The sequence below is a fragment of the Pan paniscus genome, chromosome 10 (assembly GCF_029289425.2).
Source record: "Pan paniscus chromosome 10, NHGRI_mPanPan1-v2.0_pri, whole genome shotgun sequence".
Lineage (NCBI taxonomy): Eukaryota > Metazoa > Chordata > Mammalia > Primates > Hominidae > Pan > Pan paniscus.
In genome coordinates, this window is record NC_073259.2 from 39,556,771 (window position 1) to 39,684,202 (window position 127,432).

The 127,432-nt window shown below is 46.3% G+C and overlaps 3 protein-coding genes and 1 pseudogene across 5 annotated transcripts; 2 read left to right on the forward strand and 2 right to left on the reverse strand.

The window, feature by feature from the left end:
• Positions 1 to 7,613: 7,613 nt before the first annotated feature.
• LOC117975429 (glycosylation-dependent cell adhesion molecule 1-like) lies at positions 7,614 to 9,744 on the forward strand (annotated as a pseudogene).
• Positions 9,745 to 29,385: 19,641 nt separating this feature from the next.
• On the forward strand, positions 29,386 to 37,782 carry PPP1R1A (protein phosphatase 1 regulatory inhibitor subunit 1A). The gene is made up of 7 exons (XM_003807599.6): positions 29,386 to 29,641; positions 33,722 to 33,782; positions 34,793 to 34,830; positions 35,246 to 35,309; positions 35,910 to 36,065; positions 36,991 to 37,097; positions 37,649 to 37,782. Exons 1-7 carry the CDS (start codon positions 29,558 to 29,560, stop codon positions 37,652 to 37,654), a joined length of 516 nt encoding a protein of 171 aa, XP_003807647.3. The 5' UTR covers positions 29,386 to 29,557; the 3' UTR covers positions 37,655 to 37,782.
• A 1,015-nt stretch (positions 37,783 to 38,797) lies between these two features.
• On the reverse strand, positions 38,798 to 68,488 carry PDE1B (phosphodiesterase 1B). 3 transcript variants are annotated; one of them, XM_003807562.5, is made up of 16 exons: positions 68,273 to 68,488; positions 68,060 to 68,185; positions 50,970 to 51,083; positions 48,685 to 48,867; positions 48,439 to 48,505; positions 47,694 to 47,810; positions 45,294 to 45,434; positions 44,787 to 44,887; positions 44,551 to 44,676; positions 44,322 to 44,423; positions 42,821 to 42,941; positions 42,407 to 42,488; positions 41,940 to 42,048; positions 41,339 to 41,469; positions 40,695 to 40,815; positions 38,798 to 40,182 (listed from the first exon to the last, which is right to left on the reverse strand). In XM_003807562.5, exons 2-15 carry the CDS (start codon positions 68,170 to 68,172, stop codon positions 40,712 to 40,714), a joined length of 1,611 nt encoding a protein of 536 aa, XP_003807610.1. In that variant the 5' UTR covers positions 68,173 to 68,185; positions 68,273 to 68,488; the 3' UTR covers positions 38,798 to 40,182; positions 40,695 to 40,711. The 3 variants fall into 3 exon arrangements, with proteins under 3 accessions (XP_003807610.1, XP_057155419.1, XP_003807611.1); XM_057299436.2 differs by lacking the exon at positions 68,273 to 68,488 and adding an exon at positions 63,669 to 63,829 and having other exon boundaries at positions 68,060 to 68,191; XM_003807563.6 differs by lacking the exons at positions 68,060 to 68,185; positions 68,273 to 68,488 and adding an exon at positions 56,418 to 56,615.
• Positions 68,489 to 70,543: 2,055 nt separating this feature from the next.
• NCKAP1L (NCK associated protein 1 like) lies at positions 70,544 to 120,472 on the reverse strand. The gene is made up of 31 exons (XM_003807564.4): positions 120,108 to 120,472; positions 118,543 to 118,653; positions 117,385 to 117,477; positions 110,093 to 110,149; positions 109,472 to 109,614; positions 108,245 to 108,335; positions 108,019 to 108,156; positions 106,162 to 106,210; positions 105,908 to 106,064; positions 101,741 to 101,797; positions 101,037 to 101,133; positions 100,387 to 100,496; positions 100,091 to 100,223; positions 99,294 to 99,375; positions 99,054 to 99,112; positions 98,694 to 98,839; positions 97,206 to 97,338; positions 96,787 to 96,906; positions 94,484 to 94,629; positions 94,067 to 94,198; positions 91,269 to 91,487; positions 89,637 to 89,767; positions 86,660 to 86,757; positions 86,433 to 86,526; positions 86,192 to 86,274; positions 85,770 to 85,850; positions 82,819 to 82,912; positions 81,771 to 81,887; positions 80,964 to 81,073; positions 79,041 to 79,130; positions 70,544 to 75,435 (listed from the first exon to the last, which is right to left on the reverse strand). Exons 1-31 carry the CDS (start codon positions 120,207 to 120,209, stop codon positions 75,325 to 75,327), a joined length of 3,384 nt encoding a protein of 1,127 aa, XP_003807612.2. The 5' UTR covers positions 120,210 to 120,472; the 3' UTR covers positions 70,544 to 75,324.
• Positions 120,473 to 127,432: the final 6,960 nt, after the last annotated feature.

A 127,432-nucleotide genomic window follows, 5' to 3' on the forward strand; every position in this document is an offset into this window, starting at 1 on the left:
GTGTTTATAAACGATGGACAGCCAAAAGTGGAACTGTAGCAGACACCTAAAATAAGATGCTGAATAAAGCCAGGCACATGTGTCACACTTCTAATCCCAATGTTTTGGGAGGCCAAGGTGGGAGGATCGCTGGAGGCCAGGAGTTCAAGACCAGTCTGGGAAACATAGAGAAATCTGTCTCTATCCCCCCCGCCAGAATTTTTTTAATTAGTCAGGCATGGTGGTATGCACCTTTAGTCCCAGCTATTTGAAAGGCTAGGGTGGGGGGATGATTTGGAAAGATGCCAAATAAAATCTCTATTGTAACTATAGCTACAACTTGAAAACAATAAAGTGCTGAGTACTCTACAACCTAAAGAGAGCCAACAAGGAGGTACCAGACACAACCCTCAGGATTGATGATTCAGAAGTCACAGAATTTGTCCTGTCACCATCACCCTACTCCCCAGTATGTGTTAAGAACAGGAGTGAGAAGGAAAACCGGAGATTTTTCAGGGTCATGAGTTGTCATCCCTTCCCTCCACCCTCAAGCCAAGCAGCAAGGGCTTGGTGCCTGCCAAAAGGAAGAATGAAATCTCATTCCAAATTCAACACCTGCTTGCACAGTGGACTTGCTGATCTGCCCTCTGTGCCTGCTCAAACAGAGGAAAAAATAGAAGACTAGAAGGAAGTGAGGAGTGCGATGACCAGTCTTTTATGCTGATTGGTACGGAAAGAGGGCAAGAGTTTCCTGTGGATTAAACAGATCTTGTGGCTTGAGCCATCTTGTTGGCATCCCACTCAAAAGGGGAAGTCACTTGACAAGCGGACCTCCGATGTGAGAAGATATAGGGTGGACTGCCGAATGGCTTCTTAGGGTGGTTGAAAGAGAAAACTGTACAGTAGGGAGCCCGCAGGTGCCCCAAAGACTCACATATGCACCCCTTCCTTGAGATAGCCATCATTTGGTCTCTTGCCACAAACAGGACATGATCAGCCAGTCTTGGCCCGAGAAGCAGCACTAGCCAAGAGAAGAGAGAGTCTGACAGCAATCAGATAAGGGATGTTTATTTCTTTTCATTGATTCTCTCCTTGCTTAAACATGCTGGGAGGAGCAGAGAACAAACTAGAAGGAAGAAAAAGGAGGTGGAGAAAGTGAGTGTTGAATTGGATGTGAAACTGAAGCGTTAAATTGGACTTACCTATAGAATATACCAGAGATATTATTAAAGGATTAGAAATGGAGGTTCCCCGGAGCATTTTTAAGGCAGCAATTAAAGGAAAATAAAACAATTATATATTTGAACCCTGGGTTCAGACTGTTGAATATGCCCATTAAATGCTGTTGGTTGCCTTTTTAACAGCTGCACCTCCCTTTCTCCTTGTGGACAGATTGATTTTATTCCCTATGCCCCTTTCTCATGGCCGTGTGTTTCTGGGGAGGCAGGCCCCATCAGGAGATGAATCACAGTCAGCCAGAGCCAATCAAAGTGGTCCCGTTGCCTTTGCCAAAGCCTGGTTGACATGTCGTGATGCCATTCTGGCTAGCAAGACATGAGAGAGAGTACGCTATCAAGACTCCCAAGAAAGGATTCTCTTGAGCATAAAAGGTAACACAGGAAGACAAGGTCGTTTTTCTGCCTCTGGACATTGTGAGGATGTGATATCTGGTATGGCAGCAGCCAGCTGAAGCTACCTGGTATGGCAGCGGCCAGCTACCTGAAGAGAGGTAACCAGAAGACCAGGCTCTTGGACAGAGAAGAATAGGATAGAGAAATGGAAAGAATCTAAGTCCTTCGTGAATTCATTAAGCTGCTGAATTTACCAGGCCTACCTCTAGTGTTCTTGCATCACGAGATATGCCTTTTTCATTGTCTGAGCCAACAGATTTGGACTGCCCATTATTCCCCACTAAGAGCATCCTACCTCAGACTATGTAGGAAATTGGGTGCTCTGGGTTGCAACTGAAGTCTATGTTATGAAGCCTGTACATCCCTAAACAAGGGCCCCAGTGTTAAACCCTCCTCCCCACACCCGGGAGGGAATTAGTGGGAATTCAATTCTCCCTAACACATAGATGTGACCGTGATGGGTCACAGCCACAACGTGTTTCGGTTTTCCCTTACTTAGAGTCCTCTCTGTGGATTCACAAGTCACACGATTCCTTCCAGATTCAGAATTCCAAAATTTTTTGATCTTCAGTCTTCCCCAAGAACAACCTCCATCCTCTGACTGTGTACTCTGCCATTTGCATTTCCTCTCCTGATGTGCAAGTGGGAAGGACAGGTGCCCTGGCCTTCAGGGTGTCTACCCTCCAACCATCCTGATTTGCTGTGGCCCCTTCTCACAGCTTGCAGTCCTCACACTGGAATATAACCCCGCTTACCAGAGCTATTGACACGAAGCATCCAATTTGGGAATTGCTTATGTAGTTTGGTGGATGGCTCCTAAGGGCTTGAAGAGGAAAGGAAAAAGCCTACCCATGGATGGGTGAGTGATCACGAGGCATGCCAGGAACTGCAGCTTTCCGTGTAGCTGGCCCATTCAGCTCCACACCCACAGCCACTCACCCACTCCCAACCCGGCTCAGGGGGCTGTATGTGGGACACTGAGCCGCTAGCCCACGTGGGTAACATTCCCAAGGCCCCATCTTCCAGATGGAGAGAGAGTGTGTTTTCACAGACTGCCCAGGCTGAGCCAAGTCTGGCTCAGAGCTTCTTGTGGAGAAACTGGATATAGCTGGAATGGACATGACAGCAATGGACCCTGAAGAAGAGAATAGAGACTCACTCAGAAAGAACTGCTAGATCCAGACTGCGAACAAGACAGAAGCTGCTCGCCTTCCCACCTACACCAGGGTCCCACAGCAGTGGAACCTCTCTGCAGTTATCTCCCCTGTGCTGGCTCTCTCCTGACTCCTTTCTCTAATGACTCTCCCATCTCTAATGTGGACCTGCTCCCTCTGGCTGTGTTACCTACTAAGCTCCCCTGTCAAAGGCTTTTTTTCCTCCCCATTCTAGTAATAGGGGATGAGGTGAAGTTTGGGAAGTGTTTGGAGGCAGAAACATTGATTTCCTAGAATAGTCAATGGATATGTGGGAAACAGCACAGAATGTGTGAAATGGAGTTCCACTGGGAAGCCAAGGATTTATGGCTGCCGTACTGTGACATTGACTCTAGTGATGCTTGGTGTGGGTGGGACATTATGGGAAGAGCACGGGAATCAGAGCCAAGCAGTTCCAGGTTCAAATCCCAGCCATGCCAGTTGCCGTCATGTTACTTTGGTAAATTTACTTAACCTCTCTGAGCCTCAGTTTTCCCAATCTGTCAGAGACTATCAATACTACCCTGTAGATTATTATGAGAATTAAATAATCCTGCACCTGGCTCAAGGTCAGACATCACAGAATGTTGGTCTCCTTTTCCCCCTTCTCTTCTCCAGCCCCACTGCCCCAGGGCAGCAATCCCCATGGTGATGTCCCCCCTTACCTCTCTCTCTCTCTCACACACACATACACACAAACACTCTCTCTCTCTCTCACACACACTCACACACGCACACACTCTCACACACACAGGTGCACACTCACACACACACACATACACACTCACACTCTCACACTCACACACTCACACAACAAAAACAACAGACTCTCTACCTCCCAAAATCCTTACCAGAAAAGAAGTTTGAGCTTTTGTGTAGAAGCCATTGTGTCTGCCTAGGGTAGTCCTGTTCTCAGCATCAGAACTGCCCTGGATGCTGCTCTTTAAATGTGGGTTCCTGGGCTGCATCCCAGGCCTACTAAATGGAGAGGAAAGGGGATTCAAATGCACTCCCCAGCTGGTTGTGAAGTTTAAGAACAACCAGCCTGATGCTGTTCTTGAAATAAAAATATCCCAGGGAGTTTTCCACCCCTGTTCCAAGAGGGTGTCAGGTCTTGGAACGGGAGTCCTAGAGATCCTTGGAGATCCATCTGGACTCTCCCTCTCCTTGCTGAGGAAAAGGATGAGGTCCAGAGAGGTGGCGGTGGGGCGGGGGTTGGGGGTGCGGCTGCTGATCGAGGACTGCAGAGTGAGTCCGTGGCAGAGCTGAATCTTGGACCCAGGTGTCCTCACTAAAAACTAATGATGCTTGAGGTGGGGTGGGTGGAGCTTTAAAAATAGACTTTTTCAAGTTTACAAGACTCACTCAGGTTCCATTAAGTGACAGAAGGAAGGAAGGAAGATCAGGAAGCCATCTCAGCAGGCTTCACAGAGTACCAAGCAGGGACCAGCTGGGCTGTGAGCCCCTCCAGCCACTCTGTGGACAGTCACTTTGTCATAGCTTGAGGCCCAGAGGCTCCCCTAGAAAGGAGTCTTCACCTCTCCCTCCATCCTGGCCTGTCTCTTCTTCTACTGTTTTTACATCTCTGAGTTTTCTTTCTCTCTGTCCCTCTGACTCAAACTTCACTGAGAGTGACCCCATCCGCTTGGTTAGGAACTATCCAGTAGAAAGCCCCGGAAATGGACAGGTCTCCTGAGAGGCCATGGCCTCCCTTGTGTCCAGCCTGTTGATTGTTACCTCTGAATAAGCCCAGACTTCCTCACAAATAGGAGTGGTTAGGGTAACAAAGATATCTGACCCAAAGTCTGGCATCTTGTGTGCAAAGAACCACATGACCTCATTTCTCAGAAGGGAGTTATAGGTGTGGCAGACACGTGGTCACCTCTCCAGGACATCTTTCGTGTAACTGAGTACCCAGGATGAGACTGGGCTCTAAGGAGGACAGATCAGGAAGGATGGACATGGAAAGCCTTGCCTGCTTCTAATCCAAGTCTGAGGCTGGTCTGGAACCTTCAGAGCCAAATTTAGCAAATAAACACAGAACACCCAGTTAAATGCAATTTCAGATATATTTGAGACATACTTAGGTACTGCGCAATATTTGAGGCATATTGACAACATTTTCATTGTTTCTTCGAAATTCACATTTATCTGGGTGACTTACATTTTATCTGGCACCCTTACCTGGGAGAGGAGGGACCTGGTCTGTTTTGCTCAGCATTGGAGCTTAAGCGCCCACACCATACCTGGAGTAGGGCAGACATTCTTGTTGAACTCTGTGCGGGAGAAGGTCTCTCAGAAGTCCCCTGCCACACACACTAAAGAGATACTTCGTTGAACAAACATATCCCCCAGGAGCCATCTTTGAAAAGGCCCATTGACTCATTTGACAAAACCAGACTGGAAACTTAGCAAGAGTTAAGATCTGCGCTAAATAAATTGGGATTCAGAGACAAGTAAGCTATGGCTCCTGTCCTCAACATGGTAACTGACCAGTAACAGCAACAGATTTCAAAACAGATCATTACAATAGAGTGTGGTAAGTGCTAGACAATAAAGGCCTAAGGCCAGGGTCCAGGTGATTTTGTTCACCATTATATCTCCAAATCTTGCTGCATGGCAGGCACTTAATAAATAATAGTGGAATGTAATAATGAAAAGATAAAGATATCAACAATGCATCACGGAACCACGGAGGTGAGTGACTAACCAAGGGAGGAGGGATGGTGAGAAGGTTGTGTTCACTCCAGGGAGGAGATGACATCTGATCTGGATCATGCTGTGGGAACATAGCAGACAGATGGAGAGGAAAGAGATTCCTGACAGAGCAACGGCATGAACCCAAGTATAACACTCCAGGAGTAGGGAATAATTCACAGGGGTAGGAAATGAGGCTGTGAAGGTGGAAGACCAAGGAGTTTGGACTTTGATCACATGGTGATGGATAGTGGTTAAAGACTTTTGAGTACAGAAGTGGCATGAACTTTGTGGTATCCCTCCAGCATTAGCATGAAGAATGGACCATAGTGGAGACAGACTGGAAGCCAGAAGAGCAGTGAAAAACTAAAATAGCCTAGTCTGGAGATGATGAGAGCCTCAACATGTGAATTATGTATATTAGGAAATAAGCTTGCAGTGCTGAAACCCTACCCTCATAGACTTGCTGTGAATGCCCTCATCTGCCCCCGTCCTGTTCCCAAGTGCCCTGGGCTATGGGAGGAGAGGTTGCTGGTGAGAGGGGGAGTCAGGGAGGAAGGGGTGCTTGGAGGCAGCCCAAGACAAACTTCCTTCACTGCACCACCTTGCCTAAGGAGAGAGCTTTGCTGGAACAATTGGAGGACAACTGCCAGCCCCTTAGGGCTCTCCCCGGCAAAGGCCTCACACTGGCTAGCACAGCCAACTGTGGTCTCTAGGCGTTACCTTACCTACCCACATGCCCAGCAAGCCATGCCCCCTGCTGAGGATAAGAGACTCAGTGTTAGGGTACAGCAGCCTTCTCCTTCTTGGAGAGGTTTCAGAGAGAATATCAAACTTCCAGCTGGAGGAGGACACGAGATCAAGTAGATCAGTTCCTAGGCCCACGACCAAGATTCAGGCCCTACGCACAACCCTCATCTGCTCTCCAGATGCCTCCCTGGGCATCCCGCTGCTCCATCTTGTCCGCTTTTAGAGCCACTAGACCCCAGATGTAGAGTTAGACTGACTTGGGTTCAAATCCACCCATATATGTGGCCTTATGCAAGTAATCTCACCTCTATGAACATCAGTTTTTTCTTCCTTGGTAAATAACACATACCTCCCAAACCATCACGAATTAAATGAGATATCCCATAGGAACAAACTCAGGACACTACCTGGCATATAGTCAGAATTTCTGTAACTGCCTCACTCCTTCATTCCTGAACTGATGGGGAGTTTTATCTGCACCCTAGAGCAGGGGTTCCCAACCCCCAGGTCACGGACTGGTACTGGTCTGTGGCCTGTTAGGAACCGGGCCACACAGCAGGAGGTGAGCAACAGCCAAGTGAGCATTACCACCATGATGTGCCTCCTGTCAGCTCAGTAGCAGCATTAGATTCTCACAGGAGTGCGAACCCTATTGTGAACTGCACATGCAAGGGATCTAGGTTGCACGCTAATCTAACTAGTGCCTGATGATCTGAGGTGAAACAGTTTCATCCTGAAACTATCCCCATCCTCCCCCTGGCCGTGGAAAAATTGTCTTCTATGAAACTGGTCCCTGGTGCTAAAAAGGATGGGGACCGCTGCCCTAGAGGACAGCCTGACCGTTCCTTGATTCATTCACTCCACTAATATTTCCTAGGACTCTACTATGTGCCAGATACCTGCTAGGTACTGGAAAAACAATGGCAAGCAAAACAGATATAATCCCAGCCATTTTGGAAGTTTCATTCTTCTGGAGGAGATAGATGTTAATTAAATGATCATACTAATGAAAGTAAAATTACACAGTAATGAGTACCATGAAAGAGGGAAACTCACACCCATGTCCTTATTCCAAGGACTTCTGGGGGTAAAAGCTGGAGCCGACACACCTTCAGCATGGTCCGAGCCAGGGGGAAGGCTGGGGGCCTTACTTTCCAGTTAACCGGTTGCCCAGAAACTCCAGTTCCCAAAAACAAACCTATTCAGAATGGGAAACTCAGGAGGGGAAACCTAGTATGTTCCCAGGTCCAGTTTCCCCAGAGTCCATCCCTACCCCAAAATAAATAAAGCCCCTGCCAGGTTGCCTCTTCAGCAACTCTAAGCAGCCTCCCCCAGGAAAAACTGATCCTGCTACAGCTCCACCATGAAGTTCTTCTTGGTCCTGCTGCCGGCCAGCCTAGCCTCCACCTCTCTCGCCATCCTTGATGTTGAATCTGGCCTCCTTCCACAACTCTCGGTCCCCTAAGGGTTATTGAGCTGTCAGCTGGAGAGACCTCAGCACTAGAAAGGACCTCCCTTAATCCTCGTAATATGCTGTGTGGAGAGGTGGAAAGCTGCAGAACCAAAAGTTCACACCTGGGATGACCTAGGTATGGAGGTGAGGGACTAGGGCATATGATCCCGGGAATTCTGCAACCTAGAAAGCCTGGAGCAGGAGCCAGAGGGGCCAAATCAGGATGCACTGTGGGTCAATGGAGGTTCAGATCAGATTCCAGCCTCTGGTGATGCTGGATAATCCAGGCAGAGTCACTACCTTTCTCTGGACTTCCGTGCCTCCCTCTGTACAATATGTACACACATATTCATTCCATAGCTACTTACTGAGCACTAACTCTGTGCCAGACACGTAGTTCTAAGCACTTGGATACACTAATAGAATAGACACTCAGTCATCATTGAAATTACATTCTAAGATAAAGTAACAAACAATGAACATATTAAGTAAATTACAAAGTATGTTTGAAATGCTAAGGAGGATGTAAAGCAAGGTAAGGATGATTGAAAATGCTGGGGCAGGAGGGGTTGCAGACGGAAAAACTCATATATTAACTGTCTTGAGACCTCTGAAGACTTTAACCTCTTCTTTTTCAGAGCCAGAAGGTGAAATTCACTCGGAGACTCAGCTTGCAGATGCCTGTAAGTCTCATGCTGGCATCCTTTAGAGTAAGTCACTGGTGGTAAAAGATTGTCCAGTAAATGATGAATTCTCCCTTTGGGAAAGAAGTGGAGCAAAGATAAGCCCTCCTAGTATTGAACCTTAATCCTTCCTGCTGCACTAATTGGCCAAGATGTGAGGGCCAGGAATCATTTGAATAGCCCTTTCTGCTGGCTAGTCATTGGAGATAGGAATGGGGACTACACCTCACACCCAAGTGCTAGCAGGTAAAATGTTTCAGCTCACGGAGGTGAGGATGTTGGAGTGGCTCATCCGTTCCAGGCTCCCCACTGCCACAGCCCAGAAACCATGAACATTTCAGGATTCTGCTTTGTGTATTATCCATAGACATGGTTTAATCTCAGGCTAGCTTCCCCCAATCTACCTTGGAGAAGCCAGAGAAGGCAGATTCAAGCAATACCCAGAATTCAGAAGAAAAAAAAAAACAATATTTACTGAACTCCTCCAATGGGCCAGACAATGGGACCTATGTTTGCAAAGTTAATCTCTTCTCATTGGGAAGGTAAATTTGCTGGGAAAAGTGGAATTCCTAATCAATGGCATTCAAAATCAGAGGTGTGCCTTTCAGGTGCTCATAGATTTGGATTCTGATACGGGACCCCAGTCCTACTTGTATGTTAATTAGGCAATGACTCAACCCTGATAGACTCCACATGTTAAGGGACATGACATGGGATGGCTGACTGCTTCTCACCATGTGCTCTCACTCTGCTCCCCATTCCCTTTATCTTCCTGGTTCCAGCTGCCCAGGTCACCCCTAGCAGCCACCCCAAGAAGGACCATGTTTCCAATGAAGCCTCTCTAGGAGCGCTTCATCTCCAAAGAAGAGCTGATTTCCGAAAAGGATGCTGTCAAAAGAGCACACACCCCAAGAGGACAATTTCAAAAATGTTAAGCTCCAATTAGAAGAGACTACAGAACTGGCTCCCAGGGCTGGTATGAGCCAGGGAAGGGGGAAGCCCCTGGGCAGGTATTGAGCAGGAAAAGGAAGGGGCTGGGAGCTACTTGGGTGGAAATAGGTGGGGTTAGAAAAAGAAAGGAGGCTGTGGAGGAACAAGAACTAAATGTGAGTGTGAGTCAAATGAAGCATTGATCGCCAGCCCTGTGAAAGGCTGTCGCTGGGGTGGAGGGGAGAGGGTGGAAGGGAACCAGCCTTAACTTCGCATTTCCCTCTCAATACTCCTCAGCAACCGCCTCAGAGGGAAAACTTGCCAAACTGGCCCATAAAATCGGGAAGAATCTGGACAAAGCATTGAAAGGAATCATAAACTATCTGAAAAACCTAATCCCTAGCGCCAATGATGTCATGAGGCCCTAATGATGAGGGTGCCTGAATTCCAGGCTAGGCCATGGGAGACGCCACATCCCAAAACCATCTTTCGGCTCCTCAAATTCATGTATTAAAGCATTGTGTCCCAAGTCTGACTCTGTGGTGGCTTTGCTGGGCTCAGGAAGAGAGGCAGGATGCCCCCACTCTACTGAGTTTCTTTCCTAGTTACCCTATCCCTTTGAGTTTAAACCTCTCATCCATCTAAGCTTACAAACCTGCTCATGTCTCCACATCCCAAAACATCTTCTGCAAAGTCCTGACCCTCCTCGCCACTGCCCCCACCTCACCAATGCACTGCCCCATGCCCCTCAGCTCCTGTGCACGCCTCATGCCCCTACAGTCTACCATCTGCATCCATCCAGCCTCCACAACTGCTCTCCAAAGAGTCACAAGCATCAACAAATCCTGTGACAGCCTCTGTAGAACTGGACACAATTACCCCTTCTAGAAACTTCTCCTCACTAACTTTCCAGGACACTGCCCTCTCCTAGCTCTCCAAGCTCCCTGTTCCTTTCCCAGCACATTTTTGGACTACACTCTGTGCTCCCAGCATCTCATCCTGTAACCTCTTGTCTTCTCTCCACCCTCTTCCTCTACACCCTCATCTGCCAAGACTTCTGCTTCACCACAGAGTGGATGACTCCCATTCCCACACTCGACAAACACCCCCCACATGCTTACTATGTGCCAGGCGCATCTACCTAATATGTGCCAATCTCCTCCCAACCCTGGCCAGTTCTCACTGTAATAGCATATGAGATTCAATGGGTAAAGAAGAGCATGGGAAAATGAAGGTTTCTGTCTTACAGATGAAGGGAAGCTGTCACTCAAGGGCAGGTAGGATGGCAGGAAGGGAAATAATTCTGATCTCTAGTGCCCTACCTCCAGGACACATGAAAAGATGTGCTTAGAAGATCAACAGAGCAACTGACCTACTGCAATGCAGAGCTGGTCTGTCCTTGCCCAGGAAAATCTGGAAATACATTCAGACCTGGAGGCAGATAAAATAATCTACTTCCTCCCTTTGCTTTCTCCTAGTATAGAAAGTTGCCACATGTCCACTTTCCCTAGTTTACCCACCTTCCCCCCAGTGGAAGAACACACAACTCCACCAAAAACATCTCCCAAGCTAGATCAAAAGTTCTATTATGGGTCTTTCTCAAGATATAGCTTAAGATAAGGAAAAATTATTTTCAAAATGACAGAGGAGGGAAGGTAGGAGCCTGTGGAATTCAGGAAAAAAAAATTGGAGGGAAGTTTCCTAAGTGGGTGATATTAGGAACATGGAAGTGTCTTGCAGATTAAGAAGCCCCAGATTCATCCTTTTGATCCTCCAGTTCAGGCCAATACAGAAAAGGATATGAGAGTTGTTACCCAGTGAGGATCAAAGCATCCATCTTATTAATGGCTGGACAGCTGTGCCACAGCCCAGAGCGCAGGGCTGTCTGTGGAAACTGGATGGGAGACCTCAGGCTAAAGGGCCCCTGCCCACATTCCCAACCCCGACTGACTCACTGAATGAACAGAAACAGGGCTGGAGAAGCCACCATCAGGCTCTTATCTGTAAGATCAACTACTCTTCCCCAGGGAGGAGGAGGGAAGGAATGGAAAGGTAGGCTGGGAAATATTCCCTCCAACCTGCTCTTCTTGTTGGGAGGGGATAGGAAAGAACGCCCCCACCACAGAGTCACATAAGAGAGACAGCCTTCTCTCTTCTGAAGCCTTTGGGCTTAACAGGTGAACCTGAGATCTGCGATCAGCCACAGCTGTGATTGGAGGGGTGAGGGAGAGAAGATCAGCAGCACATCAGAGTTGTCTTCTACCCTGCAGCTATTTGGCCATTTGTGGCCTTAAAAAGTGGCCTTACCATATGCCCACTGATTTAATATACAGTAGCTCCCACTATGTGGCAGGCCCTAGTTGCAAATGCTTTATACATATTTACCAATTTAGCCCTTGCAAAAGACTTAAAAAGTTTGTTATCTCCATTTTAAGATGAAAAAAATTAAAGTACAGCTCCTCACCACAGTTCTTTCCTCCTGAAATTGGTGGCTTGACAAGTTTACTGTTGATACCCAAGCCTCTGATTTGAGTTCAAATAGAACACAAATTAACTCCAAGACTGTACTGTTCCCTAGACTCTATTTCCTCTCTCCAATCTGCTCAGTCATGTTGCTCAGTAGAGCTCACTTGAGGGTTACAAATAAGTACTATGTAGCAGCATAAAAGATCAAATAATTCAACACCAGCAAAAAAAAAAAAAAAAAGTCCTAAATTTGAACATAAAACCTCTTCTAATTTTTCTTTCTTTCTTTCTTGTTTTTTTTTTTTTTTTTAAGGCAGGGTCTCATTCTGTCATTCTGTCACCCAAGCTGGAATGCAGTGGCACAATCTCTGCTCACTGCAACCTCTGCCTCATGGGCTCAAGCAATCCTCCTAATTTCAAAAGGCACAAAGAACAAAATTGAAATACACTCTTTCAGTGCAAGAAAAGTAAAGTCCAAAATTCCTCCCCTCCCAATGTTTTCCTCATCCTTAGCCCAGAGTCTCATTCAAAAGGCATCTAGGTATGTCCATTTGTCTAGACATCTCCATTCTTAAAGAAAATTCATTTCCCAGCCAGGCATGGTGGCTCTCGCCTGTAATACCAACACTTTAGGAGGCCAAAGTGGTAGGATCACTTGAGGTCAGGAGTTTGAGAGCAGCCTGAGCAACATAGCAAGACCCCCATCCTTATTTAAAATATATATATAATATATATATATTATATATATATATTATATATATATAAAATTAGCTGGGCATGGTGGTGCACACATGTAGTCCCAGCTACTTGGGTGGCTGACACAAAAGGGTCGCCTGAGCCCAGGAGTTCAACGCTGCAGTGAGCTATGAAGTGCCACTACCCTCCAGCCCAGGGTGACAGAGCAAGGCTATGTCTCTGAATAAATAAATAGAAAATCCATTCCCAAAAACCCATTCTCTGTCTCCCCCAACCAGCTGTCAGGCTCTGGCTGGGCCTTCAAACATGAAAAACTTTGTGACCTGTTGGGATGAGGTGGAGAGAGTGGTTTTGTTTTCTTTTTTTTTTTTTTTTTTTTTCCTTCTCTTTTTTTTAGACGGAGTCTCGCTCTGTCACCAGGCTGGAGTGCAATGGCGCAATCTCAGCTCACTGCAACCTCCACCTCCTGGGTTCAAGCAATTCTCCTGCCTCAGCCTCCCAAGTAGTTAGGACTACAGGCACGGGCCACCATGCCTAGCTAATTTTTGTATTTTTAGTAGAGATGGGGTTTTACCATGTTGGCCAGGATGGTCTCAATCTCTTGACCTCGTGATCCGCACGCCTGGGCCTCCCAAAGTGCTGGGATTACAGGCATGAGCCACCGCACCCAGCCTGGGAGTGGTTTTTGTCATTTTTGTTGCTCCAGCCATTTGGTAGAATAAGATCTGGAAGAGAAAGTGGGGGTACACACACTCTCCCTATCACTTTAGCTTCCCAATGTGGAGATAGGGTTAGGTACCTGCATCTCCATCCTCTCTCTGGCCCGGGGTGAGCCAGCGCCTAGATCTCTAAGGTGTGACTACAAGAAGGATCATGGTGAAGCCTCACAAATCTGTAGAGGATGAGGAGGACACAGAGCCACCAGCATGGGGCATGTTCCCTGGGAGTCAGGGGAAAGGCTGCTATGCCTGGAGGCAGGGGACTGGCTGCATCCTGGTCTTTTTCCCCTTGAAATGTGAGTAGTTCCTCTGGCATCTACAAGGTTGACTTAATCCAACCCCAAGGAGCTCATGGGTCCCTCCTTTTCAAAGTTAGAGTAACTAGGATACATGAAATACCATGCACCAGCTCCGCACCAACCAAACTCAAAAACACAAGCACATTCTCAGGCCCCAGAGCAATTACATGCCCAGGCCCTAGTGCATGGTTTTTTGTGGGGCTTTTAAGGGTGGTTGGTTTTTTGTTTTGTTTTGTTTTCTGTTTTTGCAGGGGTAGAAGGTGGAAGAAAAAAACCTTTTACACAGGTTCAAGGTGCAGGAGAGAGATGTCATGGAGGGCCAGCGCTCAGCCGCAGTGCCTCAGGTGTACCTGGCTCCATGCTCCAGCCACACTTCTGCTGCTGCTTGTGGGCCTCATCTCATCTGTGCTCCTCCTACATGTCATTATCAGTGAGCAGCTCACGGCAGCATAGCGGGAGGAATTTGTCTTGCTTAGCCAGGGAAGGTTCAGTTGCGTTGGAAGAGGGGATGGCAAGGCATCTCCATGTCAGTCTCCTCCTCAAGGCTCAAAAGACACATGGGGCACTTGAGCTGTGCAGGAATCCCATGGCTAATGCCAGCATCATACTGTGGCAGAAACTAAGTGGTATCTGCAAGAAGAGAGAAAGCCTTGACTTCACAAGTGGGAGAAATCTCTCGTGGAGTGACTAATGTTGGCATTAAGTTTGCCTTCAGAGGGTGGGGTCATGTATACAGCCTCTTCTTTCAAAGTGGGGGCTTAGGATATTTCTATCATCTTATGATATTTAGAAGTTTAAGCTTGATTCAATCATACCACAATGTATACATATATCGAAACATCACATTGTACCCCTTAAATGTATACAACTATGATTTGTCAATTAAAAAATTAAAAATTTTTAGAAAACATAGAATCTCAGATGTGACTAGATCTATTTATTTCACGCATGAATTCCCTTTAGAGTGTATTTCATCTTCTCAGTAATTCTGTGGCATGCTTCCTCAGGACATGGGCAATAACAGCCCCCAAACCCCCATTAAAAAAAAAAAAAAAAAAAAACCTGCATTCCTTTGAAACTTACCTAATAATGTTTCACCACTAAACTTCCTGGTCGTCTTCCCTCACTCTGTGCAAGTGACTGGGTCAACGCTCCCTCTAGCGGCCTCAAACTGTTTTGCATCGTTGTTAAATCTCTCCAGGCCCCATTCACCCTCCCTGATCTAGAAATAAATAAATATTCTGCTCTCTTCTAGTTCCATCCTTAAAACTATCTAGGCATGGAGCCATTTCCCTTCTCTTTTAATGTATCTCAAGCATGGGCTCTATGAACTCAAACTTTCTCCTGAGAAAATCTCATCTTTTCTCCCAACTCAATCAACAGAACTGCCCTCTTTTTTCTTTTCCCTTTCTGTCTGACTTGTCTCACTATAAGACCAAGACTTGTACCTTATATGAACCCCACGTTTCCTTGATTCTTAGGAAAATATGATTTCTAAAGAGTTTTCCAGGTACAGGACTTGTTCATTTCTCCCATACTCTTCAAGTTTATAGTAATTCCATGGAGTTTTTCTTCACTTTCACCCAGTGACATTTCCTCCACGTAAAGGATCCCATTATTTTTATCTGTATGAAGTCGACCACACCTCTGTGGTTAATCCCACGGTGGGACTCTGAAATCTGAAACCCTGGCTGGAGCTTCATAAATGTACAACCCCAAGCCACTTTGAGACTACGTGGTAGGAAATAATCCCAGGAGCCTGTGATCAGGCCATAAACAAAATCCCTCCTGAGTCTTCCTGCCACCCTAAATGCAGCTCAAAACAAAGCACACATTGGGACCTGCATCTGTGGGTGAGAAAAAAGAACAAGAGAAACGTGTTAAATGAAAACTAGGAAAAAAGTGAACAACAACATAAAAGAAACCAAACTAGACAATCAGTTGGACAGCCAACCTAGCATCACCTACTAAATATTAACACACATCATCTGAAGCCAATATTTCACAGCCTTATGCTCTGTACCCAAGTGGAATTGGGATAATTTCATTCCAGCCTCAGCTGCACCCACGCAGCTGCAGGTCAGAGTTACCTTTAGAGTGTTTGCTGTTAAAATCCACTGTATTTGGGTACCCCAAGGCCAGTCTTTGACTCCACCATCACAGCTCCAGGGAGGGCCACCAGCACGTCATCCCTCTGCCCCTCTGAGTCTGGCCAATGGAGAAGGTGTCCAGAGAACAAGGAGCAAAGAGGAAACCAAAACATCGATTGTATTAACAGCCAGACAAGTGCCGGGGAACCCACAGCACTCTGACCTCTCTGGCAAGGCTGAGCTGGAGAATGCTATCGAGACACAAACCCAAAAGGGGCCTTCTCTCTGTCCTGCCTGAGCCACTAAACGGTGAGAGAAACAGCATGCATCCCCCAGGGAAGAGGTGGGAAGGTGAAGTCCTGTCCAAGTGTGCACCCTCATGAGAGAGGGCAGGAGAGAAAGAGGCAAAGCTATTGAGGAACATTCCTGTTGATGCATTAACTCCGCCCCCTGGTGAAACGTGGTGTAATAAATGTTCTGTCTCACCAGCTGTCATAGCATCTCACCCTGTGGGAAGGAGCAGTCACCCAGAAGAGAGCCTTTCATCTTGTATTAGTTTTCTAATTACAAATTACCACAAATTTACCAGCTTAAAACAATACAAATTAATTATTTTACAGTTCTGTAGTTCAGGGGTTCCAGATGGGTCTCACTGGGCTAAAATCAAGGCATGTCAGCAGGCAGGGCTGCGTTCCTTTCTGGAGTCTCTAGGGGAGAATTCATTTCCTTGCCCTTTCCAGCTTCCAAAGGCTGTCCACAGTCTTTGGCCCACGGCCCCATTCCTCCATTTTCAAAGCCAGCCCCATCTGGCCAAGGCTTCTCACCCTGCCATCAGTCTAGTTCTCTCTTTGGAATCCTTTGTCCACATTTAGGGATGCTTGAGATTATACCAGGCCCACCCAGATAATCTAGGAGAATTTCCCTATTTTAAGACCAGCTGATTAGCAACCTCAGTTCAATCTGCAACCTTAATTCTCTATTGCCAGTGTAACCCAACACACTCACAGGTTCTGTGATTTCCGACGTGGACCTCTTTGTGGGGCCATTAGTTATTCTGCTCCCACACATCTCCCATGGGATTAGCCACCACTCACATCCCCCCTTAAGCCATAGGAATCAGTCACCAAAGGCCTTGAAACCATTCAGGTCGGCACCAAGGTCTATTCCTTGTCCTGATTCCTCTTGTAGAAAGGTGGGCAACCAAGATCCTTGGGTCCTATCTCTCTGTTGACCACAGTCACTTCCAGGACCAAGCCAAAGCTTTCAGATATATTTGTCATCCAGAACCCCTACCCTGTTTGGCTCTGTCAGCCCCAAATCTAGCCCAATTCTCTCTGCCCAGTCTCTCTCTGCCAAACCCTTTTACTATGCCCTCTAGAACTCCTGATTGGTGGTCAGTAAATTCCTTGGTATTCCCAATGTGTTGTTTTGAATTTTCTCTCTATTGCTTAATCTCCCTTTTTTTTCTTTCTTCTCCCATCTTTCAACTGATACCCGTTTTTTCTTCTTTCTTCTCCCATCTTTCAACTGATATTGCCTAATCTAAAATAACATTTTAAGGCCAGGTGTGGTGGCTCATGCCTGTAATTCTAGAGCTTTGGGAGGCCAAGGTGGGAGGAACACTTGAGGCTAGGTTTTCAAGACCAGACTAGGCAACATAGCAAGACCCTGTCTCTAAAATAAAAACAATTAGCTGGGCATGGTGGCACGTGCCTGTAGCCCCAGCTACTTCAGAAGCTGAGGTGGGAGGATCACTTAAGCCCAGGAGTTCAAGGCTGCAGTGAGCTACAATCATGCCACTGTACTCCAGCCTGGGTGAGAGAGTAAGAACCTGTCCTTTAAAAAATAATAATAATAATAATTTCAGATTTTCTGAGACTCTGACAACCTCTATTTCACTCTCAAGTGGAAACTGCTTTCTCCTTTAGCCACCAACCGCCTCAGAATCCGAAGGTGGGAAGAAGGATTTTCCTCCTTGTTCTCCACTGCCACTTCTAAACCATTCCTCTTCCATTCTACTCCAAAATCTCCCCTTCTTTGAAGCTCAGAATACATGCTGCGCCCTCCTACCAACCCCTCTCCCTTACAGGGAGCCCCTAACCTCAGCACCTGGTCTTCCTCTTCCCACTTGCTCCTGTCCTTTTTTGAGGACGGTCAGTGTTCATGCCGATGACCCCCCAACACTCTGACTTCTCAGTCCTTAACCTTTGTACCTCAGCCTACGCGCCACCACAGCCACTTCCAAAATCCTAAATTCAAGAATCCCACGCTCTGGCCACAATTTCCTGCCCTTCCATCTCCATTACAGTAGAAGTCCAGTTGTAACAATCCTTTGACCTGATCCAGACCTCCGATTCGCTGACCCTGCCATTTTTTCCATGTAGCTAATGACTGCATTTCCCAAGCTTCCTTACAGACAGATGTGGCCATGTGACTAAGTTTTGGACAGGAGGATATGAACAAATACAATAAGGGCAAATGACAGGTGGTGCCCTTGACAGAAAGAGTGTGTCCTCCCTTTCTCCTTTCTAAATCCTTCATGCTGACTGGAATGAGATAAAGGCATGGGAGCTAGAGCAGCCCTCTTAGGCCACTAAATGGAAGCTACATATTGAAAAGAAAGGGTAACGAGATAGAATGTCCAGAATATTGTGGAGCCACCATATTATCTCTGTTTAACTTCTGTTCTGTTGAAGCCATGCCATTACAATCTTGTTACTACCCCTGGACTAATGCCTTAATAGACCTCTTCATCTCATCTTCCTGTCTCGTTAAGTATCACCCCCATATACTCAATTACTCAAACCAAAAACCTAAGAGTCAATCTTGATTTCTGCCTTTCCCTCAATCCCCACAATTAATTCACCAACAAGGCTACAGATTCTATCTCTGAAATATATCCTGACTTCACCCCTCTCTCCCCATCTCTCTGCCACCACCCTGTTTCCACTTCCACTGTTGACCACCTGAACCTCTGCAATGGCTTTCTGAGCAAGCTCTCTGCCTCCACTCTAAGCCCGTACAATCCAGGCTCCGTCAGTAACTAGACAAGTGGTCTTTTCAAAGTATATATCAAATCAGGTCTGCTCCTTAAAATTATCAGGTGGTTCCCATTACACTTCAAATAAAATCCAAACTCTCTAGCAGGGTCTACAAGGCCCTGTGTGGTCTGGCTTCCAAATATCCCCCCAACCTCATCTCATTCCGCTCTCCCGCCCAATACAGCGTGACCATGCTGGCGCCCTTCACGGTCCTTGGACACACCAGCCTCTTTCCCAGTTTCATCCTTGTTCACTCTGCTTAGAATCCTCTTCCTCTTGCTGTCTGCATAGCTGACTCCCTCTCACCCTTCAGGTCTTGGTTCAAATGTCATCGTATCAGAGAGCTTCCCTGGCCACTCCCACCCATCCTCCCCCCAGTTACTTCTGTCACCTCGCCTTGTTTATTCCCCTCATTGCATTTCCTATGCTCTGAAATTTTCCTATTTATACATTTATTCACTTGTTTATATACTTTTTTACCTCACAAAAATGTAAGCTCCATGAAACCTGGGAACGTATCAATCATTATTATTCACTATTTTCTCTCCAGTACCTTGAACAGTAATTACTGGGCAAAGAGTTGAAGTTCGATGAATGAATTTGAATTGAATTCATGAGTGAATTGAATAAACAAATGAATGAATGATCAGTAAAATTAGCTACTTTTTTTTTTCTAGAAAAGAGCAAGTAAGGAACAGCGAGAGGCTAGAAGGGTTCACTCTGACACCCACCCCCGTGTGAGGTAGGGAGCAAAGTCCTCCCCTCTAATGGAAATGGGCACAGGGATGGGGCAGCCAATAAGGGTCTCCTTTTCCCAGAGTGGTTAGAAGAAAAGGATGCTGGGAGGGGCTGAGAAGTCTTCTTGCTCAAAAGCCCAGTGCTCTCCCTGCTCACCTCTACAGGATTCCTGAAGAAGTGAGGAGAAGATCACCTGCCCACAGAACCTAACCCAGCATCAGAGGAAGCCTGAAGTGAAGAAGCCTGAAGTAAAGAAGCCTGAAGCTATAGCGCAGAAAGGCCTTCTCAACACATGTTCAGGTAGGGGGACTCCAAAATGGGGACTTTCTTTTATAGGGGGTGGGAAAGGGTCTTATCAAAAAAACAATGTCCCCCTTCACTCCCAAACTTCCTACATAGAATATGGAGTTCCTTCACAGGGGGGTAGGAAGAGGGTCAGGACAGCCTCCATAGAGCCCTCCGCAAGTCCTCCCTCACCCAAGGAGACAGAACAGTTGAGGCCTCAGATTATGAGGCTCTAGATTAGCAAAGCACTGATTCTTTCTCCTGTTAGCTCCTTCTCTCCTGTCCCAGGGGCCCTTTTCCTTCAAGTGGAATCACAGAATCTTTCACTTATAGACTGATGCATAATTTCAGAACAACCCAGGATTCTGAAGCATTGATTTGGAAAGAGCCCCCAGACAGTTTTTGCCTGGATCCCTCCATCAGCAGAGAACTCCTTCTGCATAAGGTAGCTTCCTCCAGGCCCTGGTGGCTTAGATGGGGCCTTCTGCCTCCCTGCCAATCAAACTTGTCTCCCTCTAACTTGTTCAGCCTGGTGGAGCAGCACAGGTACGTGGGTTCTTATTTCCACATGACAACACTTAAAACATCTAAAGACAATCATTTTAATAATAAATAATACCATTTAATGAGAACTAACCAGGAAGTGTGCTAAGAGTTTTGTGTATATTATCCCATTCAACACTTGAAACATCTCTAAGATGTAGGAATTATTATTATTCCTATTTCTTCGATAAGGAAATAAGATCAGAGAAGTAAAGCAACCAGCCCAAGGTCACTGGAGTATTGGAAGAATCAGGATTTTTTCCAAGGCCGGACTGACTCCATCCAAAGCCCATGCTCTCACTCCCTCTATTATGCCAAGCTCACCCACCCAGCTACACAATATCGAATCTTCTTTTCTCCCAGCTAAACGACATCGAATCCTTCAAGTGTTGCTTCTCTGAAGAGTTCAAGACTCCCATCCCCCTCCATTTCTTCCAATAACCTCTAAGTTCAATAGAATCCTTGCAGCCCCAGAGCCTCAGACCCTTTTTCTGGAAACTGGGAGAGCAAAAGGAAGCTCTTCTTCTGCTAAGGTGTCTCCCCCAGGGTCCCCCAAGACCCCAGTCTCCCCTTAGTCTCCAAACACTGCCGTAGCCACCACTCTTTGCTACCCTCTCTCCGCCTCCCTTGCTAATTTCACCTCCCTTGTCCACCAGAAATCTGTCAATCTGCTTCCCCCTTATTCTCACATTATTCTTCCTGTAAGTCCTACTCAACTTTAAATTAAAAAAAAAAAAAGCCTAACTCCAATTCGCCCTGCTCTGCAAGCCTTCTCTAGTTCCTTCAGGCTGCCCCTTCCTCAATGCTCCCAAAGTCCTTATTTCTGCCTCTACAACAGCAGTTACTATTTTGCAGCTCTCAGTGTCTGTTCACAAGTCTCCCTCACCAGCTGGGCTTCTCCAGGGCAGAGAGTATGGCTTTGATCTCTGCACTCATTGCGACACAGGTGCTTAGTACACGGCTGTGAGCATCAAATGCAGACTGATTCATTTTTGATACTTCAAAAAGGAAGAATGGTGGTTAGACTGCAGAGAGCCAGGAAGTGGGGCTAATGCCAGGGAACTGATTGAGATGCCATGAGAGCTGAGCCCCAGCACCTGGGGGACATGTGGCGTCTGGAGATTGAATGAAATAATCTAGCACCAATGAGTCCAAGGAGGGAAGCAGGGTTTTAAGCAGGATCTGCTGCCCTCTGCTGGCCATTCCACCTCTGGGATGTTTGTTTTGTGTCCAGCTTTCCCTGACAAAGAGAAGCGAAGTTGCTAGTATAGACTTAGAGCCTGACACCCCTCCCTCCTGGCACAGTCTTAAACCCAGTTCCTTTTGTAAAAGGATATAAAAGTATAATTTCCAGGCACCAAGATACAACAAAGGAAATTTCAAACCGAGGCACCAAATCATGATGTGAAAAATTTTAAAAACTAGTTTCTGACCCCCTCAGCCAGATCAAGAACATAAAAGAGGGTCATAGTATGGAAGGGAGGGAGGATTCTGCCAGGAAGAAATGTATGGAGAAAACTGCTGTTAGCCCCATCCCCTCCCTGCCAGGGAAGGAGAGAGGCGCCTACCCCCTTACAGCAAACCCAGTGAGATGCCTGCACGGGTTACCCGAAGAGCTGAGAATGTGGCCCCCAGCATTGGGAGCAGAGTGTTCTGGAGTCTGGGTACTTCCCAGAAGTTTAGAAGGAGAGAGAGGACTGGGGACATGTGAGCATTCCAGCAGAGCTGCTGCTGAGACACCCTGCACCACAGGGTTTGCCTAATCAGGGCAGAACCAGCTACGGGCCCCTGAGAAGGAGACAGGTGCATTCCCCTGGGTCCATCTTGGATCCTGTGCAATAGGGCTACCTCAATGAACAAAAGGACCCCAGCAGCTGAGGAAGGAGTCTCAACTCCTGGGACACAGGTGAGGTGAACCCTGAAGACCCAGGAAAACGCCTGTCAGAGAATAATCACCAGAGAACACAGAGAAAGAGCCTGAGGGTGGTACCAGCTGATGGAGGAGGCTGAGTACCAACTGATGGAGGAGGCTGAGTACCAACTGATCTCAAAACTGATCTACCCCTGCCAGTCGGCTCTGCACCACCCCACCCCTCACCAACACACCTCACTCTGAAACAGCTTCTACTGAGGGCGGGGGAAGGGCCGGGCTAGGGGCAGAGCAGGAGGGAGAGCAGGACAGAGAAGTGGAGCAGAGCCAGCCACTCACTCCCTGCTTTCCCACACAAGCTTCTGACTGAAGCAGGGCCCAGCAGCCTGGAGAAGTGACACTAAATGGTTTCAGGTTTTGATTCATATATTAGCCTGGTTGTTCTAATTTCTGAATAGAGACTATCCCTCACCTGAGAGTGAGCAGCAAGGTTCAGAGGCTTTCCTGGGTTTTCACCCAGAAGCAAGGAAAACTTTACCCCTATCCACCCCGCAATAAAGTACAAAGGAATGCTGGGAAACAACAAGTGTCATGAAACTAAAATGCATCTTGGACTATGTAAGCAAAATGCAACTTCATTTTTTCATCATACGACAAGTTGTGATTGTTCATCACACACGTTACAGTCTCCCCTTCCACTGGGACTAAATTACAGGGACCCAAAGTTTTCCCTTCCAAGTCCTCCTCTCAGCCTTCTTTTTTCCAGTCTAGACCACCGGTCCTCCCATCTCTTCCCCGTCTTCACCACCAGTAGCCTCCTCTTTAAGGCCTCTTGAGACCAGCCCAACCCCAACCAGGGATTCTGAACACATCCTCGTCTTCTTGGGGAGAGGAGAGAGACAGAAGGCTACTGGCCTCCTATGCCTCCTCTGGCAGGACCCCCTATCCTAATCCTAGAGCACTCACCATCTCCCTGCCCTGTCAGGCACTCTCACCATCTGTAGTAGGTTGATTAGTGTCTCCCAAAAGTTCATGTCCACCCAAAATCTCAGAATACAGAAATAAGGTCTTTGCTAATGTAATTAATTACAATTTCAAGATGAAATAATACTGGATTTGGGGTGGGCCCTAAATTCAATGACTGGTGTCCTTGTTAGAAGAGGAGAGAACACAGACACACAAGAGGGAAGAAGGACCAGGCACAGTGGCTCACGCCTGTAATCCCAACACTTTAGGAGGCCAAGGTGGGTGGATCACCTGAGGTCAGGAGTTCGAGACCAGCCTGACAAACATGGTGAAAACCTGTCTCTACTAAAAATACAAAATATAGCCAGGCGTGGTGGAGCACGCCTGTGGTCTCAGCTCTCGGGAGGCTGAGCGGGGCGGATCGTGTGAACCGGGAGGCAGAGAATGCCGCGGGGTGAGATCACACCACTGCATTCACTCCAGCCTGGGCCACAGAGCAAGAACTGGTCTCAACAAAAAAAAAAAAAAAAAAAAAAAAAAAAAAAAAGAGGGAAGAAGGCTGTATGAAGATAGAGGCAAAAATCAGAGTTATGCTGCCATAAGCCAAGGAACACCAGAGCCACTAAAAGCTGAAAGAGGCACACAGAATTCTTCCCTAAAGTCTATGGCACTGCTGACACCTTGAATTCAGACTCCTAGCCTCCGGAATTGTGAGAGAATTAATTTCTGTTCTTTAAGCCACCCAGTTAGTGGCACTTTGTTACAGCAGTCCTAGGGACTTCTCACTTCTCACCCCATGCTCCAGCCACAGCAACAAGCAATGGCTAACCCTTGGCAAGAGGGATGCAAGGTTTGGGCTGGGGCTGGGGCCCAGTACCCTCTGCCAAGCCTGGGAGGACGGGGGAAGGAGGGCTGGGCTATAACTTTCAAATGACTCCCCTATACACACTCCCCTGCTGAGCAGCCCCAGAGAAAAGCAGGCATCTGCTCCCCAGTCACCTAGAGGAACATGTCCAGAGCCCAAGGGGCCCTTGCCCTCCCATTCCTGGAAACCTACCCTCATCCCGTCCTGTGGCTGGGGAATTCTCCATCCTCCCACAGGCAAGTCAAAGTCATTAGATTTAATCATTAACAGGGCGGGTGTTAATTAGCAAAACAGGATGATTGTCCATGCTGATGAGGACACAGCTGGACATCAAGAATAGCTGACCCAACAAGGCTGGGGAGAAGCAGGACCTGGCTGAAAAGACGCAGGAGCTGTGCTTCTGTAGACAACTTCCCCCTAAATTCTGAAAGCACTGAAATCCCCATTCTTCAAACCTTTTTTTTTTTCAAGAATCAAAGGAGAAAATAGTCGCAAGTGTTTAAGGGGCGCTAAGCACATTATGGACATTATCTCTTCCTACCTCTCACTATATATTATTATAATAGGGATACCTATTGTAAATCCAGTTTTAAGGGTGAGAACATTGAGGTCCAGAGAGGTTAAGCACCTTGCCCAAAGTTACAAATCTGCTAAGTGGCAGAGCTAGGATTTGGCCTTAGGCAGACTTCTCCAGAGGCTGGGTGTTTAACCACAACGCTGACAGGAGCTAGTGTGGAGGGGCAGAAGAGGGTCTCTGCGGTCAGAGGTCACGCTGACCTCCTTCCTGATGCCCCTGATTCTGTAGCATATTGTGCTTCCACTTTTGTAACTCATGGTTGATCATGACTCACCCACCACTGCCCTGGCTCCTGCTAGGCCATAAGCTGTGTGTCAATGGACAGACTGTATCTCTTTTATGCTCCACTGTATCCCCAGCACTTACCATAATATCTGACACATAGGAATATCCAATAAATATTTGTTAAAAGAATAAATTTAACCTTTTAGAGGGTTTGGGATAGAAGGGGCTAGCTAGAGGCTAGCTACTAGCTAGGAATGGGGTCTTCTGGACTGCTGATGATCATAGTGTTAAAATGCATCTCCGAGACCTTCCTGGCCAATATGGGAAAACCCCGTCTCTACTAAAAATACAAAAATTAGCTGGACGTGGTGGCATGTGCCTGCAATCCCAGCTACTCGGGAGGCTGAAGCAGGAGAATCGCTTGAACCAGAGAGTCGGAGGTTGCAGTGAGCTGAGATCGTGCCACTGCACTCCAGCCTGGTGACAGAGCGAGACTCTGTCTCAAAAAAAAATAAATGCATCTCAAGAGGTCATCTAGTCCATGACCTTGCTTTAGGTTCAGCCATTACCCTGCCATGGCCACCAAATCTGGTTTACTGGGGAAAGTGCTGGCCTGGCTTCTGGACCTTGGAAGAGCTGTTCCTCCCCATTGCCTTGATTTCTCCTCTCTAGCCTGAAGGGTTCAACTGGCTGTTCTTGAAGTCTCTTTCACCCTACCAGTGGATTTGGGGATTCATGAAGAGGCAAAGCACTTTGAAAATGAGCATCCCCTCTGTTTGAATCACCAGCTCTGGCCCCATTCCCAAGACTGCCAGCTGCAGGGAGGGTGTGCACTCAAGCCTGACAGAATTGCAACTCTGGGCTTTTCTCACAGGCAAACCAGGACTTGCACAGTCAGAGGAGGCTGGACTTCCAAGTCATCCCCTAGGAGGCCACCCGTCTCCTCCAATGCTGCTTCTGGGGCTCACGAGAAGCTCTGGAAACTTCTTGCAGGGAAGTCTTCTAGATGGGCTCAAAACCCCGCAGGACAAACAGTCTCACTGCCGGGGACCCACATCTCTTTTCCAGATGAAGGCTTACTCCCCACCTGGCCTCCCTCTGTCTTCACAGGGGTTGGCTCCTAAAGGCTATTGGTCATTTCCAAAGGAGCAAAGCCACCCTAAAAGACAATGATTCACCCCCCATGGGGATTTTCAGAGCATATGCCTGAAGCTCTGAGATGATTCCAAGAGTTTCCAGAAATGTTTGAGAAACTGCAGCACGTCGGCATGAGCATATGGCTTCCTGGGGGACCACTTGGATGGGGTCGCTGCTCCTTTGGGTGTATAACAGCAGTCTCTGCCCTTATCTCCTCAGAGCTGTGTGTATAAAAAGTGTGTGTGCATCATGTTGTCAACAAGCCGGAGTGTGCCTCTGCCACACTGCCTGGGCAGGGAGAAAGGCAAAGATACAGATAAGGTCCTGGGGCTCCTGGGTTCTAACCCTGTTTCTGAGACATCCTGGCTGTGTGACAGGAGCACCCTCAACTCAGAATAACAGAATATTAGAGCAGAAGAAACCTGCAAAGTCACCCGGTCCCCTTCATTTTGAAGATTAGGAAACTGAGTCCGGTTGGGGGTTGGGGCAGCAACCCCAGAGTCACCCAGAGAGTTCATAGCAGATGGAGGAATTGAACCCTGACCTTTCATATCCTGGCCCAGGTGGCCCATCTCAGCAACACCTCTCTATACTACCCTCCCCTTGAGAAGCAAGATAAACACCCTAATACCTGCCCTCCCTCCTGGGTGGTTGTGAGGGTTAGTGGGGGTGAGAAGGGTGGATAGATAAAAGCAGAAAGTGCTGACAGCGACAAAGAGCAGCCCCATTAACCCAGAGTCCAGCGCCGAAAATAGGGGAGGGTGAGAGTCATTAAGTGACTGCATCACCCAGTCACATCCCTGTAACTTTAAATATTTCATGGAGCCAGCAGTGCACCACATACAGCTGCTGCTCCTCCAGCCCAGGCTGTGACTGCAGCAGGGCTGTGAACACAGGCGCCTAACATAGAAACATGCAAGCTGAGGGAAGGAGTTGGGATGAGGCAGGCTCTAACTCTCACTCACTCTAGGAAAGGTTCCAAGAGCAGGCATCAGGCCCTTTGCAGTGCCCCAGGCCTGTGTGTGAGCAACCCATACCTTCATACACCCACCGGCCCAACAGGCACTCACATAGCTATGGACATAAATAAAAGTCAAAATGACAATAAACACACACCTTCACAGACAGACCCATTCCAGCTTACCCGGCACCAAAGGCTGCACCCAGCCACACTCCACCTCCCTGCTAACCATAAACGCTTCGCCCACTTTCCCCAGTCTCCTCCTCCCAAAGCCAGTACTGGGAGCCATCCCTCTTCCCTCTCCCTCCTCTCTCCTCTGCTGCCTCTACCCCAGCACCAGCTGCTGCTAGGACCCCTCTTCCCACGCAGCCCCTCATCAGCCATCTCTCCAGAGCTCAAGCTCTCTTGGTCTCTCTCCTTACCCCTGGCTTTCAGGACAAAGGACTCTGAGAATCCGGGACTTGAGAAGGCAACATAGGGTGGGTGAGAGACTTGGGGAGGAATTTCCATGACCAGACCAAAGTTTGAGGGAGAGCACGGAATACGAAAGAGGACTAGGCAGCCTGGATGTCTGGGGTGGGGGTGGAGAGGTAACCACTCCGAGAGGTGACCACCCCTCAACTCTGCCGTCCTGCCAAGAAATAACAATTAAACCAGCAGCTACAATTAACCGTGACCTTCTATGCACCAGGTACTCTACCCGAGATGATACTCAACCCTAGGAGGTGGGATCTTCTGTCTGTTTTACAAATGAGATGGAGGCTCATGAGAGAAGCCTGAGTCCCCAGACATAGGGATGTGGGAATCCTGGCTTCACATCCCATGGTCCTGGTAGAATGGGATGGGGAATAGACAAGTCACCTATTTAGAGGATATTTGGGATCCTGCTCTGTGGATGTGTGGTTAGGAGGTGGGGTGAGTAGGAAGGAGGCCAGAGCAAGCAACTGGGCCCTAATGAGCCAGGTATCTCCCTAGCCCCCAACCGTTATCCTCTCTGCTTCAGGGCTTTCACGATCTCTTTCTCCACTGTCACTTCTTGTGGGGGGATCTGCGCAAAGGTTGGGAATGGAGACGGGGAAGCCCAACCAGCTGTTTTCCACCTGGCCCTGCCACACCAGAGAGCAAAGGGGCCCTGCAAGTGCAGGCTGGGTGTAAGGAGTCAATCCTGGAGTCCAAGTGACAGCAAAACAGGGGCCAGTTAACCTGCAGACAGAGGTCCAGCTGGCCCACTGGGTCCCCATAACCCCAGCCTTACCCTGAGAAAACTGAGCCCGACATGTGTAAAAAGATATGGCTGGGGGGAAGGCAGGACAAGTTATTTTGTGAGGTTAGAGGGGAAGGGGCCTTGTGAAATCAAGGTCTGGGAAGGGCTGCCCAGGAGAGGAGGCAACTGAGAGTTGAGGCTGACACCTTAGAGGAGAAGATGACCATATGGTTCTCCAAGAACCAGGCATGAATCTGTATGGCACTTGCCAGTTGCTTGGTTTAAGGCTAAAGAGACAGACCCCTTCCCCTCTTCCAGGACTCCCTGTGCCCTCCTCCCCATCCCCAGTTCTTCTCTCCACCTTCTCCTCCCGAAAAGATGCATCCAGCCCTACCCCTCCCCAGTGCCAAGCACATCCCCTCCCCCATCTAGTGATCCCCAGTCCTTAGAACGAGCACACCAGCTCCTGTGAATATCCTGTCTCCCTCACTGGCTCGTATTGACTGGCATCTTAGTCTTCCACCAAACTAGTCAGTTCCTCCCATAGTCTAACCTCCATTCCTTCAGTTACAGCAGCTCGTTTTCAGTATCCTGCCAATAGTGAAATTAGAAACCAACCCTATCTGTAAACAAGCCACCCCACCAAAGGAGTTTCTCTCTCCCTCCCCAGGCATTTTCCCCTTGCAGGCCTTTCACCTACTTTACCATCCCCTAATTTAGCAAGCAGAAAGTGAACTCGATTTCACAAGCAGGATTGGCTCCCCACCATCGTTATTCCTTTTGCCGAGTCCCAGATGGTCCTCTCTCCCCAAGCCCTCCACCCACTCCCACAGGCACTTCGAGAGAAACGCGCCCTCCGGAGACCCTCTGAAGTCTTCAGTTTCCTCTCCCTGGCACTGAGGGAACACAGGACGGGTGTGCAGACTTCGTATTTCCCTCCAAGTTTTTACCTCCGCCTAGTGTTTTCCTTTCAAAGGAAAGTCCCTCTCGAAGTCTAACCTTAATCCCTCCTGCTGCATGCCTAAATCCCCTTTCCATCTTTTCTCTATAATACAACCCCCTTTAAAATCATAAATGCAATCTTCCTCTCGCGTTTAGTCTCCTCTCCTGCAGCGCCCCTCTACTTTCCTAGCCCCAGCAACCTGCTCCGGCTAGGAGAAGTTCTTCCTAGCCACTCCCCACCCCAACGCCCTGCCCAAAACTCCGAGGACACTGAGGTATCTGCCTGAGCTGTCCACTACGACGGCTCCCGGGCCACGCCCGGACTCGGCGGCCCGCGGGGCGGTGACCCCCGCAGCCGCCGGTGCAGCCACGACGGGGTTAAGGTTCCGGGCTGGGGGAGGGGGAGGGGGCCGGGAGGGGCGGGTGCGGAGCCAATCGGCGGCGGCAGAGTCCCCGGAGCCGCGAGCTGGGAGCGCTGTGCCGGGAGCCGGGAGCCGAGCGCGCCGGGCTGGGGCCGGGGCCGGAGCGGAGCGGAGAGGGAGCGCGCCCGCCCCAGCCCCGAGTCCCGCCGCCTTCCCTCCCGCCGCAGCGCGGGCCCAGCGGCCGCCGCCCCAGCCATGGAGCAAGACAACAGCCCCCGAAAGATCCAGTTCACGGTCCCGCTGCTGGAGCCGCACCTTGACCCCGAGGCGGCGGAGCAGGTGCGGAGCAGGGCGGGGCGGCAGGGCACTCGCCCAGCCAAGGACGAGGGACCCCTGGACTGGTGGGACCCAGGATCCCTGCCTAGTCCTCCCTTAGCAGTGCGCCCTTTTGAGGACGAACGCTCAGTTTGCGGGGGGCGGGGGGGGTCTTCTGTCCCCTCCCCCACCGTCGGAGCCACATCTCGAATCTGTGCTTCTTTGAGACTGACCGAAGGAAGAGCGCCTCCACTCGATGCCTGGCCCCGCGAGAGTCGCTCTCTTCCTCCCCAGCCCTGGGGGAGGGGGCCTGCTTGAGGACACGACCCCTCCCTCCTTAAACAACCCTGCATCCCCCACCCAGTCAACCCCAACTAGTTTCTGAGCTTGGTGGTGGCGCTGAAGGGAATCAGCAGCAGTGCGGGAGGGGCCTGGGGAGGGGTCGGTAATGGAGAGGGAGCCTGGAAGGGTGGGAGTTGGAAGAGGAGAAACAGCTCTCCCTGTCCCCTCCTAACTGGGGGCCACCTTGCTGGGCTCCGAAAGTGATAACAGGAAGGGACTGAGGACCACTGAGAGGGCTGGGGCTCCAGGGAGAGGGGAGAGGGGTGGTCGAGTTGTAGGCTGAGGCTCCCTTCTTCAAGTCTCCGCACATGGCCGTTATTCCCAACTCCTGCCCTTTGGAGTGGGGAGTCCAGGTGGGACTGAGCCAGCAGCACTGGGAGGCCAGAGGTGGAGTCTTTCCAGGGGCTGGGGTCCAAGCTGAACAATATGCAAGGGAGAAGCACTGTGACAGCCTTGGCTCAAGGGGTGGGAGTCCAGGGCCCTGGCCCAGCCTCCTAGCCTGGTCTATTTTTAGCTCAGAGCAGCCTGGCAGAGGGGGCAGTGTATGAGAGTGTGTGAGCAAGTGTATGCCTCGGTGAGAGTGAGCGTATGTGTGGAGAGGGTGGCCACCCGTGGTCCTTACTACTCCTTGTTTGCCAAATATTTGCTTATTTGCCTATTGCTCCATCTCTTTGTAATCTCTGTCCATTTGCCTAGACATTCCCATTCCTAAAGAATATCAATTTCCCACAAGGTCAGTTCTCTGTTTCTCTCAACAAGCTGCCAGGCTCTGGCTGGCCACCCCCCACCTGAAAAAAACTTTGTGACCTCTTGGGATGAGGTGGAGAGAGTGTTTTTTGTCATTTTTGTTGCTCCAGCTGTTTGGTAGAATAAGGTCTGATGTGAGGGGAAGGGGGCAGGGGTACACACTCTCCCTACCACTTCAGCTTCCCAATGTGGACATAGGGTTAGGTACCTGCATCTCCGTCCTCTCTCTGGCCTGGGGTGAGCCACCACCTCAGAACTCTAAGGTGTGACTACGGGAAGGCTCTTGGTGAAGCCTCACAAATCTGTAGAGGATGAGGAGGATGGAGAGCCATCAGCATGGGTTGTGTTCCCTGGGAGTCAGGGGAAAGGCTGCTATGCCTGGAGGCAGGGCATCAGCCAGGATAACCTCAGACCCAGGAAAAAGGGCTCAAGAGTCTGGACTGTGGAGGTTGGGGATGCAGTTCCAAGGAGAACTGCCTCCCACTGGCACAGACAGGGCCCGACACCTGTATCTGTTGGGTGTTGGAGGAGGCAGGTGTAGTAGGTGGGTAGGGAGGAGGAGGAGGAAGGCCAGCTGGTTCAGGGATCTAGGAGACAAGGGAGGGGCACAAGGCAATCCTGAGGAGTCAGAGGGAAAAAAGAGAGCTGGGACTTGGGCCTACTTTCACTAATCTTCAGAATTTGTGTCTCTTAGGCCTGAAATTCTTCCTGTGGCCTAACCTCAGCCCCTCCTGCTGTGTTAGGCAAAAAGCTCCAGGCTTCGCAGGTGCTCCTAACCCAGACCAACATGGGAGGGCAAAAGGAGTTGGAAGCTCTGAGTTATAGAGCACAGAGTGGCAGGCGGTGGAGGGGTGCCCACAGCTTCCAGATCCTTGGCATGACTGCTTTGGAAAGAAATCCGAGGCGAAGTTATCACATGCTCCTGAGAGCTAGGATTTGGGATAGGTATGAGAAAAGGAAAAGAGACCATCTACTTATTTCCCACTAGTTCAGGTGCCTGGGAGGTACCTCAGGAAGTCTGACTTTCCTCCTTTCTGCTGTAAGGGTATCACGATTCCCAAGGACTCTGAGTGCTTAGAAACCTTGTCCAAAGCAAAGGAATAGGTCAAGGAAGTGATGTGTCCAAGACCAGACAGCCCTGCTGCCCTCTGTCATACTTGCAGTCTCTTTCTTGGGCTCCCCACTCTGATGTTATCTCAACCCACTGATCGCCACTCCACCCTCCCTGTCTCTTTCCTTCTACCACCACCACACCCTGCCCCTCCAGGATGGAAAGAAGTAGAGGAGTCTTGTAGTTGAAGGATGGCCCCCACCCCATATACATGAAGCAGATGGTCCCCAGCCCATGTGTATCAGGAATGTCCAGAGACGACTCACAGTTAATGTCTGTGCGGCTCATCCATGTGCACACTTACACACATACACAAAGGACTGGTACTGCGGGGACCTTGAAATGTCACCAAAAACAGATGCCACTGAATTCTCCTGGGAAAATGATGCCTTACCCCCACATACCCCCATTCTGTGCATCCTGTTTCTTCTTTGGAAAGAGTTCCCCCCTCAGGCTTAAACAGCCCATCTTACCATAGCCAGTACCCCCCACTTTTCTGGGCATAGAGAGGGGCAGTGTTCACCTCTGTCATCCCCCCACGGCCAGTGGTGATGATTCTAAATAATGGACACGCAAAGATAAGGGTTTGATCATTCAGTGTCCTCATCCTACTCCTCTCAGCCCAGGATAATTCTAGCCCTTTTCCCAGCCCCATTTGCCTTCCCTCCCCACTGCTAACCTAGAGGGTCATCCTCTAACCCCCATCCTTCCACTTGCTTCCAAGCCTCTAAAGCCTCCAGAGAAAGGGGGAAAACTACACCTCCCAGGAGTCCTTGAACTGACTTCAACAACAATCAACTTTATTGGCAGCGTGACAAAAGAACAACAGTGGGGGGAACGGGGGCTCAGAGGCAGGGCAGTCAGTCAGCTTTATATGTTAATTTCTTAGACTAGGACCTGGAGCCTAGGATAAGATTTTTCAGCTACGCTTTGGGCCCTGACCAGGGTCCTGCCTAGAGCTCCTCCTTCTATTGATATTATATTTACCATGAGAAGGATTCCCCCAACCCCATTTCTTGACCAATCAGAAAGGCAATGTATCCAAGGACAGAGAGGACATTAGGGAGTGAGGGGCACAGGCCAGAGGAGATGCACGTTCAGATCCTCCTCTGTGCTGTCCTCCCGGGCTGGGGGGCACTTGAAAAGGATGCTCTCTCCAGGCGCTGTCACACAAAATGTTAACGTCTGCTTGGGGAGTGGGTTAGAACACTGAGAGAAAGCCCTGTGCCCTCTTAAGTTATTTCTGACCATTGATCCAGGATGGACGGAAGGACAGCAAGCCAGAGATCAATGCATTAGAGCAGATATGCTTAGATGGAGAGCTGGGGCCAGGACCGGGGGGAGGTGGAGAGACAGAACAGGGGAATGGGGGCATGCAGGGAGGCGAGGTGGTCTTCTGGATCCTTAGGATTAGCTCTCCCCAGAGGAGGGGGAGGAGCCCAGGGATGTTCACCCTGGTTCACCAATGTAACATGGCATTTTTTTTTCAACTTTTATTTTAGATTCAGGGGGGTACATGTGCAGGTTTGTTACAAAGGTTTATTACATAGTGCTGAAGTCTGGGACATGATTGACCCAGAGAGTGAACATAGTACCCAATAGGTAGTTTTTCAGCCCTTGCCCTCCTCCCTCCCTGTCTTTTATTCCCCAGTGTCTATTGTTCCTATCTTTATGTCCATGAGTACTCAGTGTTTAGCTCCCACTTATAAGTGAGAACACGCAGTATTTGGTTTTCTGTTTCTGCATAAGTTTGCTTAGGATAATGGCCTCCAGCTGCATTAACATGGCATTTTTTGAGGTGTGTTAAGTAGGCTAGCCTGGATTATGTTACTGAGTGGTTTTGGGTGGGGCTTTGATGCTTCCACGTGTACTTGACCTCTTCCCCATTTCCCACCTTCCCTCAGATTCGGAGGCGCCGCCCCACCCCTGCCACCCTCGTGCTGACCAGTGACCAGTCATCCCCAGGTAAGCCAAGGGATAGGTTGCTGAAGGACGTGGGGGCCACTATGGCAGCGGGTCCCAATGAGAAGATGGGCGCTAGATGGAAGAAGAACAGCTCTGAGAAGGCGGGGATGCCCTCAGTCCTGAAGGCAGGAAGGTGGTGGCTAGATTGCAGAATATTCTTTGCTTTTGGAAAGATGGAGCAGTTCTAGGAAAGGGAGGGAGACCACCTGGCTCCTAAGCCCCCCAGGAATTGGGGTGGTCAACTGAGTGCTGGTTGCTGCGACAACAGCCTTCCAGGTTTCTCCAGCAACTGAGATGCTGCCACCCCCACCCCCAGAGGCAGTGTCAGCTGTGAGGGGGAGGGACCGCCTCCACCAGCTCTTCACAGCCCCCAGAGGGGGAGGGGGAGGTTAGAAGCAGCTCAGGGAGCAGCTGAGATTCTGGTCACCAGCATCCCCATCGAGGTCTGGGGAGAAAACAAGTTCTCAGAGAATGGTAGAGAGCTTGACAGGAGTATGGAAGAGAGGGGGACAGGCTAAGAAGCTAGGCTGGGGTTCAGGATGCCGGGGTCTCCAGCTTGCCTCCAGCTATACCTTCCAGACCCTGCACAGAATAAATTGACTGTCCTCTATCACTGTTCCCTCCTATGCAGGGCTTAGTTCTGGCTGACCCTGGGGTGGGGGAATGATTGGAAAGAGAAAGAGACATGGATACTTCAGAGGAAGAAAAAAAGCAAAAAGACTACAGATCCTGCCTTTGGGGATCTCCAGGTCTGAGGCAAAGATGCAGACGCAGATTGACCACGGAGCCAAGGACGGGACTAGATGCAGGGGGATGGAGGCAGCGGAAGCACAGGAGAGGAGCTTCGGAGAGGAGGTCTGGGCAGCCATGACGGCCAAGAGCCTGGGGGCAGATGTGAGGGACAGATCAGGAGGAGCATGGCTGCAGAATCCCCTCCCCTGAGAAGTCAGCTCTATGGGGATCCCTGGTTTCCTGTCCTTATCACCCTCTCCTTTCCCTGTTCCCTTCAGAGATAGATGAAGACCGGATCCCCAACCCACATCTCAAGGTGAGCTGGCCCATCCCACTAAGCCCAGCCCAAAGAACCCCCACATTCATTAGGGGATTATTCCTTAAAACCCTGCCGCCCATCTCTAGGATCTTTTTGACTCCCGCTTCCCTGTACCTCTACCCCCCAAATGTGCATGAGTGAACATATACACATGCACCCCACACACACACACTCACATACACACACACACTCACAGTCTCCTTGCTCACCATTGTCGAGGTGGTTGGGGAAGCAGGCGTTTCCTTACCCCACTTTTTGAAGCTCACACCTACCCCAGGCTCCAATCCAAAAGCCTGGCAAGGCAGAGGAGGAAGGCAAGGGGGGCTGGAGGGCATGGGGGGCTAGAGGGCAAGGGAGGGGTCTGGAGAGCAAGGGGGGGCTGGCACCCATCTGTGCTCTGTGCCCTTCACAGTCCACTTTGGCAATGTCTCCACGGCAACGGAAGAAGATGACAAGGATCACACCCACAATGAAAGGTTTGCAAGACCCCTCCCATCCCTTTTTCTCCTCTGTGCCTGAAGCTGAAGAGGAGACCGAATGCCCTTTGGAAGGGAGGTCGTTAAATCTGCCTTTATTATGGTAGAACTGTTGCTAGACGAACTGAGGCTGAAATCCCAGTTTTGCCACTGACTAGCTGGGTGATCTGGGAGAAACTGCTTAACTTACTGAGCCTTGAATACTACCTCATTATGGCAGATAAAATAATATATGTGAACTCACCGGCACAGTGTACAACATGTACAAGATACTCAAATTTTTCTTGAATCTAAATTGAGCCTTTCCACCTTCCCCCAGGGAATACCATGTATCCCAGCAAGTGAGGAGTATCCCTTGTTCTTAAAGCCTCTTCTCCTATGCCTCCCTTATCTGTGAAAAAGAGTACTTTTTATGGTCTAGTTTTCATTCCTCCTTATTGCCAGCTAATGTCCCCTCCTTGTTCAGATCTCAATGGATGGGAAAGTCAAACACCCAGCAATGTGTGCTGAGCCTTTAGTGGGGCTGTTGAATCCGGAGGCCCACAGGGGAGACGCTAGGCAGTCATATCCAGTGTTCCCTCCCTTTCTCTGTGTCCCCAGAGCTCCAGATGATGGTTGAACATCACCTGGGGCAACAGCAGCAAGGAGAGGAACCTGAGGGGGCCGCTGAGAGCACAGGAACCCAGGAGTCCCGCCCACCTGGGATCCCAGACACAGAAGTGGAGTCAAGGCTGGGCACCTCTGGGACAGCAAAAAGTATGTTCAGGCTGGGGAGGGCCCCAGGCGTCCTATTTCCCAGCCCAGCAGGAGGCAAGCCTTACCCACTGCGGGGAGGGGAAAGAGTTGGAGCCTGGGAGAGGCCTAGTAGTAGGCAAAAACTGTCTCAAGGATATGGATCTGTTGGCATGTTCGGCATATATTTGAATCTTCACTTTTCCTTACTGAGTGACACCAAGCCCTCCCAACTTGAACCTCAGAGCCCCACTGTGGCTACATGGGGGAAACCCACCTTCATGGGAACAGCAATCACAGGCTAGAATCGTGGCTCGGCCACTTGCTACCTTACCAGCTGAGAGGCCTTGAACGACTTAACCTCAGGGTATAAAATGATAATGAGGGTGCCTGTTGCAGTGGGTTGTGTGTGACTATTAAATGAGACTGGCTGTTGACACAGCACCCGGCACACACAGAGCATGCAATAAGTGGAAGCTGGTAGCAGTGCGCTATGTCCCTTATCCTAGATATATTCCAGAATTCAGAATGCTTCCAATTTTATGAAGATATAGTACATAAACTGTGTATCGCATAGTATTCCCGGCAGAGAACCCTACAATCAAACACATAATATTTCTGCAATCCAGTGAATGGTCTCACTAAGCAGAATAAAGACTAAAAATAGCCTCCTATGAGTTCATGTCAGGTTTAGACGCATATTGAGTTTTGTTTTTTAAACTGTAGAGGGTTTATTCTTTCCAATTTGATTGAAGATTTTTTAAAAGTGAACATATAGTAGTAATTGTGATCAAAGAAAACCCTGTTGGTCTTGCCTGATTGCACCCAACTTGGTCCTGGGGCCCTCTCAGGGGCCACTGGGGTATGGGTGCAGTGAGGAGAAGCAGTTCCCTCCCCAACACCTTTATGAATGCCACCTCTTCCTCCCACCCCTATGTTCCCTCCCCAGAGCCTGCAGAATGCATCCCTAAAACTCACGAGAGAGGCAGTAAGGAACCCAGCACAAAAGAACCCTCAACCCATATACCACCACTGGATTCCAAGGGAGCCAACTCGGTAAGACCCCAGGGCTGGGCTGCCAGGTCATAGGAGAGGAGGCTAATATTGTGGACAAAAGCAAGGGGCTAATATTTGGAGTCTAGGAAAAGGAAAACAAAGAACCAGCTTCAGTCCCTAAAAAGTTATTCTTTATGGTAAAAGGACTTGTATCTCCTCTGACAGACAAAAAGAAATGGATAGCTGCAGCAAGAAGGATTGAGATTAGACATTGTGTAGGACTTCTGGCTCCTGGAATGGGTGACAGCAGTAGGCCATGGATTTTTTGATAAAGGGGATTTGGAACCCGAAGGGAGATCCTCACCTGCCCAGCTGAAGTGGGCAGTGGCTCTCCCTGCCTGGAGGATGCATTGATGAGATAACTTCCTGAGCTTTGATTTCATAATCCGCAGCCCCCTGCATAGACTGGACACAGGAAGGACTGCTCTCAGACATCAGAACAAGCTTTCTGAGACATTAGATGTTGACAAATGGGATGGCCAGAAGGGGAAGGGACAAAATGACCCTCTGGCCTCTCACCTTCTCTTTCTGTCCCCTTTCCCCCATAACAGGTCTGAGAGAGGAGGAGGTATCTTGGGATCAAGACTGCAGTTTGGGAATGCATGGACACCGGATTTGTTTCTTATTCCTTCACTTTTGGGGAAAATCTCTTGTTTTTAAAAAGTGATAAATTTGGTGTTAGGTCCTTGGCACTTTCCTTCTTTTCCAACTGGGAGAAGCCTTTCTCCCTGCCTTCTTGCCCTGCCCTCTCTGTAGCCCCCACCCTCCTGCCAAGCTGCCTCTGGGAAGGAAGAAACAGGAGCTAGGCAGAAGCCTTGAGCAGGGAAGAGTTCTTCCCTTAGCCCTGACTTTACTTGCTGTGGGAAGAGAGATGAGGGTCAGATAGGTGGGAGGACTAACTTCCAGGGTGCCAAGAAGGAAGAAAAGCCCCAGGTTCTCTTTTTTTATTGAGGAACGATCCGACCACCTCACAGGCCTGCCCTGCAGCTGGAAGACTCGGCGCTCTAAGGCCTGTGCCGTGTCCAGCTGTGACTGTGCGGTGGGCTCCATCTGCTGGACAAAAGGGGAACTGCACCATGGCACTTGGCCCATGGGAAAGAGGGTGTGGTGGTGTGCCGATACCTCCTCGCCTGCCCTCCAAGCCTCAGCTGCCTTCCTTTTGGATTCCCAAGCTTCAGGATGTGTTCCCTCTTCCAGCTGTGGGACCGCTGTCCCTTATTTCAACCCGTTAGCAACAATGGATAGAGAACACAGTGGCTATTAATGAAGAGGCCCATGCTGGAGACTGGAAGGGTTCCCTTGTCCTAGACATTGAGGGGCCCAGATAAGACAAAAACCAAGCATAAGAGAAGAAACTGTCTCAGATCTCACGGCCAGGCCTCTCTCCTGCTGCTGTTTTTGATTTTCCCAGGTAGTGGGAGAGAGGAAAGGAGGGAAGGCAAGATTCTTTCCCCCTCCCTGCTGAAGCATGTGGTACAGAGGAAAGAGCAGAGCCTGAGAAGCGTCAGGTCCCACTTCTGCCATGCAGCTACTATGAGCCCTCGGGGCCTCCTCCTGGGCCTCAGCTTGCCCAGATACATACCTAAATATATATATATATATGAGGGAGAACGCCTCACCCAGATTTTATCATGCTGGAAAGAGTGTATGTATGTGAAGATGCTTGGTCAACTTGTACCCAGTGAACACACACAGTCAGGCCTGGTCTCCCTTCTTTATTGTTCTCTGGCTATAGCAGGGGTCTGGGAAACCAAGGGCAGGGGTGAGTCACATGCGTCTCTGCCCTTCTCGGGGTGGGGTAGGGTGGAAGTACCAGGGTAGCAGGTCTAGGAGACCATGGATGTGGATTTCGCATGAACAGGGCCCACTGTACAAATGCATGGTTGGTATTTACAAGAAAGAAGGAGGGCAGTCACCTGGACTTTGGCCTTTCCTGGGGCGAGGTGGGGGCAAGGAGGAGCCTGAGGAGAGGAAGGGGCACCGCGCCTGGCTGGGTTCTCTCCAGAGGACAGGAAGGCAGCAGCCCTGAGCCCCTTGTCCATCTGCCTTTCACCCACTACCCCTCACTTGTCTCAGGGGAGGAGCTTCTTAGTGCCTGCAGCTGGGCCAGTTCTGGGACGTGGAAAGGAGGGGACAGACCCTCTCTTTTAGCAATGCAGGATTACTCACCCTCCCCAGGCACCCTTGACCCTAACCCAGCTGGTGTCGATACATTCTGAAGGTGCTTTGCTGGGGAGATCCTCAAAGCACTTTACAGACATTGGTCGGATGGAGCCTCCCAGCCCCAGGGGAGAGGAAGGAGGCAAAGGGCTCGGGACTCAGCCAGGGCAGGCGACAAGCCCCAGGGGCCCAGACCAGTCCCAAGGAAGGTCCCAGGAAAGGCCTCCCGCAGCCCCTGGTCACAATGGCTCCTTTTGCCCCGGTCACTATATCAGAAAGGGAGAGAAGGAAGATTGCAGAGGATCAGGCTGGAGATGGGGCTGAAGCAGCGCAATTCTGGGGTGAAGAGGATGTCCTATCCACCCCATTCCCAGGTCCTAGAAAGGTACCATGCCCTGAAGGAACCCACTCCCCTCCCCACACATAGGGCTCTGAATACCCCCAGCTTTCTATCCTATTCCAGCCCTTCCCAGGGGAGGAAAAGGGGGACCCAGACCTGCCAGCTAAGATCTGGGGTGGGGGGCTGAGGGAACCCCCAAAATGTATTGCTTAGAAACTTGGAGGCAAAAAGGATGGGGGAGGTCCCAGGGGGCTGGCATCTCTGATCCTTCCCCAAGGCCCTGGGACGCCTCCAGGAAGCTCCCCGCTCCCTGGCAGCCGCCTGGCCATGAAGAGAATCCAGAGGCTGAGGGATGGGCACAGTGACCACTGGGAGCCTGAAGTTCCCCAGTCTTGCTGCCGGAACATTAAAGTGCACCCCAGTGGGTGTCAGGTGGGGAGGGGCCCTTTCCCCAACCCCAAATCTCTGGCATTTGGCCTTCAGGTGGGTTGTTTCTTCCACGACCACGCTCCCTTGGAGCAGATGGGGGAGCCAGTCCTGATGGATGGTGCTGATGACATCAAACACTTTGGACTCAATGAAGACCTGGGGAAAGAGGGAGAAACTTCAGTGCCCTGAGCTTTGCCTTCACCTCCAACCTGACCTTCCTTCTCCAAGTCCTGATCCCCACTCAGTCCCGAGTAGAGCTGTGCAAAAAATGCCCTTCGGAAGGGTGCCCAGCCAAGGGGGTGAATAGGGGCTGCAGTCGAAGTCACGTTCAGCTGCCCTCACTGAGCTGTGTGCCCTGGCTGGGCTCCTTTTCCCTAACCCTCCCTAAGGTGCGGTGCAGGTTAGCTGTCACCTGGCATGGGCCCACCCTGTTCTGCTGCTGTTCTGAGAAACTACCTCCTTTGTTCCTGCAGGGACTGGGGGACAGAAGAGCGTGGGAGGATTTCCCTGCTCCACCCACACTTTGGCTCCATTCTGTCTTCACTCGCTCCATTTTACTGCTCAAAAGGGGAGAGAGAATGTCGCATCCACTGGAGCCCAGAGACGACCCAACAAAGATGCCATGATAGACACCAGCTCTCCTACACCCTCCACCACAAGAGGCTCACCTGGGCCAGCCCCAGGGCTAATCCAGATTCCCATTCTGGTTGTGTTCATCTTCGGCAGGGGATGGGGGGGCCTCTTCTTCACAGGGGGACAGCTCGTCAATGGACATCTGGTTGGCGATGCCTGTAGAGGAGCATAAAGGAGGCTGAGCTTAGGCCAAGAAGTATTCTTCCCCAGAACCCAAGGAGTATGTGGAGACATGTAAGGGATTCTCATCCATCAACCTGCCTTCAAGCTGAACTACATTCAACCCATCCCCACTTGGGAAGAGCCTCTCCAGCCTTGCTAAAACTCAGAACCCTCAACACCACCCTACCACCCCCTCACACAGGAAGAGATTTCCCAGCCAGGGCCACCAAATTAGCCAAATCTACAGGGGCACCATTTACAGGGACCACAGTGTGCACAGGGACCCTTGGGTTGTGGAATATCTGACTGTCTCTATCGTCTCTACGGCCCCCATTCTTAGAACATTCCAGGCCACTCAGCCAGTCTTTCCTGTGATCTAACTGGTCTGATCAGCTCCACTCCCAAATCAAGGAGTCCGGCAAAGGGTTTCCCCAGGGGCTTAAGAAAAATGGACCTCCTAGTGCTCCATGATCCACCCACACAAGTTCTCACCCCTGCCCTCTGCCATGGTACCCACCACTTGCTGCCCGTTCCTTCCATTTCTGCTTGTTCTCCTGAATGCGCTTGACCCAGGTGGAACGAAAGCTGACCACATCTGGGTTGGGGTCTCCCACTTCCACATCCAGAGAGGGCTGGCGCCACTGAAAGCTAGAAGCAGAACCCCCAACAGCCCCAAGAGGTAAGCCCCAGCCCACTCCAGAACCACCTTAGCCCTGGGAGTGCAGGACATGGAAGACCAGGAGAAGGTTCAGGGAACTTCATCTTCCTCTTTTCCTCTACTAGATATTCCCCAAGTCCCTGTCCCTCTCCCCCTCATTTCACCCCTCCCTCTCCACATCTTCCCTCCTGGTAGAAGGAAAATTAAAACAAGATTAGCCAGAAGGCAGAAAGACAGCTAATGGAAGAAACAAAAATATGGTGAAGGGGAGCATAGGTACAGGTCACACCCTTCTGATCCCATCCTTCTGTCCCTGACGGCAGAGGGACTCCCAAGCTTGAAGCAGCCTGCCTCCCCACCACCCCACCATGGCTGTGAGTCGGTCCTCTCTGTGAGTCCAAATCCCTCCCTACCACTGCCTTCCTGAACCAGGATATCTGGCTGCCCCAGCCACCCTCACCTGGGCTGGTTTTTAGACTTGGAGTCCTCATCCGCCAGGGGCTGAACACTCTTCTCTGCCACATCAGTCAGCACAGAGAATGTGGGCTCCACAATGAAGTCGATGAACCCTGCAGTGGAGGAGCAATGCCGTAGAGATGTCTTACTATTATCTGGAGGGCTAGGCAGAGCATGCAGCTGGCATGGCCAGGACCCCTGGCTGCTTATGAAAGAGGATGGAGAGGTAACCTGGGGCTGAAAACTTCCCAATGCAGGGCAGGCTTTGGGATGATGTCTTGGTGCCCCAGAGAGCTCCTCCCTGCCATTGCAGCCCCCTGGCCTCCTATCCCAGGACCCCATGCTCTAGCACAGTAGGCTTTCCTCTACAGGAAGAATGGTTTGGGGGGTTGAGGACTTGGAGCAATCCTGACCCAGGCAACATCTTTTCCCCCTCCCAGTCCTCCCCTTCCTGCAGGAGAGGACACTCACCTATCTGAGACTGTGCCACTAGAGTGGAAGTGCGGTCACAGAGTGGAGAAAAGGGCAGGCCCAACTCTGCCTCCTTGTCACCCTAGAGGAGGGAACAGGGTAGGAAAGCTGGAGAGGATACCTCAGACCTACCAGATCTGGGGTACAGGTGGCAAGTGGTGGGGGTGGGGGGTTGTTGTGTGAAATTTCTGCACTGTTGACCTGGAAATTAGTAATATGCAAATGAAATATATGCAAATGAAATGCAACTGTTGTTAGGCTTTTAGGATAATGGGGTTTTACCCCAAGGATTTGGGATCAGGTCAGAGACTACAGGTAGCAAAAGGAGGATGTGGAACAGGATTGGGGAACTTGGAGGGCAAAAGGGGAGAGAAGGCCCCCATAGGCACAGGGAAGGCAAAGATGCCACGCTACCTGACGGAAGAATTCCTCCATGAGGGCCTTGGTCCAACGGCTGTGGACCAACCACTGCTTGGTTGGGTGGCTGATGTCAGCAGCATGGAGCAGTAGAGACAGGGCCTTGGGCTTGTCAATCCTGGTTGGGGCAGATGGCAAGGGAAGGGAGACTGATCTTTTAGGAAAAGGAAGTTAGGACCATTCCCTAACTTCCCACGCACACCCTATCACATAACTTCTTTCTTTTTTTTTTTTTTTTTTTTTTTTTGAGACAGGGTCTCACTCTGTTGCCCGGGCTGGAGTGCAGTGGCACAATCTCAGCTCACTGCAACCTCTGTCACCTGGGTTCAAGTGATTCTCCCACCTCAGCCTCCCGAATAGCTGGGACTACAGGCGTGCATGCCACCACACCCAGCTAATTTTTGTATTTTTTTGGTAGAGACAGTATTTCACCGTGTTGGCCAGGCTGGTCTCAAATTCCTGACCTCAAGCTATCCCCCTGCCTCGGCCTCCCAAAGTGCTGGAATTATAGGCATGAGCCACCACGCCCGGCCTCACATAACTTCAAACACCCTCCAAAGCTACACACACACCCCACACACAGACACACACACACTTATATATGTTTAGGTAGCATCACGGGTTAGTAGCTGAGAGCCCAGGCTCTTAGAATCAAAGGGCCTGGGTTCACGTCTATACCTACCACATGTTAGCCACGTGACACTGAGCAAGTTACTTAAAATTTCCATATTTCATTTTCTTCAACTCTAAAATGGAAATAACAACCCTACCACATATCGAGTGGTTCTGAGAATTAAGTGACAAACAACAAATAAGTATTCAGGAGAGTGTCTAGCACATAATAAGTGCTCAGTAGATATTATTTAGAATAGTAATAATTATTATCATACCCTCAACAATGACCCGCTGTGACACTGCATCCCACACATAAACACCATACACAGAGATTAACACACACCTTCAGGACACACACACACACAGTCCACTCTCACACACATTTATACATTCCCACTCACTTCTAAGCAACATTAGATGTAATTATGGCATTTGTTCTATGCACTTTTTTAAACCTCATATGACTCTCCCAATAGCCCTATGAGACTAGGAACTAGGGGCAAGCTGTTGTGGGGGGAGGCGTATCATTTTCACCATTTCAGAGGTAATAAAACTGGGGCAGAAGGGTTGAATGAATTTTCCAACATTCCAGAGTAAGCCTGTCCCAGAGCTGCGATGAGAACCCCCATCTTAGATTCCCAGCCCAAAGCACTCTCCAGTGGATCAGCTGCCAAGGCTGTGAGTAAACGTAAGGACACACACACACACACACACACACACACACTCTCTCTCTCTCACATAGAGATGCAGTCTGATACCTGAGGCCAGTGGAGTCTCTACAGCGAGGTAAAGACCTGGCACACCAACTACCCTTGTGTATACCCCCCCAGTTCACACACCCCTCCCTCTGGCCTGGCCCCAGCCACACCCCACCAGATGCCACCTCTCCAGCTGTTGCAAGGCTGTCTTCATGGTCTTCACTTGCTGGAAATGGCAGGACATGTCTGTGGCCAACACCATCTCAATGACCAGGGCTCGGAGTTCTCTGAGCGGACATAAAAAGAGAAGCAATCAGCCCCCTCAGCGCTGCTGGGCAGGAGGTCCAGGAAGTGGAAAATGGAGTTTGTGGTAAGGGAGTCTCTTAGGGATGCCAAGTACTGGCTTCTGCTCACACAAACTCATCCTTGGTGAGGTTGATGAAAATGTTCATCTCATCATCCTGCATCAGTCGGAAAACAGAGCTGATGTGGTGATTCTCCAGCACTGAACGATCATTGTACAGGATGGCACATTCCGACCTACAAAGCCAAAGTTCATCATGACCGACCGCCCCCTGTAAGGAGGGACTCCGGCAACCTCCCCACCTCCTCTTGGCCCCTCCTGCCCCTGCCACATCCCCACCCCTCACTTGGTCTGGATGTGGAAGCTGTTGGTAGTGCCCGTGTGCTCATAATCATGGATAGCTGCAGCAAAGATGATGGCCAGGAGCTCAATCTCCGACAGGCAGTGCTACAGGAGGAAAGAGAAAGAATGAGAGAGGGGTGACGCCTGCTGGTCACTGCCCACGAACCTCCACACACAGGCTAGATCACTCATCCCATCCCTTCCATGCTTCCAGGCCAGCTCTTGGTTAATGCAGCCAGGTTTCTCAGCTCCCGAAATGGCCAAGGACCTTCCTCCATCCGAACCTGCAACACTCCCACTGCATCCCAGCACACGTCCCTAGCACTGTCCAACGAGTTTTAGTCTACCTGGGAATTCTCTAGAGTGAGTTAATCCAGTTTGACTCTGTCAAGGCTTTGGAGTGCCCAAGAAGAACCAACGAGGAGAAATGGAAATGGGAGTACAGTCTAGACCTCCCAGTTCTGTAGCCATAGGCCCTGAATCACAGAAGAATCATCTCCAGGGCACCTACCACCATCCCTGTGCGGAGCAAGAAGCAATGGACTGTCTGGGTAACATCGGCTGCGTGGATCTGGTTGTGGTAAGGATTCTTGTACTTCCCATAGCCTGTCTCCAAGGCATCCAGGAAACTCATCAAAAACACAGTGGGAATCTGCGGGGGGTTGGGGGAAATGGAGATATATCAAGGATCCACAGGAATGGTGGTGATTACGGACCAAGATCAACAACTTTCTTTAGAAGGCAGTGTGGCATAGGGAGAGAGCACAGGACCTAGTTAGGTGAACCTGGCTCATATCCTGCCTCTACCACCTGCTGGCTGTGCAACCTTGGGCAAGTCACATGCCTCTCTGTGCCTCAGATACTTAATTGCAGAATGAAAGATAATACCACCTACCTGGAAATTAATGAGATAAGTACAAGGCATTTAGTAAATGCTCTCTAAAGAATAGCTATAATTATTATTATTTCCCTGGAGATTTCAAAGAAAATGAAAGAAAGCTTCCCTCCTACCTTCCAAACATCCCACTCCATCCCCACATCCAAAACCATGAAGAAGGGCTCAGAAGTAAGGGAATGAAGAAGATGACCTAGAGAGGACTCTTCCAGCCAGATGTGGGTTACCCTCTCCTTTGAGAAGCCCTCCCTGACCACTTACCCTCTACATGCACCAGTACCCGCGCCCTCAGTCCCACAGAACACACACAAAAGCACCAGCAGCCAGAGCTCTGTCCAGCTACTCTGAATTCGGTCCCTGTCTCTGTGTACGCCCTTAGGGTATGTCTGCCTCCTTCAAAAGGCTCAAGGCTCCCAGAGGACAGGACTGGTGATCTGTCCCTGAATCTCTTGAGGCTAGGAGGGGACGAAGGTTCAGGACTCGGGAGGTTTCTGTAGAGATGAGCAATACAGTGACAGAGACACAGAAGAAGCACCACTAGTCAGTCAGACCCTAACATCCCCCACCCGCACCCCTGGAGGGCTGTGCCCCAAATTCAGGAAATTTTAAAGGACTGTTTCCATGACAACTGCCCTTGCTTTTGCGTTGCCATGGCGTCTCTGGAGGGAAGGGAAGAAAAAGGGAGGAGTAGGGGAGGGGCTAGGTGCCCAGGAAGAGAATGTGGAGTTTGAGAAGGGCAGCTGCTACTGGCCCTACCATCAGAGAAAACTAAAACAAGAAGCACCCCCTCCTTCCTCTAACTGCCTTGGAGCAAAGCAGACTGGGACTGGGCCAAACCTAACCCAAAACAGCTACTCTTGAGGTCCCCCAAACCCAGTCCTTCCAGGTAAGGAGGCAGAGTTTAGGAGAATCTAGTGACTGAAGTCTGAGAGCCAGTTTGGGGAAACATGAGCTGGGAAAAGTCTTAGGAAAAAGAGAGCCCTGCTATTCTCTGTCCTGGAGAGGGCAGGATTGGAAAGAAGAAAGTAAAATTGCAGAACAGGCTTCCGGAAGGCACTTAAGAAAATTTCAGCTGAGCATCTCAGGAAAGTTTTGGAAACTCCCTAGGGAGTTGTTGTAAAAGGAGGAGTCAAGGGTGAAGGAAGGGCTCACATGCACAGATAATTTGTTCTAGTGAAGTGGAGGCAGAGGATGGATGGAATGACCTCCCGAAGCTGGCCTAGGAGGGGACCCTCCACCTGGACTCCTTTGACCGCCCCTCTCTATGGCCCTTCAGATCATCCACGTTTCCCTTCACCTTTAACATCTACTGCTCCCCAAAGTGCTGACCCAATATCCCCATTACGGCTCTTCAACCTCCCTCACCCTCTACTTCCAAATGTGATTTGTCCATGTGAAAGTGTTTTGTTTTTTTCCTGGCACTTTTTCCCTCCCAAAAGATGCTCCCTCCTGGTACAGGATCTAGGAAGGACTTAATCTCATATAATTCTTCCCATCCAGACAAGCTGAAGAGCAAATGAAGTTCACACACCGTTCCCCTGTCATACAAGCCCCACCCCCAGCCCTGTCAAGAGCTGACCTTCTCTATATAATTCCTTGCACAGAGACCAGAACTGGGGGACGGGGGAGGGAGTGGCCAATTTTATCCAGGAAACATGGTTTCTAGTCCCAAAGGGCACTGGCTGACAGCATCTGAACTCCAGGCCTCCAGTGTCCACACTGCAAGTCAGCCTAGAGAGGACAAGTTGGGGGAAAAAAGCAAAGCGGGAGAGAGCAGAATCCCAGGCTAGATGGTTGCAGACCGAGAATCTCCCCCTAGAAATCAATTAATGAAGCCTGGAACTAAGACTGCAGCAAGTGAAAGAAAGGCTAGGCTGGGCGTGGGCATGGGGAGACTTCCCTGATGTTGAGACTGAGTGAGGGGATCTATGGAATCTGTTTGTTGGGAGGCTTTTAGAACAGGCATGAGAGGAGTGGACAATCCTGCCTGGAGGTAGAGGTAGGATGCTGCCCAACCTTGAAGCGGCTGATGAGGTTATGCCGAGTCAGCAACTCAAAAACAATGGTCCTCAGGGCATGGTCATCTGCTGCCCGGTTCAAGGAAAAGACATCAAAGCACCAGAGATCCAGGTTCTGTGGAGAAACAATAGATTATGTTGCTTTCCAGCAGCAGCAAGGGTTGAAGTTAGACTTCAAGAAGGACTTCCCATGAGTACAAAGTCTTGGTAAATAGCAAAGCAAAGAAATGGTGAAGTGTGCCTCTTTCTTCCCATATATCTCTCAGTATGGGAGAGACAGGAAGGCAGGAGTTTGCTCCTATACTGGGCAAAAGCAGTTTTGATAAATGTGGGAACAACAGTTAAAAGGGAAGGCAGGCCGGGCACAGTGGCTCACGCCTGTAATCCCAATACTTTGGGAGACCGAGGTGGGCAGAACACTTGAGGTCAAGAGTTCGAGACCAGCCTGGCCAACATGGTGAAACCCCATCTCTACTAAAACTACAAAAATTAGCTGGGCATGGTGGTGGGCACCTGTAATCCCAGCTACTCAGGAGGCTGAGGCAGGAGAATCGCTTGCAGGGAGGCAGAGGTTGCAGTGAGCCGAGATCACGCCACTGCACTCCAGCCTGAGTGACAAGAGCGAGACTCCATTTCAAAAAAAAAAAAAGAAGGCAAAAATCATGCCATAAACAGGGTCTAGAAGTCCCAGTGGCTATTCCATCCCCTAACTTTCTCCTCTTTCCCAAAAACCCAGAGATTACCTTGAGACAGTTGAGAACCGCAGTAGAGTAAGTGGGGCCCACAGAGGTGTATGTTCTCCGGAACATCCTGAGAGAGAACAATGAGAAGAAGCCCACATATGAAGGTCTGGGAGTGGAGGTGTGGCCAGCTGGGGATGTGGGGATGAGCCATGGGATCATACGGCTGGTGGTCATGGAAGACCAGGGTGGCTGGGAAAGAGGGACACAGCTAAAGGCAGAGGGAGGCTGAGTGTGGGCGAGCCTCACCGTTCCACGAAGATCCCAGCCTGCACAGCGTGCACAATGCTTCGGAACTTGGGCTTCTCCTCTGCTCGGCGGCCTTTGGCCCGGGCCTGCTGGGTGAAGGTGGAGGCCAGCCAGTCCCGCACCTCCGAAGGCACGGCATCTGACCGCAGCTCCTGCAGCTCGTCCTCCGTGTCCAAGATTTGCCTGAGACCCCAGAAGGGGAGTCACAGAGGAAAGACAGCAGGTGCTTCCACAGCCTAGAGACCCTGTACCCAGCCATACCCCACATTTAGTAACTCTCATGCCAGCTCTCTGTCTTCAACCCTGTTTCCTTTCTTTCTCTATATCTTTTTATTTCTTTATCTAACATCTCCAATAATGAAACAGGTCTCCATGTGAGGTAGTGAGCATCCCAACTATGGAAGTGTTTAAGCAGGAAATGGAACGCATCTTTCAGGGATGCTATAGAGCAGCACCATCCAATAGAAATAAAATGCAAGCCGCATATATGAAATTTTAAATTGTCTAGTAGGCCACGTTAAAAAGGAAAAGAGAAATAGGTGAAATTCACTTTAATGATAATTTTTTTTTTTTGAGATGGAGTCTCACTCCGTTGCCCAGGCTGGAGTGCAGTGGCGCGATCTTGGCTCACTGCCACCTCCGCCTCCCGGGTTCAAGCGATTCTCCTGCCTCAGCCTCCTGAGTAGCTGGGATTACAGGTGCCTACCACCACGCCAGGCTGGTCTTGAATTCCTGACCTCAGTTGATCCATCTGCCTCAGCCTCCCAAAGTGCTGGGATTATAGGCGTGAGCCACCGTGCCCGGCAATAAATTTTATTTTACCTAATACCTCCAAAATATCATTTCAACATGAAACCAAGTGTGTGTGTGTGTGTGTGTGTGTGTGTGTGTATTTTTAGACAGGGTCTCACTTTATCGCCCAGACTGGAGTGCAGTGGTGTGATCACAGCTCACTGCAACCTCAACCTCCCCAGATTCAGGTGATCCTCCCCCCTCAGCCTCCCAAGTAGCTGGGACTACAGGTGCACATCACCATGCCCAGCTAATTCTTTAATTTTTTGTAGAGACAGGGTTTCATCATGTTGCCCAGGCTGGTCTCGAATTCCTGGGCTCAAGCAATCAGGCTGCCTCAACTTCCCAAAGTGCTGGGATTACAGGCATGAACCATCACGCCCAGCCTTATAAAATTAATGAGATATCGGCTGGGCGCGGTAGCTCACGCCTGTAATCCCAGGACTTTGGGAGGCCAAGGCGGGCAGATCACCTGAGGTCAGGAGTTCAAGACCAGCCTGACCAACATGGAGAAACCCCATCTCTACTAAAAATACAAAAATTAGCTGGGCGTAGTGGCACATGCCTGTAATCCCAGCTACTCAGGAGGCTGAGGCAGGAGAATTGCTTGAACCCCAGAGGCAGAGGTTGCAGTGAGCCAAGATCACACCATTGCCCTTCAGCCTGGGCAACAAGAGTAAACTCTGTCTCAAAACAAAAAAAAAAAAATATATATATATATATATATGAATATCTTACATTCTTTTTTCTAAGTCTTTGAAATCCATCATGTATTTTATGTACACATCTCAGTTCATACTTGCCACATTTGAGGTGCTCAATAGCCACCCAGAATGGTGGCTCCCATGTTGGGCAGCACACATCTAGAGGTATTCCACAGTGGAATAGATGAGCTTTAAGGTCCCTTCCAACTCTGAAGCAGTCTTCTGTCCTTCTTGATATCTGTGTTTGTCTCTATCTCTGCATCTCTATGTCTGCCTCTGCTTCTTTATCTCTTACCACTATTTCTCCCTGGATACCTGGAGCTCTTTTTAAATTTTATTTATTTATTTATTTATTTTTTGAGACAGGGTCTTGCTCTGTCACACCAGGCTAGAGTGCAGCAGCGCAATCTCAGCTCACTGCAACCTCTGCCTCCTGGGCTCAAGCCATCCTTCCACCTCAGCCTCCCGAGTAGCTAGAACTACAGGAGCATGCCACCATGCCTGGCTAATTTTTTTTTTTTTTTTTTTTTTTTAATGTAGAGACAGGGTCTTGCCATGTTGCCCAGGCTGGTCTCAAACTCCTGGGCTCAAAGAATCCACCCATCTTGGCCTCCAAAGTGCTAGGATTACAGGTGTGAGCCACTACCTAGAGCTCTTTATATCTGGTCCACCCTCTCTCTTTCTTCCGGTCTCTGTCCATGCCACATGTGTCTATCTTTGTCTTAACCCCTCTCTCTGGAACACTATGTCTGACATCTTTCTCCTTCTCTGTCTGTCGGTCTCTCTCACCGTGTCTCATCTATGTAGACGGCTTCCAGCAGAGAAGCTGTGTACTCCAGATTTTTCTTCAGCTCCTCAATGTTTATCTCCCCATTCTCCAACTGCTTCACCATGTAGCGCAGCCTGCAGGGAGCAGATACAGAGAGGCTGCTTAGGCACAGCTACCTTATCATGAGAACAGCATACTCCCTAATAAGGTACATTTTACAGAAACATCCTCAGTCTTTTGTAAATAGTTAATCATTCTAACATTAATAATAATAGTAGCTAATGTTTCTTTTTTAATCTCCGGCTATTGCCACTGCCTGTATTAAGTTTATCTACACCCAAAGTTTAATGCCAGGTCTTCCTGACTCCACCATCCCCACCACCATCTGACTTCTCGAAACCCGCTCTTCAGTCAGTGCTTAGTCTTGTTTAAAATGCCAGGGCCCAGCAGAATTAGGCAGGTACAAGCCCCTGGAGTGATGTTTTTAGGATGATCTGTTTCATAGCCTGAATAACCAAGAGTTGAAACTGCTTATTTCCCCCATGGGAGAGGGCTTTGGGATCAATAGCAATCAAGATAGCTCCCAAGAGTATTTCACTGTCTCTTGGTCATGGTGTGGGGGGTGGGGGTTACGTGTCCACAGCCCCTCTGTGCCTGGCAGGGATGGCAAAAGCACAGAACAAAGACAAATCTGAATGCTTTCGCCTGGCCTCTCTCCATGCAGGCAAAGCTAATGGATTATGATTCCAGAATCCATCAACCAGGACAAAGCCGGGTTAACCCCTGCCTTTCCAGTCTTACACCAGAGAGAACCTCTGACAGAGTTACTGTACCCATCCCCTGCCTCTGTCCCCACTGAAGCTTCTTCCAGGATAAAAGTGGTGGGGTGGGCCCAGGGATCTCATTCACTGGATGCTTTGCCTGAAGGAACAATCACCTCATGTTTTACACTTATGAATTCTGGGGTTTGTTGATTAACTGGGAGACTTCTTAGAAGCCTGGTGAGTTCAGCCCAGGCAGTCACAAAGCAAACAAAGCTCTTCAGATGGTGATTTTAATGAAAGCAGTTAAATATTCCTTTCTCTCCTTTCCCTCACCCTGCCCCACCCACCTAAAACCAATCTGGGGCTGAAATGGTGGCCATCATAATTCCCCACTGAGAGGGGCTTCAAAAACCCAAGGTCACCCTATGAGTCAGGGAGGAGAAGAGAATGAGTCAGGGATCAGAGGCTGAAATTAGCATCAATTCCCAGGGATGCCCGGGGAGGGAGAACAATGGCGTTCCTGAACAGAAGTAGCTCTAGAATCCCGGGGTCTCGGCAGCTTTGGAATGGGGTGCCCAAAATAGCCAGCCCCAGGAAGCATCACAGGCCAGTTCTCACCTCAGGGCCTAGCAATCCTGGATGACACGTCTGAGAGCAAATGGGACAGAAGGGAAAGTGGCAAAGAAGTTGGAGGACGGCACTGCAGCCTCCTTGGTTGGCTATCCTCAAATCTCACTTTCAGCCTTCCTGCTGCACCATCTCCATGTGGAAACAGCAGGTTGTTTAACAAGTAAGAGGATGATTTTAGTAAAGCTCAGCCCCAGCTCCAGCTTCATTAGGGAGGAGGAATAGAGGCGAGATATATCATAAAAGGCTTTCCCAGCTAAATGAGCCGGAAAGGGGCTATGAGCCAGTGTCTCCCAGAGTACCCCGCCCAGAGATCACAGAACAAAGAGGTATGCTTTGCCTTTGGTGCCCAGGCACAAGCTGGGGCTTCCCTCTGCCGATCAGTCCCCATAGCCAGGGACCCTCAAATCTGGTGACATAAAACCCAAAAAGGAAAGAAGGCCTCTTCTTCTGCCTATAGTTCTCTCTCTCCCCCAGATTCCCACCCCAGCCTTCTGCTTTATTCGGCCCTTTTTACAAAACTTTCCCCAGGGGTCAATGCCCATCACCAAAGTTCTTCCAGTTCCCTTCTCGACCCACCTTTTGAAACCCACATCCCAGCACTGGCTCCCAAAGTGAGCAGCCACACCCACGGCACTCATTTGCATGTATTTGCATAATCGCTAACAATGCTGCCAGCTCTACATTTTTAAAAGTGCTTTCTCCTACATTATCTCATTTTATCCTCACAATGGGCCTATGAAGAAGGGAGGCGGGGAAGGAATTGCCATTTCCATTTACGATGCAGAAACCAAGGCTCAGGAGGCAGCTTTGGTGAGATGTATCCAGCAGCAGCACCAGTCTGGGAGGCAGGAATCCTGGATTCAAAGCTAGTACTTCCTGCTGTGAGCCTTTGAGCAAGTCACTAACTCTTAATCGGTGCTTTTTAAAATGTGGTCTGTAGCCCACCAGCATCAGAATCACCTTGGATCCATGTAAAAAATATAGATTCTAGGTCTCATTCCACAGCTGCTGAATCAGTATTTCTGTCCAGGGATCTGCTGGACAGGGATCTGCTTTTTTGGGGTTTTTTGTTTTTTTTTTACTTTGAGACAAGATCTCACTTTGTCACCCAGGCTGGAGTGCATTGGCACAACTGCCTCCACCTGCTGGGCTTAATCAGTCCTCCTGCCTCAGCCTCCTGAGTAGCTAGGACTACAGGCATGTGCTACCATGCCCGGCTAATTTTTTTTTATTTTTTGGAGAGATGAGGTCAGCCTGCTATGTTGCCCAGGTTGTTCTCAAACTTCTGGCCTCAAGTGATCCTCCCACCTCATCCTCCCAAAGTGCTGGGATTACAGACACGAGCCACTGCACCCGGCCTGCTTTTTTTTTTTTTAAGAGACAAGGTCACCCAGATCATAGCTCTGGACTTCCTGCAGAAGAACAGTGAGGTGAGGACTTTGAGTGGGTCTGGGGAGGTCTTAACTCCAAAAGACTTTACAATAAGAGAAGGTCCTGCCAGGCCAGAAAGTATGGGTGTGGGGGGTGTTATTTGACTTCAGGAGGGTACAGTTCAGTACCTGGATCCTTTCAGCCACTTTAGTCCAGATCCTCTTCTTAGACTTCTCGTTTGTCATATTTATTCTTTAATCTTCCTTTCCCTCCCTCCCCACCTCCTTCTGGTGTCTGGATCATGTTTGGTTCAACAGATTTCAACAGAAGCTATACAAGAGCTCCTGGACAAGATCTAGAAGTGGCATGATCATAGCTCACTGTAACCTCAAGCTCCTGGGCTTAAGCAATCCTCAGCTTGAGGCCTCCCAAAGTGTTAGCATTACAGGTGTGAGCCACAGTTCCCAACCCAATCTGCATTTTTAAAAAACACCCCAGATTATTCTAATATACACTAAACTTTGAGAATGTTTATCTTAGAGCCTCAACTTGTTCATCTATAAAATGGTAAGGATGATAATAAACATTTCACAGGGCTATTAATAAGAGGATTAAGTGATATAATACATTAAAAGGCCTGGCACATACAAAAGGTCTCCAAAAATGTAATTTGAATAGGAATTGACTGATCAACATCAAATCATGGTGGTCCTAACCCAGCTCACACCACACTCCCTTCAAATACAAATACCTTCTCTCTCCCAAGTCCAGATGGAGAAGACTGAGTTGGTTTGGATTGAGGCTGGTAATTAGGAAGCTCCCTAACAGAGGAAATGGGAGAAAGATAATAGCCATGATCTTTCCTTTACAATTACAAACTTCATTTAATCTTCACAAACTCCTTATGAGGGAGGTTAAGTGACTTGTCTAAGGTCACACAACTCATCCATCTCAGTCAGGTTGTCAAGGCCTACAACTCAAGCTAATGGAACCTAACCGTGTCCCCAAACAATGAAGCTGTTAAGGCAGAGCAAACCTAATCATGCAGTTAGCTTAGAGAGAGGCTGGAACCCATTCCACCATAGCTTCTGCAGTCTCAGCCGGTCCAACCTTAATTAATTCTGTCGGTTGGCCCATAGGAGACTGTGAGTGTCTTGATGACGCTGACAGTGGCTTGTTTATCTTGGCCTCCATCCTCAGAGCACACAGAACGTGCTCAGTAAAAGTTCATTAAATAAATAAAACGGAAAGGGGAAAATTAATCAGGTGTGAGGCTATCTCCCAGAGCTCACAATGGAGATTTCTGAGCCAGGGTTTCTAAAAATAACAGTGAGCCTGAGAAGAGTAAGGTTGTAGGTTGACTTCAAGCACAGGCTTCCCTCCGAGTTTCTCCTTCTGTCACTTACAGATCTTGTCCAGGAGCTCTTGTATAGCTTCTGTTGAAATCTGAACCAAACACAATCCAGACACCAGAAGGAGGCAGGGAGGGAGGGGAAAAAAGATTAAAGAATAAATTTGACAAATGGGAAGTCTAAGAAGAGGACCTGGACTCAAGCAGCTGAAAGCACCCTCTTGAAGGTGCTGAACTGCACCCTCCTGAAGTCAAATAACCCACTCCACACACACACCCCATACTTTCTGGCCTGCCAGGGCCCTCTCTTATTCTAAAGTCCTTTAGAGTTAGGATCTCCCCAGACCACTCAAAGTCCTCACCTCACTGTTCTTCTGCAGGAAGTCCTTCTATCCCACCAACATCAGTTTTAATCCAAACCCTCTGTTTCAGCCATCAAGGAATCTGGCACAGTAAAGGTACCTTTCCCTGTAGAACAGGATGCTCAACCCCATCCAGTCCACATCTGGCCCCAAGGAAAACTGGCAGCTTCCCCCAACTTTCCTTCGAACTTCCATCCCTGCCCGTTTCACCACCACCACTTCTTTCTGCTTTACCTTCAGTCCCTGCACGATTGGAAAAGCCTCAGATCCCGACTTCTGGAAGTCCACAGTCTCTCCTAGCTCTAGGCAGCCATTGGGAGGAAAAGACTCTGGCAGTTATAACCCCAACACCTCAGAAGAGCTCAGCTTCTCCAGCTTCTACAGTTCATTTCTTTGGCTCACCATGGCTGGTGTTCTGGGGATTTCCAAAGTCCCCTGCCTCTGCTTCCAGCACCCACATTCCCAAAAAGATCACCATAAGTAGGGGGCTTAGGACAGGAAAGCCAGAGAAGGACTTCCTGCAGAAGAACAGTGATGTGAAGATTTTGAGTGGGTCTGGGGAGATCCTAACTCTGAAGGACTTTAGAATAAGATAGGGGATGGGAGTCAGGAGAAGAATTCTATTTCCAGTTTGGGTTCTTAAGACAAGATGAAATTTCGAAGGAATGTGAGGTCCTAAGGATGTTGGCAGTCAGGAAGGAGAGAAAAGGAAGAAACAATGATAAGTCACCTACCATAGTCAAGAAGAAGCAATTTTTAAAAAGGTGGGGGGGATGGAAATGGGAGGAGAATAAGGTAAAGGGCAAGATGGACAGAGTAAAAGGTGAAGTTGGCACACACACACACACACACACACACACACAGACGCACAAAACATATGGGGGACTGCCAGGTCTTGATCTCTCCACTTCACTAAACTACAACTGGTGGATCCATGAGCAACCTGTCCTCTCCCTCCTCCCCCTTCCTCTTCTCATCCCTGGCACCTACCTGAGAATGGGACCCTGGAGGTGGCTCCTCTGAACAGGAACAGGGTTTGCCATGGGAATCAAAGGTTCCTGCTTCAGAGTATCAAAATCCGGACCCCGGGAGCCCCAGGGCCCCCAAGGGGGGACAAATTCCTCTTTGGCCCCTGCCTTCCTCCTCCAGGTCCCAGTAGAACTGAGCAACTGACCAGAGAGAACTTTGGGGAGGGGCCTGGCTGCAGGAAGAAGAGAGTGGGGAGGCAGAGACCCAGCCTACCGGAACTGGGTGAGAGGGGAGGCTGCGGGAAAAGTTTCACATCTGAATCAGACGGAAAACAAGAATCTGTTCTCAGAAGAAGCCCAGAAAGGACAGAAATAGCACAGGCCAGCCCCTTGCTCTGAGGAGGTGGGGCTCCTCTTTTGGGAAAAAGGGGGTTAGCAAGAGGCTTAAGGGTGCAGGGACAGGGAACCATCCTGAATCTGTCACAGAGAGGAGGTCTGTAGCGGGAGGGGAAGGGGCCCTGCAAGAACCCCCAAAAGGAGCTAAGCAGATTCAGCTCCCTCTCAGGGTCTTTTTCTGGGGCCATTCTTCAAAACGAGCTTTAACCCACCTCACAGAATGGAAGCAAGACAGGGGGATGAACTTCCCACCGAGGATAAAAAACTGTAGGGAGGGGCTTCCTGAAGCTAGGTGTCAGGGGATCCTTATCCAGAGACCGGGCTCAACAGGGAGGGAAGGGCCCTCCACCCGCAAGCAGAGAATGAAAGTCAAGAGAACTCGCTCATAGAAACCAAGGGGTTGGGCAAATTAACACCCCCAGCCCGTTTTCTCATTTGTAAAATGGAAATTGGGGAATAACCATGAATTAACCAGAGAGAGGTCAATCAGCTCAGAGGTAAGGAGAAGCGATGAGATGGCCCAGGAGGGGCCAAAAGAGGCACCCAGAAGGGGTCTGAGGACCAGGAACCCCTCTCCCGCCTTCAGACTTTGCTTTCGCCAAGGTTGGGGAGGGAAGAACCCAGCCTCTGCAGCTCCAAGTGGACGTGCGCACACAGTCCCAGCCCGCCTCCTGATTGGCTGGGAGATGACGTCACCAATACATGTACGCTGGGGCCTTGATTGGCCAGCTGAGGAGTTGGGCGGGGCTAAGGAGAAGAGCTGGCGGGTGAAGCCCAACGCATTGGGGAAAAGAGTTCAGGGATCTGCAATCTCTTAGATGTAGGTCTATGGCTGCGGGTGATGTGGTAAAGAGGAAAAGGAACTAATGGGGTTGAATATGTCAGCAGAAAGGGAAAAGAGAAGACACAGGCCAAGAGCTAGGATTTTATAACAGGAAGTTTTCCCTTTACCCCAACCCGTCAAAAGCAGGAAGAAATGAAAATACCTTGTCATTATGCCAAAGCCTTGAAGAATCAGAAATAAATGAAGTTTGGGAACCTGCTGTTTCTCAGTTCCACTGAGTACTGGGACAAGTGGAAGTGGGCTTCGATCTCAACAAGAGGAGTGGAAGTCAAATATCTTAAGGCTGTTCTCTAGTGAACACCTGGTAGCCGTGAAGCAGGGCTGCTGCAGATCTTGGGAGGGAAGAAACCCACTCTCTCTGTATCCATCTCTTTCTGTGTCCCACCACCACCCTCCCCACAATGACCACAAGCTGATGAGTGTTTTTAGAGAGAAAGGACTAGACCCAGTTTCAGAGACCCTGAATGCCACCCAGGAGATGAGGACAGGTCATTTGGCATGTTCTGTGGACATGCTTGCGTTGCAGGATGGGGCTGAGAGTGGGGGCAGATGGCAGCACACAGCCTGAAACACTAATAACCTCCAACCCAGGCCAACTTTCCTGCCTCGTCTTGTACCCTCACTCCAGACCCTGCCACTCTAGCCAAGTAAGTGCTAACCTCAACTCTCCTAATGAAAAGTAAAGATTTCTTAGACTAGAAAAGCCTCGAAGAGGATATCTTGTCCATTCCTCTCCTCTCTTACCCATTAGAACCAAAGCTGGTTGGACGAATGGCTGCTCACCACTTCAGCCCAGGTATGCATGCTGCATACTTTGCCCTAGCCTGTTATTATTATTTACTCTTCCTAATAAGGAGGGATAATGATCAACCATCATCCCTTCCTGAGGAAAAATTTCACACATAGACACTTACACACACATATACACACACCCCACACTCTACCTCTAAGGAGACTGTCACCTGGCTGGCAGGCAGGACATAAATGTGATGACCTCAACAAAGGGTCCAGTATGGATTTTCCTTTAGCCCTTAAATGTAGTTTAAAAATAGAAAGGAACCCAACTCTAATGTCTGCCCAGCCTGCAGTGAAGAATAAGGTTGAGGTAGGAAACAAAGGATGGGAGATCTGCCTCTGGTAAGAGAAAAAGGGTGGGGGTGGGTGGGGGTAAAGGGGTGGGGGTGGGTGGGGGTAAAGGGGTGGGTGCTCAGGAAGGGATTCACTGGCTGACTTCAAATCTCCAAAATCTCAGAAATTGAAAGAACCAAGGAAATCATCTAATTCCAATAGAAAGAGGGCGTAAGTTTATAAAATCAGGAGACTTTTCTGGCTAGCTCAGTTGAAAAGAAAAAACTAAATTTAAAAAGAAATCACAAACTTTTGCCTAGATTTTATTACTATGTGTGACCTTGGGAAAGTCACTCTGAGCTTCAGTTTCCTGGTCTGTAAAATGGGTAAATAATACATGCTTCACAGAATTTTCACAAGGACCTAATGAGATATGGTATGAGAACACCTTGGGAACCCTAAAGTGATACATGAATATGAAGGATAATTATTTAGTCCAAATCTTTAGTTAGTTCAGCAAATATTCATTGAGTCATTCATAAACAAAGTCCCATATGCCCACTCTTACAGCCAGGACCCCTGACTTTCCATCCAGGCCTCAGATGGCACCTGGATATTGGTGGGAAAGCTCTAGTCTCCCTGACGCCACCACTCTGGACGTTTAGGGCTTCTCTCTGGCTTCCTATTCCAGAGGCCCTGGGGAGGCAGTGGAGGCAGAGGCTGCAGAGTATGTAGAGCATGAAGCTCCAGAAACCAAGAACAACCAGCTCTCCACCTCACCCGAGCATTCCCACTCCCCCACTCCCCTGGCTTCTGGCTTCCATTGCTATACAGACAGCCCCAGTTCTGGCAGCTGGCTGGGCATTGTGGCGGGGGTGGCTCCACAGATAAAAATAGCCCCCCGGTGGCAAAGCTGGGTTGCCATCCTGGGAGGCACTGTTGACATGGCAGCAGTGGTGAGAGAGCCCTCCGCACTGGACAGAGGAGCTATGGGTGGGGGTGGGATGAGGAAAAGGAATGGGGCAGGCCCTAGGGAAGATTGGAAGATAGTGGGGGAAGGACAGAAACCAGGAGGGTGAAGGGAGATGAGGAAAAGGGGTAGGAGGTATTAAGGGGGCAGGGAGGAAAGGAAAGGAGATTTGAAAGGTGCTGCATTCGAGAAGCTGGGAACACACTGAAGAAGTGGGAGAGACTGCTTTCAGACTCCTCCTGTGCCTGTGCCTTCTGACCAGAAGCCGTTTCTAACAGGTGTTCCTAGCAACAGCCCAGCACAACTCAGATCACACGAGAAAGGGAATAATCTAAGCAGCTTGAGCCTCAGCCCAGACCAATAAGAACCCAGGTGTCCCAGCTCCCAGCCAAGAACACAAATGAGTCACCTTTCCATCAGACTTCAGCCCTTGAGAGAGAGAGGAATTGGGAGGGGTGGGTGAGAAGGTCAGAGGAAGGCAAACTAAAGAGGAGGCTCCCAGTACCCAGTCCAGAAGAACTCTTTCTCTGGTTCATTTCTCCACCCCTCTTCTCCCTCCCTACACCATTTGATTTTGCTCATTAACCACCTCCACATGGACCACCCCACCAGCCCTCCAAACCACATCCCAACAGCTGTTCCCAGCAGATGCCCTGCTTCCATGGGGCCTAACAGATGTTGAAGGTAGTCTGGGATGGGAAAGTAAATTAAAAGCTTAGCAAGAGTCTGACTGCAAGTGTGATGAGGGCAGCATCAGATTATGGATCAGCAGGATTTGGGTCTGGTCCCAGCACTGCCCCGATTTTACTATCTCTGGGGATCTGTTCCTCCTCTGTAGCCTTTATGGTTCTCAGATTCAGGGACTGGGTTGGAGACACTGGGGAAGTAGGATGCTTGGGCCTCAATTTCCCAGTTCCAGAGTTCATCCTTTCTGACTGGCTCACTGCTTCCCCAAATCAGCTCTAACCCAGTGCTTAGAGGAGAAGGGTAGATTTTTTCTTTATCAGAGAAAGGCCACAGTCTAACCTCCATGAACTTTCCAGGAAGTTCTCCTGCATATCTGTCTTCAATTTATTTCACCGCAATTTAAAAAACAACAGCAAATTTTCTTGGCATTTCAAAGAAGAGCAGAAGGGGAGAGAATAGGAGGGACCAAGAAGTCTTTGAGGTGTCTAGTGCAATTTGATTTATTATACATCTTCCAGATTGGAATTTCTAAAGCAATTGCTTGGAAGAGAGATGCTCATGGTTTAGGAAGTTTGGCAATTCTGTTGGCCTGTGTGTTCACTCAGTCCAGGCCACAAGAAGTTTCCAAACAAGGTGGGCACAAAGGAGAGAACTAGGGACATGGTGCCAAGCAGATATGCAAGAGCTGATAAACAGGGGAGCAGGGAAGCCAACAAATAGGAATAAAAGGAAAAACTTCCCCCAGGTCCTGCCTGCCAGAGAATCACTCAGCCTCTCCCTACAACCAGCCCCCAGCCCCCAGCCCCCAGCCCTCAACCCCCCACCAGCCAAGTTCCCTTCCCAACCTAAATGGTGCCAACACCAGCTGGCAGCCTAATCACCCCACTGTAGCCACCATAATTATTTGCAAATCTGACTTCTCACTGCAGCTGTGGAATCAACTGACCTGGAAGTCTGGCTCTTTCCAACGGCACCACCTGAAGCACCCCCTTTCTAGCTCTTCTCCATGCCCTATGCCCCCAGGCCTTACCCCAAAAACAACCTGACCCTTTTCCCACCAAGCCTTCCTCTCTACCAAAACCCCAACACATCTCCCTCAGTGCACCTTTGCCAGGTCTGAGTGCTGAAGTGGAATCTGGACCTGGTGTTTTCTTCTCAGACAGCGATAAGCTCCATAGATGCAACCCCAGCTGAGGGAAAAGGAGCAGTTGCAGGACTGGGGGATACTAGGGCAGAGGGGCAAGAGCAGGGGCACTAGGGACCTCCCTGCATTGAATGGATAACAAGTTGATTTTATCCTTTTCCCTTCTCAGTCACTCTTTTTTCCCTGCTCAATTCCCATCTATGCCCCTTCCCAAAGGAACGGAGGAATGGTCCCACAGTTCTCTCAGACCATGTAGTCTTGCTGCCTTAGGGGACAATTTCATTATCTAACAACTTCCAGTCTCCCCAGTTGTCTCACTTCCACCCCACCTGCTGTCCTGGTTTTGTCCCTCTTTCTCTGCTGCTATCCTGAAGAGAGTTGGAAAATAGCTACTCAACTTCCGTACCTGAGAAAAATCAGCCCCTTGAGATTCAAAGGCAATTACTTGGCTTCCTCCCCAGAGGGACTAGGAGGATGAGGTCACTGAGAAGGCAAAAGACACGCCTTGCAGAAGACAGGAGTCGGGGCTGGACTCCTAAGGCCCCAGAGGGCACCTATAGCAAGCTTATCCTGTACCATCACCACAGCAACCCCTCAGTGAGGGGAGGGAGCCACGGGGATTTTCTGACTCCTAGCCAAGATGAGGAAGGAGAAGTACTGATGGCAAGAGCGAAAGGGTAAGTCAAAAGGAATGGGACAGAGAGAGGAAGTGGGACAAGGGAGAAGAGCAAAAGGGAGCCTCATAGCGAAAGAGAACCCAGAGAAAGATGAGGCAAAGGAGAAGATGGAAGAATCGAAGAAGAGAAAATGAGAGAGAGCAGAGGAGTTAGACACAAATTCTCAAGGATTCCTTTAAAGACTCAAAAAGAGAGGGAAGACCTGTTTTCAAGGTTTTCTGCTCCTCCATCCCAGTCTGAAGGTGGCAGAAAGATTTAAAGGTTGGGGGAATCTGGGAGATAGGGAAGCTACCATTCCTTTGATTTCAGGAACTCCCTGGCAGGGTGTAGTTATAGATGTGCAGGCTTCTTTCCTACTGAGCATCTCACCTGGCCTTCTAGTCCCATGCATCCCCAACCTCTTTCGCCTTCCTCTGGGCAAAGGTGGCAAATGCAACCTCAAATGTGGAATCCTCTGTCTTTTTTCAAACCACCTCCTGAGGCTCCTGGACAAGCAGAGTGATATTTGGATTCTAAGAGACTTCAGTGATTTTCTAAAATAGGATGTAGTATAACTGATGATACCCTCAGGCCTAGGGACTTGGGATAAATGTCAGAAGGGAATTCCCCAATGTTCACAGAACCCACCTATGGCAGCCCCTGGGCTTCCCACACTCACCATGTCTCAGAACTGCAATTGCTCCATCCACTTCCAGTTTGACCATTGGGAAAAAATGATAAGGAGGAAGTTCCTCTCCTTTCTTTTGACCTCAGTGGCCCACATCCTTCATAATATTGCCCTCCTCTAGTCCCACCTATCCTTCTGGTCTCTAAGTTCAGACACATGCCTTCACTCCTTCCAGATAACCATCAACAAGACTCCTTCAATCACGGCTCAAACCTATTAGGTAATTCATATTCCTACCTCTTGAATCTTTGTCTCCCTCATCCCAGCCAACAGTTGCCCATCCATTCCCATTCCCCTGCCTCTTCACAAAGCAAGCTCTCCCATGATGAAAAAGACCTTCAGGCTTTATCATTTCAAAGTTACTTTTACATGATGATATTAAATGAAGAACTGAGACTCAGAGAGACTATGTGACTTAAAGATTACACCGTTGTAATTGTTAGGGCAGAATGTGAACTCGAACTCAAGTCTCCCAAAATTCCCCATGCCCTTCCACTACCACCACTCTGCCTCCCTGCTTCCCTCCCTCCAGCCACCTATCCCGACCAGAGGTTTGTGAAGTTCTTCCTTGGGGCTGAATTTGATCCCCTACCTCTGCACCTTCCCTTCAACTTAAGGCAGGAATTTTCTACCCTCTACCTTCCCAGAGATACCACACAGTCCTCATTCAAGACAAAGCTGATGGAGGAAATAGAGACAGGAGACATTTGATGGAAAAGTGGGGTATGAAACCGAGGGAGAAGAGATTCCCTTTGCTATGGCTGGAAGCAGAGGAAGAAGGACTAATCTGCTGAGGATAGCACTAAAAAACTGTCCCCACCAAGGCATGAGAAAAATGACACTCCTTTTTCTCCAGAGGTCCAGGGAACCATAGTTTATGCTGCAATCTTCACAGCAGCTCCACATCCATAGACAGAAAAAGGAGAATGGCAGCATGATTTTCAAAACTGGTAAGAACCATAGAAGATCACTCCATGGGGCCTATACAAAAAGAGGGCAAAAGCCAGGGTTAAACCAATGAGGCACCCAGTCTCAGCTTCTTCCTCCCATCCACTGGATCTCCCCAGGAATGTCAAAAAATCTCAGTGTCACAAATACATACACAAGATCACACATAGGTATTATCCCATTACCTACATACACACATACATCATCTCATAACTAGGACAATTTCAGGTATTCAGGTAAGTGCACACCTTCCCAATATATTTATTGTTACACATGCCACTTATAAAAACAGACACATCTTCATGGAGCTCTGTCCCCAGCATACATATCACCCTTTACCCAAACACATATATACGTGTCAGGCAGGCATTCACAATTTCATCCTAACATATCTCATTCACACAATCCAAACGCCACAGTTTCTGGATCCTCTCTGTAACTCCTTCAGTTCCAGGCTCTGTCCTGAGGTCCCTAAACCCCATATCTTTTAAGCATCACCCTCTCAAAAAAACAGCATCATCATCATCTCCCTTTCCTCCACCTCCATTTCCTACTCCTCCCCCCGCCACTCAACAAACACGGAGGTATACACGCACCACAGAACCAGAGACAGAACTGGACCTCGTAACATATGTACATATATTCACTATTTCATTTGTTCATTCCTTTATTTAACAGCATTTATTGAGTGCCTGTTATGTTCAAGGTATCACACTAGACTCTGATGAAACAAAGATAAGCAAAAATAATCCCCAGTGGGGTCCCTGCTCCAGCTCATCTATAATGACCTTGAACCACAGCATAGAACATTGAGCCTAGACTTTGAGGGTCCCGAGTGCGTACCATGTGGGGAAAGAAAAAGAGAAAGGGACTATGTCTATGCTGTCCCAAAGGAAGGGGGAAGTTCTATCTGTAAAATGTAAAATTCCAAGAGAAACTGGAGCAGAGAAAAGAGAGTGGTGTTGGTACCATCCTGGGAAAAAGAGAACACATATTTATGCTTTTCCTATGTATATAACCCCCCTAAAGAAAAAATGAGGCAGAAACCCAGAGTGGTAGAATTTCATCACTTGGGTGGGTGTAGCAAAACAGGGAATACAGAGCCCCCTGCCTCTCTACACCACTTGATGGAGTTGAAACAGGTTACAAGCTCTGTAGGAACAGGGACTATGTCTGTTTTGTCCACCACCGACTGTATTCTCAGCATCCAGCATGCCACCTGGTCCATAGAAGGCACTCAAGAAATAGTTGTTGGATAAATAAATGAGCTGAGGATGGCAAACCAATGTCTGCTCATCGTTTTTCTTGATTCACAAAAGACACAGAAAATCATTTCTATCTCTTCTGGTCTTCTTCCCATTCCCTAAAGCCCTCTGATCTCAGAGAAGGGTGGACAGCCAAGTCAAATACTTCCTCTTAGGGTTACAGATGCTGAAAATCATCCTGGCCAACTCATCATCTCCAGATGGCCTCTTTCACCCTCTCTCATGCCTCAGTTTATGAGTTTGCTTAATTAGAGAAATTGTTCTGAAAATAGGGGTAAAATCACACAGTTAAGAGATTCTCTTCAGCTCATATGATACAGATTAGATTCTGAATTTATTTTTGACAGGGTCTTAGTGTGGGAAACAGAATTCTTGGATGCTCTTCCCAACAAAAAATTGCCCTGCACTATTATATTAGTGTGGGCTTTTTATCCAGAGTCAAAAACACCAGGCCTAGTCTCCCTGAAGAAAGTCTGGATGTCCCGATTAGAAATTAAAAGGGTAGAAGGGGGGAAATAGGATGTGTTGAGTAGAAGAATCTAGATAGATAGTTAGATAAATACATACAAGTATATATGCCATGTTTCCATTTCCAAGCAGTACCCAGTCCTAAGATAATCATGTCTATTTCCTATTTCCAGACTTAGCAACCCCTTCCCACCTTGACCAAAGGGGCAGGGGGATCTTTATTTCCACTTAAAAGGGGGAACATCTCCTTTCTCACCTATTCAGAAACCATCCCATTGAGAGAGTTGGGAAACTCCCACCTCTTACCCAGCAAAGCCCTAAATCCTTTTATTTCCCTTCATCTGATAGTCAAAGCCTCCCCAATATTCAAAAAGGCAAAATCCAGTAGGCCATCAACATAGATCAAGTTGGGATCTACCTTGATTTCAAGGTCTTTCTCTGCTTTAAGGACGTGAGACTGGGAATCTATTCCTGCCAATTAATAATCCGGAGATTGTACTTTTTTGGGTAAGTTATATTACATGTAGCTAGCTTTATTTTTTACTTGTAAATTTATTGTACAAAGCTAGCATTCTTAAGGACCAGACTGCTGAAGTGAGTGAAGACCAGAATGATCTAATCAATAAGAATAGGGATCCTTGTCCACCCTAATCTCATGTAAGGACATCTCAGCTAAGGCACTCTGGAGAGACAGATGCCTCTACTCCCTTCTCTTCCCAGGTTTCATGCCTCCTTCTGGGAATCCTCTTCTCTCACCACTGAGCACTTCTCACACTAAAGGAAGAAACAACAATTCATTTTCAGGAAAGGCTTTTGGTTAGAAATGTGTGGGAGATAGTGAAACTAGTAATACCCACTCTTTCGCAGGGCCCTGTTACCTGGAATACAGGCAAGGTAAGTATCATGAGCCACTAGTGTTAGGGGAGCCATCCTGAATTCTCCCATTTATGGACCTGGGGCCCTTCTTTACCTTTCAACTACTTCCTTATCTGCCCCTTTCCCCAGCTCATTTACCATTAACGCAGCGTCATTTTCTATCAAGAATCACACAGTGCTCCTCCCAACAAAAATCAATTCAATCTGGTTTTCCATTTCTTCATCCCAGAACTCATTCCAAGGCTGCGCTTCATAGAGCCCAGCAAATTGGATTGGCCAGAGGCAGCCAAGGAGGAGGACTGAGAAGTACATTTGGATTCCAAGCCTTGTTGCCCACTATGCCTCAGTTCTCCCTAAGGCCTCTCCAAGTAGCTAGTGTATAAATCAGACCCATCTGCCATAAAAAGGTGTCATCTTATCACCATAGGTGAAGTATTTAAAGAACAATACAACATAAGCATCTATCCATCCCCTACCCCCATCTCTCCCTCTCCCAGAACCCAGAAATAGAAAGCTTCGGTGCTCACTATGGAGAACATTGAGGAGGAACTGGGTTCAGGGCTATGTTTACTGTGTTTCCTCTCTAAACATCCATAGTCTCCTATCTGTTTCCTCTTTCCTGGGGCCATGGATTCATCTCGGAGGGAGGGACATCTTCTCTTGTTCCCTGATTAAGAATCAACAGACTGCGGAGATTTCCCAATGGCAGCAGCTGACTGGGAGATAAACATGGTGCATGGCTTGTCTTTGACCCAATCCTCTTTTTTTTCTAAGGAGCAAGGGAAAAGTTCCTTTCCTCCCCTGGGACTGGAGTATCAGATACCTGAGTTCTTCCTTCCCCCATTTATTCCTCCCCACATGCCCTGGTACTGCAACAATAGGAAAAGATGCCCAAATGTGCTTGGAGATCCTGGAAGACCCTATATAAACAAAAAGGCTCTGATTAAGCCAGTTACCTTGCCTTTGTCAATCAATATTTCTTCACCATCATAACCTCCTTCAGCTTCCAGGTGGGGGCTCCAACCCCCCTCCAGATTCCACGTGGGTCCCCTCATCATTAATATATAGAGTGAGTTTCCAGGCCCCAAGAGATGAGCAGCTCAGGCATGGGGTACCCCCCACCCCACTCCCTGTGCAGGAGGCAGAAACTACCAATCCCAACTGAGATACATATGACCCACAGGTTGGCACAAGTATTCCCATGCAGTAGATCTACAGCTGTGTGCAATCACTCCACATACCTCTGTGACCCACGCTCACTCATGCACACACATGTCATGTGGCTCACATCTGCACAACTCTGCACATGGATATGTGTGAGTCAGCCTGGCACCTCTACTGCCCTCCTGCAGCCCTGCCACACTGCATATACTGTGCTGCCTCTAGGCGCAGCGTGTGTCAGCCTGGGGTCCACAGGCACAGGCACGTCGTTACCTTTGCAACTCCTAAGCCCGCTCCAACTGGCCGGCTTGCTCCCCACATGCCTTGCACATGTGGCCTGGCCACGCATGTCAGGGCCGTGCTTCCTCGCACCTGCCAACATGTGTGCCAAAGAGAATCTACCAGCCCACAGCCCCGCTCCAGTTATCCCCCCTCCTCCTCCCGCTCAGGCTCCCTAAGGTCCCTTCCCCCCATTCCCGGGCCGGGGACTTACAGAGACCGAAGCTTAATCCACATCTTCTTGCTGGGGGCTGACTTCAGCTCCAGGGGTGACGGGCAATCCGACTCCTCCAGCATCTCCGGAGGACTGCGGGGGGACAGCTCCATGCTCAGCCACGGTCTACGGAACAGAAGGAGGAGACAGCACCTCGGCTCAGCTTCAGCCCCAGCCGAGAGACCCTCACCCCCCATCCCAGGCCCTTCCCACCTGCGGCTGGCGTGGACCAGCCAGGCCGGTGTCTCTAGGCTCGGCCCAAGCTGGCAGAGCTGCAGCTCCTGCGGCTCCTCCTCTCCCGCTGCCCAGCCGAGCTTTGGGCTCCCAGTCCAAGCTCTCCGCACCGCCGCTGCTGCTGCCGCTACCGCCGCCGCCGCCGCGCGCTGCCAGAGCCGCCTCCTCGCCTCTCTCCTCCTCCCCCGGCCGGGTTCCCCCCTCCCTCTGCTCTCCCTCCCTTCTCCTCAGCCTGCCCGCCAGTCTCTCACTCCTCACAGCCACTCCTCCCCTTCCCAAAGGAACGATTGGAAGCCGGGGGCACACACAGACAGAAGCGCCCAAGGGCGAGCGCACGCACACAGGCGCCGGGGACGAGTGGCTGCGTGTGCCCTGTACTGGCGGATGTGAGTGCGTGTTTACAGAGTGCAGCGGAGGCGGCGGGCAGGACTTCGGTGTGGGTGGTTGTGTGGGTTCTCTCCGTGTGTTTTGAGTTTCTGTGTATGTGGTTGTGGTTCCATGTATCCACGTGTGCCTAGCTGCCTGCGTGTCCCATGTCTGAGTGCGGGGTAGGGGATGAGCACACATCTTTCCCTGCTAGACCTGGACTCGGAACCCAGTCAGACCAGACCCCACCTGTGCTCCTGTCTTGGAAAAGTTCAGGGTGTGCCCTGAGCTGTGATGGCATCCCACACTTGGCCTCAGGTCCCTCAGCTTGATCTTCCCCACCTGTCTCCAAGACTGTGGCCTTCTCCATGGTACTTCTGCCTGCCCGCCTAGCAGATAGGAATTTCTTCCAAGTTCAAAGCTCTCCAGAGCAGGCATCTTTTTTTTTTTTTTTTTTTTTTTTTTTTGAGAAGGAGTCTGTGTCGCCCAGGCTGCAGTGCAGTGGCGCGATCTCGGCTCACTGCAACCTCTGCCTCCCCAGTTCCAGCGATTCTCCTGCCTCAGCCTCCCGGAGTAGCTGGGACTACAGGCGCGGGCCACCACGCCGGCTAATTTTTGTATTTTTTAGTAGAGATGGGGTTTCACTATATTGGCCAGGCTGGTCTCCAACTCCTGACCTCGTGATCCGCCCACGTCGGCCTCCCAAAGTGGTGGGATTACAGGTGTGAGCCACCGCACCCAGCTTAACATCTTCTTCTTTGACTAGGTAATAACTCTACACAGCCAGGAAAGCATTCCTGATATCAAAACCCCTCCTGAAGCACTTCCAGCTCATTTTTTCTGTTCTGTCTTCAGAGAAAGAAATCTAGGAGCTAAAGGCCCAGCACAAAACAGCCTAGCTGGTTAATAAACATTTGTGGAAGGAGTGAACTGGAATTTGAACTCAAGACCTTGTAAAAGGGCAAAGCCTCCTCCATCCAACTGAGTCCTACCTAGGACTCTTGCAGGAACCACCTCTCTTGCTCCATATTGTTCTCTCCCTTAATGACCACCTGCTTTGGCATTGGGGAAACTCCTATGTCAACAGAAAGTGGAGATATATTCACTAACTACTGAATCCAAAACAGGCCACTAATCCAGGATCCCAGAATGTGAATTTTAATTTCAAAAAATTCTGGAGGTTGGAAGGAGGAGTGATCAGGAGAAGGTATTTACTCTGTTCTAAATACTGAGTGGAGGCTCCCCCTCTCCCAGTCAAAGAAGGAGAAAAGAAGTGAAATGGAAGGGCGAAGAAGCGGATGAACTGTCACAGCTAAGACTCCTAACATAAAAGAATTGCCAAGTTAGGTCAGCATTTAGATTCAGCAGAAGTATCAGCAGAACCAGCTCCCAGAAAGTACAGAGGCAGAAAGAGATGGCAGAGTCAGAAAAAAGTGGAAATAATAATGGGACTTCCCACCCTCTGTCCATCTACCTTTAGCACACATCCCTTGGCTTTTCCCCAGACCCAGCCAAGAAATGGCTGCATCTGAGACCCTAGTCACACTCCTACACAGTCCATTTCTGAAAATTTGGGAGCAATCTCCTCCTTATCAACTGAAAATGAAATGGGCTGGAAACTACAAAAGAATTGCAAATTAGGATGGTGCTAAAGAGCTCTAATTAGTAAATTAGGATTAGAGCTAAGGAGTTTCCAAATTTAGGCAGGTCTTTAAACTAGAATAGGTGGGAAAGAGGCAAGACATACATCCAGAGGGCTCTCTCAACATTTCTTGTTAACACAGTGTCACATCCTGCTCTCCCAAGACCCCCTGCTCCTGATTCATTTTAAGGCTAATTCACACACACACACACACACACACACACACGCACACACACACAGAGTTATTCATGAAAGAGACACTAGAGTTCATCCACTCTAATTCCCTTCATTTAATAAATGGGAAAACTTCATAGACAACACAGTTTGATGGAAAAAGTAAAAATAAAAATAAATGAGAACTAAACTAACCCAGAAAAATTATATGGTCTCACAGAGAGTAAGTGATAAAACCAGAGCCAAGTCTATCAGCCTTTTTCACTCTGTGGCTCCTTTCACTTTCTTTAGTCACCAGTCCTGGTGTTTAGTCTCAACCTCATTCCTCTTGTTGCAATACAATCCCATTTCTACCTTGCTGCATCTCTAAACAGATAAGAATTGGGTATACTTGTTCCACTCTGAGGCTCAAAAGACAACTATTCTCTCCCTGTCTTTTCCTCTTGTCCTCAACCCCCACCTTTCCCAGGCTCCTTCTCATTCCTCTCCTTTTCAGCTTCTAAACTGCCCCCTACCCCTAGGAGGCTCTGCCTCCTCACTCCCCTAACCCCACAATCCTTTCCAACAAGCTTTGAGTTTGATAGAGACCAAAAATGATGCTTTGGCAGTAGGTGACGGATGGATGTGATCTGCCTCCTACGGGAATGCTATTTAAAGGGGCAGCCTCACAATCCTCTCCTTCCAAAGTGACAAGAGAAAAGTCTGCTCCTCAATCTCTCCAGAGCTGCAAACTCAGCTCAAGTTAACTTCTGACTTCCTCAACCTGCAACCTGGCCTGCTGCTCCTGCTTCCTATTCAAGTGGGAGGGAGAGTACTTGACAACTCATTGAGGTGTGGGGGCTGAAGGGGGATTCATCTTCATCTCCTTTGATGACAGGTACTTAGGAGAAGCAGGAGGCCCTGCGGGGAGGAGGACTGGAAGAACACTCTTCCCCCAACCGCGTGAGTGCATTTCAGCCATGTGCCAGCTTCTTCTCAAAGTCAAACTTTGTTGGAGAAGAACTAATATAAGCATGAGGACCTAAGGTTAAGGAAGCCTTGTCCCTAGCTGGGACCTCCCTCCCTCCTGGATCCTGGTATTCACAGCACAGTTGTTCCCTTCCTGCAAAGCAAAGTGCTACAGGGCATCATCCCCTTGGCCAGGCCCTGGACCTTCTGCATTTTTTTGTGTGTGTGTGTGAGACAGGATCTTGCTCTGTCGCCCAGACTGTAGTGCAATGGCATCATCTTCGCTCACTGCAACCTCTGCCTCCCAGACTCAAGCGATCCTCCCCACCTCAGCCTTCCAAGTAGCTAGGACTACAGGCAAGAACTATTACGCCCAGCTAATTTTCGTATTTTTTTGTAGAGACGGAGTTCGCCATGTTGACCAGGCTGGTCTTAACCTCCTTAGCTCAAGAGATCCACTGGCCTCAGCCTCCCAAAGTGTTGGGATTACAGGCAACAGCCACCATGCCCAGCTAATTTTTTGTATTTTTGGAAAGACAGGGTGTCACTGTGTTGCCCAGAGTGGTCTCAAACTCCTGAGTTCAAGCGATCCGCCTGCCTCCCAAAGTGCTGGGATTACAGGGGTGAGCCACCACACCCAGTTCCTTCTGCACTTCGAAGCTGGCCCACCTGCCAACTGGATTGAACACCATGGCAGGGGAGGCAGTGTTTCTACTGTCCAAACAAAAGGGGGCACCTATGCAAGTATCTTGCCCCAGGCCTTGTGGGAGGCATAATTCCATCTCATTGCTGCAAGCAAGTTAATGGAGATGTTAATAAAAACACTACATTAATGAAAATGCTGAGGCTAGAACCTATTCTGTGCCTGTAAGACAAAACAATTGGGGTGAGATTTCTGATATCCATTCTCTAGTTCCTTTGGGCCTAAGTAAAGCAAACTTACAACCTGGGACACAACTTATTTTGTCCCAGGTTGTAAGAGGACAGAGACCCTCCTGGTAAAGGAAGCAAATTGCCTGAAATGCTGATGGGTCCTGTTACTTCTCTGTCCCTTCACCTCTGGACATTCACTTTTTGCTTCCGGTAGTAAAGGCCATCATGTCCTCACCTTCTCCAATTTGCTCCTTCTAAGGTCTCTGGATTCTAAAACCCAAGTCTTCCCTTGTGAAGAGGCAGACCGGGCAAGTAGAAAACGTCTAGGACTGAACATCAGACTTGGGTCCCAGTTCTAGTTCTACTGCTAAACATGTGACCTTCATTAAGTCATTTAATATTTCTAAATCTGTTTTCTGACCTGAAATAGGAAAGCCTTCCCTGGCTACCTTGCAGAATTGCTATAAGGATGTGAAAGCACTTTGAAAAAGTATAAGTGGTAGAGAAATATGTGTGTATAATTATATGTTTACAAAAAGATATATCAAATGACAAAATTTTAGAAATAGAGAATATATCTGTGTTACCAGGAGCTAGAGATGGGGAAGGGGGTTGTGGGAGGAGAAAATTGCTATAAAATTGCTATAAAAGAGCAATACGAGGGATCCTTGTGGTGATGGAACTGTTCTGTATCTTTTTTTAAATTATTATTTATTTTTTGAGACAGAGTCTCACTGTGTCACTCAGCCTGGAGTGCTGTGGCAGGATCTTAGCTTACTGCAACCTCCGCCTCCTGGGATCAAGTGATTCTGCTGCCTCAGCCTCCTGAGTAGTGGGACTACAGGCATGCACCACCACGCCCGGCTAGTTTTGGTATTTTTAGTAGAGACGGTGTTTCACCATATTGGCCAGGCTGCTCTCAAACCCCTGACCTCAGGTGATCCACCTGCCTTGGCCTCCCAAAGTGCTGGGATTACAGGCGTGAGCCACTGCGCCCGGCCTGTTCTGTATGTTGACTGTAGTGGCAGATACACAAACCTACACATGATAAAGCTGTATAGAAATAGATAACACACACACGTGCACACACAGAGAGAAATGAACATAAGCAAAACTGGGGAAGGAAATCTGAACAAGATCAGTAGATTATATCAATGTCAGTTATCCTGGTTGTGGCAGTGTACTACAGTTTTGCTAGATGTTAGCATTCAGGGAAACTGTGTAAAGGAAAATAGAATTTCTCTGTATGATTTCTTACAAGTGCAGGTGGATTAACTATCTCAATAAAATTTTCAGTTTTAGAAAAAGGCATTCTGTCTACCCTCCATCCCCCTGCAGCAACTTGTCTTGCTGTCCTCTTAAGCAGTTCTAGATGCAGATGCAGATGGAGGAGGGATCTCTATCCCCTCAAGCAGAAAAATATAAACATATAGAGTAGTTGTTCAGATACTTCTGAGCCTTCTCTTCCTCATCAACTTTACTCTCAGTCTCATAAGCCTGACACTGAATCACCCTTTAGAACATAAGCCCTTCCCATAGCAAGGAAGGAGGATTTGCTGATGCACGAAGCAGGATTCTCTATCGCTTCCACCCTAAAGAGCAGACAACTGTTGCTAAGAAAAATCTGTAAGTTGATTATGGGTGCCAAGTTAAGAAAGTATTGACTAAGCCTGGGTCTCAAGAAATAAAAAGCAAACACATGTACAAAACCCCAAAACAGCTATCAAATAGGCTTCAGGAAGGCTGAATCGTTTTTGCTGAAAACCGACAACTGCTTCCCTTTCATCATGAAAGTATGGACATGACCCTAATTAACCAACTAGCTAATTATATTTGTCAATTCCAACCACTCTAGACCTGTGACATATATGATCTGTTTCTCCACTTCTCCCTGGCAGTGGATTCACAGAAGTGATGCATGGGGGCCACTATTTCCTGCCAAGGAGTTAAGTAAACCTAGTTTAGTGCTATCTTGAATGCCCCAGGCTCTGTGACGCTTGAAATTCTAATTAGCGCAGAAAAGGGCTAAGTTGAAACAGCTTGTACTCCCTCAAGGATACCCACTCTCAGGGCCATACAACCTAATGAGGTCTGTGAAATTTAAGATCCAGAAGAGAAATCCCTGCCTGGAGCAACAGCTGTACCCAGGCTGACAAAAGGATTTGGGGTTAAATTAGTCCCTCCCAAAAAAAGGCAGAGTACCCCCAAATGGTACAGGAGGGAAAACCCACCTAAGTCTGGGCCAATCAGTTGTCATGTAACCTAGAATTGATGGAGACTAACTGACCCTCTGCTCTGGGTTGTGGAGATATCAAAGCAGGAGGGCTTAAAGCAAGAGAGAACTTGTAACAAACAATGTAGTAGAGTAGGTGGGCAGTGAACATCTCTGAAGGGCACTTCCTCCTTGCCCCAGTAGGAAACGCAGTCAAGCTGGGGGCAAAGGAAGAGACCCAATGACCCCTCGAAGAGCCCCACAAAGGAAAAGAGGGGCTCCTTTGCTGCTACTCTGCATTAGGAGCAGGTTGAATGTTTGCTGAACACATTTGAAAAAGGAAGAGAGAAGATAATGGTCCTAATGAATGTGCAGGAGACAATAGCAGCTCCAGTGGGAGGATTATAAGCTCATTATGGTTTAATATGATGATTGATCATCTCTGCCCGCCAGCATTATCCTAAGAATAGTGATGAAGGTCGGAGAGGCCCATGCCTGTCAGAGCTCAAGCTCAAGTCACCAGAAGATAGAAAATATACTTGTACGTTACTCCTTTTTTCATTGTAAAATTCACACATGTGGCCCCACGCCCTAACTTTTTCCATAAGCTGTCCATGCTCCCAGCCTGCCTCACTGCTCTATGATTTCTCAGCCCTGGATTGTTCTTCCACAGATCTGTTCATCAACTCTGGCTCCTGACCCTCTCTCCTTAGTGACCCCACCCCATTCCCACCCCTTGTGAAAGTGACCACAGCTTCCACTATGGCAAGGGTTTAGGAAGGTCCAAAGGGCTCTTCAGTGGGTACTGGCAGGCATTCAGTTTAGGTGGAAGGCCCGAGACACCTCCCGATAGGCATTTCGAAGCAGGACATAAGGGAAACAGGACTCCAGCATGTCCAGGGTCAGGAAGGATGACTCCTCCACCACCTGAAAGAGATGGGGCCAAGAGATGAGAACCTCAGGTAGGGCATTTGTCTGTGATACCCTGTTCCTTTTGCATAGTTCCCAGGCCCTCTGAGGCCCTGAGAGTTACAAGTGAACAGGGTTCCAAATCACACCCCCCTCTTCCCTCACTTGGTTTGGCTGCAGGAAGGCAATGTGGCATCTTCAGCTCCATTATCATTGACCCTGACCCCCTCATCAGAACTATGTGAAGGGCACAGAAGCAGACAGCAGGAGAGAACCACTTTCCCAGTGCAGCAAAACCCATTCTCTCCCATTCTGGATGCTAAATCACATGTGGGTGGGCAGCACACAGATGCAGGTAAAGATGTATAAAAGTGCTAATTACAAAGCTTTGCAGCAAGAGAAACAAACACCACTGCAGGCCACGGAAGGGGGCCTGGAATTCACATAGGTCCTCTTGTGTTGGGCCTCAGTCTCCTCCCTCTCTCAGTACAGTGCTTGGGGAACAGTAAGGATGCCGCATAAAGGAGCAGGCATGATTAATTAGTTTAATTAGAAGCCTGTGTGCTGCGGTAATCCCAGCAGCCCCCACAGCCAAGCAGGAAGATAGATCAAGATGCCTGGAGAAGAATGAGAGTGGGGGTGAGGGTGAAGAGGGGGAGGTGGGTGGACAGGGCATGTTCATGAAGAGCAGCATAGCCTAGTGGTGGACTGGAGGGTCCCCATCCCTGAGGAAGGAGCAGGGTGTATTTCCTTCAGTGCCTTCCTTATCCAAGAGGTAATGAGACTAAAAAACACACTCTGGAGAGGTGTCCCATATCCTCTGGCAATTCACACAGATGGGTTCTCCACAATATATCTGGTACTCCAAGTCCTGAAAATTCACTAAGGAAAGAGAATCTACCATATCTACTCTAACGTGTTTCTCTCTCTGAAGTCCTTTCAAGTTTTAAAATGTGTAAGATTTTCCTATTCTCAAACACATGCACACACAACAGCTGTAAAAGAGCAGAAACTGCAGGCTGAAGGAAGGGAAATCTGCTGGTAAAACTGCAGCCCTGATGATAGGTTAAATATCAAAGAATTTCTTGCTAGGCAAGACTTTCAAGCCCTCAGCTGGGAAAGAGATGAGCTGTCTTCTCCAAGGTGCTACCCTCAGGTACAGGGAAATGAATAATGACTTCAAGCAAATCCACTGTCCCAAGACTTTCTATTCTCCATAAAGCACAAGAAAATAACAGGGCTCCCAAGTGGCAGAAGTTTACGGGAGTGGAAACAGCCCTAGAGTGATGGCCAAGAAACTTGGGTTCTAGTCCCAAATCTGCCATATATTTTAGGGGAGACCTTGATTGTCATCTTTCCCTCCCTATTCTTCAGTTTCCTCATCTTTATGACTTGTAAGTACTGGACTAATTGCCAGGATCTGGTCTGGTTCTGGCATCTAGGATTCCATGATTCTATAAGAGCCATGTCTTTCCCCAGGAAACCTGTGCCAGGAACAGACTGGCAACACTGAGGTGCAGGCACGGCCCAGGCTTGACAGCCAAAACAGAAAGACTCTGGGGACAGAAGTGCTGGTCAGAATTTGAGGCTACATGAGTAGCCTCTTAACTCAGAATACAGCTCCTTCACCTTCGGTCATTTCCAATTTCTCTGTGGAAACATTTGCATTTAAATTGCTTCACAGCAACTAGTCCCTCTAGTTTCTCCCTCCAACAAAAAGTACTTGATCCTAGCTCTGTTCCCGTCACTCTGTTGGCTTCATTGGAAGGCCACAGGGGCAAACACTTTCCACATTTTGGGGTGTTGGAAGGGGTCTAAGCAGAAGGAGGTAAGAATACAGGTGGGTAATACAGAATCACCTCCAACCTGACAGGGGTGAAAACTACCTGAGGAAGTGAAGGAAGAGTCATGCCAAAGTAATCCAGAACCTAAAATGAGCTGCAGACAGCAGGAACTAACATTTGCTGAGCATCTACTATGTACTAGGCACTTTCACACATAATACCTTATGGATTCTAATCACTCTATCATAAGGATTATTACCCACTTTTATGAATAGAGAGCCAAAGTCTCAGAAGAGTTCATTGCCTTGCCAAGGCCATGCTGCTGCTCTATGTATTGTGCCCCCACATAGCCCACCACCATGGGCACTGCCCTCACTCTCCCCTCATCTACCTCCTCTGCCCTCTTGCCTCACCAAACACATCCCACACAAATACATCCACCCCCAAGTCCATTCTCCTCTCTCTCATAATCCTTAACCAGCCCAGCCTAGGCCTTTTTCTAGTTGGAGAAACTAAGGCATAAATATCACTCAGTGCCTGTGTATTTCAAGAAGGAGACCTGGAGGGAATCCCAGGAATCCCTGGCCCCTAGCATTTCTGGGCCTCGGACAAGAATACAGATGGAGGTCCACATACCACATGACTAATTAAATCAAGCTAACAAACTAGTATATTCTAGCTTTCAACCTTCACAATGTACATTTGTAGTCTTATGGAAGCCCAGGTTTGAATTAAGAATTTTTGGGCTCCTCCAAGTTCTGCACCAGAACAGGGTGAAGGGAAGAAACAAGCTTCCAGCCCAGTCCCCCTTCTCCTCCCACCCTCAGTTAGAGGGATTTTGTGTGCACTTGTAGACTTCCTTATCTGCATATCTAAACTCCAGCCATACGTCCCTTGGGCACTAGAGGTATATCCACCAGTAGGACGGTCCGCCTCAGTAGGAAGAAGTTTAACACAGGCCCTACAAGTGGGCTGAAGCTGCTTAGCAAAGTATTCTGGGGCCCCAGATATCTCTCGTATGGGCCTCAAGGTGGGGTACAGGCTCTACCTCTTCCCATTGGCCAGAGGAGCGCCCCAGAACACTCTACTAGAGGAAGGCTCAAGGAGGGCCTTTTAAACACTGGGCCCAGGGCAAAAGCCCTTCCTGTCCATACCTAAGTGCATTACTAACATGGAGAATCAGAGCAAAAGAGTGAGTAAGAGTGTCGAAGAGGGAAACAGGGTCATGAGGAAAAAAACTTTTAAAGTTAACTGAGTCAGAGTTCCCAAAACTTTCTGCCAGAGTAGAGAGAAGCCCACAGCTTGGGAAGCAAGGAGAAGAGACAGCAGGAGCTGCCTGATTCATGGCCCACCAGGCTCCCTGCCTTACAGCTTTTTAGCTAAAATCCTTTCCCTCCTCTGAGCCCCCACCCCTCAACCTCTGAGTTCAGCTCTGTGTTATCCAGCACTCTTTTCATAGTACTCTTAAAAACAAGAAATGCAGTGGTAGAAAATTGTCAAGTGAAACCAAACATGTACTGGACAGGTAATTACCAATAAGGGGCACAGCTGCCCTATCAGATCAGACTCGGGAACATTGCAGGACATGGGCCCAGCCAGCTTAGGGGCCAGGAAGGCCCTGTCTTGCGGAAGTCCTTGAAGACTCTACTCTGGGATTACAGGACAAGTTTAGAATGTTAATCAGAATGTGAGGACTACACTCAGAGGGTCATGCAGAGTTAAGTCCTTAGTTAATGCTTTTGGGTGACAAGAATGGCAAGGATGCAAAGACCCTAAACAGAAGTCTCCCTCTGGCCCTTCCGTTCCCTGTTCTCACACCAATTTAAATAAGGTACTTACCAAGCGCATGAGCAGAGAAATGGATTCTCGATTTCTGGTTTTAAGCTTGTCAGTCTCCTGGCCCAGCTGCAAGAGGCTGACAGAGGCCACCTGTAAGGGAAGAATTTGTAAAGCAGATTTTTATACAGGTCAGTATCAAATGGCCTCAGGCTGCAGGAAGTTAAGAAAAGATCAAGGAGAGAGTTAAGAAGTGCTAGAATGTTCCTGAAGACTCAGGGTGGGAAAGTGGCAAATCTCCTAGGTTTCAGAGATACATGTTGCCTATAAGCCAGCCTGGATCTCACTGACCTCCCAGTGCAGACAACAGGTTGCCAGGAGTGCTAGGGGAGAGATTGCAAGGGGCAGGGAAACAACCTAGAGCAAAGGCAGGTGATGTATGCCAGGAGATTAACCTCTCTTTTCCTAGGCAGCCTCCAGACACCACTGTCATCAGGCTGTTTATGGCTGACTCCCTATCTGACTAGAGGCAGTGAGCCTCTGATTCAGACACAGCTCTCGCTCGTGGTATTCTCCAGTCAACTCCCAAATGGCTGTCATCTCCATCATCCCCAAACCCCCAAAGGATCAAAGAAGAAACATGATTCATTGTATCCCAGGCCCAGGTGACCTGCATTTAGCAAACAGAGGATAAAAGGGAAGGCAAGGGTGGGGGATTCCCTTCTCACCCCTTCTCAGAGATCTGGTGTGAATCCTCTTTGCATTTAAGATGCTCAGAGCCAGGTCTATCTGGTTGGGTGCCTCAGCTTAAATAGAGACACACCAACCAATCTTATGATCCCTGACATGTACTTCTCAGAATGAGGGTATAATTCCTGAGAGAACAATATGATCTGCTGTGTTTCCTCCTGGAAGGAGACAGATGAGGCCCTGGTTCTTATATCGGGACCATACTTTGCAAAGAAATAAGCTCTTTGTTACTGAGAATGCTCAAGCAGGCAGAGGGGAATGGACCATGTATCAGAAGTATATGAACAAAATTCCTCCATGGAGGATTTAGAATGGAAAATTCTAGGGCCTATTGTATTTGTTCTGAGTTTTCCCAGAGGCAAAACTAAGATCCATGGTGAGAGTTACAGGAAGTCAAATTTTGGCTAAAATTTTTAACATTTTTTTTTTTAAGAAATTGGATATGACCTACAGTGGAATCTGCTGCCTAGTTTTAAGTTCCAGTCCCTAGAAATCTAGACCATTGGTTCTAGTGAGATCCCCAGACAAGCAGCATCAAGATTACCTGGGAACAGAAATGCACATTATTCAGCCCCACCCTAATCTACTAAGGTAGAAACTCTCCAGGTGATTCTGATTTACATTAAAGTTTGAGAAGTAGTCATTGATCATTTGTCCATACAGAGTTAGAAAGGGCCTTAGAGATGATAAAACTCAGTGTCTCTACAACTTGAATGTGCATCTGATCTCCCAGAGGCCTTATTAAAAACACAGAGGCCTAGATTTACCCTACAATATTCTAACTCAGTAGGTCTGGTGTAAAGATCAGGAATCTGTATTTTAAGAAGCTCCCCAAGATATTCTGATGCATACCAAGGTGCATGGATTCGGTTTAATCTGAATTCATGGGTTCAGTTTAATCTCACTGTTTTATATATGAAAATACCGAGGCCCCAAAATCTTGGCACTTCAGAGGTCACACAACTACTTAATGGCAGATCAAAAATCAGAACTCAGATTTTCTGACTCTTTGTCCAATGATCTTTGCAAATATTCAAGCAGAGGCTGAAACACCAGCTGTTAGGAAATTTAGAAGAAACTCTTGCCTTTCACATAGTAGCTTCTCACTGTTTACTGAATGAATTAGGTGGGAAGTTAGACTCAAAAGCCTGTTCAACGATAATTGTCTACAGATTTAAGTCAAACCAATTCCAGCCCTTTGCAATCTTCCATTCTTTATAACCTAGACCCACTCACCACCAGAAATTCCTTGAGGTGAGTTTCAATGTTCTTGTTGTAGAGCGTGAAGAGGGCAGCAGACACCTGGATGATGGCTTTGGTCAAGCAATGAATATTGTTGTTGTAACCTAGGTTATTATTGATATAGATGGAGAGAAAAAAGAGGAAATGACAAAGTAAGCCACTCCAGGATGACCCAAACTGGTAATTTCTCATGTTTTCAGGCTGAGCCACCAGTATTTGACACCAAAAGGATGAGAAGGCATTTTGAGATTAGAGGCAGGATATTCCTATGAAATCTTATTGAAATTGAATTATGCATAGTTCATTCTCTCATTCTGAAGTGGTGTTTTTGTTTTCAGGGTAGGGGGTGTTTTCTTCTTTTTCTTTTTTTTTTTTTTTTTTTTTTTTTTAAAGACAGGGTCTTGCTCTGTCACCATGCTGGAGTGCAGAGGCACAATCATGGCTCACTACAACCTTGACCCCTTGGGCTCAAGCCATCCTCCTACCTCAGCCTCCCAGGTAGCTGGGACTACAGGCCACCCTGCCCAGCTAGTTTATTTATTTTTGTAGAAACAGGGTTTCACCACGTTGCCTAGGCTGGTCTGGAACTCATGGGCTCAAGTGATCTACCCACCTCAGCTTGGCCTCCCAAAGTGCTAGGATTACAGGCGTGAGCCACCGTGTCCAGCCTTCAAGTGCTTTTTGAAATAGAACTTCACACCCAAGTCAGAAGTCTATATTTTCCAGTATCTCTGTCTCCTCTCTCTACCCCAGGACACTAACTTGAATAGCACTGGTTTCTCAAACTTACCCCTTACTTACCATCCTTCTCAATGCTATAAAAGGAAGAAGGGTCAGTGGCAAGGAGTGGGAGGGAAACTGCCAGAAAGATCAAGAGCAGGCAGGCCACCTTATATTCCTCCTCAGGAGATGAAGTATCTGGTGAGAAGGAAAAAAGGAAAGAGGAAAAGTGAATAAAGTCAGCAAACAGAAGTTATCTGTTACAGGGGTCCTACTTCACAGAATTGCTGTGAGGATCACAGGAGAAAATATCTATGAAAACACTTTATAAAGCCTATGGGCAAGTTATTACTTAATTTTCCTGAAGAAACAGGACTAGCATCCACCTATAGTGAAGGGCCTGAGTCCTGGAGGCCTCCCTGGCAACAGGGCAGAACTTTCAGCCAAGGGCTCTGCTGATGTACAATGCAACCCTAGGATGCCTGTCCACTGCCTGATAGGATGGAGAGGCAGAAAGAAGACAAAAGGTTCTCACCCACCATGAGAGAAGAAGAAGGGTAAGTCTGGCCATTTTGAAAGGCCTTAATCCTAGCCCCTTGGTTCATCCTGTTCTGAGTGTGTATAGGTATGACTGAAATCAGAGGAAATGTGTAATGGAAAATATAAGTGTTAAGTGTGAGATGGGAAGAAATAAACAGTGTCAAGGTGATTATGTGGAGGGAGAAAGCACAAAATCACTATGGGGAATTTGGGTGCTATACCACACAACCCACTATTTTGTATTGTTCTCTCATTGTTTCATTTGCATTAATTTATTTTCCCAACCAGATTGTAAATGCCTTTGAGCACTTGCAGAGCACCAAACAGACTCTCACTTAGTACTTTTTAGCTGACCGGTAGATCAACTAGTTGGAACCTGAGGATGTAGATCAACTAGTTGAAACCTGAGGATAAATCTAAATCGCCTATGTAAGTATTTTCTGAAGGTTAGGGTCCTTCCTTCACTCCCAGCTTATATCCTCTGAATATATAATCTCAAATAAAGGCTTCTTTGACATTGACATTTTTTCACCCAAAATAAGGCCCAAGCCCTCCTTTCCCAAATCTCGCCCCCTTTCCCCAATCTTACCAGCTTTCAGATTAGCAATGGCAGACACCAAGGCTGGGTCAATGTCACAGGCCACACCTGCAGCAGATGCCAGCTCAAAGATACTCAGGGTCACCTGGAGAGAAGAAAATAACATTCTAGAGAGGATTCGCAGGACATAATGGCTTGACAGAAGGAATGCATAGCCAGGACTCTTGGATCACAGATTTAATTTTTTTTTTAAAGATACTTTTATATATATGTAGAGAAAGAGAGAGAGTCTCGCTATTTTGTCCAGGCTGGTTTCAAACTCCTGGGCTCAAGAAATCCTCCTGCCTCAGCCTCCCAAAGTGCTGGGATTACAGGCATGAGCCACAGTGTCCAGCTAATCATAGATTTTAAACTTCTGGTTTATTGTCATCTTTTCTATATATTCCCTTCATAGCTCTCCCTATCCTACAGGGAAAATAACCCTTTGGGACACTCCATCGTACAAATTTACTTTTTCAACTTCATTTTCCTAAATACTTCCTTTATTCGGTGCTGCCAGGATAATTTATTCACTGTCCCCAAACTACAACTTCCTCTCCCATACTCTGGTTCAGGTGCTTCCCTCTTTTGAGGGTCCTTTTCTCTCCTCTATTTATATCTATGTTACGTCCATCCCTTAGATCTCATCTTCTCTGTAAAGCGCTACCTGATTACTTCAGCCCAAAGCCAGCTCTTCCCTCCTTACGTTGGTACCACTGACTTAGCATTGATCACACACAGCATCTGTTGTTAGTTATCTTTTTAGATGGAATGCAAGACTCATCTCCTTATCTTGCCAAATAGATAGCTTTTTAAAACCTCATGGCATAGTGAAGGGAGCAAAAAGCTTTGGAGTGAGACAGATCTGGGTTCAAGTCCTAGCAACACCACTTATTAAGTGTGTGACCTTGACTAAAAGTTACTTAACCTCTTTGATCCCTCATTTTCCCATCTATAAAACTGGCATAATAACATTTACCTCACATAGTTGTTGTGAAGATTAAATTAGACCACACATCGACCATAGTGACTAACAGAGAAAATGTGATGCCTTTACATCCTCTTCCTTTATCTTAAAGTCAGGAGTTTTGCATTTCTCTTTACCTTCTCTAGTGTTTAACATAATGCTGAGCACATAGAAGGCATTCAATAAATATTGATTGATTGATACCTGAATCTCTCATTGTACTTACAATCAGGTTCCCAGGACACAGCCCCAAGCCCCTACTCCCATACTAAGTACCTAGACCCCTTTTTAGATTTAAAAAAATGTTTTTTGAAAGAACAAGGATAATTGTTTTAATACTGGACAACTAAGTATCTTATGCAAGTAATCCCACAGACTGGCCAGAGCGATGGCTCAGGCCTGTAATCCCAGCACTTTGGGAGGCCAAGGTGGGCGGATCACTTGAGTCCAGGAGTTGGAGACAAGCCTGGCCAACCTGGTGAACCCCTGTCTTTACTAAAAATACAAAAATTAGCCAGGTGTGGTGGCATGAACCTGAAGTTCCAGGAGGAACTCGGGGGGCTGATGCATGAGAATTGCCTGAATCCAGGAGGTAGAGGTTGCAGTGAGCTGAGATCGCACTCCAGCACTGGGCAACACAGCGAGACTCTGTCTCAAGTAAAAAAAAAAGAATCCCACAGACATACCAACATACACACACTTTGCTGTGGTACTGATACAGAAGCCAAATCTTTGCCACCTTCTGTTCTGCCCTTATTTAAATCCCCTACTACCTAAATGACCGTTTGTGGAACCACGGCTTCGGAGATAAGGAACCTGGTTCATGAGGTTTTCTGGAGGAAGAAAGGGATGGTTGAAGGGATTTTATCTTTTCTTCTTCTAATCTTCTTGCTCCTCTGAGGCAGTAACAGCATCTCTGATGGACAGGCCATCCTCCCTCTCTGCCCCTACCTGCTTATTTTCACAGGCAGGCAGAGCCTAAAGATTGGAGCTACCCAGGAGATATCAGCTAGACAAGCTCCTGACAGCCTAGAGCATTTGGACCAACATCAGCAGGTGCCAGAAACCCAGGCTCAGCTTAAAATCAAAGATCTTTCAAGAGGGGCAGCTATCCTAGTGAAAAAATGCCCCCTCACTGCCCCCACAGTCACTTGCCCCTCATGATTTTAGGCAGATAGAGGTGGAAATTTCACAACTCTTTTGATCTCAAAGTAAGGAAGATTTTCTTAACACATAACTTTAATTCTTCCTGCTAACTAGTTTCCTCTCAACACAGACCACTCTCCGTTAAAGGAATCAATTATAAGAGAAGGAGCCTGCCCTATGCATTTGAAGGATTCTATTCCTAGGCTCTAGCTGTATTTCCTGCCATAGCATACTTCTTAGTTCCAGATGATTCAAAAGACAAGATGACTCAAAGGTGGGAGATGGGTGGGAAATGGATGCTTAACTTATATTGTCTGCAGAAGCCCTTCTTCCTCTCACCATCTCCTGTAGTAAATGGGGGTCGGAGGCAGGTGATACAGACATAGAGGAACCAGAAAGCTTAAGGATGGGAGGAAGAAAAGGCCAGGAGAAGAAAAGACTGAGGGCAGGCAGGGTGAGAGGGAATGAAAGGAACAAATCTTCCTACAAACACTACCTAACCTCAAGACTAAAGAGCAGACTTGTTTGCACATAGTTTATCTAATTTGCACAGTGCTCATATCAGGTGAAAACCTACAGATACTATCCTAGGTCTTACCCCTCCCCCTCCAGTAATGTCTCCCCAACCCTCATAGTGTCTCCCAGCCTCCCACTTCTCTCCATCCCCCTACATCTTGCCAGCTCTGCTCTTTCTCTCCAAGAATATTCATCTGACCAGTTTTCCTATTCAAACCCTCGCCCTTATCCCTATGGTGTTCTTCAGAACCCGCTCTCCCTTACAAGATCCTAGCTACCTCCTTTTCAACAACAAAAGTCTCCTAATTAGATTCTACTTTGCACTCCTTCATACCTTGATGTCTGTGTCTGGAGTGACAAACTCCTTCAAGCACTCAATGGGACCCATAAGAAATGGGCAGTGGGAGGAGAAAACCTGGAGGAAAGAGAAGGTAAATGAGTCCACCAGACCATGACCAATGCCTTCAAAAATAGGTAGAAATAAAAAAAAAAAAGGAGGGGCACTCAATTTAGATAAGAACCTAGCCAGCTTTCCAAGCCATCCCTCTCCTTATGCCTCTAGGTTTCCTAAGCTCATTTATTCCTAGGGATCTTCTAGGATCTCTGCCAAATTACGCTCCCTCTTCCCAATGCTCACCAACCCCTTCTGAAGCAGAAGTTAAAACTGATTCCCGCAATACTTCCACAAATTCTCATACAAACCCTACCCACAGAGGTATCTGTGACTCTGTGACAGACCCCTCCCCACCAACTCACCTCCCGAAGTCCCTCTTGGGCCATGGCCCTGAAACTGAGGATAACCCCAATGATGGTCATTCGCTTTAGCACATTTTCCGCCCCTGAGGAGAAAGAAGCGTGTTAGAAAAGATAATTTAGAGAGGGATTGGTGATGATTTTGATTCTACAGACCCAGCCTAGCCTCCAGATTCCTGAAAACCCTGTCATCTGCAATGTGATTCCACAGCTCCTTCTCACTATAGGGGAAGAGGATGCTTACCTGTCAGCTGGGGCAGCAGGGAAGCCATCAAGTCCGGCTTGCTAAAGTTGGATCTGATCTGAACAAGTATGTCCATGTTTTCCACCACCAGCTTCTGTAGTCCAGGAACACAGAGACATTCAGCAGGAAAAGAAGAGACCAATGTTACATCTTCCCCCCCAGTCTCCTATACCCACCCTCTTTCCTCAAGGTAGGATCTTTTCCCCAAGGGATTGTTTCCATAGTACCTTCAGCTCCACAATCTGAGAGGTCACATGCCACATCAGGTTTTCACTCAGGAACTTCATGCCATAGGGGCCCAGGAGTTCTGCCAAGGCCCGCATCTCTGGAACAGAGTTACAGAGGCCCCAGATGGGACTCAGAAGGCACTGGAGTATTTGTACAACAGCTATAGGGTAATTTGAATATTTAAAATGTTTTCCAGCAAGAAAAGAAAATGAGAAGTCAAGGAGCAAAAATAGCCTAAAATCCTACATTCAAGTGACAAGTCTGGCAAGTCTATGGGACATTTACCCTCTCTCCACTGGTACTCACACCAAGACTTACCACAAATGATAACTAATTACTTTACTTTCCTATAAGAATCTATACTTTCCTGTGTTCCTTTATATGACACTTGGGTTTGACTCTTGCTGTACTAGCTATACTAGTTTTATTAGATGTAAGACCTTAAGTCATTGAACCTCTCTGAGCCTGGTTTACTTCTCTGTAAAATGAGGATATGAATATCTGCCACGAACAACCCACAGAACTGATGTGAGAGTAAATAAGATACATTATAAAAACTTTGGGAAATATATGGATAAAGGAGTATTATGATGATGTTATGAGTCCTCTGAATTATGTGGCATGGGAAGGATCATCATGGTTTTACAGACAAGGGGGTTAAGTGCTTGTCCGAGGCCACTTAACCACAGCAGGGGCTGGTACTGGAAGCCTAGTGCAATGTCTTACTGCCCCTTACTGCATCCCAGCAGATACAACTATTTCCTCATCTAAGATCTGATGTTTTTTGTATGTTTTTCCCTTTACTTCCCTTACTTAGTGTCCCACTGTCCAAATTTTCCTCTCCTTGAGCTACCTTTTCTTTTTTCATAATCAACACACATCCCGCAGAGTCTCAGCTCTTTATTCCTCTAAATCCTTCTTTTCTCTAGTCAGTCCCAGTGTTTTATCCCTTGCCACCCAGCCTGCTCTGGCCCTTTGTGAATTAAATAAAGCCTGCCTGGGGAAATCCCATGTCAGAAACACTAGTGACAAATCCAGATAGGAAGGAGCTCTAGCTATGATCTCTGGCTGTGGGCCATCCCAGCAGGGAAAACCATGAAAGACCAGAAGTAACAACAACAAGAGACCAGTAGAAGAAAGGCAAGTTTAATATCGCTAATAAGAGTTCAGAGAGAAATGGAAGTCAAGGCTCCACACTCAAGTCTTTCAAAGCAGGACCAGTGATCTCCACCTTCATCAATGACAGAGGAAATGGAACTGGTCACAGCCACTGACACAGAGTCTTGTCCACAGTAGATGTTAGACATTTTTAGAGTCAACCTGTTTTAATAGGAAGAACTGAGCTCAGAACTATGAAAGGATTTCCTGACCGATCAACTTGGATAATGCCGCAATGGCTGACAGAGAGGAAGAAGAGCTGAATCGCCCTCTGTAGCTGACAGAAAGGAGACACACTGATCTACCAGTTTGGATCTGCCAAAGCTCCTTACTCCAGTCTTCTCTACTCCCAGCTAGCAACCCTAGGGCATCCTTCTCTTTCCATCTATCTATTTTTGCAGTAGCATTGCCCCATCACTATGGCAACCAAGGGAAATTGGGGTGGGGGTGGTAGAAGGGGGAATCAGCATTACCTCCTGCTGCTTGTCATTTGTCAGCAAGACCTAAAGCTGATTTTAGAGGCTGCCTACAGTTTGTGGGTAGAGTTGATGAGAAGGGGACATCTGAAACCTGCAGCAGGTAAAGTGTAGGGTCAGCTTACTGATGGAGGCGGGATGATGGGAAGGAGGCAGAACTGGAAAACAGAACTGTGTACTTTGGCTTTCTTAGCACCCCCCAAAGAAGAAGACTGGAGAGGACAGCATCACTGGAACATCTTCTCCCTGTCCCAGATACTATGCAGCATCCCTGATTTATATGGAGGTGAGAGGAAGGAGAAAGAAGTAGGATAGTTCATGAATTAGTTGGTAAAAACAAACCTATTAAAAAGGATCTTGTAGTTTCAAACCCTCTTGAGAAAGGGAAAGGCTTCCCATCTCATTCACTACACACTCCTTACCTGCCTCCCCCTGAGACACAAAAGCACTTCTAGACACTGGAAGGCAGCGCTGTACAGTGCTTAAGCCCCCAGTTCCTGGAGTTTGACTGCCTGGACTCGAACTCCAAGTCCTACTATTTATGAATGTGTGGACTTAGGCAAGTTCCTTAAACTCTCTGTGTCCCAGTGTCCTCATCTGAAAAACGGGAATAAGTGTATCTATTATACCTCAAGGCTGTTATGAGGATTAAGTGAGTTAATATGTATAAACACTTAGAACTTAGCCCACAATAAATGCCATGTATCATCTCATCATCGTTATTATTAAACATCAGCAATCCAAACACTGGCTAAGACTCTAAAATGTATCCCTAAAGCATAAGACGCTGGCTGGGCGCGGTGGCTCATGCCTGTAATCCCAGCGCTTTGGGAGGCTGAGGCGGGCAGATCACAAGGTCAGGAGATCGAGACCATCCTGGCTAACATGGTGAAACCCCATCTCTACTAAAAATATATATATATAAAAAATTAGTCCAGCATGGTGGCATTTGCTTGTAGTCCCAGCTATTCGGGAGGCTGAGGCAGGAGAATTGCTTGAACCCGGGAGGCGCAGGTTGCAGTGAGCCAAGATCGTGCCGCTGCACTCCACCCTGGGCAACAGAGCGAGACTCCATCTCAAAAAAAAAAGAAGAAGGAGAAGAAGAAGATGCCATGACAGCAGACCACTATTTAATAATTCCAAACAGGAGAATGTCCTCCTTACACTTTATCCCTTACCCTTCACTATTAGGTTGGTGCAAAAGTAACTGTGGTTTTTGCAATGAAAAGTAATTGCAAAAATTACTTTTGCACCAACCTAAATACATGTCCTAGTCTTTTATTCTCTGTGCATTGAAGGAAGGGCTCAGCTCCTTGACAAGAAGACCAGGCCCTGAGCTCACCAGAGATGTCAGAGAACTCCTCTGCACTGAAGTTCTGCTCCCCTTCTCTGGGCAGGCTGACGAAGGCCTGCATGGCTGGGGAGAGGATGATGGTCCCACTGCTTGCCTGTCTAAGCAGACTTTCCAGGTACCTACAGGGTTGGCCAAGAAAACATAGATTAGGATCCAATCCCTTCTCCCTACCAGCATTCCCTACTACTACCACTGAGCTCAGAAAGAAAAACTCTGCAAAAGACTGGGGTAGGGAGAAGAAACTCAAAGAAGATGGCACAATGTTCTAATTAACACCCCAAGCTGATGGATCAAAAACAACTGGCAGTACTGGAATTCCACTTTGCCTCTAACCTGGAGGGTATTTTGCTATACCGTCAAATGCAATAGCATGCACTCCCCTCCCTCAACCACTGCTCTTTTCCAACAGCTGTATTCCCCTCACCCTTACCCTCTGTCAGGTAAGACAGGTTCAACCTGGCAAGAAAAAAGTCACTACTTAATTAGACTCCTTTGAAATATACTCTCAAACCTCCTGGGCAAAGAGGTACCTGTGAGCACAGGTCATCAGTCTCCAGATATTTCCTCCTGACCTCTGGGCAAACTTAAAGGAGCTGGGCTACAGCCAATGTGGGTAGAGGAGGGCTTGACCAACCCGCCTCTCCCAGGCACTTGCTCTGGGTCTGTATCTAATAGACATCACAAGCTAACTGCCAGTGGGCCAAACCCAGTCGAACTTTTTTTTTCCTTTGAATTTACGCTGAAACGGCTGACAGGGGAAGAGGGGCTGAATCACCTTCTCTGGCACCTATGGAAAATTCTTTATCAAAATTTTGAAACAGATTTTTACATAAAAAAATAAGGATTTAGTAGGGCAGCAATCAGGTGGAGCTAAGCGGTGGCTGTTCCCTTTAGAGGGGTATTCTCTCTCCACCTCCTCAAAGTCTCTGCCTGGCCCATGTGGCACATCCATTTACCTTTCCTGCCTGGCCCCAACTGGCATTTGCATTTGCAAACTTTGTTTCCCCTTGTTCTGGGGGGTTCTTCTTTGCAGCCTGTCGCCTACTGAGCTGATTTTGGGTTAAGAGCGCCACCCAGTGGCTTGGGGAGGTAGAAATCCAGCTCCTTTCCATTCCTTAACATGTCAAAGGAAACAGTGCTGATTCCCACCTTCTCCAGTTGCAGGGAGGAGGCCCCCTTCTCTATTAAGAACAATAGTCACATCTGGGGACAAGGAGACGTTCCAGAGAGATGGTAGTAGGCAGATGGTTTTCAGAAGGAGAAGTAAGGGCAAAAAGAGAAATAAGAGAACTTTGGAAAGAGGAAGAGAGATCATTTGAAATTGAAACAGTAAGAATTCAAAAAAGAAAGGTTAAGAACTAGATATTAGAGGGAAAAGGTCAAATAACTGCAGGGTAGGCTGAAGGATGTTCCAGTGAGGGTGAGAAGGAAACTTCGTGGTGGACAGAAGGGGATCTGGGCTTGTCTCAGGTTATTGCTCCATTCCTCACGGAGAAGCAACCCTCCATTTTGGAGTCTATGACCCTGGGAGCTAAAATGCTCGGGCCCTGAGGTCCTACCGTGTAAAGGAAAAAGTGCCAACACAAAGTAAGGCAGTGGGAAAGCCTAAGCAACACTGACCAGTTTGTGTAGAGTGTGGTGATTGTCTGTTCCCCACAGGAATCCAGTGGTTGTGTCTGCTGCAGGAGGGCGTTGCGGATGACTCTGGAAGCATCTGCACCCAAAAACTGGGCCAGTGACTGTATGAAACCAATGTATGCTTTGACTCCTGCCAACAGCTCAGAAGGCCGTACGATCTCCTGGGTCGTGGCATTGTAGCCAGCCAGCCACACAATGGCTCTAGGTGATTTAAAAAAAAAAAAATTAGAATTACAATCATAATGGTAAATATAGTAACAATTGTTGAGTGTATATTGTGTTCCAGGTGCTGTGGTAGGATTTTACTACACATATTATTTCATGTAAACCTCATAGTAACCTAATAAGCTAGAGACAGTTATTATCCTCATTTTTATAGATGAGGAAACTGAGACACAGAGATAATAAATCATGGCTGAACACCACACAGCTGGCAGTGGCAGAGCTGGGACTTGATTCCAGTAACATTTGATCCCTAATTACTGTGCTTTTCTTCCTCCTCTGGAGAAATAGCTCAGGTAGTAGAAGACCTGGGCTCTCTAATTCCATCTAACTCTACCTGACAGTTCACACCCTCTGCATTCCCAGTGAAAGTATTTATCTTTTCTCCTTGAAAAGAATTAGTTCCGATCACTGCCAGAAATGGAAAACCATGCTTAGAAATCCTTGGAAGTATATTATAATCCTGAGTAGCCATCGCACGCCAGGGCTGAATAGAGATCATGCGTGGCTGGCATGCAGCTATAGGCAACATTAGAGAGGGTAGAATAACTATCCACACTATATTATTGTAGGGGCACACCAGCAAGACCCCTCACCACTGGACCCCCAACTCCTTTCAAAATACCTCCCCCAAGTATCTGAGATTTCACAATTAGAGTCAGTCCTCTGACTAAGGACTTTTTTCCTTGTTAAAATGTAAACCACAGAGGAAAGAGGTAGTTTTTTGTTTGTTTTGTGTTTTTTGGCAAAATGCTTATGGCAGGGGAGGGGATGGGAAAGGTGGGGCTGGTCTTTTCCACAAATGAAAGGGAAAAGGTTCTCAAGTACCACTTAAGGGAAAATAATACAGAAGGGACAGACTAAGGGCAAGACTGATCTAATTTAGAGTTAACACTGAGGCCAAACCTCTAGGCCAACCTTAGGGCTTTGGGAACAATGATGTCAGTGAAGCAAGTATCAGAGATTATTCGGGTAAAACTTGAATGTCACACTCATGCTGCTCCAGGGCCTGGAAACCACCGCCAGCATCTGAAGGCTTGCACATGGGCCATTATCAAACTGTCATCTTCCTGACATTGTGTATGCAACTGAGACACTTTCTTCCTTGTAGTTAATGTGTATGTAATGAAAACAAACTAATTTAACTTCACCCAAGCAAAAACCTCAATTGAAAAATAAATTTGCTTCTCTGACAATCAAAACATAGATTCATAACTGGTTTCCCTGCTTCTGTCCTTGCCCCCGCTAATGCAGCCAGAGTAAAATATTGAGTCAAGTCTAATCACTACAGCTTTGCACAAAACCTACCAGGGCTCCCCATTTCCCATCTCACTCAGAATAAAAGCCGAAGTCCTTACAATGACATATAAGCGCATACACAATCTGCCACTTTTCTGACCTCCCTCACCTTACATCCTACCAGTCTCTCCCAGGCTCATAGTGCTGCAGTCACACTGTCTTTCTCCATGTCCCTTGAACCTAGAAGGCATGTTCGAAACTCAGAGCCTTTGCACTTGCTGTTTCCTCTACCTAGAATGCTCTTTCCCCAATAGTTACATGCGTGGCTTTCTCAGTGTCCTCACAGGTTTACTCAAATGTTACTTTCTCGAAGAGACCTTTCCTGGACACTCCATCTAAAACTGCAACACCTACTTCTGCCACCACCACCACCACCAGCACCAGCACCGCACATACCTCCTATCTCCTTTTCCCACTTTATTTTTCTGCTTGGTCCTTATCACTATCTAATCTACTATGTATTCTGCTTTCTTATTTTGTTTATCTATCTTCCCCACTAGAAGTAAGCATGGAGGCAGAGGTTTTTATTTGTTTCGTATGTTGCTGTATAAACAGCTTTTAGAATACTCCTGACACACAGCAGGTATTCAATAAACATTTGTTGAATGAATGAATAAGCTACTTATGCCAAAAGAAAACACAGAAGTGTTGAGACTTATTCATAATAATTCTTCCTCCCATTCACCCACTCACAGACTGTAGTGCCCAATTCCAATGTGCCTCTTACTTTACGGGGCAATGGAGTGAAGCGCAAAGTGGAGGCTAGGGATGTATTTTATTAAAGCCTAACATATGTCAGGAGCTTTGCACTCATTACTAACCTTAATTCTCTACCAACCCTCAATTATGGGTAATTCTCAATTATCCATAAATAAGGTAAATACCATTATCCTTACTTTACAAGGAAGGAAACTGGTTCAAATAAGTTGGACGATCTGCTCCAATGTCTTAGCTAATGACCAGGTTGTCAACACAGGTCTGCTCACTGCAAAGGCCTTGCTCATTCTACTAAACCAGTGGTTTCAATTTAGGGTGTTCATCAAAACCACCTATAGAGGTTTGGGGTTCCTTTTGTTTGCTTTTAATAGAGATGCTTGGGACCTATGCTAGACTGACTGCAACAGAATCTCCACCGTGTGGCATGACCACCAGGATGAATGCAATGGGACCCAACTTTGAGGACCACCATACTATACATAGAGGTATATGGTATGGTATGAAGACTACTGTCCAAACAGAGGACAAGGAAAGAGTGATACCTGTTGAGTCTGGCCTCCAGGTGGCTGCTGAGGTACTCAGAAGGGAAGATAGTATGTTCAAACACGGAGAAACTGTATACATGATTCATTGTCAGTGCCAGTTCTGTCAAGTTTAGGTGTAGCTTGTCCATGCTAGAAAGGAAAATGAGCCTGGATTACAGGTCTGGCACTGCCTGCTAATGTCTAGGAAGGACGTGTTGGGCCCATGACCCAGTTTCTAGGGATACTCAGCCTAGAAGAGTACACATTGATGTAGACTTCAAAGGCAAAGCAGGAAATTCGCATTTAAGTGCTTTTCCATGCCCCTCATTCCCCACCATGACTTGCGCTCTTTTCTTTCTGTGTCACCTTCCCTCTTTCCTTTCCTGCCTTCTTTGATGCAATACCCAGCTGGCCGTCTAGGGCCCAGGTCCTCACTTGGTGACAATGCTGCGGTTCTTCCGGTGACTCTCAGCTCCTGGCTTGTCCCTCTCGGGCTCTCCTTTTCTGGGAGTCTGCCTCTGCTTCCTGGTTTTCTTGTTCTTGGCTTTGCTGATTGTAGTGGCACAGTGCTTAGGTAGAAGCTTCAGAAACAAACACAGGTAAATGGAGAAAGGAGATTTGTTGCTAAAACGGCATCTGACAGTTATAAAAAGGTTGTTGTCCATTGTTGTCTGTTACTTTATCTTTCTGCCTTCCTCTCTCTTTCCTTCCACACACCTCTTTCTTTAATGGGGGCCTATTCAGAATGTGCTCACCTCTTTCAGTTTTCATAAATATCTCTGTGTGTACAGGCTGTAAGTCTCAAGATGGCAGTGTCTTTCTGGGATCAGAGCCTCACTCCCACACCCACATCCTGAGAGAATCTTTCTTAATGGAAAAACTCAAGTATAAAGAACAAGATCTAAAAGTCCCACTCAGTTGTGCTTTGCAGGGTCTTCCAATGTAGGAAAACAGTTATGTTTTGCTAGATGGGACAATCATCTCACATACTACATCCCTTCCTATTCTATCTCATGAGACAGTTACCCACATCACCACAGCCCTCCAAAGATTTGGAGTTCACAACGTGGCCAGCATTGTCTTTCCACTTTTTTTTTAAACAGCATATTTCTTGCTAATTAGCTTAAACATCAACCTGGCATCTCTTGTCTTCACTCAGACATCCTAGTCAGACATCTCCTTCAGGGTGACTGGAATTCTCTCCATTTACTCCAGAGCTGCTGAGCATGAGCAGGGCATGTCTGGAAGCTCCTCAGTTGAAATCACTCTGAGAGCAGCATAAGACCCACACAAGGAAACCAGTTTTGTTACTTTTAGTCATGCCTTCTTTTTTTAAATCCAAACTCTTGGCTGTTTCAAAAAAATCAAGTCCACCTTGATGGAAAAAGATGTGTCAACCCTGAGATTGTGCAAAAAATTATGTGTCTGTAGCAGATTCTGAAAGCAGTTCCAAAATATGTAATTCCACTAGTAATGGCAATGCCAGTAATTATTTACTCAGAATGTTAACTTTAGAAAGCCTCTACTCATTTGGTTGCAAAAGTTCTGGTATGTGTGAAAATTATTCGCATCATGTTTTAGTCATCCCTGAGATAGCACAGAGCAAATCTCTTTACCAGTGTTCTTGCATGTAGTAGTTATTCATATTGACTGATGATCTCTTCTTGGCTTTCTCAGCCTTTTGGCTGAGATTAAGCATATTGAGTAATGAATATACCTGCAATTGTACTCATTTGCATATCTTCTTGCATTAATTATTTAAATTTCTTTCAAACATGTATTTATACTCCCTTTTCTCTTAAACTGGGACATTCTCCAAGGGCAGGAATTGTGTACCTTCCTTCTGGGTCCCCAAAATCCCAGCACAGGGCTTTGTGCCCGGTAAGTACCAACTAATATAGCAGGTAACATTTATTGAGTGCTTTATGTCAAATATTAAATATACCCTATTTAATCCTTAAGACACTTCTGTAAAGAAACTATTTTTATCCCCATTGTATGTAATTTGCATATGAAAAATAAAAAGGTTAAGTAATAATGTAACTGTGCATCTGTATACACACACACACACACACACACACACACACACACACACACACTCCCCTTTACCAATCCTGACTCAAACCCAGGAAAGGTGGGTAGTCTGGAAAACCCAGAAGACTCCAGGGCAACCGCAAAACAAGTTTCTCATTTTCAAATTTTCTGAAATTTAGGTTGAACTAATTATGACGAGGTGCTAAGAGTCAGTCAAGGGAGGAGAGGGGAAAAATAAGAAGAAAAAGGCAAGAAAGCAGCCTTGAGGATAAACACAGAAGAGGTGCTTCAAAATGTCCAGATAGCCACAGATTAAGATGCAGATAGACGGAAAGATGAGACAAGACAGGTGACCTGGGGGCCACTGTCCTTAGTATGTGTACGCAGGGCAAAGAGAGGAGGGGTAAATTAGAAAGTTAACTCATCTCTCAGAACTCTTCAAGTGAGAGCACAGATTTTGTTGGAGTGCAGCTGTTCAAATAAGAGTATTTTTAGACACTTCTATCCAGTCCCAAGGGAGGAAAGACTGAAGGGACTACACTAAGAAAAGAATTCTGCCATAAACTCAAGTACGGAAAGGCCCTAGCCCTACTTCAGAGAAAGAGTTACTGAGCTTGGCATCTGAGAGGGAAACAAAGTTAGATAGAGGGGAAGGCACTGAGGGCTGGCAGAGGGGAGAGTGAAACAGAGAGGGCTGAGTCTACCTGCTCGCTCAGGTTTCGCTGCTCAGCACAGATCTCCAGGACGCAATTGCTGGTCTGCTTGGCCAACTCTTCCAGGAAGGAGTTGCAGTGGTGAAGACCATGGTTCTTGAGGTGGGGGTACTACGGGAAAGAGGGACCAAAGAAGAGACTGTCATCACCAGCACGGCCACTTCTTCCTCACAATACTGCTCTCATCCCTTGCCTGAATCTTACAGAAGATTCCTACCCATTCCTACAGAAGAAGAAACTGAGGCCCAGAGACAGGATACATTCTACATCAAGCTGAGATATTTAGGGACTCATATCATACATCTATGTTTATACCCTTTCTGAGACCAAAATCAACCCTTGGAATTGTGTTTTGGGTGATAAGGATGATGACTAGAAAGATGACAGGGTCTGGAGATCAGGATACCTACCTCCTCTGGGCACATCTCATGAGTGCAGTGGACAAAGTGAGCACAAATCAGGGGGAAAGCAATGGCATAACGCAACATGGTAGGTTCCTCCAAGGTCATGGCAAACATCTTCTCAAAGATACGGAGATGAAAGCTGCAGAGAAACGGGAAGACTTTAAATCAGGATTTAGTCCTTATTAGTAAAGTGGTGAGTGAAAAATAAAGGAAAAGAAAAATAGAATTTAAGAGCTAGTCCCTTTGAGGCGGAGAGAATATTCATTCTTTCAAAAAACATTTACCGATATTTACCACTCCCTCCTTAACTTCTGTAACCCTAAGATAGAACGGAACCCAAGAAACTTAATCCTTCCAGACTTTTATAAAGGACCCCAGGCAAGTTTAATGATAATCTTCTTCCCTTTCCTTGCACAAAATTTGCTATTCTTCCCTTAGAACCTTGGCATGATTTGGGCCATTCCCCCTAATTTAGAAGTCCTTCAGTAGTGTTAATTCACATTCCTCTCAAAATTTAACACTCAGGCTCCAGAAAATCTTCTCAAATTAATCCCATGAGACTGATCTTTCCTCAACCCATGTCCTCTCAACTTCATGTACTCTTTTACACTTTCTTACATTTGCAAGTACTATGTTGGTGTCCTTTTCACATATAGGTATTATATCTCCCCAACTACATTGCCTACAGAAGGCAGAGACAACACATTGTGTTTTGTTGAATGAATGAGTAAGCTACATACTCCTTGTTTGATCCTTCAAAGGGTGGAATTATGTACAACAGTGGTCACCTAAAAACATCAAGTGCTATCTAAGAAAGACAAACTCATTCAGCTCATTCTCCAAAGTCCCTATTCTCTAGGCCTCTCACTTATTTTCACTCCTGTCCACTAAAAGTCAAAGTTTTTCCTGTTTCTTTTAAATCACAATGTTCCTAGAGTTAAAAAAAAAAAAAAAATCTGAAGACGTTTCCAAAGAGAGGAGATTGAAACTAGACATATGGGCTAACTACCCCAGAGAAGGGAAGACTATGTAAAATCCAAATGGCTTTCCACAAAAGAACAAAAGGGAATACAGAACAAAAGGAATCAACTTCAAATTCCTATCACTTAAGATTATTGGTAAAAAGCTGACACAAGTGAGCTGCAGAGTTTGAGCACCTTAAGGAGATCTCAAAAACAGTAACACTTTCCAATTGTCTAGGGGAATGACAGTCCTCCGCAGAGGCCAGGCAAGAGAGCAAATGAAGTGATGAAGAGCTCTAGTTCAGAGCTTGGTGGCTCTCGCCTGTAATCCCAGCTACTTAGGAGGCTGAGGTAGGGGGATTGCTTGAGGCTAGGAGTTCAAGACCAGCCTGGGCAACATAGTGAGATCTGTCTCTTTAAAAAAAAAAAAAAAAATTATACAAAATTCTTTGAAGTAAGTGGCATAATGGAGAAAAAAATGAAAAAAGGAAACAATAAAACCTTTTAAAGAGAGCTCTGAACCAAGACATACCAGAAAGTAGACAGATCAGAAGTTTCCACCAGCAATTTTTCTACTGAGTCCAGCATTCGGGAGTGGAAGACAATGAGGTTCATCACCTTGGCTAAGTCAGGGTTCTCATGCAGGTGCAGAGGGGCCTTAGCCACGCTAGTGTATGCCTGCAGTTGGAGTTGGGAAAGGGTGGAGAAAAATAAGATGAATGAAAAGGGCCCCCAGCCTTGGAATTACAGTTTGGCCTGAGTATGTCTTGTCCAATTAGCAGTTTTCAAAGTTGACTCACTCCATAAAGCAAATTTAGGAGATAAAAAGAGAAGGGATTGTGGGGGAGGAAGAATCTGAGGATGAGAATCTTTAACAGGAACAGATCATTACCTGTAGGCGGAACCAGTCCAGCCTCAATCCTGAGAATTCAAATTTTTCTCCATTATCAACTGCAAGAAAAACGGAAGTATAAAAGGAAACAATAAACAGCACACCAATATCCAACTGCATAGAATGGTAGATCCTCTTCAAAAACATCTTGTCCTACTTCCTGGCTCAAAGATCAATATTTCCAGATAAAAGATGTTCATCCTCACATATGTCCTGCCTCCCCCACTTCCCTCCAGTTACCTTGTTTGAGATTCAGAGAGGAGAGGATACTGACGAATGAGGACATGATGATGGACTCCTCCTCTGGACACACAGACAAGTTCTAAAAAAGGAGCTGCAGTTACTGTCAAGTGGGCACAGGTTCCCCAGGACAGAAACTGGGACCAAGAGGCTCAGTCAGCGTATGAAGGTAGAAAGAATTGCTAAGTGTTAAAAACAGAGAGAAAAAGCCAAGCAAGAGATGAAGGAAACTTTCCGGGTTCCCTGCCATTCTAACATCCAGTTTCTCTTTATTTTTCTCTCCTATTTCTATGTAATTTCACTTAGTGGGGAAAAAAAGACCGCTGAGATTATTAGTCCTTTCTTTTTCTTTTAACAAATATGAAGGGGCAGATTGGACCTTTTTTTTTTTTTTGAGACGGAGTCTCGCTCTGTCGCCCAAGCTGGAGTGCAGTGGCGCGATCTCAGCTCACTGCAAGCTCTGCCTCTCGGGTTCACGCCATTCTCCTGCCTCAACCTCCCGAGTAGCTGGGACTACAGGCGCCCATCACCATGCCCGGCTAATTTTTTTTGCATTTTTAGTAGAGACGGGGTTTCACCATGTTAGCCAGGATGGTCTCGATCTCCTGACCTCGTGATCCGCCCGCCTAGGCCTCCCAAAATGCTGGGATTACAGGTGTGAGCCACCGCGCCCGGCCTAGATTGGACCTTTTGACACCCAACTTACAGAGCATGAGATTCAGCCAGAGTGGTTTCAATAGGAAAATCACTAGGGATCATCCTGAAATTTCCAAAGTATAATCAATTAAATATCATACCTGAATGATGTCACTGAGCACAAGAGCATCAAATCTTGCCAAGTACTGAAGGTGGTATTGCTGTATCACTTTGATGTGTCTTCGGACCAGAGACCTAATCCCCTCCAACAAGAAAAGTAGCTCTGCAATGCTCCTGTAAAGTTTAGGATGAGAACAGAGATGAATAAGACTAGAAATATGAACTGAGACAAACACAGTGATAACAGGGCAGAAATTGAGGCCTCCTAAGGTCATCTGATGCCTCCCTGTCCCCAGTCCATCTAAGGACAAGGTTCTTAGCCATGTCAAGTACTAACGAGTCAGCATAGTCCTCAGGTGTCTTTGTCTTGGTGACATTCTCTGTGTGGCGAACCAGCCAGGTGACCTCATCACGAATGAAGGACAGGGCCATGAAAGCAAAAAGAGCCTATGGAGGGGGTAGAGACTATTAGAATTTTCAACTTTAAAAATGGATTTCAAAGCACAGAGTAAACTACCATGATAATGTAGGTATGGATGTAATTGTGTAGCCACAACAGTGTGAATAATAAACATTCAGACTCACCAAAAAACCTCAACTATAGAACACACAATCAGGCAGGTACACATGTTGACACTGGCTCACAATTAGTACCCTTCTCTCCCTATCAAATAAAGTTTTAGAAATATTTACTGGGCATTTATGTGGTTTGAAACAAAAAAACAAGCTCTGTCTCCAATTCGTTCACACTCAAATAGAGGATAAGACATGTATAAAAGTAACTATAATACACCACATACTACGTATAGTGCCAAAAAAAGAGATACAAAAGGTTTTGGGATACTCCAAGAATGTTCAAGGGAATCGCATATATACATACAAATGAATCACAAAAGACTCAGAAGGGCAAAATCTCATGAGTGCCACGTAGCTACACAGTCTCTTATCACTGGCCATCATTCCCCTCCCAACATTTCTTCCTCTTGCCTTGGGACCCAGTAGTCCCGGTTCATCAGCCAACACAGTCTCCAGCTCCTTCACTGCCATCCGCAGAAATTGCCGCCGTTGACAGTGAAACTGGCCACTAAGGAAGAAAAGGGGAACATGACTATCACCTCTCCCACCCTTAAAAACCCTCCACAGGCAGCACAGAAGAAAGCTATATTTAGGAAGGGATATCAGGCAGAAGGAAGGTTCAATGCTCAAGTTAAACTTGGTTTAAAAAAGAAAAAAGGGCCAGGAGTGGTGGCTCTTGCCTGTAATTCCAGCACTTTGGGAGGCCGAGGTGGGCAGATCACCTGAGGTCAGGAGTTCAAGACCAGCATGGCCAACATGGCAAAACCCTGTCTCTACTAAAAATACAAAAATTAGCTGGGTGTGGTGGTGGGTGCCTGTAATCCCAGCTACTCAGAAGGCTGAGGCAGGAGAATCGCTTGAACCCAGGAGGTGGAGGTTGCAGTGAGCCGAGATCATGCCATTGCACCCAGTGTGGGCAACAGAGCGAGACTCTGTCTCAAAAAAAAAAAGAAAAGAAAAGAAAAGAAAAGAAAAAAGAATTTATGGGGTAGCAGCAAGTTCTTGGGTTGAGGCAATAAAGCTGTACAGAAACTAAGGATGGCTTAGGTGAGAACAAAAGTGAGAAGAGATTCCTATTCCATCCCCTCTCAGAGAGTGCATTCACCACCCTTTACCTGTTTGCAATTACATGTTCCTTGCTCTCCTTTATGTCTGCCACTCTCTTGCCATACCTGAGGATTGACACAAGCACAATGGGGTTGACCATGCTACCCATTAGGGCCCTTGCCTCACCTTCCCAGTCCTCAGAGAGTCCAGCCTATACCCTGGTGGGAGCATGGGCAGCCCTCACAGGCAGGATCTTTCCAAACCCTACTTCTCACCCTACCTATTAATAAAAGACTCACAGCTTAGAGATCATTCAACTCTACGTCATAATTTTACAGATACAGAAAATAATACCTAGGGAAGGGAAATGACTTGTCAAGGTCACATAGGGCTTTAATGGCAAAGGTGGGGCTAGACTTCTCTTCCTGTGCTCCTGCCTTGACTCCTTCAAATCAAGGTACTCTTCCAGGTTTGAGGGGGTTAAAGGGAGCAGTGTATAAATATAACACAGGCCCCGCTCTCAAGTAAAAGTAGTTACTCAATCTCTACCTTGGGTCCCATTCCCACCAACTTCCTTTTAGAATTTCACTGTATCAGTTATCTATTCAATACTTTAATTTCTCCTTCTCCACTGGCTTATTCTCTTCTCCCAACAAATAAGTTCAAAGCCTCCCTTATTCTAAGAAGATCCTTGCTTGACCCTGACAATCCACCGAATTCTGCTTATTTTCCCACACCACCAAACTTCTCTAAAGAGACACCTATACTCTCTCTACTTCCTCACCTCTCACCGACCCTTGAATCCCACAAAGCCTTCAGCACTAAGCAACTGCTCTCTCTAAAGTCAATGTGAACTTTTGAATCACCAAATTAGAAGGCCTTTTCATTGTTTTTAATTTTCTGCAATATTTGATTCTCCTAACCACATCTCTTTTTTTCTACTAGTGACCCATGCTCAGAATCCTAGCATTATCTTAGACTCTTTGCTCTCTATGTTCCTTATATTTGTTTTCTCTTGTCCTGTATCACTATTGCCACCACATTATTGGGACTTCATCACCTCTCATTTCCCTTCTCCAAACCACTACTTTATTGAACTAGCACAAAATCAAAGAAGTTTGGTGTTGGAAAGTATCTTAATTAAATCAAGATTCAACTTCACAGCAATCCTATTGGATAATTATTTTAATCTCTGCACAGCACAATGGAAAGAGAAAAGATTCAGAGTCCAGAAACCTGGAATTGTGTCCTAATTTCACCTCTTATTGAGTGACACTGAGACTGAGCCTCCATTTTCTCATTTATAAAAAAAGATATTAATACTTATTCTTGAATTTTCATGAAGATAAATTAGATCATTTATGTCAAAGAACTCCCTAAACTATAAATCATACAAGTTAGTTGCTGCTCTTAGTGATGGAGAACTGAACACCCTTCGAACATCTCTTCCATTCCTTAGAAGCAGTAATCATTAGAAAGTTTTTTCATGCAAATGCCAAATCCACCTCCTGTAACTTCTAATTATTAATCTCAGATTTACTCTTTCTAACTCTGGCAATGGTTTTTAATGATAATACTTAGTTGTTGAGAGTGTGAGAAATCAGTATTCTTATAGGCTCTTGATAATAACTGGTTAGAGCACAATTTGGTAAGAGCTATTAAAATTTGAAATGTACGTACCCTTTACTTCAGCAATTCCACTTCTAAGAATTTAGCCTATAGAAATATTCACAGATTCAAGGCCAGGCGCGGTGGCTCACACCTGTAATCCCAGCACTTTGGGAGGCCGAGGTGGGTGGATCACCTGAGATCAGGAGTTTGCGACCAGCCTGGCCAACATGGTAAAACCCCGTCTCTACTAAAAATACAAAAAATTAGCCGGGGGTGGTTGTACATGCCTGTAATCCCAGCTACTCGGGAGGCTGAAACAGGAGAAGCGCTTGAACCCGGGAGGTGGAGGTTACAGTGAACCAAGATGGCACCATTGCACTCCAGCCTGGGCAACAAGGGCAAAACTCAAGTCTCAAAAAAAAAAAGAAAATAAAAAAATATTCACAGATTCACAAAGATATATGTCTAAGAATGTTCATTACAGCATTGTTTACAATGATTTTTTAAAATGGAAACAGTTTAAATATCCATCAATAGAGGATTTTGTAAATAAATTATGTTACAACCACATAATGTAATATTATTCAACTGTTAAAAATAATAAGTCTCTATAGACTGATATTCAAAGATATCCAAAACATAGTAAGTTTTTTTAAGCAAACCATAGAACATAATATAGAGTGTGGATCCATTGCTTTTTAAAAATTACTTTCATAAGGTTGAAAATACATGCCATCTTTATGTGTTTATACACACACACACACACACACACATCTGAAGGATGCACATCAAACTATTCTGGGAGGTGATAGTGTAGTCAACTTCCACTTTGCACTTTTTACATTTCTGGATGTTTTATTTGCAACCAGAAAAAAAATTGGTATTTTGACCCTTTCCTTAAACCCACTCCTCCTTCTCATTTTACCTCTCTCTATTCTTCCCTTTACAGTCAAACTTTGAAAGAGTTGTTTATTAAATTCCATATCTCTCACTTGCTCCTAAACTCACTGCAGCCCAGGTTTCAACTTCACCACGCAAATTGTTCACAAGAAGGGCACTAAAACCATCTTTAGAGCCAAATCCAATGAACATTTTTTCAATTCTTATTTTATTTGATCTCTCAACATCGTCTAACAGATCACTGGTCTTTTCTTCTAGGAATGCTTTCTTTGTTGGCTTCTCTTTTCCCTCTTCTTTTCAGTATCTCCCACTGATTTCTCTGGCCCTTAAATATCAACATACACAGAGGATTTTCCCATTCTGTTCTCACTCCACATGTGCTCCTGAGTAATCTCAACTACTCTTCTGGCTTTAATTACCAACTCAGCAATCTTTATCTGAATCCAGACCTCACTCCCAAGTTCCAGAACCATAAAATAGAAGGCCTAACACATCTGTCTTCAGTGTCCCACAGACATTTCAAAGTCAACCTGTTTAAAACTAACCACACAATCTTTCTCCCACAAACTTACTTTTATCACATGCTCTCTTATCTTAAGGAATGCCAGATATCCACGCCAGAAACCTCGACATCATCCTCAATTCCTCCTAATTTACTTAATCTCTGCCTCTAGTTTTGCCCATCTAATTTCTTTTCTTCCATGCAGCCAGAATGATCTTTTCTAAAATGCAAATATGATCATGTCACTCCCCTGTCTGAAATCACTCAATAGTTCCCCATCCTCTTTGGGATGGATTCAAACTCCATAGCAAAGCATACAACATCCTAATTTACCTCTCCAAATTCATCCTCAACATCTTCATTTTTATAACCCAGATGCCCATGCACTGAACTACATGAACTTCTCAGAACTTGCCATGCTCTTTGTTGCCTCAAAAATCTTGATAGTTTCTCTGCCTAGAATATCTTTCTTTGCCTCAAGCAACTCCCCTACCTTTCTACCCAATGCTCAGGTACACACACACACACAATTACTCACACATACACACACACACACACACATACACACACTCTTCAACTGTTTAGCCTTTCAGATCTACCTGTCTCCAGGTTTTTCTAGATCCTGAGAGGCCAGTTTAAGTGTCCTTCTAAATGCTTCCACAGTACTTTGTGTTTACACATTATAATCTCTTACTCTATCAAACAATTTGTTTATTTTCTACCAGTTCATAGATTCCTCGAGAGCAGTAACTGTCTTTTTTTTTTCTTTAACAAGCACATAGCACTTACAATGTACCAGGAACTTTTCTACCTGCTTTACAAATAATAACACTTTTATTCTTCACAGCAACCCTATGAGGTAGGCCATAGGGAGGTACTACTATTATCCACATTTTATAGATGAGGAAATTGAGGTAATGGCATGGGAAATTTGAGCAACTTGCCCAAGGCCACACAACTAGTGGTAGAGCCTGAATTCAAACCCAAGCAATCTGGTTTCAGAGTCTGTGCTCTTAACCTCCATGTTGTCTTATTCATTATTGTGTCCCTAAAACCCAGTGAAGCACTTAGCTAATAGTATAGGTATTTAATGTATATTTCTTCAATAGTTAGAATTAATCGTTACCACCTATATCTGGGAACACTTGTGGAGACTGAAAAAGGATATTGGAGGGGCTAAAAACTATTCAAGGAAGATCAGTTTGGCTCTCGTGTCTCTCACCCTTTCAAACTGCTAAACAGGTCCTCGGTGACTTTGTGCACCTGCAGCACATCCTCACGGATAAGGGTGATGTACAGGGAGCCCTGCAGACACAGCTTCCACAGCTTCTGGCACTGGCTATTGGAGTTGAGGCACCCATGACAAAGAAGAAACCCAACTGTAGGTGGGAAAACAGTGCAGAGGAAGACTTTTAGAACTTGTTCTTCATATAACATACTGCTTCATCCACTCCCATCTAATCCCACTAAACTTACTGATAATCCAGCGCTCCATTACTTCCACAGACAGATACTCACAGGCCATCTGTGAGAAGAGAAGCAAAGATGATCAGTTATTTAACTTGGCCTTCCTCTAAAGGAGAAAGGACAAACTAGGATCTGAGTATCAAAACTAACTTTTGGCAAGGGGTGGTGGCTAACGCCTTTAATCCCAACACTTTAGGAGGCAGGGGCAGGAGGAAAACTTGAGGCCAGGAGTTCAAGGCCAGCCTGGGCAACACAGTGTGACCTTGTCTCTACAAAAAATTTAAAAATTAGCCAGACATGGCGGTGTGCACCTGTAGTCCTAGGTACTCAGGAGGAGGAGATAGGAGGATCTTTTGAACCCAAGAGGTCAAGGCTGCAGTGAGCTGTGATTGTATGACTGCACTCCAGCCTAGGCAACAGAGCAAAACCCTGTCTCTAAATTTTTTTTAAAAACTAACTTTTATTTTACCAGACTAGTTTAGGGCACATTGATAAATCAACAGCAGGGAAGCCTGCCAATAATGGAGGTGATGAGGCACTGGAAGTGGAGTAAGGGAAAAACAATACAGTTGAGAAAAGAAAGAGGAACTTGGACTAGAAGTCAGAACAAGCAAAAGGTTTAACATAACTTCTCTTCAACAGTTCAGATATTTTTAATAACAATAAAATGAGGAGAGCAAGACTCAAAAATCTTCTCATGATTTCTCCCTGTGATGGTTAATCCTTTGGATTCTTTTACTGCTTAAAATGTAAATCACTCATTTGGCACTTATCACTAATCATGTACCATCAGTTGTATTTTTATGACTACATGGCATATGTTCCCTACCAGACTATAAGTTCTTTGAGGGAAGGACTTTGAGCCCACAGTCATCAAACAAAAGCATTTATTAATTAATTGATTCCTGGCCAGGCACAGTGGCTCACACATGTAATCCCAGCACTTTGGGAGGCCGAGACAGGAGGATCACTTGAGCCCAGGAGTTCAAGACCAGCCTGGGCAACATAGTGATACCTCATCTCTACAAAAAAATAAACAGGCTGGGCGCGGTGGCTCACGCCTGTAATCCCAGCACTTTGGGAGGCCAAGGCACACAGATCACTTGAGGTCAGGAGTTCAAGACCAGCCTGGCCAACATGGTGAAACCCTGTCTCTACTAAAGATACAAAAAAAAATTACCTAGGTGTGGCGGCACATGCCTGTAGTCGCAGCTACTTGGGAGGCTGAGGCAGAAGAATTGCTTGAACCAAGATGGGGAGGTTGCAGTGAGCCAAGATCGCGCCACTGCCCTCCAGCCTGGGCGACAGAGTGAGACTCTGTCTCAAAAATTAAAATTAAAATAAAATAAAATAAACAAAATTAGCCAACCATGGTGGCACACAGACCTGTAGTCCCAGCTACTCAGGAGGCTGAAGTGGGAGGATCACTTGAGCCCAGGAGGTGGAGGCTGCAGTAAGCAGTGATCATGCCAGTGTACTCCAGCCTGGGTGACAGAGTAAGACACTGTCTCAAAAAAATAAAAATAAGTTAATTGATTCCTAAAATCAAGTTGCTGCTAGGCTTAATAGGTGCCTAATGACTCTGTTTCATCCATTCATTCATTCTATGAATATTTACTAAATTCCTTCTATGGACAGGCTAACTGCTTATAGATCACTTTTGTTAAACCACTAACCCTGATCCAAACAAAAGCCCCAAACCAACCACGATTTTTTAGCTACAAGAAGTGCTCAACTTAGAGACATACCCTAGAAGAAGACTAAAGCATTCTTTAGTACTGATATTTCCTGAAAGAAGCACCCTCTACAGAGATGATGGCCTTGCAAAGAGAATGCTTCCACTAACAAAAGGAAAAGGGCACTCACTGTATCTGAATTAGCAGGATTAATCATGGCTGGGGGGTTGCTGATGAGGCTTAGAAGTTGGGCACTGCGCCACTGCTCAGCCCCCTGGTTTCTTCGGACAAAGAGGAAATGCAAAGAGAGGAGGGCTCCACTCACAGCCTGTGGGGAAAAGCAAATGAAACCTTAGCGGCAATCATGAGGACAATATACTTTTGCCTGAGGAATTCTCCATTGTCAGGGAACTTGCCTTTGTGTGAGGCCCAAACTCTTCTGTCAGCTTCTTCAGAGGGTGGTCATACTCCAAGACCATCTGACCCAGACGGGCAAAACTGGGGTCACTAGAAGAAAGCAGAGGAGAGGGGTTACAGCCCTCCCTTACCCATGACTTGAACTCTTATGTTTGCATACAGGATAAAGATATGTGCATAGGCTGGCACTCCCCACCACCTCCAAAGATATACATACTACACTGTAAATTACATATAAAGATACCCCACTCCAGGCTCAGGTTACTAAGCTATGGCTAAATAGAACCATTTCATTTTGGGCAGGTCCATGAAATTTTCTTCCTTATAAGCACAAAAATAGGGTTGGACACATGATAGGTACTCTATAAATCTGTTAATTAGTTCAAAATCCAGTAATATGCCTAGATCCAAATCGTTATACAACCCAAAAGGATATATAAATATTCAAAGCTAACGGGTAAGGCATGTGTCTAGGTATCCACGCAGGCACGTGGGAATACACATCATCATAGAATGATGTGCCACAACCCACTCTGATCCCTCTAGTCTTCATTTTTTCAGCCCTTAAATACTTACATTTGCACTAATGGAGGGGGACAGAACTGCAGACAATTCAAAATCCATTTATATTTGGCTTCAAATGTATTATCACGCATTAGTTACCTCTAATGGATTTACCTTACTAATATTATTCCTACCAACACTAAAAAGAATTTTCTTTGCCTTTTGTAATAACCTGAAAATCAGAGTAGAAGCCAGTCCAGGATTAAAAATTGTGCAGAGATGATGCAAATTGAATAATCCACTAGCAGATATTCAAGAGTTAGCCACAGTTGTCTCTCATTATAGCAGGGAGATTGGTTCCAAGACTCCCACGTATGCCAATATCCCGTGCATACTGAAGTCCCACAGTCAGTGCTGCGGAACCCACACCATTTAAAAAGTCAGCCCTCTGTAAAGGTGGATTTCACATCCCATGAACACTACATTTTCAATCCATGTTTGGTTGAAAAAAATCCATGTATAAAGTGGACCTGCGTAGTTCAAACCCGTGTTGTTTCAGAGTCAACTGAATATGTAAAAGTGTACCTTATTTTGCCTGGGTCAATGTAGATTATAGGTTCTCATATAAGAAATCATGGCATCAATTGCCTTTGCATGAGGGACTCTCTACATCATAGCACCATGTATGAGACCCTTCATATAATACTCTCGCCTTAACTCACCCATGCCCATGCAGCATCTCATGGGCACAATTGTACATGCCAATGAGTATCCGTCGATCTTCAATCCGTGACAGAAGTAAAATGACTGAGGTGTAAGTCACAATCAAGTCCAGGTAACTCCGAGTGAAATCAAAGTTGAGATTCTACAAGGAAAATACACAGGAACCCAAGGACAGCATGGCCAATTAACCTGGATCTCCTTCTTTCCCCAACCACTCTGGACAGTGCTCAATATATTCCGAGTGAATCTATTTAGAAGTAGGAACTGACAGGATTGAAAAGAAGAATAAGAAAATTGGAACAAAAGTCAGGGCTAAAAGTGAGCTCAAGATATAAGGAGGCCACGAAATAAGGTAGCTTTTAGGAGATGGAAAAGGTGAAGAAGATTTTTATGTAATTTTCTAATTAATTAAATCACATTGCTGATCTGCTTAACATGTAAATATATTTTCACTTCAGCACTTTTTACAAAACAATTATAGTAGTCCTGAGAAGGAATAAACAAAATAGCCATCCTTCCAGTCCCTTCCCACCCCATCCTGTGACTAGACCTAGACCTCCCAACCTAGACCTGGCCTTTTCTTTGACTCTATGATAGAAGAGAATTGCATAGGTTCTTACGATATCAAAATGGCACTGGCAGGCATCAATGGTGTTGAGAAGTTCATATACATGATCCTGGGGGTGGAAGTGAAGACAAGAATTAATAAAAAATCAAAGAGAAGGTGACGTACTACCAGAACTGGAGGGAAAGGGACCTCTCCCTTAGAGGTCCTAGAAAGCCACCAAGTAACAGAAAAGTCACTGTCAAAAAGAGGGAGGAAGTTCCTCCTCAGTAAGCCACCAGTGGGCCCCTATCACCTACACTGCCAAATGCCTACATTTCCACAGGCACAAGTCTCTATTACATTACACACACTTTTCCTGAGCTTATCATCCCTATGCCCCATTCCTCCAAATTAAAAAAGGTTGTAAAATGTAGATTATCTAATAGGTAGCTTCAAAAATGTCAAAAATCAAACCATTCGTATTGACAAACCACAAAGTAAGTCTGTTCCTGGATTCTATCTCCTGTTCTCAGGAGTTAATTATTAACAAATGGGAATACTGTCTAATTTTCCATGAGTTTCTATTTACTCACAATTCACTATGTGTGAGGTACTTACCAAGTAATTTGCATATACTTCATTTAACTCTCATTCTAGTATGATAGGGATTCTTCTCCTTTTCACACATAATTTTACCTAAATTAATATGCACTTTTATTGCAGACACCTCTTTCCCCCAACATCAGCACCCACCCTCCATCCTGCAGAACGCCCAGGTAAACCACTTTAACAACCTGATATTATTTTTCTTATAATATTTTCTTATTTTTCTCCCTATTTATATAATACTATTAGATTATAAAAGGAAAAGAGAGAGAGAGAAACAGGTTTTTTGGTCATTATTTGTGTTACAAAATTGAGGTAATATTATTCCCTGCTTGTAATTTTGCTTTGTTCATTCACTCCTACTTGCCAAAAGTCCTCAGAGTTATCTCCTAGAGCATGAATGCATTCTTTTTCATAGCTGCATAATAGCCCATGGTATACCACAATTCATTCAGCCTTTCTTCCACTGATTCGTTTTGTTCCTAGTTCCTAGCCTTATCCACTGAATATTGGTACTTTCATTTCTAAAAAAGTAAAATTGATAGATTAAGGAATATATATATATACATTTTTTAATATGTTGCCAAAAGATTTGAACAGGCACTTAATACCATAAAAAAAATATGATGCCAAGCATGGCGGTTCACACCTGTAATTCCAGCATTTTGGAAGGCTGAGGTGGGAGGTTCACTTGAGGCCAGGAGTTCAAGAGAGCCTGGCCAACATGACAAAACCCCGTCTCTACTAAAAAAAAAAAAAAAAAAATTAGCTGGGTGTGGTGGCACATGCCTGTAATCACAGCCACTCAAGAGGCTGAGACACGAGAATTGTTTGAGCCTGGGAGGCAGAGGTTGCAGTAAGCTGAGAGGCGGAGGTTGCACTGAGATGAGATCATGCCACTGCACTCCAGCCTGGGTGACAGAGCAAGACTCTGTCTCAAAAAATATATATATATTTATAAGAAGCACATGAAAAGATGTTCAATGATATTAGCCATCAGGGAAATGCAAATTTAAACCACAATAAGATACCATGACACACCCACTGGAATAACTAAAATGTAAGTCTAATAATAGCAAGCGCTGATGAGAATATAGAGAAACTGAAGCTCTCATATATTACTGGTGGGAGGATAAAATGGAACAACTCTGAAAAAAGGTTTGGCGGTTTCTTATAAAATTAAATATACTCTTACCATATGATTCAGCAATTCAACTTCTAGATTTACCCAAGTGAAATGAAAAATATGTCCCCACAAAGATTTGTACTTGAAAGTTTGTAGCAATTTACGCATCATGGCCTAAAACTAGAAACAACTCAAATGTCTATCAACAGGTAAATGGATAAATAAATTGTACCCATGCAATGGAATAGTTCTCAGCAAAAAGGGGGACTGAGGCCGGGTGCCGTGGCTCCCGCCTGTAATCCCAGCACTTTGGGAGGCCAAGGTGGGCAGACCACCTGAGGTTGGGAGTTCAAGACCAGCCTGACCAACATGGAGAAACCCCATCTCTACTAAAAATACAAAATTAGCCAGGTGTGGTGGCACATTCCTGTAATCCCAGCTACTTGGGAGGCTGAGGCAGGGGACTCCCTTCAACCCAGGAGGCAGAGGTTGCAGTGAGCCAAGATCACACCATTGCACTCCAGCCTGGGCAACAAGAGTGAAACTCCATCTCAAAAAAAAAAGGGAGGACGGGGGGACTGAATCACTGATATATGCAACAACATAGATCAATCTCAGAAACATGATGCTGAGTGAGAGGAGCCAGACACAAAAGAATACATGCTGTATAGTTTCCCTTTATTTGAACTGCTAGAAAAGAAAAATCTATTCTAGAAAGTAGATCAGTGGTTGCCTGGGGCCAGAAGTGAAGGGTAGGGATTGGCTGAAGCTAAAAAAAAAAAAAAAAAAAAAGGCACAAGGAACCCTTGGGGTGATGGAAATATTCAATACTTTGTAGTGGTGGTTACACAGGCATATACACTTGTCAAAATTTATTAAAATGTGTAGGAAAAGTGCTTCTTACTTATCTTCCAAAAAAAGGCTGTGTCTAAATTAACAGATAAGGAAACCAAGGCCAAGAGCTGTTAAGAAACTTGCCTAACACACCAGACAGGGTAGCTGTCCCCCAAAATGTGCCCTGTGCAGGCAGTGCCCCGTCTCCATGCTTGTTTCCCCAATGTGGCGGGGAGCCAGGTGACATCATAAATACTTGCTGAATGAGTGCAGAAAAAAAAAGAAACTGGCCTAAGATCATAGAGCTAGTAAGGAATGGTACTAGAACTTGAACCCAGAGCTTTTGATTTTCCCTGTATGCTACATGACCTCTGTCTAGGTCTATACTTCCTCATTTGCTAGGAATGCCTTTCTACAACTCCAGCCTACCCCCAAATTCCAGTGGAATATAGCTGAAATTCACTTTCAGCCACTCACGCAACCAATGTCACTATGCAGGTCTTATTCTCTACAGACAAGAATCAGAAGCGAATGGAAATAACATGTGTTGGTCTATTGCCTTACTATATGCTAAACACCAAGCTAGATGTTGTCCATGCATTATCTCATTTAATTCTCACAGATGCCTCACACAGTAAATCTTATTTCCCCATTTTATAGATAAGGAAACTGGAATTTAGAGAGTTTCTTATCTAAAGTCATACAGTTTGTAAGTGGTAAAGCTGAGATTTGAAACCAAGTCTGTCTAATTCAGGGCCTACTTAACAGTGCATCATACTTCAATGTCCCTATTTCCCCTCCTTTCCTAAACAAGCTGTACCAAACACCTTGGGCTCAGAACTTTATTTACCACTGCAGCAACCAGAAGGTGTTCTAAAATCTCCTTTGCCCTTCAACTTTTCTCAGTAAGAGACTTTTTTTTATGTGCTTCCAGCATTCTTCCCATTGCCTCCACCAGCACCTACCCTCTTGCTAACCACTACTCTCAATTCCACAATGAATACTCTCTGACCTGACCCTCATTCATACATTACAGTCCTTCTTGTCCTCACTTCTCTCTTCACTATGTGATCTACTGAATATCCTGGATTTGCTTCCTAGGGTAGGCACAGAACACATTATTCTTGTATCATCTGAAAAAATACTATAACACCACCACAAGCTTGGGTTGCTCAGAGGGCTAAAATTTGCATTATTTCTTGAATACATAAATAATACATGTTTATTGTAGAAAAAACTAGAAAATACCGACAAGTTTAATTTTAACTAGCTTTTTTAAACTATAATCCCACCGATCAGAAATTCCAAACTTCTTTATATACATATTTACCTATGTAAATATACATTTTAGGGACATCTTACATCTTACATCTGTCTTAAACTGTCTTACTGCAATTTGCTTTTACATTAAACAACATATGATGAACATTTTCTATACCAATTAATATAAAAAATATATTATTGGCTGGGTGCAGTGACTCATGCCTGTAATCCCAGCACTTTGGGAGGCCGAGGCAGGTGGATCATTTGAGGTCAGGAGTTCGAGGCCAGCTTGGCCAACATGGTGAGACCCCCATCTCTACTAAAAATACAAAAATTAACGAGGCGTGGTGGCATGTGCCTGTAATCCCAGCTACTCAGGAGGCTGAGGCAGGAGACTCGCTTCAACCCAAAGGCGGAGGCAGCAGTGAGCCGAGATCATGCCACTGTATTCCAGCCTGGGCAACACAGTGAGACTCCGCCTCAAAAAAAAAAGAACAGAAAAGAAAAAATATATATGTGTGTGTATATATATATATATATATGTATACATATATATATATGTGTATACTTTAACAGCTACAGAATATTCATTTGTGGGCACATACTCTGAACTTTTAACCAAACCTTTATTTATTGGATATATCAATTATCACATTGTAACTATCATAAATAATGCAATGGAGTATATTCTTATACATATGTCTTTGCATTTGTTTCCTTTTTTTATTTCCCCATGAAAAAATTCTGTTTCCTTATGACAAATTTCTAAATGTAAAATTACTACATGAATTTTTAAATTTTTAATAATACCTTATCAATTTTTCTTTCAAAAACATCATATTAATTTTTATTTTTTATGTTTATAAAAATAATACATGTTCATTATTTAAAATTCAAATAAAATATCATCCAGGTAGTATTGCTCCCAAAAACTATTAACAATAAGACAAATTCAAATTGAAGGATATTCTCAAAAATAACTAGCCCGGACTCTTCAAAAATGTCAGTGTCATACAAGACAAAGGCTGGAAATCATTCTAGATTAAAGATGAAGGAGACATAACTAAATCCATTGTATTATCCTTGAGACAACTGGAGAAATGTGAATATGGGCTGTATATTAGTTTGGGTGGGGTTTTGTTTCTTTTTTTTTTTTTTTTTTTGAGACAAAGTCTCACTGTGTCACCCAGGCTGGAGTACAGTGGCCAGTGGCACAATCATGGCTAACTACAGCCTTGACTTCCCAGGTTCAAGTGATCCTCCTGCCTCAGCCTCCTAAGCAGCTGGTACTACAGGCACTCACTACCATGCCCAGCTAATTTTTTTTTTTTTTTTTTTTGGTGTAGATGGGGTTTCACCATGTTGCCCAGGCTGGTCTCAAACTCCTAGGCTAAAGCAATTCATCCCCGTCAGCCTCCCAAAGTGTTGGGATTACAGGCGTGAGCCACAGCACCCAGCCATAATGTTATATTTCCTGTGTATGATATATTTCCTGTGTATGTTATATTTCCTGTGTATGATTTCCTGAGTATGATAATTATATTAGGGTTGGGTAAGAAAATATTCTTGCTCTTAGCAAATGTATGCTTAAGTATTTGGGAAAGGAAATGTCATGATGTATGAGGCTAACTCAAATAGTTCATTAAAAAATAGAGAAGGATAAGAAAATGTGGCAAAATACTAACAATTAGGAGATCCAGGAGAAGAGTATAACAATATTCACTGTACTATACTAGAAATTTTACAGTAGTTTGTAATAAAATATTGTGGAAAAATACTTGAAATTTTTAAAGCTCATATAATGCAAAGATATATAGTTTATACAGGTTGAGCTTCCCTAACCCGAAAATCCAAAATGCTCCAAAATCTGAAATCTGTTGAGCACCAACATGACACTCAAAGGAAATGCTCGTTGAAACATTTCAAATTTCAGACTTTCAGATTACGGATGCTCAACTGCCTAATGCAAATATTCTGAAATCTGCAAACATATGAAATTCAAAACACTCTGGCCTCAAGAATTTTCCATAAGGAATACTCAACCTGTATAGAGAACTCCTAAGTCTCAACACACACAAAATCCAATTCAAAAATGGTCAAAGAATGAAACAGACATTTCTTCAAAGAAGATATATAAATGGCCAATAAGCCTATGAAAAATGCTCATTATCACTAATCATTAGCAAAAATGCAAATAAAAACTTAGATGAGATAATACCTCACACCCATTGGGATGGCTACTCTCAAAAAAACGAAATAACAATTGTTGGCGAGGATGTGGAGGAATTATAGCCCTTATGCACTGTTGGTGAGAATGCAAAAGAGTACAGCCACTGTGGAAAACAGTATAGCAGTTCCTCAAAAAGTTAAAAATAGGCCAGCACAGTCCAGCCTTTGGGAGGCCGAGGTGGGTGGATAGCTTGAGCCTAGGAGTTTGAGACCACCCTGGCCAACATGGGGATACCCCATCTCTACAAAAAATATAAAAACTTAGCCAGGTGTGGTGGCATGTGCCTTTAGCCCCAGCTACTCAAGAGGCTGAGGTGGGAGGATCACCTGAGCCTAGGAGGTTGAGGCAGCAGTGAGCTGTGATTGCACCACTACACTCCAGCCTGGGCAACAGAGTGAGACCCTATCTCAAAAAAAAAAAAGTTAATAATAGAATTATCATATGATCCAGCATTTCCACTTTCATGTTTATAATCAAAAGAATTGAAAGTAGGGTTTTGAAGATATATTTGTACACCCACGTTCATAGCAGCATCATTTACAATAGCTAAAACTTGGAAGCAACCTAAGTGTCCATCAACATACGATCGGATAAGCAAAATGTAGTATAATCATATAATGGAATATTATTTAGCTTAAAAAGGAAATTCTACAATATGCTACAACAGGGTTGAACCTTAAGGACATTAGGCTGATGAAATAAGCCAGCCACAAAAAGACAAATGCTTTATGATTCTACTTGTATAAGGTACTTAGAATAGTCAAAATCACAGAAACAAAGTAGAATTGTGATGGCAAGGGGCTGGAGAGAAAGGGAAATGGGGAATTATTGCATAAAGGGTAGAGAGTTTCAGGTTTACAAGGTGAAAAGATGGTTGCATTATTAATATACTTAGTACCACTGAACTGTATACTTAAAAATGGTTAAGACGGTAAATTTTATGTTATGTGTATTTTACCATAATTTTTAAAATAGAAAAAACATGCATAGCATAGTAAATTGAAGCCAGTCATAATCAGTCCCCAAAGGTAGTTATTTTTAACAGTTTAATGTAAAATAGTCCAGATCTTTCCTAGATATTTACTAAATACATATACATACATACTCTTTTAAAATAGAAATGTGATGTATCATATACTATTTTGAAATTTGCTTTCATTTAACAATACAACTTAGATATCTTTCCATATTAATACATCTCTCTCATTTTTTCAAGAACTTGTTTTAAGCAAATACATGAACATCTAAAGAAAGAATAGCCTCTGAAAGACCTTGCCTACATTGGAAACGGCTCAAGAGAGCTCACCCGAAATTCCATGACATCCACAAATGACTGGTAGTAGTTGGTGAGGAATCTAATTATCTCGGCTTTTTCACGATGTACTGGTCCTAAGTGTTGCTGAGAGAAACACAAAACAAAACAATATAAAAAGTGCAAAATAAGACAATTGATCCAAATAACTCAAGAAGAACAGTGGTTATACCTAAAACATTCTTAAAGAGGGTTGAGGCCGGGCGCAGTGGCTCACACCTGTAATCCCAGCACTTTGGGAGGCCGAGGCAGGCGGATCACCTGAGGTCAGGGGTTCAAGACCAGCCTGGCCAACCTGGTGTGAAACCCCGTCTCTATTAAAAATACACCACAGGCGTGGTGGCGGGCGCCTGTAATCCCAGCTACTCAAGAGGCTGAGTCAGAAGAATCACTTGAACCTGGGAAGCAGAGGTTGCAGTGAGCCAAGATTGTGCTACTGCACTCCAGCCTGGGTGACAGAGCAAGACTCCATCTCAAAAAAAAAAAAAAAAGAAAAGAAAAGAAAAAGAAAGAGGGTTGAAATATACTGGCAGAGGAAGTTAGAAACGCTTCAATGCTCTGAAGGTCTTTAAACAAAGGAGATTGTCTATCTAGGTAGAATGGTTGCATGTGATCCTGACTAGATACAGAGGGCTAAATGAGAGGAAATTTTAAGCACCCTTTCAGATGAACAGATATACTATTTATATCAAAGTCAAAAGAAACAGAATTCAAAGATGCTACAAAGATGGGTGAAAAATCTAGGGTTAACATTTAATAAGGGAAAAGTAGAGATATCCCATTAGATGCATAAATCTAAGACAAACAGCAAGGAAACAATGAGTGGGAAACCGAAACAATAAAATACATGTACCCTGCTGGGTTGATAGAGCTGTCTTGTACAAAAACAATGTTTTCCCATGAATCTTGCAATGGAAAAGGGGTGATGATTCGCTCCAGCTTACGCTGGAAGAATCCCATCTTATCTCAAAATGCTCAAGACTTAAAGCTCTACAACAACCTGAAGCCCTGTGGTTGAGCCTTGGAAAACTATTAATAAAAAAAGACTACTCCATCCCCTGCCAAGTTTGAAGAGAGGCATCAAAAGAGGAGAATTTCAGCCATTCAAGCAGAGAATTATTCAGAGAAAGGAGAGAAGGACCAAGTTCTCACCGTGCTGTTTCGGACATCTATGTTGGGAAATTTCTTGTTGATATACTTGAGAGATGGTTCCATGGACTTTTCCAGTAAGAAAGGTGGCTTAGATTTGGGGTCTGAACAAGTCTGCAGAGAGAAACCATATATATTTCAACCCTTTCTCCTCCTCCTCAGAAACATACCTCTTCTTGCAACATTCATTCTCATAATCTGTCTTAGGAAAAGGCAACCTGGGAATTAACTTAAAAAGCATGAGAGGCTGGGCGCAGCGGCTCACACCTGTAATCCCAGCACTTCGGGAGGCCGAGGCAGGCAGATCACAAGGTCAGAAGTTCGAGACCAGCCTGGCCAACATGGTGAAACCCCGTCTCTACTAAAAATACAAAAATTAGCTGGACATGGTGGTGCACACCTGTAGTCCCAGGTACTTGGGAGGCTGAGGCAGGAGAATCGCTTGAACCCAGGAGGCGGAGGTTGCAGTGAGCCAAGATCATGCCACTGCACTCCAGCCTGGGCGACAGAGCGAGACTCCAAAAATTAAATAAATAAATACATAAAAATAAAAATAAAAAGCATAAGAGTAGGTCAAGAAAAAATTCCAAGACATTAAGCCAAGTATCTAAGAGCGAAATAACAACCTGGGCATTTTGTCTTGATGGGTAGAGTTTAATGCCTGCTTGGCCCCAGCACAAAGAGGAAGCTGTTTCCCCGCCCCTCAACTGAAGCCGGAAGGAACAAGAAAAGCAGCTGCTCAGGAGTTAGACTTTGTACAAGATTCAGTGTCACAATTTTGTTCACTATGTAAGTATCTTATCCCAAAGGGCATTTACAGGATTCATGGTGACAGAGAAACCGTGTTCCTGGTGATTTGTTTTATTACAAAAAACACAAAAGCTCCCTCCCCCAAAGTCCCCTATTTTCTATGCCAGGAACTCCCCATAAACACCCCTGTCTTTATCTCTTTACTTCCTATGGTTTGCCCAGCCCCTAGCCCACCTCTTGTCACCAGCTTCTTTCAATTCCTCAGTTCCTATTCTAAACACACACACACACACACACACACACACACACACACAACCACCTCAGCATGAACTACCCCAGGAGCAGCTCAGAAGACACCTACCCTTTTTAATCTAAATAGCTAATTATCTAATTTTTTTCCTTTTAGGGAAGCACTTCCACAGAAAAGTTTTTGCCAGAGACCCAGCTTCAGATCTCTTCAGAGTGTAGAGGATCAACAATAAATAATAAAACCCAGAAGGTTGGACCCCAGACCTTTATCTCACTCAGAATACCACTGTTGTTTCCCCATCCCCACCCTCACTCCCATCCCCAGAGGAAAGCAGATGCCATCATTGGGGCGAGAATCATATCTAGAAAGGGGAAGCCTTGAAAAGAAGCCTCCACTTCTGCCTTCCTGAACTGGCTGGCCTATATAATCTGAGTGATTATGTAGATTATAGTCAGTGGAAAAGCAGTGGAAAAAAAGATGGGAGTCTAACTGCTGCACCTGCCGCCTCAGGGTTCCCTGCCCTATTATTGTTGGAATAATCAGTACTAGTCCCATTGTTCATGCTTACCTTCTTGATGTTATACATACGAATGAGAACCCCCTGACCGCGATCATTCAGGATAGTGAGCTTCTCTGCTAATTTATGCTGGTAAGCAGATGTCAAAGACATGATGGCCACTGAGAGAGGAGCACCAGACAGCAATGTCTGATCTCCCCAAACACTTTCAGCTTAGATGGTGACACCCTCTGGTGGAGGGACCCAGCCTGGTTGGTGCGCTGGTCTTCTGTTGCCTCTGCAATTGGCTCATGGGTGAAATCAGTCATTATGGCTCACAGGCCCTCAGAGCCTTCTTGTGCTTCCTCTTGCACACTCAGCAGGGGAGACTTCCTCTTTCTGGCTGTGCAGCACTTTTGGTAAGGCTATGAAGTGGGTGGAGCTGAGGAGAAGGACAGGCTTTCAAGGGTCTTCACAGACTGCACCAACCTTTTTGGTCTTATGCCCCCATAAGTATCCTAGACAAAGCTCTATACCAGGCTGGGCGTGGTGGCTCACACCTGTAATCCCAGCACTTTGGGAGGAAAAGGTGGGAAGATCCATTGAGCTCAGGAGTTCCAGACCAGCCTGGGCAACATAGCAAGACCCCATCTCTATAAAAAATTAAAATTAAAAGCTGTAAGCTAGATAAACAAGTATCTACCACCCCACCCCTGTACACCTCTATATTTTCCTTCTTTTATATCCAAGAATGCCTATGAACCTTTGGCCTCATCATGTTTTAGTACCCAGATCAAATCCCATCTTCTCCTAAAGACCCCATCAATGTCAAATATTATATTGTATTATATTTTATATTGTCAAATACATATATTCCTTGTTATATGTTTCTAGTGTACGTTGTATCTCCCCCAACTACAGCATAAGCTCCTTAATGACAGGAATTGTACCTAATACTTTTTTTTCTTTTTTTTTTTTTTTTTTTGAAACGGAGTTCCACTCTTGTTGCCCAGGCTGGAGTGCAATGGCATGATCTCTGCTCACTACAACCTCCACCTCCTGGGCTCAAGCAATTCTCCAGCCTCAGCCTCTCGAGTAGCTGCGGTTACAGGGGCCCACCACCACGCCTCGCTAATTTTTGTATTTTTAGTAGACATGGGGTTTCACCGTGTTGGCCAGGCTGCTCTCGAACTCCTGACCTCAGGTGATTTACCCGCCACAGCCTCCCAAAGTACTGGAATTACAGGCATGAGCCACCACGCCTGGCCTCTAATACTTTTTTATATTTCTCACAATGCTCTACTACAGTGCATTGTACTTCTACAGTACATAATAATTCTCAAAGTAGTTCTCAAGAAGTACATAGTAATTCTCAAAATGTGATCCAGCAGCATCAGCATCACCTGGAAACTTGTTAGAGATGCAAATTCTTAGGACCCGCCCCAGACCACTGAATCCAAAATTCTGGGGTGGGTCCAGGTACTCTGTGTTTTAACAAACCCTCCAGGTGATTCCAATGCACACTCAAGTTTGAGAACCAGTGCTCTAGTACCATGGTATTTATGGATGCTTGAGAAACAGATCAATCCCTGTCCTCTGAGATTAGCATTGGTAGGTAGACGAGTCTGTTGTGGGGCCTAGAAGTCTGTACTTATATAAGCACTGTTGTAGGAGGTTTTGGTACAAATATTCCATTCTGAAAAACACTGATCTAGAACAATACCTCTTGGACACAGTAGTCACTCCATAAATATGCTGGTTTATTTGTTGAATTATTAAGACTAAATTAGGAAATAGGCCCCATGAAGAAGAACCAAATTAATCAAGATTAAAAAGAGGAAATTAGTAATCACCCTTAAATCTTAGAGACTTGAATGAATTTTAGCATTAAAATATTCTTGCCATTCCAATGAGGCCTTAACTCCATAACTCAAGAAAATTTTCAACTCTATTTCAACTTTCTTTCAAGACACAAAGCAAAAGGTCCTAGGAAAAATTATAAATCAAAAAGAGTTCTCTTCATTTCCACCACCTTGCCAATTCCTTTTCTCAGGTTTTCAATCATTCCCATTTTCCGTATCCAGAGTTCCCATTGTCCCAATAAATTCTAGGGAGTGGGAGAAGGGAGACAAGGCTGATCAGCATTATTACTTAAGAAGTTGGGGCCAGGTGAAGTGGCTCATGCTTATAATCCCAGCACTTTGGGAGGCAAAGGTAGAAGGATTGCTTGAAGCCAGGAGTTCAAGACCAGCCTAGGCAATATTGTGAGACCTTCCCCCACCCCTCTACAGATAAAATAAAATAAATTAGCCTGGTGTGGTGGTACATGGCTGTAGGCCCAGCTCCTCAGGAGGCTGAGGTGGGATGGTCGCTTGAGCCCAGGAGTTCAACACCGCACTCCAGCCTGGTCAATAGAGCAAGACTATGTCTCTAAATAAATAAATAAATAAATAAAGGCAAGAAAGAAAAACTTGAGTACTATGTTCACTACTTGGGCATGGGTGATGGGTTCATTAGAAGCCCAAATCTCAGCATCACACAATATACCCATGTAACAAACCTGCATGTGTATCCCCTGAATCTAAATGTTTTTTAATTTTAAAAAGAAACTTAACATCCATGCTCCAAAGAGAATGTATTTTTAAAAGAAGCAGCAAGATGGCAACACTTAACGCATGAAATTTCAAATATCTCTAAGGTAGAATTTGCATTTTAGGAATATAGAATCTGCCTTCCATTTTATCTACTAGACTGGGTCCCTAGAAAGCTATGGGCTCGAGGTAATGTGATATTGGTCATGAAGATTTGAATTACCTGCTGTTATCAAAGAAACCCAGGTTTTACTAAAGCAATTTGTAGGATTTCTACTGGTCTTTTACCTTTACCAAGGAGAATATGGAGCAGGCAGTAAGAGGCCAACATCCAGGAAGCTTAGCAGCAGCATAGCACCAGTCTTCGTGGGGTTAGTATAATTCTATCGGCTCTTTCTTGCATTCCTTTTTTTTTTTTTTTTTTTTCCTGAGACAAGCTCTCGCTCTGTTGCCCAGGCTTGAGTGCAGTAGTGCTGTCATGGCTCACTGCAGCCTTGACCTCCCAGGCTCAAGAGATCCTCTCACTTCAGCCTCCTGAGTAGCTGGGACTTCAGGTGCAGGCCACCACGTCTGGCTAATTTTTGTATTTTTTGTGAGCCACCTCACTTGAATTTCTTGTCTTTATCCTGAAAGTGTGGTTGAAGACTCTGCATCCCAAGCTAATCTTGTTTCCTGCTCCTTAATAGATACTCCCCAGCTTGGTGGGGACCATCTTCTCAGCCTGCTGTGAATGTGCTATGTTCATGTCTGCCTCTCTGACTTCACTTACGCATGCTTTCCTTCTTGCTTACCCAAATCCTAGTCAATCTTCAGGATCTAGCTCAATAGTCCCAAGTCTAGGTTTTGCCGAACTCCCACAACACTTGGTCTATACCACATACTTTACATCTAAATCAGGTTCTGTCCTTAACTGCCCATTTCATATAATACTGCCTAGCCAGCTGAACCAAAAGATTGTTGAAACCTGGAAACACTTATTCCCCTGTACTTGGTATATGTGAAAAGCCTACCCGTTGTTACCAGACAGAATTTGGCTCAAGTGTAGTTGAGTACAGTGGGCTGAGCCTTATGATTTAGTGACCAAGAGCCCAGGTTCTGGAACCAGATATCTTGAGTTCACATCCTATTTATCCTGTCTGTAAAATAAAGATGATATTGATAATACTTCCTATTTCACGGAGCTATTGTGCGTATTTTAAAAGTTATAGCCTAGTTACTTACTCTGTACATGTAAAGCATTTGAAGTACTATAAGCACTCAAGCTTACATGTATTACCTCAATTAATATTAATAATGCTAAACACTTACTAGCTTTGTAACTTTAGCTATCTATCACCATTGAGTTGTTTCCTAATCTATAAAATGGTGGTAATCCCTCATACGACTGTGGAACTGATGAAATAATATGGCATATGTAAACATTTGGTTCAAGACCTGCTACATTGGATTAGGAATGTCAACAGTAAAGTAAAATTTTGATCTTTGAGTGTGTGGTGAGCTTGTTATGTCACTTTCTGTGGATTCTATTTGACACTCATAAAGAAAAACTCTAGATTTAAAAATGGAACTAGGCCAGGCGCAGTGGCTCACACCTATAACCCCAGCACTTTGGGAGGCTGAGGCAGGCAGATGGCTTGAGCCCAGGAGTTCAAGACCAACCTGGGAAACATGGTGAATCTCCATCCCTACAAAAAATACAAAAATTAGCCAGGAGTGGTGGCACACACCTGTAGTCCCAGCTATTCAGGAGGCTGTGGCAGGAGGATTGTTTGATCCCAGAAGGTTGAGGCTACAGTGAGCTGTGATTGCACCATTGCACTCCAGCCTGAGAGACAAAGCAAAACCCTGTCTCAAAAAAAATTTTCTGGGCTGAGTGTGGTGGCTCACACCTGTAATCCCAGCACTTTGGGAGGCCAAGGCAGGCGGATCACCTGAGGTCAGGAGTTCGAGACCAGCCTGGCCAACATGGAGAAACCCCATCTCTACTAAAAATACAAAATTAGCCGGGCGTGGTGTCGGGCGCCTGTAATCCCAGCTACTCAGGAGGCTGAGGCAGGAGAATCACTTGAACCCGGGAGATGGAGGTTGCAGTGAGCCGAGATCAAGCCATTGCCACTCCAGGCTGGGTGACAAGGGCAAGACTCCATCTCAAAAAAAAAAAAAAATTCTGCCAGGCGTGGTGGCTCACGCCTATAATCCCAGCACTTTGGGAGGCCAAGGTGGGCGGATTACCTGAGGTCAGGAGTTCAAGACCAGCTGGCTAACGTGGAGAAACCCCATTTCTACTAAAAATACAAAAAAATAGCCGGGCTTGGTGGTGCACGCCTGTAATCCCAGCTACTTGGGAGGCTGAGGCAGGAGAATCGCTTGAACCCGGGAGGCAGAGGTTGAAGTGAGCCGAAATCATGCCATTGCACCCCAGCTTGGGCAACAAGAGCAAAACTCCATCTCAAAAAAATTAATGTAACTAACTATGCCAACTGGTAGTTTTTAGAGAAACTTATTGGAAAGATCATTCAGCAGTTTCTCCCATAAACTGGAGGAACCCTTCTAAAGGTATTTAATTACTCCCAAAGTATGGCCTGGTAGACCTAGAATCCCCTGTAGAAGTCTTTCTTTTTTTTTTTTTTCTTTTTTAATAGAGACAGGGTCTTGCTCTGATGCTCAGGATGGAGTACAACTGTGTGTCATGATAGCTCACTGCAGCTTTGAACTCCTGGGCTCAAGTGATCCTCCTGCCTCAGCCTCCCGTGTAGCTTGGACTACAGGCACACACCACCACACCAGGATAATTTTTTAAATTTTTTTATAGAGATGGGGGTCTCACTATGTTACCCAGGCTGGCCTTAAAATTCTGGCCTCAAGCAATCTGTCTACCTCAGCCTCCCAAAGTGCTAGAATTATAGGTGTGAGCCACTGTGCCAGACCTGTGGAACTCTTAAAGCCACAATTAGCCAGAGCCCATTCTTGAAGATTCTGATCCAGTAGTTTTGGAGTGGGACCAAAGGACCTGTCACTTTAAAACTACTCAGTGATTCTCATGAACAATCAGGATTGAGAGCCAGTTCTCTAAGACTTAACTATGACTTTAAAAATTTCCGAACCTCTGAGAAATCATAGAACATATGGTGGGAAAAGAGGAATTGAGTAGCTTGAATGGAAAGTTGATTCACATCACCAGACTAAAAGGTACTGTGCTTTCCCTCTCCTCAAACTTCAGCTATTTGTCTTATTTTTGTCTTACCAAAGGATCGTCTTCACCTTCAAGTCACACTTGCCTTCAGATTCTTGACAGACACTGCTTCAAGAATAAGGTAGGTCTCAAGATCCTTTAGGCTAGGTTTAAGTGTCAAGGTGGCATCAACGTTGGGAATGCTTTGGCCATGTCTAACATATATCAAAGGAAATGGTCTCAGCCTCCATTCAGCTATCCATAATCAGGTGAATAACCCAGCATCACCAATTCTCGCCACCTATTCTAAAGCAGTCTTCATTTATTAAGACCAGGCTTATCAGTCTGGTCAAACTTCATACTTTTCTAGGCTGCTGGCCAAAATGAGGGTTTGGGGTTGTCTGAAAACTACATTTGGGTTATTGAAGATCTTTTTCCATTATCTTTAAAAATCTAAAGATAACTGTATACAACATTGAATTATACTGCAGCCTTTATTTTCCAGAGAGCCAATTCACTTTATAATAAGAGTTCATGGCTCTAATATAATCATTAATATGCAGTGAAAGCTTTAAACAACTACCCTGGCTTGTATTCCTGAAAGGTACCTGAGTCTAAATCCCTGGATTTAGTCACCAAAATGCCCTCAGGAAAATCTGACATTTAATAGTCTAGCTCTGTGCTCTTTATCTATACCCTAGGCATGATGCAAAGCAGAATTGAAATGGACTATTCTAAGGCACTTTTCTATCCCTACTGCTTATTCCAGTCTGCCTTGATCTTATTTTTCCCCCATCAAACTATACTGTCCATGCTTTGCAGAAATCTCGGTGTAGCTGTTGCCTGGAAACTTGAGAGTCCTTAATATGAACGTCTGCTAGGATAGCTAAAGACAGCTAGCCATGGAAGAAACGAGGCCTTATATTGGCAGTAAAATGTAGCAGATCTGAGATGGTATATTCTTGAATCACTTCTAGGAGTCTTCATATGTTAATACCTACAACTTTAGAAATTTGAGACTGACATTCTCAGGTAACTATAAAGTAGCCCAAGATTGGCATGTTGGCATGTACCTGTAGTCCCAGCCACTCAGGAGGCTGAGGTAGAAGGATTGCTTGAGCCCAGAAGTTTGAGGCTGTCATGTGCTATGATCACACCTGTGAAGAGCCACTGCACTCCAGCCTCGGCAACATCAAGGCCCCATCTCTAAAAAATAATTATTATAATTATAAAGTAGCCTGAACTTAAGCATTGTACTGTTCATACTTCAGATTCCTTTTCTCCAACAGTGGCTATGCTGACCTATCTGACAATTAGCATCTTTCCCTGGCAAAGAGCTTAATTTAGGTAAGTTGGAAAAGGGATGGAGGGACCAATGCTGAATAGTAAAGGAACCAGCTGTCCCAGCCTTTCTTTCTCCAGCACTCAAGCTTACAGTATTAAATTTCATCGGCTGGGCGCGGTGGCTCATGCCTGTAATCCCAACACTTTGGGAGGCCAAGGCAGGCAGATCACCTGAGGTCGGGAGTTCAAGACCAGCGTGACTAATATGGAGAAACTCCGTCTCTAATAAAAATTTAAAATTAGCCAGGCTTGGCACATGCCTGTAATCCCAGCTACTCGGGAGGCTGAGG

What these genes read in the sequence shown, in the direction of transcription:
- PDE1B (XM_057299436.2), bottom strand. Translation starts at nt 63,784, where the DNA reads ATGCTGCCATTCTCCTTTTTCTGTCTATGGATGTGGAGCTGCTGTGAA. An exon ending in GTCTACATAGATGAGACACG is followed by an intron (nt 48,868 to 50,969) that starts GTGAGAGAGACC and finishes CTGGGGTCTCAG; the next exon opens with GCAAATCTTGGACACGGAGG. An exon ending in AAGTCTAAAAACCAGCCCAG is followed by an intron (nt 41,470 to 41,939) that starts GTGAGGGTGGCT and finishes TTCTGCTTCTAG; the next exon opens with CTTTCAGTGGCGCCAGCCCT.
- NCKAP1L (XM_003807564.4), bottom strand. Translation starts at nt 120,209, where the DNA reads ATGTCTTTGACATCTGCTTACCAGCATAAATTAGCAGAGAAGCTCACT. An exon ending in CTCTCTGAATCTCAAACAAG is followed by an intron (nt 99,113 to 99,293) that starts GTAACTGGAGGG and finishes TTTTTCTTGCAG; the next exon opens with TTGATAATGGAGAAAAATTT. An exon ending in CCTGCTGCCCCAGCTGACAG is followed by an intron (nt 86,275 to 86,432) that starts GTAAGCATCCTC and finishes CTTTCTCCTCAG; the next exon opens with GGGCGGAAAATGTGCTAAAG.
- PPP1R1A (XM_003807599.6), top strand. Translation starts at nt 29,558, where the DNA reads ATGGAGCAAGACAACAGCCCCCGAAAGATCCAGTTCACGGTCCCGCTG. An exon ending in CAGTGACCAGTCATCCCCAG is followed by an intron (nt 33,783 to 34,792) that starts GTAAGCCAAGGG and finishes TGTTCCCTTCAG; the next exon opens with AGATAGATGAAGACCGGATC. An exon ending in GATCACACCCACAATGAAAG is followed by an intron (nt 35,310 to 35,909) that starts GTTTGCAAGACC and finishes CTGTGTCCCCAG; the next exon opens with AGCTCCAGATGATGGTTGAA.